The following is a 107,809-nucleotide window of genomic DNA, read 5'->3' on the forward strand; positions in this document are numbered from 1 at the left end:
GGGAGAGGAATGCAGGCCAGGTGGTTAATTGGGATTATGCCCTTAGCTACATCTGCTGTGATATCTGGGTTTACTCCATGTGAAAATGAGAACAAGAGTTTGTCCCAGGCTAGGGTCTCTAGAGATAAATACTATGTGAAGTGTTTTAAAGGCACAGAATCCAGGGGAATAACTATTCTAAGAGTTCTGATGGTTACAAAGAATGCAGTTTTAACCAGAAGCAGAGATAAAACCTCAGGGTCACCAGAAAACCCCAGGTGTTTTCAAGGACCATATTGAAAGTTGGCTGACCAAGTAGAAGGGTAAAGAGCCAGGAGCTGTAAAGCCCGATTTCAGTGACTCAGACTGGACTCAGTGCCCATGGTTGATATCAGGAGCTTCTCTATCTGTACACCGTTCACATCAACCCAATTCCTCATCCTATAGTTGAGTCCATTTTTACATCTGAAAACTTAAGTGTATCCTGGAACTGATAAACAGCTGAGAGCGTAGGGAAGAAAGGAATAGGTAGGTGGGGCTAAGCCGCAGCCCCAAGGTAACAACAGAGCAAAAATAAGTAACTGGATTCTCTTGGAGGTGGCAGATGAAGGAACCTATTGTTACCAAAGAGAGTTCCCTACCCAAGAGACCCTGAGGCATTACATCAGCAGACTAGCACATATGACTCTTTCCCAACTCTGGCTCCATTTTGGAAACACGTACCTGCTGTAAACGGTGTTTGGAGAGAAGGAGAGGAGATGCCATGTCTGTTTTTCTGCTTCCCATGTCTCTATTAAAATTTAGTTGCTGTGGGCAGGGTATTCATCATCTCCTTTCTTGGTGACCCCTCAAATTGCAGCGAGCCACTTTGTACTGTTGTTCGATCACATGGTCAGGACAGATGGCTCCTGCATAGCAGTAAGGTGGACAGGGTCCAATCAGTCCTAAATGCTGAGATCTGGTGACTATTTAGGGGCAGAGCTTTGGAAAAATAATGGCTGGTCATTATTAAGAGTTTCATATGTGCAGAGACTGGGCTAGGAGCTTTAAGTGTATCTCCTCATTTACTCGTCACAACAAACCAGTTAGGAATTACTGCTTTTTCTGCTGTAAATCTGAGGACACCGAAGTTCAGAGAGGCTCAGTAATTTGCCCAAGGTCACAGAGCCAGTGAGTAACAGAGTCAGATTTCAAACCCAGGTCTGACTCCAGATCTCGTGCTGCTACTCCTCGTATTGTCATAGGAAAGGCACCTGAAGGGACATCTAGGTCCTGTAGTCCTAGATTAAAAAATAAGGGTAAGCTGCTTATTTCCTGTCCCTAGTTTTCTTCATTTTATCACATTTACACCTCATATCCAGATGCCAATATGGCGCTTTTAGTTACATGCTGAGTTGTGTGGAAGGGTGAACAGAGTTTATCTCTATGGAAGAATGTTCATGGATCAATGGACCTGCCATTACATGGTCCCTATGTGGATGATACTGTCTACCAGGGGCTGGGGTACACACAGTTCTCACTCTCAGGAGATAAGATAGGCCTATCAAATGGTATCCAAGGCAGCAATACCATAAGTGCTATATCAACAGGAAGGAGAACTGCTCTTCATGTTGGAAGAGGGACAGATCACTTCCGAGTAGACGGTCAAGGAGGGATTCCTGGAGGACGAGGCAGGATCTGAAGAGTGAGGGAGGGTATTTATTTGGAGGTAGTGGAGTCATGAAATGGACACATGGAGCAAGGAAGCGAAAGGCACGTTTGGAAACAGCGAAGGCACCAGGTCACTTGAGCTAGGCTCACTGGGGAAGGAGGAGGAGACAGAGCAGGAAAGGCAAGCTGAAATTAGATTGTGCAGATCCTTGGAAACTATGCAAAGTGGTTTGAAATCATGATAATAAATAAGATCCATGGTGTGAAACTCCAGTCCTGTGGAGGCACTGGATCACCTGGGGAGGCTGCTGTGCAGCAACAGCAGGGAGAACAAGGGCTTTGGACAGAAGGTCTGCTTTGAGTCGAAGTCTAACCCCGTAATTTCCTAGCAGTGTGAATTTGGCTAGTTACTGAATTTTTCTGAGTTGCTGTTTATTCATCAGGAATTCCCATCTCACCTGGTTATAAAGCAGGAGTCAGCAAACCTTTTCTGTGATGAGCCAGATTGTGAATATTTTAGACCTGCTGGGCCATATCGTTGCTGCTATCGTACAGTGAAGGCACACAGACAACTTGTAAACAAATGAGTGTGGTCATGTTCCAATCACATTTTACTTACAAAACAGCCATCCAGCCGAATATGACCTCTGGGTCATAGTTTTCCAACCCCTGTAATCGAGGATTAAGTGAAATTATATCTGTAAAACACCTAGCACAAAATAGGCTTTAAATAACCATTCCCACCTCTGCTAATTCCTTTTGCTTCCCCCTGGCAAAGTGGCTTGTACCCCATTACCACACCCTGATGTAGTTGATACTTATGGCTGGCCATAATATTATCTCATAAAAATGGGCTTCAAAATCAATCGATTCCTTAGGTTATGGCTTACTAAAGGCATAAAGAAAACGGAGTCTTCCTGGTTATGATAATAAAGGATACAGTGTGTGTGTGTGTGTGTGTGCAAAAAAAAAAAAGGTGTGAAAAGAAAAAAAAAGAATGTAAAGTGCTGGTGACCTAAAGGGAAGGAAATCCAAAAAAGAGGGGATATATGTATATGTATAACTGATTCATTTTGCTGCACAGTAGAAACTAACACAATATTGTAAAGAAACTATACTCCAATAAAAATTAATTTAAAAAAAATAATAAAGGAGAACCATGTCCCATTTCTAGGCTGAGAGGGCATGAGGCAGTACCCTCCCTTTCCTTGCCACTTAAGCCTAAGAAAAAAGCAGTGGAATTCTGCCTGCTGAATTTAGAATAGAACTGCTGGGGGAATTTGGAATGAAAGGGCGCCCCCTAATGGACACTTACAGAATTCAGATGAATTCTCCTTTTCATTCTCCAAAAAGGATTAACCAAGATGAATATACCTCACCAGCAGTCTACTTTTTACAAGTCCCCTTCATGAGACCTCATTTGATCAACAACTGCATTGTGGGATGATTTTTCTCCTAAGGAAGTTGAAAAAGAAGTGGTTAAAGACTTAGCCAAGGTCACCCTTCCTGACGTAAACCAATAGAGAGAGAGAGCAGGCTGGATATTGGGGTGTGCACAAAGTGGTTAAGGGTTAACCAGGGCAAATAGTGGGAGACTCTGCTCGCCCTCTGAGTTTTCCCTGTTACCAACACAGGAACGAACTGATCTAAAGTAAGAAACCATCAGCCCGTCTCACTGAAACCTCTCCCACTGCAAAAGGGTTCTAACTGAGCTGACGTCATCTAGGCAAAGCAGTCTTCCAGCTGGTAAGCCAAGCCACCCAACAGGGAAGACCTAATGGTTCTTTCCAAAGCCTCCACTTGGAGTCACAGGACACTCATGTGCAACAGGCTGGCCATCCCCCTCCCCCTTCGTCAATAATTCACTTCTGTAGTTGCTGAGTGAGGTTTGTTGAAGACCAGCCTGGAGCCCTCGGGGAGCCACCTGGGAAAACAACTGGAGACTCAGGGTAGGGCTGTGGTAGAAATGCTAGAATTGTATTTCTAAGGGCTCACAGAGCACAGCTGTAGTAGTCCTCCCAGAAGAACAGGACACGTGGATATACTGGCCAAGAGAGAAGAGAGCACAGGAGACTGGGAGAGACTCAGATGTCCAGAGGAGGACAATGGTGGCAAGACCAGGTCTCAGAGATGATCCAAGTGGCGGTGGACAACAGAGGGGAGGGTCAGCAGGGGCTCTGATTACATGTGAGGTGGTGGTCTACCTTCTGGAAATCTCAGAGGAAGAGACCACCAAAACTGGTGATTCCACTAAAGTTACACATTTCTGGGAATTCTTAGAAGTAGTTGGAGAAATGAAGAATGAAAAAACAAAAGCCTTCCTGCTAGTCAGCAGTTGTAGGCATGGAGGATCGAGATTTAGATGATGATTATTATAAACATGACCCTGGGCTATAATTATATCAAACTGCCTAGTAAAGCTCGGGACATACAGACTATAATTACATTAAACTTTTTTTTAAAAATTTTTTATCAGAATATAGTTGATTTTAAATGTTGTGTTCCTTTCTGCTGTACAGCAAAGTGAATCAGTTATACATATACATGTATCCACTTTTTTTTCAGATTCTTTTCCCACATAGGTCATTACAGAGTATTGAGAAGAGTTCCCTGTGCTATTCAGTAGGTCCTTATTAGTTATCTATTTTATATATTGTAGTGCATATATGTCAATCCCGACCTCTCAGTTTATCCCTCCCTCCCCTTTCTCCCCCTGGTAACTGTAAATTTGTTTTCTACATCTGTGACTCTATTTCTGTTTTGTAAATAAGTTCATTTGTACTATTTTTTTAGATTCCACATATAAGCGATATCATATGATATTTGCCTTTCTCTGTCTGACTTACTTCACTCTGTATGACAATCTCTAGGTCCATCCATGTTGCTGCATATGACATTATTTTGTTCTTTTTCATGACTGAATAATATTCCATTGTATATATGTATCACATCTTCTTTATCCACTCCTCTGTCAATGGACATTTAGGTTTCTTTCATCATTTAACTTCTTTTTAAAGTAAACTTTTCATTGAAGTACAAGTACTTACAGAAAAACACACTAGTCACAGATGTACAGCTCAATGAATTTTTCCAAAGAGAACACACCTGTGTACCCCAAATCCAGATTAAGAAACAGAAGGTTATTACCACCCCAAAGGCCACCTCTCGCCCCCTCTTAGTAACCACCCCCTCCCAAGGGTAACCTCTATCCTGACTTGTAACACTGTACATTAGTTTTGCCTGTCCTTGAACTTTATATAAATGGAAACACACACAACTCTTTTGTTTGCCTTCTTTCACTCAACATTATGTTTATGAGGTTCATCCGTGTCCTTATGTGAGGTTGTGGTTTATGTGTTGTCTTTGCTGTATAGGATTCCATTACGAATATACCACTATTTATTTATCCATTCTACTTCTGTTGGGCATTTGTGTTTTTTCTGGTGTGGGGATCTTCTGGAGAGCTCTGCCATGGACTTTCTACTACATGTGTTTTGGTAAGTATACGATGTGTTTCTGCTGGGTATACGCCTAAGAGTGGCTTGCTAGGTCGTACGGCATATGTTTGCTCAGCTTTTGAAGATACTGGCAATTGTTCGTGCTATTCAGACTCTCCAAACAATATTTGAGGGTTCCAGTTGCTTTTTTTCCACTGCAACACCATCTTTTCTTTCATTTTGGCCATTCTGGTAAGTACAATAAATACATAAAACTTTTAGTTTTATTTTCAGATCTGGCAGGTTCCCTGAAGCGTGTCTCCCAGTTTAAAGTTTTTCTTGAATTTGGCCAGATGAAATCTTCAGTATAAAGATCCAACTTATCTTCTCTTTCTGAGGAAATCGAATGTTTGTAAAAGATTTGGCTTATAGAAAAAGCATTTCTTTGTTTTTGAGACTTTAAGATCTTTTACGTTCTGAATGCAGAAACAAAATTAAAATAAAACAAAATAAAATGTTTAAAAAAGCAGATGTAAGGATGGCCACATAAGAAATTTTCCTTTCCCTCCTGAGCTGGTTCTTTATAAGACATCTACAGTAGGACTCAAAGTTATACCCTTTTTACTAGAGTGTACCTTGCCTTTTCAAATGTCTGGCTACTATACCATAACATATGGACCTTTCATTGAATCTACACATCCCAGAACAAAGAAGATTATTGCCGGAGACCTGCTGCCAGTGTTAGTAGGGGAACTGCAAGGCTTTTCTTATAATTGATCTTGAGAGGGAAGGGTTTTCTCATAGAGCGTTTTTCTAAGGGCAGCTGTGTTAATTTAAGTGGAAAGAATCTGTTAGGACCAAATAGCAGACAGTGAAACAAATCCGGTATGGCATGAGGATCTCATGCCTTTCTACTCTAGAGATCAATATACAAAATGTGCATGATTGGTTTTCTCTGTTATCACCTTTGGCCTAGAGAGTCTGAACTCTGCAGAACTATTTTTGCCTTTAGATTGGTCATTGACTTGGCTGTCTCCGAAGTATTAGCATACTTGGGCCGGTGTATCAGAACATTGAAAAGATTGAGATGGAATGGGGCCTAAAAATAATGTTTTTGTTTTTGTTTTTTTAAACTGAAACCAGATTTATGCATTTGTGCAAAATGGGCTTCATTCTTCCAGTGCTGGTAACAAGCACAGTTAAGAAACCAAACATGACCATGGTAATGAGGAAACACATGAAATGAAACAGGAAAGAGGTTACCCGAAAACTCTTAAGAATAACGATATTATTAGCATTTTCCTCCAAATCACTTAGGTATCATAAAGCCTTGTAGGAAATTTTGGGTTTAGCTGCAAGGAAGGAACTAGGGACACATTACCGAGTTGTTCTCTGAAGGTCCTCTGAAGGACTGCCTCTTAACAGCTCTTAATTTCACAGATTATGTACAATAGCCTTGTTCCCCAACCAGATTGTAAGCCTCTGGAGGGCAAGGACTGTTTATTCTCTCAAAAAATTTGTTAAGCTCCTGCCTGGTGCTGGGGGTGGCAGGAGGATGCTTCCTGCTCTCAGACCTTCTGCTGGAGGATGGAGGGAACAAAAGTGCCCACCGAACTGAGAAGGCATCTTGAGACCGAAAAACGAGGCCGTAGCTCCACGTAATCTATGGGTCAGTTTATTATAGGGTAACTTACTCGCAGGGGGGATCTTGATCAGGCAGAAAAATCTGGAAGCATCGAAACTGCCCTCCCCACTGCTGAGGGGCCATTGGGACAATTTTATAGTTAACCTAGGGTGTGAGGGTAGGTGCTTGGAAACAGGACGTGCATTCCTAAGTCAAGTTATGCACCTCGCTAGTGTCAGCCACTTATATGAATCCCTGACCACTGCCTGCTCTCAGGCTCTGGGAACTCTCTTCTCCTCCTCTGGAGACACCCTGGACTTTTTGCTGTCCCCTCATGATGCCAATCATTTATCTGGATTAGCACTGGCCTGAATACATATTCTCCCTCACAGGCCTTTCTTTGTGCACCTGGAGCGGGTCCATCACCTTTGCTCTCACCACCCCACTCTGTTGCTGGAAATACACACCTCAAGGTCTATAACCTTCAGGACTACGTCTCTTCATTCATGAATGCTTTAATTTCACAAATGTTAATTGAGCTTCTACTTTGTTCCAGGTGCTGTGCCAAGTATGAAAGGTACAAACATGTTTATAATCATTAGATTGCTAAGGAAAACATAGGCATGTGGACAAACACATAGAAGGAAATGTTACAAATGCATCGATCGATGTGTGTCTGGCATACAGGAGGGTGCCAAGGAAGAGCTGATCAATTCTTCCATGAGGTTAGGGGGTAGGCAGGTGAGACTTCACAAGGGTCAGTGTTAGGTAAGTTAGCTTTTACCCAGACCTGTTCCTATGGCAGTTCCCAACATTGTCACCTACTGATGCTGCATAGCTGGTTAGAGCTCTGGCAGCAGTGGGCCAGAGAGAGGGCAAACGGAGGCTACCCACAGGTGTATGCATACTGGAATTCTGTAGGAATTCTGGAATTACTCAGTGTGGTCGTCATTGATGCTGTTGGCCAAATGTTTCCAATTATGTGTCTTCCAGGCCCATGATAGAATTGTGTTTCCTGGCTCCCTTTTAAGGCCATGTAGCTAGTACTGGACAAGGAATTATAAGCAGATACAAGTTTGTGGCCAGTGCATTGAATTGCCACCCTGAAACACTCCAAAGGTTTCTTTTCTCCTCTAACGTGACAACTGACAACCTTTCAGACAGTGGTCGCCCTCTCAACCTGGGTCCAGTGTGAGTAGAGCCACCTACTGCCCTTTGATGGACGTGTGGCACACACAAAACATGAATCTGTATTGTCTTTAAATACTCAGATTTTAGGGATGAGTCTTACAGCAGCCTAACCTAGAGTTTAGCATCTTGCAGGAGATACCAGTTATCTCTTTTCAGGAGAGTACGGGAAGATTAAAGAAAGAGTTGAAAGCAAAGCGAATTATCTGTATCTGTGCGTGAGTTGCTTCAGCGTGAACGTATGCGTAGGAGAAGGGGGGCACACTGTGTGTGTGTTTTCTTTAATTCACAATTTTCTTTGTCTTTCCACTTCAGTGTCTTATTTCTCTCCTGTCTTCTTCCTCAGTCCCACATACAGTGACCATAAATGTAAAGTCAGCCCCTTACTTACTTAAATGCCCATTTGACAGATAATTATCGATCACTTACTGCACGTCTAGCACTGTGATACGTATTGAGATAATAGAGATGAATATAGATTCTATCTTGAGGATGCCACCAATGACAAATTGATCCCAGCACAATTTTGAGCTTGGAGACTGAATTCTAAAACTAATCCAGATTAATATCACGTCAGTAACCATACATCATATGAATTATACTTGTGACTATATATTGCTCATAGCAACAAGCTTAAAATAGTTGAGTCACTTTATAAATCTATATTCCAAAATAGGACAAAAGAGAAAGATGAATGTTGGAATCCTTTCTTTAAGGAGGTTTATTGAGATATAATTCATACATCATAAAATTCACCATTTAAAGTGTGCAATTTGGTGATTTTTTAGTATATTCACAAAGATGTGTAACCATCACCACAATCAATTTTATAACATTTCGTCACCTCAAAAAGAAACCCCGTACCCATTAGCAGTCACTTCCCGTTCTACCCTTTACCCCTCCCACCCCCTCCCCACAGTCCTACGCCACCAACAATCTACTTCTTGTCTCTGTAGATTTGCCTATTCTGGGCATTTCATATAAATGGAATCCTACAACATGTGATATTTTGTGACTGACTTCTTTCACTTAGTGTAGTGTTTCAAGGTTCATCCACATTGTAGCATGTATCTGTATTTCATTCCTTCTTATGTCCAAGTTATAGTCCATTGTATGACCATACCATACCCTATTTATCCATTGATCAGTTGATGAGCATTTGGGTTGTTTCATTTGTTGGTTATTATGAATAATGGTGCTATGAACATGTGTGTACAAGTTTTTGTTGTGGACATATGTTTTTATTTCTTTTAGCTATTTACCTAGGAGTGGATTTTCTGGCTCATATGTTAACTCTGTTTACTATGAAAGGAACTGACAAATTCTTTTGCAGAGCAGCTGTACCATTTTACATTCCCATCAGCAATGTATGAAAGTTCCAATTTCTCCATATCTTGACCAATACTTGATATTATCTCTCTCTTTTATTACCCATTCTAGTGGGTGTGAAGTAGTATCTTCTTGTGGTTTTGATTTGCATTTCCCTAATAATTAATGATGTTGAGCATACTTTTATGTACTTATTGGCCATTGGTATAATCTTCCTGGGAGGAATGTCTGTTCAAATCCTTTGCTCTTTGGGCTTCCCTGGTGGCTCAGTGGTTGGGAGTCCGCCTGCCGATGCAGGCGACACGGATTCGTGCCCTGGTCCGGGATGGCCGCTGAGTCTGCGCTCCGCGACGGGAGGGGCCACAGCAGTGAGAGGCCCGCGTACAGCAAAAAAAAAAAAAAAAAAAAAAAAAAAAAAATCCTTTGCTCTTTAAAAAAAAAAGGGTTGTTTTTAATTGCTGAGTTCTAAGAGTTTTTTATAGATATATATATATATATTCTGGATACAATCTCTAATAAGCTTTATGATTGAAAATATTATCTTACATTATGTGAACTGTCTTTTCATTTTCTTCATGGCATTCTTAAAGTAAAAAAGTGTTTAATTTGAAGAACTATAATTTATCTATTTTTTGTTGTTGTTGTTGCTTGTGCTTTGAGTACCGTATTTAAGAAGACCTTGCCTAAACCAAGGTCACAAAAAGTTATCCCGATGTTTTTTTTCCTAAAAGTTTTATAGTTTTTTGCTCTTAAATTTAGATCCATGGCCCATTTTTTAGTTAATTTTATGAGTGATGTGAGGAAGGGTCCAACTTCATTCTTTTACATGTGGATATTCAGTTGCCCCAGCATCATTTTCTTGAGAAGACTATTCTTTCCCCCATTGAATTGTCTTGATTACTGTGTCTTTTCCGAAGTTTAGAAATCAGGAAGTATGAATCTTTTAACTTTTTTCTTCTTTTTCAAGGTTGTTTGGGCTATTCTGGGTGCCTTGCATTTCATATGAATTTTGGAATTCATTTGCCAAGCTCTGCTCAAAGCCAGCTGGAGTTTTTAGGTATTGAGTTGAATCAGAATATCAATGTAAGGAGTATTGCCATCTTAACAAGATCAAGTCCTCTTATCCATGAACATGGGAAATCTTTCCATTTATTAGGTCTTAAGTTCTTTCAACAATATATTGTAGTTTTCAGAGAACAAAATTTACACTTCTTTTGCTAAATTCCTGGTCTTATTTTATAATCGTATTTTATTCATTTTGTTACTGTTGTAAATAGAACTGTTTTCCTATTTTTTTCAGATCTTTCATAAAGTGTATTGAAAGATAATTTGAATGCCAGTCTTAAATCCTGCAACTTGCTTATTAACTCTAATAGTTTTTTTTTTTTTAGTAAAGTCCTTAGTATTTCCTTTACGCAAGATCATGTCATCTTCAAATAGAAATAGCTTTACTTCTTTCTTTTCATTATGGATGCATTTTATTTCACTTTTTGCCAAATTTCCCTGGCTAGCACCTGCAGTACTCCTGATCTTAGGGAGAGATCATTCAGTCTTCACCATTAAGTATGATGCTACTAGTGAGTCTTTCATAGATGCTCTTTATCAAGTTGAGGAAGTTCCCTACTATTCCTACTTGTTGAGTATTTCTATCATGAAAGGGTACTGGATTCTATGAACTCTTCTTTCTGCATCTATTAAAATGATCATATGGTTTTTGTACTTTGGTCTATTCATGTAGTGTATTGTTTTAATTAATTTTTGCATGTTAAATCAATTGTGTATTCCAGGGATAAATGCCACTTGGTCATGGTGTATGATTCTTTTTACATGTTGCTGGATTCTGCTTGCTAGTATTTTGTTGAAGAATTCTGTGTCTATACTCATAAAGGATATAGTTTTTTTATGATGTCTTTGTTTTGAGGATCAGGGTAATACTAACCTCAGAGAATGAACTGGAAAGTACTCCCTCCTCTTTTATTTTATGGAAGAATTGGCAAATAATTTGTATTAATTCTTTTTTTAAATGTCTGTTATCTGTTAGAACCATGAGAAAAGCTGAGAGAACATATTCTTTGCAAATTGAAAGGGGCAAACTAATTGTAAAAAACAGATTTTCTTAAATAGAAAGAAGATTAAGTTGAGGGGAGAAAGGCTCAGAGTATTTGAAAGGTCTTTGCATGGTCTCACAAGACATATCACAATAGAAAATTACAGTTGAACTCATTTATGAACATGCATATGAAAATCTTGACCAAAAATACCAATGAATCAAATGTGACAGTACCATTAATCAAAAAATCATGATGAAAGGGCAGTTTTATATCAAGGATGCAAAGAAAAAGCACTATTAAAAAGTCTATTAATATCAATGATAGGTCAAAAAAGAAAACCATAGCAATTCAGTTGATGCTAAAATGGCATTTGATAAAATATCTATTCCTGATAAAGGCTTTAAAAAACTAGTTATTCATATTCTTGGGTGTGGAGAAATACTGTTTGATTCCACTTATACGAGGTACCTAGAATAGTCAAATTCATAGAGTCAGAAAGTACGCTGATAGATGCCAGGGGCCAGGGGTGGGGGGAGTGGGGGGAATGGGGAGTTAGTATTTAAAGGGGACAGAGTTTCAGTTTAGGAAGGTGAACAATTTGGGAGATGGATGACGGTGAGTGTTGCACAGCAACGCGAATGTACTTAGCGCCACTGAACTATACAGTTAAATATGGTTAAAATAGTATGTTTTGTATTATGTGACTTTTACCAAAATAAAATAAAAATAAAAGAGTGAACCTAATGTAAACTATGGACTCTGGGTGATAATGATGTATCAGTGTTGGTCCGTGCATTGTATCAACAAGCATAACGCTCTGGTGTGTTGTGTTGATACAGGGCAGGGGCAGCGGGGAGGCTGTACATGGGTGGGTGTAGGGGGCGTATGGTAACTCTGTACTTTCTGCTCAATTCTGCTGTGAATCTAAAACTTCTCTGAAAAAATTAAGTCTGTTAAAAAAAAACCCCACTCATACAAGAAGGCTTCCTTAAAAATGATAAAGAATATATACTTCAGAGCAAGAGAAACAGTATTTAATAGTGAATCATTGAAAGTCATCTCATCATATATCTACTATCTCTAATATTGTTATCATTTGAAAGGTCCTGGTTAATATGCATTAAGATAGACCACAAAAATAAAAAGAGTGGCTTTTAGAAAGGAGAACACAAATAATTACTGTTTAACAAATGATAATATCCACTAGAAAACTCAAAAAAATAAACTAAAAAAAATAGTTAAAATTAGTAAGAACAGGAAATACAATGGCCAAACCCAAGGTCAACATACTTCAGCATCTTCTTTTTTTTTGCGGTACGCGGGCCTCTCACTGTTGTGGCCTCTCCCGTTGCGGAGCACAGGCTCCGGACGCGCAGCCTCAGCGGCCATGGCTCACGGGCCCAGCCGCGGGGCATGTGGGATCTTCCCAGACCGGGGCACGAACCCATGTCCCCTGCATCGGCAGGCGGACTCTCAATCACTGCGCCACCAGGGAAGCCCCAGCATCTTCTTTTGATAACAGTAACGATAATACACATATTACATGAGCACAGGTTATGTGGCAGACGCCATGTGAATGCTTTTCATTCACAATGTAATTTAATCTTTTAAAAACCCTTTAGCCATTAATTAATGAAACTTCACAGCAACACTTACGAGATATGTACTATCATTATCTCCATTCTATAGAAGAGGGAACTAAGGCTTAGGGAAGCAGATTAACTTGCCCAAGGTCACAAAGCTAGTATAAAGCAAAGTTAGAATCAACTAAGCCTCATTCTTCATTATTCTCACTATCAATATTACAGTTATTCTTATTATCATTATCTATTGAATTATCATAGGCTGAAAGTGTTGGGAGAAAACTTTTCATAGTCTCACCCATTTCTGCACATCTTATGAGCTGTAGAACTGGCAGCTTTTGTTCCTATCTTTTCCAGGCTGTTTGTATAGTGAATAGCCTTGGAAGCTAGAGATAGAGTCTCCATCCAGAGCAAAGGACAGGTTTGTTTACTGTCCAGTGTAATAAAGATAATATCTTCCTTCAGGAAAAAGGTCCTTTGTAAAGATGTGGTTTCCCTAAGCTCAAAGTTCTTCTGTAATGCAACTCTGCATATGCAGGTGGTACCTGGCCTTCTTCACATTGCCCAATGGGAACTGGGGCTCAGGAAACTGATAACACATGTTGATACTCTGACGACTGCTAATGCTGTGAGAAATAAAGTCCTTTGTCTCTGACCTGGGTATCTCCTGTCTTCTGCCAACATCCATAAAATGGTTGCAGGTCAACTTGTTAGTTTGCAATTAGGGTACCATTGCAGACCCTCCCTGCATCTGGAGAGACATACCAGGATGGGAAGACTGACTATTGTAAAGATTTTCAACTTCCTCAGTTGGGTGATAGTTTTAGCGTAATCCTTATGGGTTTTTTGAATTTAATAAAATTCTTCTTAGCTTCAACTGAAAGAATAAATTGCTAAGAATCACTAAGAGTTTTTAAAACAAAAGAAAGGAGTAAAGAGGGAGTACTTGCCTCCCCAGATATTACATTATTCATAAAGCTAAAATAATGCAAAAAAATGATTGTAGTTCTGGCATGAGAAAAGATAGGCAAATCAATGAAACAGAAGGAATAGCATGGAAACAGATTCTATCACACAGAAGTTAAAATACCACGAGGGAAACATCACAAATCAATGGTGGCAGGTTGAACTACTGAATAAATTGTGTCTCCAAAAAACCAGTTGGACATTTGGGGAGAAAATCAATTTAGAGATTCACATGATGCGTTAGTATACACTTTTGATAGATAAGATTTAAGTATGAGGAAACATATTAAACCATTAGCAAATATAAACAAAGCCTGGAAGAGTCTCATTTCTGGGTGGGAAAGAACATTTTGAAATCTTTCAGAATTTTGAAATTGTCATGTCCTTTGACCCAGCAATTTACCTAAGAGAATGCAAACTTAATCTTTAGGGATCTAAGACCATTGACTATTGTTTATTGCTCCCTCCAGAGAATGGTAGGAATTCAATAAATGTTTGTGGAATGAGCAAAAAAACGTTGCACAAGAACATAAAGCTGTATGTACAAGGATGTCACTGCAGTCCTGGTGGTGTGAGTCAGCTGCCAGCAGTCATTCTATGCCTTGAGAGTTAAGTGAAATTGACACGGGACTCTAACGCTGCCGGCCGTTCACTGCCCTCCACGTGATTTCTGTGTTTTGGCTGTTTTATTTTCTCATCATTACTTCTATCTTGCTCAGAGTTCTGGCTCTGTCTGAATCCTTAATCCCACTTGGGTCTCACCTCTCACAGCTAGTCTCGTCTCTTTTATTTGAACAAACCTACACGTGGCATTCAGTCCCGTTTCCCTGATTTTCCATCTTCTTAAAACAAAACAAAACATAGCCAAACAACAAAAACGCCTCCTGAGGCATTTGGATGTGTAGCAACTTTTACAGGTTTGAGATGACAAAAGGGGTTTTTACAGCCACACAAATGGACTCATTCAAAAATTAATGTTAGACATCCTCATACATAAAAGTTCTTTGGACACTCTCATGAGGAATTTCTCACTGGCTGCATTTTCCCATGGACTCCTGTCCTGATGGTCACTTGCTCTCCTCCCTTCACCTCTGGACTTTGCTCACATCTTATCAGGCTGTCTCTCCAGGGCTTACCGCCTCCTTAGGCTGTGTTGGGACAGGGGAAATGTCTCCCTCTGTTATTCAGAGCAGTTTTTCTTTCTACACCTTCCCCAGTCTCCAGCCCATCTAAAGCTTAGATAATTGGTCAGACTACTCAAAACCCCATTAATTTGGCCTCAAGCTCTCGCAACATGGAAAATGAGTAGAGATTTTCATATTTCAGACTTCCTCTCTTTCTTATAAGGAAAAGGGAAGCAATATAGATGTTTGCTCTCCCTTTGATATGAAATATAACTTTCCTCTTCCCATAAAAGGCAGAAGTGGGGAACTCCCTGGAGGTCCACTGGTTAGGACTACGTGCTTCCACTGCAGGGAGCACGGGTTTGATCCCTGGTTGGGGAACTAATATAGATCCCACAAGCTGTGCAGTGAGGAAAAAAAAAAAAAAAAGCGGCAACAGACAGTTTTGGTTTTAAATAATATTTTTTCACCCAGCTACATTTGCAATAGTAAGAAAATTAAAGATGATCCAAATGATCATTAATAGAAGACACCAGGTTAAATAAATCATGATACAATAAAGAATGTAATAAATCCAGATGTTCTGAAATGGACAAGATGGCCAAGATGGGTTAGTAAGTTAAAAAGGAGAAAAAAGGAAGTTGCAGGAAAGCATGTATAGTGTGAAACTGCTTGGCACTGGGTACATTTTTGGTTGTCACAGCTGGGTATTGGTGATGGAGTGGGGTTACTACTGAGGCTGAACACCCGACTCTGCCCAGGGCAGTTTTCCAAACAAAGAAATTTCTGGCCCCACTACCAGCAGTGTCGAGGTTAAAAAACCCTGCTCCAGATGAATATATGCCAACCTGTTATCAGTGGGTATGTCCAAGAGTTGATTTATGGAGGAATTACACCCTTTCTAAGTCATTAATTTCTCTTTGCATTTCTTTTGATAAGTTTATTATAATCCATAAAAACGTTTCGAAAAGCTATCAATAGTTGGAAGAGATGGCACATTTAAAAAAATCAATATATTTAATCAAATCTGGATGAGCAGATAGGGAGAGGGCGAGACCAGAGAGGAGAGGTGTGGCTTGTTCGCAAAGGACGCCCCTGAGCTGGGTAATGAGGTCAGGTAAGAACCGGGCCTCCATCCAACGAGGAATTTCCTCCCCAGAGCACACCTCAAGTATGGCCTGTTCTTTCCTGGTCTCACTCGGAAATGCTCTGCCTTCAGGAGATTAAGGTTGGCAGGTCAGGGGTGCGCTGTGGGAGCTGGAGTTCCTCTCTGTCCAAACGCCGCACTCACAGCCCTGGGGGTTGGAACAAGTAACAGTAAGAGGCGTGACAGAACATGAAAGCACATGTGAAACGGAAGGGGTAGCGCTATTTGTCTTCCAAGGGGTAAATTTTGCTTTTATTTTCCGCCCCGTCGTTTTGTTAAACTGGAGTCTCTTGAGCGCCATCTGGTGGAAAGATTTCGATTACTAAGTCAGATATGCCCTCGCCTTCTCCAAGAACATTTTAGTCACAGTAAATCACTGTCTACATTTTAAGATCTTCTCTGGGCAGGGCTATGGCTTGATGTCACTGCCTCAGCACCTTGTACAATTGACAGATTATAAGCCACCAGAAATTGTTGAAAGAGTAAATATTGATCCATTATAAGCTGGGAATGGATATTGGCGTCCAGCCTGAACAGGTGTTGGGAGAAGGAGGCAGGAATAAGTTGTCCTGGTTGCCAAGGGTGAGTGCAATGTCTGCAACTAAGGAATAAAACCAACTCCAGGCCAAAGAGCCTCTGAAATCCCAAACAGACTCCCGGGGGACACACAGGGAGCCAATATGATTCCCCAGAGCCTAGGCAATGTTTGACGGTGGTGGACTCAGGCCCTCTCTGGGATGAGACTCCAGGAGGTGTACAAGTGCTCTGGGGTGTAATTTAACTAGTCCCTGCCATTTCAGCTCTGCCCTAGTCAATTCCCGAATAACACAATTCCCGGCCTCCAGAGTGGGCCCCAGGGGACCTGGCAAGCACTTCCCTCCTAATCAGAACAGCTGCTAATGTGTGGGCCCAGTGGGTACCTGAGACCAGTGTTGCAAAGTTTTCAGACTTTTCCAAAGAAATGGAAATCTTGATTAGCATGTGAAATCACTTAATTTTCCAATATTGGCTGAAATTACTTTGGAAACACTCAGTGGGCCAAAAGCCACGTATGTTTGTGGCCAACAGTGAGTGACTCATGAACTAGAGGATCTCTAGGCTTCTTTCCACTCTTCTGACCCACCGCGGCTCTGACCTCTGCCCACATCTATACATGGCTAGTTTTGAAATGAGGTCAATTGATAATCCTAGCTCAATATGGCCCACAAGGTCAGGTGCTCTTTCTTTGAACTTTCAGGACAGTGAGCTTCTCTTTAGGGAAAAGAGCAAAGTGCTTCTCTTTAGGTAAAATATTTTCCAGAGCGGTCTGCACGCCCACCCGGCCCCCCATTCCACTCCACCCAAATACAGCTCTCTTCTCCCATGCTTCTCTCTGCTACACATCTCTGCAGCCTGCTGTGTCTTGTGATCTGAACTGGATTAAGTCTCTGCATTCTTGTCTTTTCCCCAGGGTGTGGCCTTTTTCAAACTTTCTGTTTTCATTTATTAAGAAGCCTATTATGTTATCAAATTAATTAAACTAATTCCCATCAAGCACCACGTGTTAAAGCTAGTGAATGACTTTGCTAGTTGGTCTTTAAAAGGAACAGGATTGAATGTAGACCCTGATATATATATATATATATATATATATATATATATATATATGCAAATATAATTTTATACATATAATTATATGTACATATGTAATTATCAGTTTCTATTAAAATAATATAATAGCAGGAACAGAATCAAAACAAAAGTATGTATAAACCTACTGTTTTACTATGTTTTAATTTATATGTTCCATTTCATACTTTATTCAAATGTTTGCCGATTCTTTTTACAAAGATAATGAAAAACACACAGATGCATAAACATAAGCCCACACAGAGAAATCGTGTGTCTACAGTTGAGACCAGCCTGGGGGTGAACAGCAGGTTGCGCTAAGGATAATCACATAATATTCCTCTGGTTCCACCCCTATTCATTCTGCGGAAATTCCAGTACTCAAATCCCTCCTAACTATCTCTTGAGTCTTCGGGAGGTAATCCTCCCAGCTATCGTGTGCCATATCCAATTTCCGCCTGCTTTTTAGCGTCTCCCTTTAGAAACGTCTGCTGTTGCTGATGCTGCCATTGAAACCTCAGAAACTGCCCCACTTCCTCCCTCTTTCATCCCTCTTGCATCAGCCAGTTCAGCTCCTTGGTTAGCTGGCTCCTACTCCGTCAACAAACCCACTGTGATAGAATCAGGCACACAGGATAGAAGGCAGTACAAACGTGGAGGTTTTAGTGAAACCGCACTTGTGGTTTTTACCAGTTTTTTCTTGCAGTCCATTCTTCCTTGAGCACCTGTGAGTCTGGAGTTTGAAGGAGGGCAAACTAGATGACAGACAGTTTTCTTGTCATCACATTTTCTTTTTTGGTGACTGTTCCTGTGCTGAGCTTCCGTGATTTGATTCCCTTCTCCTTATGATGGAATTTTACTTAACAGGTTCCTCAGTCCAACAAGCAAACATATGCCAGGTGTGTCTCTTCAGAGAGGCCTAAATATGTTTAAAGACTTGGGCCAACACAAGTTAAGGTGTCTGGGCCTCCTAATAAATAGCATAGACACAATTTGGGGTTTTGCCTTTTTCATTTCTCACTTTGAGTGTTTATCCAGGTTACTACATAGTTCTCATAATTATTATGTAAGTGGTTATATAATAAACGTTACATAGGATGAATATATCACAATTATCTAATTGTTCCCTTATTTTGGACATTTAGGTTATCATTAATTTTCCTCTAATTTAAATACTATGAATTGAGTGAGAACAATTTAAGTGGTCTTGACTGTATGTTTTACTTTGGGGATAGATTACTTAAAGAAATTGTAGTTTCTGTAACTCCCCAAATTTCAGGGACCTAACACTAACCATTTATTTCTCACTCACATAACCATCTAGTGTGAGGTTCTTGTTCAGCAATGTTGGTGAGTGTTCTGTCCCATACATTCTCTAGGGAGCCAGGATGATGGGGGCTCTACCATTGTCAACACAGGGCTTCCAAGACCTCTCTGGGTACCACCATTAGCTGGCAGATGAGTAGGAGAGAGAAATTCAAGTGAGGGTTTCATAAAATAAAATTCACCCATTTTAATGGTACAGTTCGATGAACTTTTGGTAATTGTGTACAGTTGTATATCCACTGTGACAATCACAATATAGACATTTTCGATATCTTAAAACGTTCCTGATGCCTCTTTACATCTGATCCCTTCTCCCAACCCTTAGCCCCAGGCAACTCTCTGTCAATATAGATCAGTTTTGCCTGTTCTTGAATTCTACATACTAAATGAAACACAGTATGTATTCTTTTGTGTCGTGCTTCCTTTGCTCAGTATAATTCATGTTGATGATTGTGTTAGTAGTTCATTTCTTTCTATTGCTGAGGCGTATTTCATGGCATGGATATACCACCATTTGTTAATCCATTCACCAGTTGATGGACATCTGGATGAGTTCCAGGTTTTAGTTATTATGAATAGTTCTGCTATGGTTTGCAGATGTATGTTTTGTGTGTTCATTTCTCTTGTGTAAATACCTAGGAGTTTGATTACTGGGTCATAAGGTAAGTGTATTCTCAATTGTATACTGTTTACTAAAATGACTGTAAACATCTTTCATTCTCACCAGTAATGTCTGAGAGTTCTAGTTGACCCAGGTCCTCATCAATACTTGGAACTGTCAGTATTTTTAATTTTAGCCATTCTAGTGGGTATGTAATAGAATCTGGGTTTTCACTTGCATGGTCCTAACAACTAGTGATGTTGAGCATCTTTTCATGTGCTTATTGGCTATTTGCATATTTTATTTTGTGAAGTATCTGTTCAAATCTTTTGCGTATTAAAAAAATCAGGTTGGGGGCTTCCCTGGTGGCACAGTGGTTGAGTCCGCCTGCCAATGCAGGGGACATGGGTTCGTGCCCCGGTCCGGGAAGATCCCACATGCCGCGGAGCAGCTGTGCCCGTGAGCCATGGCCGCTGAGCCTGCGCATCCGGAGCCTATGCTCTGCAATGGGAGAGGCCACAACGGTGAGAGGCCGCGTACCGCAAAAAAAAAAAAAAAAAAAAAATCAGGTTGTCTTCTTATTATGAGTTGTAAGAGTTCTTTGTATATTCTAGATACAAGCAAAGAGTATACTACTCATTATCTAGTACTTTCCAATACCATGAGACAGCTGATTTTTGCATTATTTTCAGATCTGATAGTTGTTTCTGTGGGGGAATTGGTCCTGTAGCATCCTGCTCACTCATTATGGGAAGCAGAAACTATGAAGGAGGTTTTAAGGGCCAGGACTGGAATTGGTTTTCATCAATTTTGCTTACATTCTGTTGCTAGAATTCAATCATGTAATAACAGCTAACTCTAAGAAGGCTGGAAATATGGTCTATGTGTGTGTCCGTAAGGTAGTGTGCCCTAGAGAAGAACAGAATCGATGGTTAGCTAGCAGTATCTGCTGTGGTGGACTTAGAAGGCACACATGGTAGCAGAAGTTCTAGCCCGGGAGCATGGTAAGTCTGTTTCTAGATCCCTTCCACAACAATAGTTATGCAGTACTTACTGTATGCTACAATATGAGACTAATGTTTATTGAGCGCTTACTACGTGCCATGCAAATACAGACCTTCTGTAAATGTTTCTTAACTATTGAATGGACCTAACTTCCTGGGGTGGCCTGAGGAAGACTCCCTGTACCTTTCATTGCTACTGCTGTACCAACCATGGTGTGTTTAATGATGCGTCCCAATCTTGCCAGCCACAGCAGGAACAAAGTTGTGAGTAATGAGGATGCATGCCAACCACTCCCAGTTCCCCTGAGGGAAAGGATCACTGGAGAAACAGAGCATTATTAATAGCCCCAAACTTCAACAAGCCAGTTTTTCCATTCTCTGGATAATTATTTGTGGACATCTGTTGACCCTTAAGGGTTTGGGTAAGATCCCAATTTACAAGCTGTCCCTTTGCTCTCTGCTATGTTTCTGCACCAAACTTATCACTATGCACAGCATTTCATGCCAGAGAAGTTCACAGAACTATGTTTATGATCTTTCAGTGAATTTCCTGCCTCGCTACATGGTTTTGCCAGATTTACTTGAAATAGTGCTTTGATTGTCCAAATGGATTGGAAATGCTACCTATGTTGTCATCATCTCTCTAACCAAAGCATCTAGACACGAAATATATATTATGATAATAATAGCTAGCACTTGGTGGTCACTGTTGCTCACAAACTGCTCCCATATACGTTATCCTATTTGGTCCACCCCTACCACATAAGTCATTTGGATGTCAGTGGTAAAGCTACTTCACTCATTCACAGGCTTAATACCATAAAATGTTCACATTTATCTTTTTCTTCATCATACTCTCATGTTACAAAGATTATAGACAATGAAAAGGTCCAAAGACATTCAGTAGGAGGTCCAGGAAGAGAGTAAAAAGACCAGACAATCAATACAAGTAGGTTCAAAGACTCCACAGTATTTTATAACTGAATGCTGTCAACATCTCCACACCTAGAATCTGTCATACATACATACATATATATATATATATATGTGCATGTATATACATACATACATGCATGTATGTATGTTCCAGATAAACCCCCCCACCTGAACACACTCTCTATCCCTTCAATGCTTCCCTATCTCTTTGTCGATAACATACACACTCTTTGATTGCATGGCTCTTCCTGACCTGGCCAATGTCCATTCTCTTGTGTCATTGCTCATCACTACTCCCTCACATCTTACACTCTGATATTAACTGCTCTACTTGCAGTTTCCCTCTGCACCAGGTGTGATTTACTTACTAGGTAGATTGCTCCAGTAATCTTTCAATATTCAGCTCAGGGTCCCTGGCTTTGGGAGCTTCCTCAGCCCAGCCCCACAGCTCAGACAACCCATCTGATTTCTCAGAGCATATGAGAATACCCTCATCAGTGCTTTCCACATTGCTTGGTAATTGTGTCGCTGATTTACCTGACTGTGTGGCCCACACACTGTGAGCTCCTTAAGGATGTAGCATCTTTTTTATTTGCATAGTTCCTGGCATATTTTAATTGAACCATAAAGATAAATAAACAAATACATAAATGAATAAATCAATATTCACGTCATATGCATCAACTCTTTCGTTTGTTTGACTTGTATTTGAGGTACCTTTTATAACCTTGTACAGATGGGCAAAGCAAGAAGAGATATTGGAGTAAAAAGAGATCAATACATAAAATGGCTTCAAGAAAAAGAGGTTGAAGGAAATGGTTATAGAATAACAGAAAATAATGGTCATCTTTGAACACATTTGCCTTTTTTTGTCAAACATATCCAAAACAATAGTGCCTCTTATTTCTCATCACTGAACAGTAACAACAAGTAACAGTTGTTTAGGATGTGTATTTTCAATGCATTTATGCAACCATTTTCTTCAGGACATGTTCACAACAACTCTGTTCTTCACGTGAGGACAGTAAGCTACATCTGTCAAAGATCCTATAGCCACTATATGACCAAACTGAATGTCTATCAGCTCAGGTCTTTAACTCAATATGGGGTCATTGGGACAGCTTCTGATTATCAGATTGCCAATTTATACTTTATCTGCCTATCTAATTTCCCAAGAGGTTGCCTTCTGGGGAACACAGAAACATATGGCTTATCTGCATATATGCATTGCCTAATTACTGGTTATACAGATGGTTGAGCAAGTTGCTAATGAAGATATAATCATGGGCTTGATACTAGAATTTACAGTTAGCTTGTCTTTATTTTCCCCCTCTATTAACAGCCTGAGTCCTGTGTCAGTCTCTAAATTTAAAACCTCTGCATGATACAGAAAGTTTTCTTATAACCTACTTTTCCAAACTAATCTCTTTTCTTCTTCAACAATAATGCCTACTACAGCCAGGCCAGGTTCCTTTCCCTTCTCCCCCCACCACTTTCCTATGCACATTGCTCCTTCCATACTTGTGCTTAGAACCCTCTAGAAAGGCTCACCCTTCTTCACTGCCTGTCCTATCCTATCCTATTCCTTCTTAAAGACCCAGCCCAGCAATTCCATGAAGGCTTCCAGAAGTGCTAGCCTCCGGTGATGTAGTCCTCCTCTGAGCTAACCACCAAACATATGATCCATTCCATTTTCCTGGTATGAAACGATGAAGATAATACTAACATAGTGCCTTATGATACAATTTTTGTATCCTCAACATTTACTATGGCTCATAACAAAGCCCTTAATAAATGCTTGTCAAATAAAAGAATAGGGGTTATGCTTTCATTTAAATCTTCTAATGCCAGGGACTTCCCTGGTGGTCCAGTGGATAAGATTCCATGCTCCCAATGCAGGAGACCTGGATTCAACCCCTGGTCAGGGAACTAGATCCCACATGCATGCCACACTGAGAGTTCGCATGCCACAACTAAGAAGTCTGCATGCCACAACTAAAGATCCTGCATGCTGCAATGAAGATCCCGCATGCCGCAACTAAGATCCAGTGCAACCAAAATAAATAAATAAATATTAAAGAAAAGAAATCTTCTAATGTCAGAGTCAGTTTGAACTGTCAGTAAGAACTGTTTTAGGACCGTCACAGTTCCTGAGCCATGAGCCTGTAATGCCTAAAGGATGAAGTGGTCTTGCTCTTAATTAAAAGTGGACCAATGATACAAGTACTCTAATTTACAATTTTGATGGTGGAGCTCCATTCTGAGGTTATTCTCAGAACTTCCCATACCTTTCCCTAAACTTAGACCCTTCCTTTCCACATCTGATTCCCCAGAAAGAATGTAAAGTCCTTTGGGAGGAGAGCATGGGTTTGTTTTTTTTTTTCTTTTTTACCATGCTGTGCTGCATGTGGGATCTTAATTCCCCGACCAGAGATTGAACCCGTGCCCCTGGCATTGGGAGTGTGGAGTCTTAACCACTGGACAGCCAGGGAAGTCCCGTACATGTATTTTATTTATTCTTGGAGTCTTCCATATTGCCAAACTTGCATAGCACTTTGTACAGAATACGTGTGTAAACAGTGTTTTTTAATTAAATAAATGGCATAGTATTATGCACAGCAGCATGATGTAGTGGGCATAGATTGACCTTGATGTCAAAAGACCTACACTCAAGTCCCTGGTCTGCCACTCCCTGACTTTGGGCAAGTTGTGCAGCATCATTGTATATACCCATATAATTAGCATTTCCTTTGTGTAGATCCAGGTGGTGTCATTTTCCTTCTGCCTGAAGGACTTCCTTTTATATTTCTTATAGTGGAAGTTTGCTGATGATTAATTTTTCAACTTTTGTATGTCTGAAAATGTTGTCTTCATTTTTGAAAGATGCTTTTGCTGGCCTTAAAATTCTAGGTAGATAGATTTTTTTTCCCTTTCAGTACTTTAAAGATGCTGTTTTACTTTCTTCTGGCCTGCATTAATGAAAAGTATGCCATAATTCTTATCTTCGTTCCTCTGTATATAACATCATGTGTTTTTCCCCCTCTGCCTGCTTTTAAGATTTTCCCTTTGTCATTTTTTTTTAATATATAAATTTATTTACTTTTGGCTGTGTTGAGTCTTCGTTGCTTCACGTAGGCTTTCTCTAGTTGTGGCGAGCGGGGGCTACTCTTTGTTGCAGTGGGCAGGCTTTTCATCTCGCTGGCTTCTCTTGTTGTGGAGCATGGGCTCTAGGCACACAGGCTTCAGTAGTTGTGGCACATGGGCTTCAGTAGTTGTGGCTCGCAGCCTCTAGAGCACAAGCTCAGTAGTTGTGGTGCACAGGCTTAGTTGCTCTGCAGCATGTGGGATCTTCCCGGACCAGGGCTCGAACCCGTGTCCCCTGCATTGGCAGGCAGATTCTTAACCACTGCACCACCAGGGAAGTATCCTTTGTCAGTTTTTTTTCAACTTAATTGTGTGAGAGTTGGTGTAATTTTCTTCATATATCTTGTGCCTGGGGTTCAGTGAGCTTCTGAGTGTGTTGATTTATAGTTTAATCAAACTTGGAAAATTTTTTGGCCATTATTACTTCAAGTGTTTTTTCTTCCCCCTGACCCCTTACCTCCCCTTTGGGGACTTCAGTAACATTTATATTAGACCACTTGAAGTTTTCTAACTACTCACTATTAATGTTTTCCCAGTCATAGTATCCTGTGTAGTAGTTCATTTTGAGTAGTTTATATTGATGTGTCTTCAAATTTACCAGTCTTTTCTTCTATAATGTCTAGTCTGCTGTTAATTCCATCCTGAGACTTTCCATCTCAAACATTGTAGTTTCCATCTCTGGAAATTTGATTTGACTCTTTTTATATCATCCATGTATATACTTCACATGTTCAATATTTCCTTTAGTTTTTCGAATATATTGTATACAGTTATCATACTTGTTTTTATGTCCTTGCCTTTTAATCTATCATCTGTGTCAAGTTCTGGGTTGTTGCCATTGACTGATTTTTCTCCTCATTATGAGTAACATGTTCCTGTTTCTTTGCTTGGTAATTTTAATTGAATTCTATACATTGCAAACTTCACCATCTTGCACGCTGACTATTATTGTGTTTCTATATATATTCTCAAGTTGTTCTGGGAAGTGGTTAAGTTAATTGGGAACAGTTTGCTCCTTTCAGATATTTCTTTTAATCTTTGTTAGGCAAGACCAAAACAATGCTTAGTCTAGGGCTAATTTTTCCCTACTATTGAAGCAAGAAATGGGGAGTATGTGATCTGGAAGAATAATAAAATCAAATAAAATTTGAAGGGCCTGGAAAAAAGAAAGATTAATGCCTTGCAGTACAGTCAACGTAAACTGCATAAAGGGAGACTTTGAATTTTTAGCTCATCTTATCCATGTGTATTTGATTCTGAAATCTGCTGTGCACTGAGCTGTGGAAGTATGGACTCTTGGGCTTGAAGTATATGTTGAGGAAGCCTGACATTGGAGCCCACGTTTTGGGGGGAAATGCTAAGGTTTTGGACGATGCTATGGACTGAATATTTATGTCCCCAACAAATTTGTGTGATTATTTGATTAATGCTTGTCACTTCCACTAGAAGTAAATTCCATGAAAGCTAGGGCCCTACAACTGCCGGATATGTTGTAGTTACTCAGTTATACAGTGTGTGTGGAAAGAATGAATGAGGAGTGGGGGTAGTGCACCCCTCCCCTCTCCTACCTCTGTCACCTGAGTGCACGGGAGCTCCGTTCCCCTGTGACTCAGGATCACCTCCTTTAAATAGCTCCTTCAGATTTGCCTACAGTGCCACACTCCAGTGGTTCAAAAGCCAGCTTTTTGAACTGGTTGGGGGATGATCAGCCCTTCATTTCTCTTCTCTTTCATCTCTGGCCTCAGGTACCCTTAATCAGCTAATCGCTCCAGGAAATAGATGATTAAGGAATGGGAAGGGAAAGGTGAGGAGAGTTCTCTGGTCCTATCCATCCTGTCTCACTTTAGGCTTAACTAGAACTACCTAGGAGGTTTGTTTGTTTTTATGTAAATTCCCTGGTTAGTTAGAGGCAAGGGGACAGGGAGACCATTAATGTTCCATCTACCTTTCTTATCTTTTAGAATTTCATTTTGTTTCTTTTAGAAAAATTTGTTCTTTTCATTTTGCATGGTTTCCAAGTATATTAGACTTCTATTGTTGCTGTAACAAATTGTCACACATTTGCTGGCTTGAAACAACACACATTTATTCTCCTAGGGTTCTAGAGTTCAGAATTCTGAAATCAGTTTCACTGGGCCAAAGTCAAGGTGTCAGCAGGGCTGGTTCCTTCTGGAGGCTCTAGGGAGAATCCGTTTCCTTGCCTCTTCTAGTTTCTAGAGGCCAGTTACATTCCCGGCTTGTCTCTTCCTCCATTTTCAAAGCACATCACTCCAATCTCTGCTTCTACCATCACATGGTTTCTCTCTCCCTCTGACTCTTCCTGGGTCCCTCTTACGAGGACCCTTGGGATCCATCCACTCAGATAACCCAGGATCATCTCCCTGCCTCAGACTCCTTAACCTAATTACATCTGCAAAGTCCCTTTTGCCATATGAGGTAACATTCACGGGTTCTGGTCTTTAGGATGTGGACATCTTGGGGGACCATTATTCTGCTACCACACTATGACTCTCATTTCTTGGTAAACACCGGTATCTTGGACAACTTCTCAGGCGACACAGAATCCCTGATTTCTGCCTGTAGTCAATAGTTATAACATTCAAGGCTTTTGTGCTGCTGTTTCTAAATTGAATATGGTATTCTAGAAGTGGAAAGATCTTTCATTTCGTTTTGAAAGATTTAAGGACGGCACAATTAGAAGTTTAACTAGAGATTTAAAGAAATGCTACAATCCCAACTTTACAATTTATTGCCCTGTGACTTTAAGTCATTTTTACTTCTCTAAATTGTAAAGCTGGGGAAAACGCAGCAATGTGTCTCAGATGTATAGTATATAAAATGAGAATAGAGGTGCCTACTTCATAGAGGTGCTATGAGGATTTACTGAATTATATTTATCTAGCACTTAAAAATGATCCATAAATATTTGTATTATTACTGTGGCTATTTTGCATTTTATTACCCTGTCTCACTCATGTAAACTATGGGTTTCTTATGTTAAAGAGAAAACCGCAGGCCCAAAATGGCATCAGTGTGTTAAAGCCCATGATACCAAACCTAGGCTTAATATATGACTTAATAACCGTTTCGACCTTCCCTAGGAATGTAATCTTAACCAACCAGTCTGGGACCAGGTTCTGGTCAGCACCAACGAGGTAATCTGTCCTGTGGGCCCTCTCCATCTCCCTCTCCCTTCCCCAAGAAGAGGCAATGTATGTGATAAAGATTATTGCTGGTCCCCAAAAGAAGATATCCTGGCCCCAAATAAAATTTTCATTTCTTCTGCTAATGACTTCCTTGCCCCACTCTCTTTTCTATGAAAGCCTTCCATTTTGCACCCCTCAGGAGAACCCTTCTAGTTGTTAGATGGGATATTGCTCATTCGTACATCGTTGAATAAAGGCAATTAGATCTTCAAGTTTATTTGGTTGAATTTTGTTGTTTTAACATTAGCAAGAGGTTCATGGAATACTGTAAGCCTTATGAATAAGCTTCAGGAGGCTCATTAGTCCCCAAAACTGTCTGCACAATTTAGGAGGTGAGAGGGTTTGTAGCTTTCATCAGATTCTTGTAGAGTTCAGTGACCTAAAGAGGTTTCGAGACATTGCGGTTGAAGGTAAAGAGGGGAGAGCTTGAGATAGCAGAAGGAAGCCCTCTGACTACTAGACTCCCAAGGTAGTAGCTCAGGGTTCATTCTTGGGTCACTAAGTTTAAAAATTTGATTTTATCAGAGCCCCTAGTATTGATCAGAGTTTCAGAGATTCTCGCTAGCCTAACTCACAAGAGACCAGAGTATAAACCCGAAAGCTTCTGTGTTCGTGAAAGGGGATTGCCTGCCACTAGACTGCCATACCAGTTCCCTTGCGCCTGTCACTCATAGCGTTCCCCTGGTGACAGGCGCCCTTCACAAAACAGCCTTTTAGCTTCTGCCTGTTTCTCTTTTTGCTACAGGACCCAAAGATGATGGGATCTGCTGAGAAACAGATCCACCCAGTGGCCCCTTGCTGGCATCAAGGTATCTGGAAAGTAAAATAATTACTCAGAAAAATGGTAAGAAAAAGAGCTGCATAGTCAACAGGGGTATTTTTATACAGACTATGATACTGTCTGATGAATTCTCTCTGTACCACATCAGAGTACACCTTACTAATGACCTCGGCACTCCTGTCTGTCACATGCACTGTTTTCCTCTTTTTCTCCTGGAACAGTGCTGGGTAAAAGCCAAGACTTGCCTCGAATCACCCTTTTGAACAAGCAGAACGGCCTTTCTATTAATATATTCCTTTCAGAAAAATTTTAATACAATTGATTATATTACGAGTTTTTTTTTCCCCTTAACATTCCATTGTATTTGGGTGAAATAGTATTCTTCTTGCCTTCATTTGATCTGGTGGTTCCCCAAACTCCTATTTCAGGCATTTACGTTCTCTCGGGATGGTTTACTTTCTCAGGTGATTAAATTCATCCATTAGTCATTAATATTAGTTTTACTGACAGAGAGTTGCCTTTTCAAGTTCTGCGTGTACCTTACTGATTGGCTTCACGTGCCAAACAAGGGACCCACTTCTCTTCTAATCATTATATCCTTGTATTTATTGTTATCACATCATCATCATCAAAACAACACTGTAAAAAGGGGTTTTTTTTGTGTGTTAAAATAGAGTGATCGTTTTAAAACTTAGATAATACTTGCCCCTTCTTATTAACTAATCCTTCAATGGTTTCCCATCCTAGTTGGAATAAAATCCAAACTCCTTACCATGGTGTCGTGGTCAGCGACTGGTATTGCCAGCCTGTCCTCCAGTCCCCACTCCCCTTCTTTTGGTTCAGCACCCTGAATTTTTTAGGGGGACCCACTTTTCTCACACTATTAGTGTACACTTCCGATGGAACAAATCCTCTCCCTAACTCTGAAGTGGGTGCTTTCTCTAGGACTGGCCAGTCAGCAAGTCCCTTCCGCTGGCCACAGTGAATGGTTCAGGGACAGATACATGTTCCAAGTTGGCCCAATGAGGATCAGGTCTGGACATTTTGCAGCAACCATCGGAAGACTAGTGCAGTCTTCCAGGATGCTAAACTGCTAGAATATACAGCCGAATATTCTGTTCTCCACTCTCTGGTGACATTTATGCCACATCTTGCCTTCCTGGAAATGAAGCAAACCCAGAGGCAAACAGAGACAGGAGAGAGACACAGATGACCGGTGACACCATTTGAACTCATTTCTGTCTGCACTTGATCTTTTCAGAGACCTGAGTGATCCCTTTTTCCCCTCAGGCCAGTTTTAATGGTATTCTTTGGAGTTTCCCTGGTGGCGCAGTGGTTGAGAATCCGCTTGCCGATGCAGGAGACACGGGTTCGTGCCCCGGTCCGGGAGGATCCCACATGCCGGGGAGTGGCTGGGCCCGTGAGCCATGACCGCTGAGCCTGCGCGTCCGGAGCCTGTGCTCCGCAACGGGAGAGGCCACAAGAGTGAGAGGCCCGCGTACCACAAAAAAAAAAAAAAAAAAAAAAAAAAGGTATTCTTTGCATCCACAAAAGTCCAGACTATTCCCATGGCCTGAATGGTCTGACCCCCTGCCTACCTCCCCACCTCATCTTGGGCCCCATTCCCCCTTATTCTCCCTACATGACAGGTGTTCGGACCTTCTGTCAGTTCCTAGAAAAAGCCATGCTCTTTCCCACCTGAGTGACTTTGTTCTTACTGTTCTCTTTCCTCCAGATGTTCTCCAGGGCTCTTCCTCCACTTTCAGATCTCAGCTTCAGTGCTGCCTCCTCAGAGGCTTTCCTGACTGTCCACTATAGACCAAACATGCAGCACACGCTCTCACACACTGGACTGCGAGTTCCCTGAGGGCAGGGGCCTCGCATGACTTGCCCAGTGTCGTTATCCCAGAGCCTGGCACTGTGTCTGACACACAGTAAAAGCTACCGAAATATTGGTGGGCACGTCCCTCGAGTGCTCCTTGACTTGTTCTGCTCTTCGCTCTGTCTATAATTCCCTTTCCTTCTTTCTTTGGATAATTGACTTCTTATATCAGTCTCAACCCAAATATCATCTTCTTGGAAAGACCGTCCCTGATCATAACGACTAAAATAGAGGTCCCCTCACCCCAATCCTCTACCACGTCACTCAGTTTCATTGTACTTACACCCTGAGATTATCTTTTAAAATTTTTCATCTATTTATTTACTTACTTTCTCTCTTCAACATAAGCTCCGTGAGGGCAGAGGTTGTGTTTGTCTCATTCAAAGCTTCATTCCCAGCACCTTCAGCAGTGCCCGGCTTACAGTTTCCCAACAAATACATATTGACTGACTGAATGAATGAAAGCCAAGCAGTCATTTGCGTGCTCTGCCTTATTTAATCCTCACAACAATCTTGTGAAATAAGCACTAGCCCAGTGCTAGTCTCATAGTACAGAGAAGAAAACGAAGTCTTACAGAGGCAATGTCATTTGCCCATAGTCACATAATCAGTAATTTGAGAAGCTGGAATTCAAATCCAGATGTGCACATTCTACAGATGACAATTCATCGTCTACCTCTCAAAATATCTGTTTTATTATTCCCAAGGTGGGTTTGGAGATCGCAGCTGGGCTCCAAGTAGAAAACTGGGATTCCTACTCCTGGCTGCCCCTCACCCACGGAACTTATCATCCACAGGCAGAGCAGCTGGGCGGCTGGAGCTCCCGTACCCTCAGGTGTGTGGAGTGGGGCCTGCGTTGGGGGATTCAACACACACAAGGAAGCAGGAGAGTGCATGTTATTTTGTGGGCTTCCAGCTCCAGGAGAGAGAGCCAAGAAAGGGCTGACCTGGGTTCACACTCAACCTTTCCCCCAGACTCAGAATCAGATCAGGCTCTCTTCCCAAGGGGCTGGGGTCAGGGGAAGGGAGGGAGTGAGGGGTCTAAGAGAGAAAGGCGGAACTCTTTTCCTAATGCTTCCAAGAGGGCCAAAGTTCCTGTTTTACGGATGGAGGCAATAACACAGAGAGAGAGAACATTTGCCCCACTCAGCCCACCATTATAAAAGAAAACCCTGCAATTTCCAATTGAAGTTGGAGATGGGGTGAGGGGTCGGGGTGGGTGGGATGGGGAGGGATATTGTCTACATTAACAGTATCGAGGCTCAGCTCAGCCACAGCTCATTTAATCATATCGCTTCTAAAAATTGGCTCAGCACCTCTGTACTACCTTTCCAGTCAAGTTTAAACCTCTTCTCAGGACAAGGCCTTTCACTCCTGGCTCCTCTGCAGTCTCATCTGTTCCCCGGCACCTCCCACTGCTAGTGCCCCTGGAGAAGCCATTACGAACGTCTCATAATTCTTCACGTCTCCAGGCTTCTGTAAATGTTATTTCTCCTCTACCTGGCTGTTTCTTATACTGTACATCCTATATGCTTTCAAGAGTAGGCGGCTGACCGTGAGCAGCTTGAAGGCGGAATAGGTTGTACTCATCTCTGTATCCCTGGGCCTCTCAGAGTGGCTGCCCTCAATGAACACCGAAGGGTCAGCTCAAAGGCAACCTTTCTAGAATCCTTCCTGCTGCCTCTAGTTTGTGCTGAGGGGTCTCCTTCTTGCTCCCAAAGCACTTTAGCTCCTCTGTATTTATCCTTCAAATGCTACACTTTAATTGTTGTTTTTCTGGGGAAAGGGATGTGACTTGTGCATCACCACACCCCGAGTGTTAAGCCACAGTACCTGGCGCATAGTAGGTGCTCGATAAATTAATTTTGAATGAAACGTCTTCTGAATGTCCAATATGGAAAGCGCTGTGCGAGGCACTATTACAGGGATATAAAGTTGTATCTCTGATCCTGGGGGGAAATGTTCACATATATGTTGTACAAGGCACTGTGAAATAACTTGAGGACAATGCTATAGAAATTTAAGAGGAATATTTCTGACTTGCTTAGGGTAGAAATTTTTACACACCCTCCCTTCTACCTGGAAATGGACTCTTATCTGTTAACTATTTTCTTAATGGTCTTAGAAGTATCTTTTGTGTGTCATTTTGAAAGTAGGTGGGGCGTACATAATAAAGAAAGAAAATAATACCCAGGTGACAGGTGTGAAGGGCCTCTGGTTGTGAGTTGAACACCACCTGAGAAGTTTGACTTGGGGTAAAGGGGTGTCTTTAGAGACAGCGGGTTACCCTTTAGAGACAGCGGGCTTTAGATTCTACACTGAATGAAAGCAGAGGGTGAGTCCTGGAAGCGGGTGAGTGAAAGTGGTAAGCAAAATGGGTGCTTCCCAAGTCTCTTTGTTAGCCTCTGGGGCCAGGTCCACCATCTGCTCCCAGGACCCCCAGGGCTGCTGGGCACCTCCTGAGAGGAAGAGAAATGGAATACTCACGAGTGCTGGAATGTAGGACCAAGAAATCATCCAAACCAGTAAACAGAATAGCCAAATTATCTCCTTTCCCACTGGCAGCATTTGGTCTAACTTCTGATTTGTGCCTAGGAATTATCTGTCCAAAGTTTCGTTACGTCAGAATATTGACATTGCATAGTTCTATAGGATAAGGGTCTAGCACTTGAGTTTTGTGAATGGTGCAGGACTGCAGAACACAGCGCTTAACTGGGCCAGATATGTCTAAAACACTGAATTCTAATCCATCTATGAGCATCCCTGATCCTAGGTGGCCTTAAATAATCCAAGATGGAATTTTCCAGTATTCGGCAAGGTGGGGCATGGAAAAGCATGTCTGCTGTGGGGTTTCAACATAAAGGAGTTAAGAGCTGGGAAGTACCTCCTTGGTCAATATGTAAACTAGGCCAGACTGACATCTCATTTTCCTTTTCTTCTTCTTTTTTTTTTTTTTTATAATCAGAGAGGAAGAGGAGAATATTGAACTTGAACAAACATTTTGGCTGGTCCAAAGGCACCAGGCCCTTGCTCTCTTTTAAGCTCATAATTCTCATTGCATCATTCATGTGGAAGTAATCACTGCTCTGTGAGGTCTCAGAAACGGTTTCCCTCTGCTTTTTAAAATTTATCTTTCCGTGTCTGTGTCTTTGGTACCCTCGGATGTTAGGCCACCAGAGGAAAGGGGCTATGTCTTTTTGACGTTCGAGCCTCTCAGCATCCAGCACCGTGCCTTGCACATAGTAGGTGCGTTCAATCAATGCTTGTAAAGGAATTAGTGAATGGGTCCGTAGGAGGAAAGAATGAAGATGAAACATTTCTCTCACGACGAGAACGAATATTTCTCAGTTTATTTCAGATATGAATCAGCTACTCAGCGTCAATTGTGCTTCTGTATACACACCAGGTGTAGATACATGCTTCGGCTGAGATTGAGAAATTCATCTCCGGAGAATAATATGGTGGGCGGGGATCTGAAAGCTCCGAACCGCGAGGAGGGGGCGGAGTCACAGAGAGTTGGAGCGTTTCTGTCCAATCAAAAGGAGACGGCAGGAGCAGGAGTGGGAGATAAGGGGGAGCGGGAGATCGCGAATCCTGCCCAGTTACACGAGCCAGCCAGCCGGAACAGCAGCTTCTCCGTTTAGGTGTTTCTGCCCAGGGAGAGCTGCCGATTCCGAGGCCGACTCCAGCAATGGCCTTTGCAAATCTACGGAAAGTGCTTATCAGTGATAGCCTGGACCCTTGCTGCCGGAAGATCCTGCAAGATGGAGGGCTGCAGGTGGTGGAGAAGCAGAACCTGAGCCAGGAGGAGCTGATAGCCGAGCTGCAGGTTAGGCGAGCGGGAGACAGACTAGGGCTGCGAGGCATCCTCCGCGGACACTGGCTGACCAATTCCGGCCCAGCGTGCCCCACCCTCACCCCCATCGCTGGTGTCAGTCTTGGGGTCTCCCGAGATTGGGGGCTGGGAAGGGGGGAGGGAGAAGAAGGAGGGAGGAACAAAGGGCGGCAAGCTGCAGGATGCAAACTTTCCGTTCCGTTTGCAACCGCGTGTTTCACGTTGGCATGCCTCCCGCCAGCATTGCAAAGTGCTGGCTGCTTCAGCTGGTCCTGCAGGCTGCCCGGGGGATGCCAGCGCGGCTTCCCAGGGCCGTTGCGCTCAGTGGCCCTGGCAGCCCGGCGCCGCCTCTCCCCACCTCCAGCGGGGGCTCCGGGGGAGAGGCGCCAAAGTGGCTTCCCTGCTTGGAGCTCAGGGACCGGCGATCCTTCCCCAGCCAAGCCCTGGCTCGCCCAGCCAAGTGCTGCTTTCCCTGGGGGGCCCCGGCGGAGTCCCAGCCTGTTCCGTGGCTGCTGGAGAAGCTGCAGGGAAGGCGGCCCGGCTGGAGCGGCAAACGCCATACCCGCCTTTCATCTGATGCAAGACTGCTGAGAGTTTTCACCGCCCCTCTGCCGCCTGGGAGCGCTCGGAGGAAAGAGGGGCGGGCGGGGGGCGCCCGAGATCTCCGCGCCGGCCACGCGGCAGTCGCCTCGGCCGCCGCTGTCCAGGCTTAGTCTCCGCCAGTGGGCTCGGCGGGGTCAGGAATGGCCTGATAGGACGAGATTCCGATCCCAAAGCTCCCAGGAAACGTATATTTCCTAGCAGATCTTTCTCAGGAACGTTATCACCGTTTGTGCAGTTTACTTCAGATCTTTCTCTAACTTGCTTGTAAAAATCCTGCGAGGTTTGGTGGCCTCTTCCTGCCTTATAACATTTATTTCGTGAACTCTTCACTCCAGTTTCTGTACTTCTTACTTCTGTAACTGTGCCCAGCGCCCAGGTGTCTCTACCCGACCCGTCCGGATGTATTCTCCCCTTCCCCCAAACTCCCACACCCCGCAGTATAGCCTCCTACCAACTTCAACCAGTCTCAGCGCGAATTCACCCTCTCCAGAGTCCCTTAAATCAAACCACAGAGGTGGCTACTGTTGCTTTAGCTGTGAGGCAATCGCATGGTCTTCATAACTGCCATTGTATCTCCTGCTGTGTTTCTCCATGGAACCCCTGCCGCTCTTCTCCCACCCCGTGGTACTGTATTCTGCCCCTGGCTTGTACGCAGAGAAGTTTCTGACTGGTCCCTGTCTTTTTTTTTTTTTTTTTGGCTGCGTTGGGTCTTCCTTGCTCCTTGTGGGCTTCCTCTAGTTGCGGCCAGAGGGAGCTGCTCTTCGTTGCGGTGCTCCGGCTTCTTACTGCGTGGCTTCTGTTGTTGTGGATCACGGACTTCAGTAGCTGTGGCACGCGGACTCAGTAGTTGTGGTGCATGGGTTTAGTTGTCCGTGACATGTGGGACCTTCCTGGACCAGGGCTCGAACCCGTGTCCCCTGCATTGGCAGGTGGATTCTTAACCACTGCGCCACCAGGGAAGTCCCTGGTCTCTTTCTTAAAGAAGCTTGTCAGCTAGTTAGGAGCCTGGCCAACACACGGTGAGACAAGTGACCAGATGACACAGTACTTGAGTGCTAAATGAGACCATCCGGCAGCCTAGCCTTTGCCTCTCCATGGCGTTGCAAATGGAGAGAAGCGGGTGATCAGCCTGGACTCGGTGGGGGCCAAGGGCTCAGGACGTGATCCTTGGACTACCCTAGGACTGGATGGGGAAACGGCACCTCACACTTGTCACCTCCTCTTTTGTGCAGATGGTATCATGGCCTTGGCTCTGGGCCGTGGCCAGAAGGAAGTGGAGTGGTCTCTAGATTCTCACCTCCACCAGACCACCGGGTTGGGAAGAGTGGCCTGGACTTGGGGCTTCCCAGCTTTGTTATGGAAATTAAAATTCTGTACCCCGGGGGTAGGGTGGGTTGAGAGGGAGTGGTGAGTGTGGAATTGACTAGAATGGGAGGCCCTGGTCACTAGTGGAGGGTTTCCATGGTGTTGAGAGGTTGGCCGGGTGGGTGCAGGGAATCTGGGGCTGGAACTTGGAGGACGTTTTAAAGGCACTGAAAACTTCTGGCAGGAGAGGAGGGGTGTTTGTTGGCTACATTGTTGGATGGTTTGGGAGTGCCCAGTCTTCATGTCTGTCTTTGTAAAAAGCACTAGGTTCAGACTGCTGGTTAGTCTCCCTGGGCCACTGGAGGGTCCTCATATCCACACTTGCCTCTTGTTATTCTGCATGGAGAGGTGCCTGGGTTAGTGGCCCCTGCCCTCCCCTGTTTAAACCTTTTTAATACTGAAAGAAACTGGGGCCCAGTGCCTGAACCAGGCCTGGCCTCCGTTCCCACTCCTTGGTATTCTGGGCAGGCACAATTTATTCTCTCTCAGTCTGTGGTCAGGAAGTACAATCATCCCCCAGAACCATGCTTTTCAGACTTGAAGCAAGTCACAGCTCATTAGTGGGTGATGAAGTCCATTTAATGGGTCATGATTAGCATTTAAAAAAACAAAATAAGAAATATCAGAGAGCAATGCAGATAGTAAGGCTAAGTATTGTGTCACGATATTTGTTTCAATTATTGTGTGTTTGTGGTGTGTGTGGTATATGAGTATAAAATCATAACTTAAACATGTGTTTCTTACTGTGGGTCTTAGTCAAAAGTTTGGAAAACACTGGCTTGGAATAATAAAGCATCTTGTTTGGAACTCAACTAAACTCTTATTAGACTGTGTACCCCTCTTCTATCAGCAGATGTCACATCTTAAATAAGCCTAATATGCAGGAACATTGAAATCTTAGCATGTATCGGTGGCTTTTAAACTTTGACTATGGCCCACAATAGGAAATTCATTTTACATTATAACTCACTATACACACACATATGTGTACACACATACACTAAAGTTTCATGAAAGAATACCCTTACTAGATGTGTTGCGTTCTGATATTTTCTTCTGTTTCATTAACTAGCAATGCTAGTCAGAATCCTCTAAACGCACGCTGGTAATGCATTTAATTTACTGAAGCACCTTTGTATCTTTATTTCAGAATTTGCAGAAAGGATAAGAAGGGAATAAAGTTCGATGCAAGAGTCCATGTTTTGAAAGGCTCTCTTAAAATGCAAATTTCTAGCCTTTACACTCGGATTTGGTTTGCAAGAGTTAAATAACCATCTACTTAATCAGGATCACACATATTGTGCCAAACCGCGCCCACCTGCATTCTCTATAGCTGGGGAACATGATCTGGAGAGGTTCTCTGACTTCTCCTGTGATGTAAGTCAGAAGCAGGAGCACTGCTAGAATCATCCCCAAGGCCAAGCCTATTCTTGGGAAAGGAAGCATGTGTGAACTTGAGGAACGTGAATGGGTTTCCACTGCTGAGTTTGCATAGTTTGTCCGGAACAGCCATAAATCCAGCAGAACAGTGGCCTGTTGTTTTCCAGCTCTGAAGCAGCTGTGGGACTGGGAGTGGGGAGGAAACCCAAGTGTAAGCAAATGCCTGTTCCAGCCTGCATTCTTTTTTTTTTTTTTCTGTACGCGGGCCTCTCACTGTTGTGGCCTCTCCCATTGCGGAGCACAGGCTCCGGACGCGCAGGCTCAGCGGCCATGGCTCACTGGCCCAGCCGCTCCGCGGCATGTGGGATCCTCCCGGACCGGGGCACGAACCCGTGTCCCCTGCATCGGCAGGTGGACTCTCAACCACTGCGCCACCAGGGAAACCCCCAGCCTGCATTCTTATACAGATAGAGCACGCACAAAGCAGACAACAGTAGACAGCAGAGTGGGTGCAGTGTTGAGATTCCCACTGCGGGAGTGCCAGAGAGGACCTTGGGGTGCTGCAGAAGAAAGTTATAATCACTGCAAACTGCAGGGAAGATGCGGGTGGATTTGCAAAGGACTGCGGTTTGCATAAGTAGAGGAGAGGAGTGGACTGCAGGGAGCCAAGTCTCCGAGGGATGACGTGGGGCCTGAGAAGGGGACCCGGCCTGGAGTGCAGGGCTTTTGAGGGATCAGCGGCAGCTAGGTTGGTTGGCACACAGGCTCTCAGTAAATGCATGCTGGTTGAATGAATTCTGGTTTTTTTTGTTTGTTGTTTTTTTTTTTTTTTGTCACACTGTGTGGCTCAAGGTATCTTAGTTCCCTGACCAGGGATTGAACCCGCGCCCTCAGCAGTGGAAGTGCAGTGTCCCAACCACTGGACCACCAGGGAATTCCCTTGAATGAATGAATTGATGATGTGTTTGAATGAACAGGAACAGGGGTAGTTGAGGGTGTAAAGGGTCTTGAAAGCCTGTGAACTCTGGCCACAGGAATGCCCGGATCGTGTGGGACCAGCGTCTGCTGAATGGGAGTCTGCAAAGGCAGATTCCCACTTGGGATGGGTGAGCTCTGCATGTACATCTGTGCTGGTCTGACTGGAGGCTCTTCAGACTTCTTGGCTTCAGAGAAAGCTGGGACACACCCTTGAGGGAAAAGTAGAGAGAGACTGCAGGATAAATCTCTGTAAGGGAGATCCTTCCACAGAGAGAGGTCGTGCTTGTTAAAGAAAAACGCCATGCTGTTTCTGGGCTTGTCCTCGGGGTCTGCAGGAATGGGGTGGACTCCTGGGGAGTCTGCATCCTCTTCTACAGCGGGTCTGTCCTGTGGGAAGCAGATTCCCAAGGTTTGCGGAAGGGCTGGCAGCTTTGGAGCGAGCATTCTATCCAGAACCACAGACACAAAAGGCTTGGAGTGCCCGTGAAGGGTCCTCCATCCAGCTGTCTGCGGTCTGGCACAGCCCCCAGCCAGTGGGGATGCATGAAGCATTCATGCCTCCAGAGAAGTAATGCTGCAGCCTCTCTTGAACAATCATCCCAGTGTTGAGAAGCCCTCCAGATCTAAACAGGCTGCGACGTAAGCTTCATTCCTCTTCTTCCATCCGTGGAGAGAAAAGAACTCTGTGCTCGCTCTGCATGTAACTTGTCCAAACTGGTTCCAAGGCTCTGGGCTTGCACACAGTAAACACAGTGTGGGTCCTCACCCTGGGAGCCAGATGCCCATGGCCTTTCTCTGTCTCCAGAATCCGTGTGGTGAGGAGGGAAGAGAGAAGGTTCTCGTGGGAGAACCCACGAGCTGGGTGCTCCACTGGGGAAATGCAGCGTGGCTTACAGGTGTCAGATCAGATGTGGGAGGGACCCCAGGGGCCATCTGTTCCAATGCTCTTATGTTACAGAAGGAGACCAGGGTACGGGGTGACATGACTTGGTACAGTGACCCAACTTGTCATTGCCAGCCCTAGGCCTAGAACCCCAGCCTCCTGGTTCCCAGCCTGATGCTTGTGCAGTGACCCTTGCTGCTTGCCCACCAACCTGGGACAGCCAGCTTGGGACAGAGTGTGTATTTGCTCACCTGCTCCATTTCCTGGGGATTCTCATCGGGTGTTTGGCAACAGTATCCTTATTCTGCAGAAGATACCACTGGATTCTGGATGAGCCTAAGGAAGATTGTCCTGGGGTCTGGCTTAGCCCAAGTATAATGGCTGTGATGAATCCACAAAGTCTGATTTTTCACATAGGTATAGTCTTAGCCTTATATTGCCTGGTTTTCCAAGTAGCTATGGACAAGTTTAATTATTTTCTGCCCTTCTCCTTACTTTGGTTTCTGTTTTAGGAAATGTTTTTCTTTTAACAATTTGTCTTTTATTCACTTCATGTATTCATCTATTGAGTGCCTTCTGTGTACCAGGCATAGGGGCTTACAAAGTGGAATCCAATCCCACCTCTTCCCATCAGTAGCTCCGTGTCCAGTGGAGGAAGTGATGTCCATTGAGCGGGGCCAGATATCATGCCAGGCGTTGTACCTTCCTGTCTCATCTCTTCCTCACACACTTAAGGAGGGCGAAGCTCAGAGTCATAGCTTGTCAGGGCTGGAGCTTGGATGTGAACCCAGGCATGAGTGATCGCGGGGGCTTTCAGATGTGTGTGCATAAACGTGCCTTCCTTTCCCTGAATGTATCCAAAGTCAGCCAGCCTGCAGGAACTCCCACTTTGGACAGAAGGGCTTTACGAGGTCTCAAAGACCAACTCTGTGGATCCAGGTGTTTCTTCTTCTGCCTCAGGACTGCGAAGGCCTTATTGTCCGCTCGGCCACCAAGGTGACCTCTGATGTCATCAACGCGACCAAGAAGCTGCAGGTGGTGGGCCGGGCTGGCACGGGCGTGGACAATGTGGATCTGGAGGCTGCAACAAGGAAGGGCATCCTGGTCATGAAGTAAGTCGTGGAAGTGGTGGGGTGGTGGTCCAGGAGGCCGCCCGCTCCAGGCCAAGTCCAGAGAGGGGCGCAGCACTCACCGCTTAGCGGTTCCCGGGGTTTTGACACAGAGGCTCTCTTTGTAATCTCAAAATGCTTCACAGACCTGCCCCCAGATGCTCGCACGCCTGCAGCCTGGTTGGGGAATCAGAAGAATGCTGGTGGATTTGTCTCAGTCCCTGCTTCAGCCCTGCCCTTCCCCCTCGGCTGTTTCATCTGGAGCCGGGTTCTGTCGGCTCTGCTTGACTGTGGTCTCCCTTGTGCAGCTGCATAACCTTTGCTAGCAGACGGACTCTCCCATTCTCTCTTCCTCACTTCCCTGCACCCTTCGGGGGCCGGGAACCCAGTTTCTCTTTACTCCAGGGCCAAGAGGGAAGGGGTCCCCTTTAGAGCTGTTTTTGCAGAAACCCAGGGCAAAGGTCATGGCAGCATGCCAGCGCTAGGCAACACTCATTTCTGGCTTCGGTCTGGCATTTAAGTGGTGTGGCAAGGTTAACCCCTTCCACTCCTCTGTCCTCGAGCCTTTCCTCTTCCCTCGGGAGCCTCAGTGTTCTCGAGACTTTCCCCTCCCTTCCCTCCACTTCCCTCCATAGGGTAGGGGTTAACCAACCCAATCGTCTGCCTGAGGTCAATATCCAACAGACGAAATGTTAACCAATAACCCATCCTCCAATCTTGCGCTGGACCCAGAGGCACCAGCCCCCTGGTCCCCGCACCTCTTCCTGTATCCCATGTAGCCTGGTCATTCGCTGGGCGAGTCAGGAAGCCAGGTGTTCTTATGGAAAGACAGACTCTGAGAATCCTTTTTTTATTTTTAATTTTTATTTATTTCCTTTTGAAAAGTTCTGGATTTTCAAGGGAAAGAAACTGTTTTCTTGGTCTACTTTATTTTTTTATTATTATTATTTTTTATATAGCAGGTTCTTATTAGTCATCAATTTTATACACATCAGTGTATACATGTCTGAGAATCCTTTTATCTTGATTTTTAACTTTTTTAAAATAGGATCTCTTGACCTTTTTTCACCTTATAACCTTCATTTCCAGAGAAGAAAAGACCCAGTAGAGGGAAAGGAGGGTGAACACGTGTGTTAATAAATTATTCCAAGAGCAACAAGAAAAAGCCTTTGAGAAAAGAAAAATAGTTTCATGGGTATTATCTCTATTTTCCTTTCTGTAAGATGGGTAGAGTCAACATTACCCTATGATTCAACTTGTGAGGATGATTTCTCAGTGCAAAACTTGTTGAGAAATAGGAGGAAAAGTCAAACAGGACGAGATAAAAATATTAGCTTTGTTACTGAAAAAAAGACAGGTTGGGCAAATTGATAAAGGTCTGTGGGCAAGGGGCTGACCTCTGTATCTGTCACGGGTACAGCCTCAATAAGACTGATGGCATGAAACTAACACAACAGTGTAAAATCAACTATACTCCAATAAAAAATTTTAAAAACAAGATTGATGGCATGGAACAGCAGGGATTTGTCTTTCTGTAGGCAGGTAGATCCTAAAGTAAGAGGAGAGAGAGAAGGGCTGAGCCACACGTGTCTCTCCCAATCTATTGAGATACTTCTCTGGCCCGGGAGAAGTGAGTTTGGGTAGAGAGATGAGTGTGTTTCTCGAATGGAGGTCCCTCCGCAGGAAAACATAAAGCCAGGGCAAAGGGGTTTTCTTCCAGACCTGGGGTTAGGGCAGGAGTACATCACAGAACCCAGGGCAGTGGCGTGGTGTTAGGGGTTTTCACTAAGGACAGGTAAGTTCAAAATGTTGGCGAGAATGTGGAGAAAAGGGAACCCTCGTACACTGTTGGTGGGAATGCAAATTGGTGCAGCCACTGTGGAGAACAGTTGGAGGTTCCTCAAAAAAACTAAAGAAAGGACTACCACATGACCCAGCAATTTTACTCCTGGGTATATATCCAAAAAAAACAAAAATGCTAATTCTAAAAGATAGGTGCACGCCAACGTTCATAGCGGCATTATGTACAATTGCCAAGATATGGAAGCAACCTGAGTGTCCAGCGACAGATGAATGGATAAAGAAGATGTTATATATATATATATATATATATATATATATATATATATAATAGAATACTACTCAGGCATGAAAAGAATGAAATTTTGCCATTTGGATGGTTTTGGAAGGCATTATGCTAAGTGAAATAAGTCAGACATAGAAAGACAAATACTGTATGTTATCACTTACATATGGAATCTAAAAAATAAAGCAAACTAGTGAATATAACAAAAAAGAAACAGATTCACAGATATAGAGAACAATCTAGTGGCCACCAGTGGGGAGAGGGAAGGGGGAGGGGCAACACAGGGGTAGGGGGTTAAGAGGTACAAACTACTAGGTATAAAATAAGCTGTAAGGATATACTGTACAATGCAGGGAATATGGCCAATATTTTATGATAACTATAAATGGAGTGTAACCTTTAAAAATTATGAATCACTATATTGTACACTTGTAACTTATATAGTATTATACATCAACTATACTTCAATTTTTAAAAAGGTAAAAAAAAAAAAAACCCATAAAACTAAACAAAACAAACAAAAAGAAGAGGAAAGCTTACGGAGTGGGAGAGAGAGCACAGCATGCACTAGTCTTTCCACTGGGACAGGAGTGGGAATCCTGGGTCTGGCTGACCGATGTCCCCCATCTTTTTCCATCTTTAGCACCCCCAGTGGGAACAGCCTCAGCGCTGCGGAGCTCACCTGTGGGATGATCATGTGCCTGGCCAGGTAAGTCCCTGACTTCTGAGCAGAGTCACTGTCTGTGGTCTGTCAATTATTATGACTCCCTAAGCAAACTGACCCCGAGAAACTTAGAAACACTTCAGCTTGGTGACATGCAGGCTGCTAAGAACCTTCAAGGCCGTCAGTCCTCAACTGAACATTCGTTACACTGGTTCTGGCACACCAAGGTCAGGTGGCTTCTCAGGTTGTTTGCAAACACACAGGATGTGCATGAATCTTACTGTGTTGGGTGGTAAAATGACTGTATGAACACTGCTGTTGAACAGGCAGTGGGTCAGTGGGAAGGGCAAGGAGCCAGTGGGAGGGCAGGAAGATGCTCTGGGTCCCTTTGCAGATCCGCGGATCCTTAAACCAAGGAACCCAGGCAGCCAGGACCCCTCACGTCACTACTCAGGCCTGAAACCTTCTGGGGCTGAGAAATGATTCCTTTCCCTTCTCAAGACCTGTTCTCCTCCCTGCTGGGAGGGGATCTGGGGGAGTTCACCTTTGTTCTAACTCTTCCCCAAGATTTCTACCTGAGATCTTAGGTATTTACTGATATTCACTTGTCAGTGAAGAGGAGAGGAGGTTGGAGAAAGGGAAGAACAGGGAGAATTGCACAGCAGGAGGGACCCAGCCCGGAAGGGATCCCTAAGCTGGCTGTCTGGATCTCCTGGAACATCTGCAGAAGTGTTGAGGCCTGATGCCCTGGTGTCACTTGTGCTATTAAATTCAGTGGTGGTTTCTTTTTGGTTTCTTGGGGGCGTGAGGGAGCGATCCCAGTGCAGCTTTCTAATTCTCTCACTTTTTTTCTGGAGGTGGTGTTTCCCTTGCGAGTCAGGAATAATCTTCCTATTCCAAGACCAGCTTTACTTAAAGGAGTAGGCAAAGTGGTATGACTTAGGGGAAGCGCCCTGTCGCCAGCCACTCATCATGACCTCACTCATCATCAAACCCAAGAAAGAAGCACCCTGTGAGAAGGAATCACCAGTCTCTCATAACCCCTGTGTGCTGGTTTAATCAGACCACTTTCCAGGCAGGGCAGCGGTAGAGGGGGTGGGAAGTGTGCACGGTAAAGTTGAGAGCATTGGGCAATGTGGGTGGAGAGCAGGGCTGAATGGGCCTCACGGTGGGGGACTTTGAACAGATTTTGCCTGTTCCTGAGGTGCTGGAGAAGAACAAGGGCACGGAAAGAAAGAGTGGAGAATACAACAAATGTAAATTTCACCCTTGTGCCTGCTTTATTTTCTCTTGTAAGTCGGGCCGGCCTCCGTATAATTCTTGGGAGGTCCCTTGCCCATGTCATGGTCCTCCCCAGACTGGCCTGGTGAGGATCCCGAAATGTTGAAACCTGGGGAGGCACCACGGCCAGCTGGGTGGAGCGCCCAGAGGGAGGGTGTGAGGGTTTCCTGTGCCCCGTGGTGCTGCACGCACATCGCTGAGATGGCATCTTGCAGTCGGGTGGGCAGAGGTCGGGAGGCCAGAGCCGGGGGCTCTGTCTCACTCGGTCAGAGGCATCTCATCTGGCTGGCTTTGCTGAAGGCGGAGCACTTCCTCAAGGCAAGTCATTGTCCTAAATGACATTCCTGAAATGAGGCCCCACGGGCCAGAGCAGTGAGATGGAGCTTCTTCCATGAACTTGTTATGTAAGCTTTGTTGAGTTTACCCATGAGTTCTTGGGACTCTGATCGTAGAACAGATTCCCATCAACTTCACCCTCAGATGGAAGTCTGTGTCCTGGTAACGTGTAGACAGGAAAGAATGCTTTTTATAAGAAGTCAGTGAAGTGGAAATACAGGAAGAGTTATCTTGGAATCTCTTCTCTCTCACACACGCAGACGTGCACACACCTCTGAATTTTGTGGCCGGCAGGAACGCCTGCATTTAAATACTTGGGAGGCTAACTGGTGGGGATGTCTTCCTTGGCTTTGAATCGATTGCGCTACTTCTAGTTGAGTGATGCTGGGCAAGGTATTTAACCCCCAGTGGCCACACTCCACCCCCATGCAGTTGTGAGCATTAAATGACCTGATGTTTAAACACTGTTTCTTGTCTCTTCCTTTCTAGCTTCTGGAGAAGCCTGGAGGGCCATGTCCCACATGACACATCTTGCCCTCTGACCTCTCACATTGCCCTAACTTCCTTTGTCCTCTCCAGAAAACACATAGAGACTCAGACCTCCATGTTGACCAGTAGGAGGAGATAAGCTGTGGAGAGAGTGTGTGTGCGTGTGTGCGTGTGCGTGTGTGTGTGGTGGGACAGGAGGTTGTGTGGTTGTTGGAAGTGTCTGTACTACACCACCCGCCCACCCCAGTCTAGCCTAACTCTCAAGGGAGAATAAGTATTCAGCTGTCCCTTGATACAGTGGAAGATGTTGTAGGTTATGGCTCTGGATGGAATAGGAAAATGGAAATTCTTGAATTTCTGGAACATTTGGTGTTATCAAAGTCTACCAATACCCCATTTCATTATCCCTACAAACCCTGGAAGATTAGCTATTGCTTTTTACATGCCCAGAGTCACTCAGGCTGATACTCCAGCCACTGAGATGGACTCAGAACCTCCTCCCAGACACCTAGCTGGAGACAAATCCCAGGGCTCCAAGTCAGGTCTTGCCCAGGGTTTCCCCCTGCTACCCTCCCTTGACCATCCTCGGTGTTTCTGAACCTAAGCCCCCCAGACCCAGCTTGAGCTTGGTTCCCTGGGGGGATGCCAGGCAGAAATAGTGGCTGTGCAGCCCTCACATTGCGCCTCCTTCCTGGGCTGGCAGGGTCTGGGTGGGCCCGCTGACTTTGTCTGTCCTTGCAGACAGATTCCCCAGGCGACGGCCTCCATGAAGGATGGCAAATGGGAACGGAAGAAGGTGAGCAGCCGGCTTTGCCTCACCCCACCTGGCTGGGTGCCCGAGGTCCACTCTGGGTGCTGACTTCCACTTCTTCACCTGTTTGCAGTTCATGGGAACAGAGCTGAATGGAAAGATCCTAGGAATTCTTGGCCTGGGCAGAATCGGGAGAGAGGTGGCCACCCGGATGCAATCCTTCGGGATGAAGGTAAGAGGTCACCAGACCACTTTGATGTGGGGCTTCCCATAGCAATTTTGGAGGAGGCAGATTTGCTTGAGAGAAGCTAAAGGCTTTGCCCTAGGAGGGCCTGACCCCCACTTTAGAGCTCCTGAGTGAATGGGTGGCAAAGCCAGGGAGGGAGGGAACATTGGCCTGCTGATCTAGACCCTTGAATTCAACATCTGGGAATGCTTGGTGGAGGTCCTTCAGCTCTGGGGTGAGTAATCGCCTTGAGTCCCCATGGAGCTGAGAGGGGTCTTGTATCCTGCCCTTCCTTTCCTCCTCTTCTGCGAGGGCCTCCCTGTTTTGCTGCTTCTGTCTTCTGTGATAATTCAGAAAACAGGAGCAAATTTATAACCTTAAAACAGAGCAATTGTCCATCCGTCTTCTAGCTCCCCTCCATAGTCCAGAAGAGATTGAAAGGTGCTTGCCTATACACTGTGAAATGATCATGGAGCCCACGGTGGCCAGGAGACCTCACACATCTCTCAGAAATCATCCCTGACCCCCGCCGCCCACCAGGGCTCTCTCTTATCCTATGCTGGGAGCTCAGTAGTTCTTCTGGTTGATGGAGGGTTGTCATCAGTAGCAGTGCCACCCCCAGCCCCTGGGGCCAATCCAGGAGACCTTGCCGAGGCGGGAGGCCATCCAGCCAGAGAGGAAGCCCACGGGACTGCCCAGGTGGGCCAGAGAGGTGTAGCAGCTGGGTCGGCTGGTGGCCGTCTCCATGTTTCCTGTGACTGTTGAGGGAGGGATTGTGGGTTCAAACTGCAGCCAGGAAAGCTTTAGTTAAACATTAAGGAAAATGGTTTTGAAAATCAGATCATTTCAGTTCTAGAACAATTTACATAGAGCTGCTATGGAATTGTCCCTTTTTCCCTTGCTCTTTCTTTTCTCTATGTCCCTCCCACCTTCATTGCGTTAGAAGAGACTTTATAGATTAACCCTTAATTTTATGTCGACCTTTGGAGTTTGTAAGTTTTTGCTAAGGGCTCGCAGTAAATGGACGATGGACAAGAACCAGGTGGGCAACCCATTGTACCACAATCCACATCTTCTCTCCCCTGCCTCTACTTCCCACCCTATTAATTGAAGTCAGCCAGACATCGTTTCTAAGCCTCCGCACTGGGAAGGGCGGGGACCTTTTTCTGGCTCCCTGTGAGAGGTGGTTGTGGCCCAGCAGGATCCATTGATCGTGGAAACAAACCAAAGCCACGTCCTTTGTGCAGGGGTGGTGAGGTGCCGTAGCCACAGGGAGCACTTTCTCCTTTTTCCTCATCGGTGAGGGATCAAGGTAAAGGTTCAGCTCATGAAAAATTCTGATCATCTAAAAGCAGGGGTCAGGGTGAAGTAAAACTCGGGGCACAGGTAACCAAACAGGTGAGCGTTTCATCGATGACACAGTGACTTTGGGATGGTTGCCAGGCCCAGCAGCCGTTCTGTCACGTGCACTCAGCACACCAGGCTCTTCTAGCTCAGGAACACTCATTGTCAAGGACTTGAGACTTTGGCAGTGACTTAGGTCAGACAAGAAGTCCCACCTCATGTCTTGAATAATTGAAGTGATGGATAAGATAAGCTTGTCTGTTCCTTTGGCACCACTCAGCTACTTAACCGCTGCCAGGGCTGCTTCCTAGAGGCACAGAGGGATGTGGGACCTTGAGCATCAACAGCGGAAGTGACTGACAGGGCCCAGCTCAGAGATGCCTAGAGCCTGCTTATGAGTGTTGATCTGTGTCTCTGGCATAACCCTCACCACATGCCCACACGTTTTATTCCCAGCATGGTTTTGAGGATGTGGGTGCCTTTTTGTGTGTGTTGCAGCATGTAGCTGCTTCGTTGGGGGGTTTCTTCTGTCCAGATGTCTCTGGAGGGTTGCTCTAGACCGTCGTGCTTCTGGGACATGCTCTTTGAAAACCCAGAACACACCTTGGGATATCCCCCCAACCCCAGCCCCTCAAGAGCAGCCTGGCTCTGGTCCTTTCCCACTGGCCCAAGTGGTGTCTCTTTGTGCTCAGCTGCTCACTTTGACCCAGCTCCTTACCATGTTTCCAGGTCCCAACACATTCTTAATCTCGTCTCAGGGCAGCAGATCACTGACCTGCATCACCTGAACCTCGGTTCATGTTCAAGCAGTTGTGGAGAGCAAGATTTTCTAAAGGGCAAGGAAGGAAGATTCTTGAGCAAATTGTAAAAGAGATGACTTCGCATCCAAACAGGACGCCGTCTGATTAGCGTTTACGAAACACAAGTTGTTTCAAACTAGTCTTGGTCTCTCTTTGGAAATCAGTATTAAACTGGTAATATCATGGGACTCCCTAGATGTCATATATCTTGACTATTTAAAATTATATTGTATTCATGTACTAAGTCAGTGCATTCTCATAAAAACTGCAATATAGATAGAGGTCTCCTAAATGACCACACCAGTCAGAGTTTCCTCACAGGTAACGTCGGTTTGATCTGTGTCATCTCAGATTTTTTCCATGCATTTATATGGAATGCATACAGTTCTATGCCTATAGAGGAATTCTATTTCTAGAGAGAATGGAATATTGTGCATGTCGTTAAGATAAAAACGTATGTCTTGGAATAAATAGATTTACCGTATTTTAAAACTGTTGCATGGAATTCCTTTGTAGGAATAAATTGATTTTGTTTGGCTATTCCCTCCATGATGGACATTTAGATTGTTTGCAGATGTGGACTTTAGCAAGCGTTGGTGAGGTCTTTCATGATACCCTCGGGGTGAAGATGGAGACCGTGAGCGTGGTGCTAAGGGTTTAGTAACTGGTTGAAAGAGGGATCCGACTCAGTCTGTAGGGAGATTGTACAGGATGGTGCAGGGCTCTGCCTTGTCCACCATTCTCATCAACAGCCTGGATGATGTGTCATTTGTGGATGACAGGAAGCAAGGAGAAAAGTAGTTAATGCTTAAAAGTGCAGAAGCAGGTCCTAAAAGACATTCGAAGTCTAGAATAGTTGGGCACTCTAATAGGAACTTTGTTTGGGATACATCAGTGCCCTACGTATGGGCCTCCAGAGCAACTAGACTTGGGTGTAGAGGTGAGTATAAAAGGCTTTTTCTAGGGGAGGAGGCCTTTGTTTGACAACAGGGCAGTGTGGTTAACAGCGAGTGATATGATTGATAGAAAAGTTTATGTGACTTCCGGCAGCATTAAAAGAAGTATGACATTCAGAGCAAGGGAGGTGACATTCTTCATGCTGTGCACTGATCAGCTCCTGTGTGAGTATTTGAGCAGTCAAAGACCCCAAGTTCTGGGAGACTGTGAAAGCTTTGGAGACAGAGGGTGGTGGTGAGGGAGCTCATGTCTGTGTTTCCTAAGAAAGGGCTGAAGGCACTGGGGTCACTGAACCCATCAAGACTTGGGAGTCACAGTGGAGGCCTTCAAATAGCTAAACAGAAATCTTATAGAAGAGTCACACTCTCTAAGAAGCAGATCCAGGGAGGACCACTAGGTGTAAGCTGGAGGGGCAGAGCTACAGAGCTGGTCCCCAGTAGAATGAATGGTCTCAGGAGAGAGTGAGTCCCGCATCTCTGCAGATAGACCTGCAAGACCGGATAACCACTTGGCCAGCATGTGAAGAGGGCGTGTGAACATAGACGCAGACGCCCTGTGAGCCCTGATGTCTGTGAACATCCATCATCCCAATGGGCTACCACTTTCTTTATTCTTTTTTTTTTTTTTTTTTTTGCGGGACGCGGGCCTCTCACTGTTGTGGCCACTCCCATTGCGGAGCACAGGCTCCGGACGTGCAGGCTCAGCGGCCATGGCTCACTGGCCCAGCCGCTCCGCGGCATGCGGGATCTTCCTGGACTGGGGCACGAACCTGTGTCCCCTGCATCGGCAGGCGGACGCTCAACCACTGCGCCACTAGGGAAGCCCCCACTTTCTTTAAACTGTGAAATGGTCCTGGCAGTGAGTTTACTGTGTGGTCCTAGGCAACGGTGTCCAATTATTAAGGACGGGGTTTGCTACAGTAACTTGGGAGAACAACCTAATTAAAGACATAGAGTGGACCAGTAGTCGTAGGGGACACTGAGTAGTTCTGGCTGGGCTGGCTCGGGCGAAACAGCAAAGCTTGTAGAGGTTATCTTTATCATCCTCCGAGCTCCTGGCACCTGGGGTCTTATCGTGTTCCTGATCTGTCACCAGGCTGTTTATCACTAATTAGGCTGCTAATGGACAACTATTATCTGACCCTCTCTAAGGTATCAGGATTTAAACTATCCGAAACGACTCTTCGGAGAGTTTCATTTTGTTACAAGGAAAATGTTTTGGTGAAAAGTGCGTGCAAAAAAAAAAAGTGTAACAGATGAAATCATGGTTTTCCCCGTTTTTCCAACATGCCCGGGGAAAATGTCCTCCCTAAGCAAACCGGACTGTGAAACCGTTCATGGCTTTCTCTTGTGTGACTGAACAGGCATCAAAACAGGTGGACAGTTTTCATTTTCACCAATACTGAAAAGTGTAGCTGACGCAGGACCTCTGTCTACCATTCTTGCTCCAAGTGACAACAGTACCTGCTCTTCTAGGGTCATGGAACTCCTCCAGACTGGGGAAGTCTCAGCTCCTACATTCTAAGCCCCAGGATTACTGAGCCTCCTTGGCCTCGTTTTGAGTTTATACTTCAACATAATGCTTTCAGATATATGGTGGTTGGGTGAAAACGATTTCCCTGGTAAAACTGTTACTTATATAAATGTGCAGAATAAAAGCTATTAAATAGTTTTTTTTTTAAAAAAGGGCTCCCTTCACATCACAGGAGCTGTAAGGAGAGACCTTCTTGGGCTCAGATACTGGGGGTGGACCACCCCTTTCCCTTCCTTTCTTTGGGACTGTCTGGTCACTTAAGGAAGGGGGAGCTTAGCCAGGTGGGGATCGGTGGGCGAAGAGCCCACTTATGCCAGCACAGGCCTAGGAGGAGCCCTGGTTTCCACCTTAGAGCAGCTGCTGTCCTTGCTTTGAGCCACAGGTGCAGATGTGGGTTTCAGGATAATTCTGGCAGCCTGCAGCCCGCTGGTGTTCTGAATCATTTGGGTCTTACACTCTGTGATGTTCTTTCTGCTTGAAGCTTTTTCTCAATCGTGTTGCTGGATAACAGGTTATAACTCTGGAGGCTCAAGGCACTCAAGCTGGCCTGTCCCCTAGAATGGGTCCACAGGCCCCAGCCGACCAGGGGCTGAGCCTTGCGCTTTCTTTTCAGGGTTTTCTGTGAGGAGCAGACCAGCATCTCTTAACAGTTTCTTTGCGCCCAGGGTTGTGATGAGTCTGACGTTAGCCCAGAGGGCTGGACGTTGAACCCGAGGCACCAGTTGTCCCCGATTCTTTCAGGTCCTGCTAATATTGACTGAGCTCTGCTGTGTTAGATACTGTGTTTGCAATGACCCTCTGGGGTCAATATTATTAACCCAGTTTTACAGATAAGGAAACTGAGGCCCAGGGAGCTTATGTGATACGCTCAAGATAATAGGACGAGTAAGGGGTGGAGTCCAGCTCAGACTCTGGGCCTCCTGAGTTCCAGTCTGGTGCTTTTTGCCCCACTCCACCGCCGCCGTCTTTATTCCTGATCCCTGCTCGTTAATCAGTCCCTGCCCCGTGTCCCTGTGCTCAGCCATTTGCGGGACAGGCGGCTGCCATCTCAGTCTGGTACCTGGAATTCCTACTGCCCTAGAGCAGTGATGTTCAAATATTTTCCGATATAGAATAAGGACTTGAGGCATGGGCGCAGAAAGAGAGCAGGTGGTGGGGCTCTGGGCCTTCACCTCTGCACCTTTGAATTGATCTGGTTTTATCCGGAGTTTCTGTGTAAGGTTTCATCGTGTTGGGGGAGAGCACCAACGCTAAGCCCGAAGATTGGCTCTGGGGTAGAGAGGGGGCATGACTGTTAGGCTCCCCTGTTGGAATCCCTTTACCTTGAAGGCCTTCTTGCTCTCCTCCGTCCACGGTCAGCCAGGGGACCGGAAGCAGCGTGCTCAGCCTCCCAAGGCTGCCTTCTAGGACGGCAGCTAGGACGTCACCCGGGAGCTCCGCTTGAAAACCTAGGGTTCCTCTGCCGCCCCAACATCAGGAGTCCTGGGACAGGGTGAGGTGGGGCATCCCTTTGCGCAGCTCCCCAAGGCTCCTCTCTAGGAAACATAGATGTGTGTAACCGCGAGTGTCCTGATTTCCGCACGTGAGGACATCTGACCTAGCCAGGATACATTAGGACGTGCCTCGGGATTGGTCTCCCGGGCCTGCTATCACCCGTTTTATCTCTGGCAACGTGGTCCCCTGATATAAGAACCCCAGCCCTTAGTTGAGCTCAGCTCCTGTCCGCCCTGGGTATTTTGAGTGACAAATGAGAACAGGGTAGAATTCTTCCCTGCGGTTGTCTGCAGATGAACGAGGTACTGTTTCTCTGTGAAAGAAAGCTGAGTCGGGGCCTGCTGACCGCTGCGGCAGACGCTTATCCCTCCTCTTCCCCCCACCCCACGCCGTCCACTTCCCTTTAGACCCAGGCAGCTGCAGCGGGGGCACTGGGCCAGGCTTGGCCTGCAAGACCCTTCCTCCTGGCAGCCCCGTGCTGCTTCTTGGCTCCTAGGAGCCCAGAGCCAATAGAGTTGTGTGAACCCCCTCCATCGGGCTTGGCTGTGTGACCTCCGTTGGTGTCCCTACCCTCTTCCCGCTCCACATGAGGAAAAGTACATCTGGCTTAGAAATGAACGGGGCCGTTGTTCCAACCAGCCTCAGAGCCCACGGACAAAGACGACTTGTGAGGACAAGGGCAGGATCCTCTCCCCTCCCCTGGGCGTTTCATTCTCCCCAAGAGAAACGAGGAGGTTACATCTGGGGGAATGGCCACGTGGGGCTCGGGCGGTCCCGAGCTCACGATCCGGTAGGGCGTCTGGGAGGCAACCTCTTTCTCCTAAACCTCTGCCGGAGGTCGGAGTGGGACCCACCCGGCGTTTGTTGTCCCACAAGGCTGATGATGAAAAACGTGACCCCAAAGTGACACCTTGTTCATAACCGTTTTCAGTTTCTTCTCTGGGAGTGCTGACTTGATATAGCAATCTTCTGTGCCGTTATTTTCTAAAATAACTTGTATATTTCCCTAATTTCAAAATAAATTCATGATCCGTGGGGGAAAGTTAAACGAGCGTAGGAAAGCATAAAAGAGAAAAATTAATCCTACCACCTAGAGATGACCACTGTTGAAGTTCTTTCTTTGTTTTTGTTTAATCCTGGGCCAACTCAACATTTTCTCAGGGCTAAGGGAGCTTTCTTTTCATGGAATGTTGAATTGTTGGAAGTCAGAGCAGGGGTGACTTTGAAATCATCCACCTGCTTCTTTACGTAGAGTTGAGGACCCAGGTCTGGAGGCACTGACTTGCACCTTGACACACAGTCGACAGTGACTGAGGCAGGACTCAGGTCCGGCTCCTGGTTCACTGGTTCAGAGGCCGTATCCTGGGTCCTGCCAGCCTGCCCAGCTCAGTTGGCTGTCCGGCCTTCTTGAGGACATCCATGCCTTTGAGACATGGACCAAGCCCATGGAGAGAGCCCTGGGAAGGCTTCCTGGGCAGACCAGGCAGAAAGTGGGTAGGTCTTTTCTGTTGCAAGAGGTGGATGCTTCTCGCCTGGTGGCATATGCATCCCTGCTGCTTGTGCTGCCTTGGCAACCTTTAAAGCATTGTCCCTGCTGAGAGGGGTGTGGCTGACACCCAAGATTCTTTCTGATGTGGGAGAGATGTTTCCATCTCATTCTACTCCTGTTTTCTCAGGTGGGACTGTGGGCTGCTCACTCCACCCCTGATTACAGGGTAGGCATTAGGAGTGCAGGCCCTGGAGTCAGAATACTTGTGTCCCAGCTCTACCACTTGCTACTCTTAGGACCTTGGCTAAATCATTTAACCTCCACCTTAGTTTCCTCATATGTGAAACAGGGAAATAATAGTACCTAAGGAGGTTTGAGACACATAGTGAATGCTAGAGATGTTTGCCATTATCCGCTATGAGTCTGTGTCCTTTCTTCCTTCTCCTGAGCTTTGTCTTCTCCACCTTTCCCTCTTCCCATCAATATGTGATGACCTTTAGCTGATTTCATAGGGTTGATGAAGTTTACACCCCTGAGTTTCTTGTCTGTCCCCATCTCCCAGGCGTCAAACTTCCCTCCTTCTCCGCAGCCTCAGGGCGGTCCCTCTGCTTTGGGGGCCCACCCCCTCCCCAGCCAGCCCAGACCAGGCTTCTTTCTGGGTCCTCCCCACCCACGGTGCCTTTATGTCTCACTTTCCCTCTCTTGATGTCCTTCCCCATCCCAGTTCAACCTGCCTTGTTGAAAGGATTTGTCGTTAGTCATTTATACCTCTCTGCGCGATTAGTCACCAAGTTATGCCTTCCAAAACGAGATGCACTTTAAGTCTTGTTAAAAGAAACTTCAAGAGAGGGGACCGTACTCTCCCCGCTGGTGTCAGCACTGGTGTTTCACCGTCTTCCCCAGTGGCGAGTCCTGTCTCCTTGGTAACCCGCTCAGCACCACCACTGTCCTCCTCCCTCATCTCTTCCTCGCTCTGTTGAAGTGGGCGGTGCACCTGCCTCTGTCTCCTGGCCTGTTGGGCCTCCGGCTGCAGCCAGCTTCTCCCCCATTTCCCTCATGCCCTCCGACCGCGTCACCGCTTCCCGCAGGATCGTCCCGCCTCACGTGGGCTCCCCACTTTCCAAGGGCGTCTGAGCTCCCCTGGTCCAACCGTGCACCGGTTGTTCCCCTACCCGTTCGTGGTTCAGCGCTTGGAGGTGGGTGAACCTGCCTTTGAACTCTGGCGCCGCCCCCTCCAGTGTGTAAGCTCCACTTCCTTCAGCTCTAATGAAGGAAGAAGAATAGTGCCAACCCAGTTGTATTGTCATGAGAGGTAGACAGGTGTTGGGGAAGGCTTAACGGTGGTGCGGGGCATAGGGTCAGTGCTCCATTAGTCACAGGCTGCTGTGACTAATAATACCAGTGCTAATAATGAACAGTGACACTTACTCTCCCTCTCTGACTTCCCCAGACCATAGGGTATGACCCCATCATTTCGCCAGAGGTCTCGGCCTCCTTCGGTGTGCAGCAGGTGCCCTTGGAGGAGATCTGGCCTCTCTGTGACTTTATCACTGTGCACACACCTCTCCTGCCTTCCACCACAGGTAGGTGTGCCCCTACCTTGTGGGTTGGTCACAGAAGCCACAGACCAGATAAGGATGGGCCCTTAATCTGGCCTTTCCGCCTATGCTGGGGACCAGCTGTGGCGGTGGCCCATTCAGATCCTGTGAGCATGGAGCACGGTGATGTTTTGTTACATGGCCTTGCATCAGACCGAGGAGGGGTGAGTTAGGTAGAAATGCACAGGGTCTGGGTGGGCTGGGTCAACATGTAGGACCAGTGACTCCATGAGTACTTCCTGGGACCACTGCCGGCAGCACTAATGTCTCGGGGATATTTGGGATGTTTCTAAACTGAGTCTGGTCCAAATCCATGACAAGGACTCCTGCCCCAGAGCATCTGAGAAGGGAGCAGTGAGACCAGAAAGACCGTGGTCCCCCAGAAAGGAGGTGTGTGGGGAAGAGCTGGTGGGAAGGAGAGAGGGCCTTTGGAGCCGCTGCGGTTGCCAGTGCAGTGGGGAGAGCACGGGGATCCCCACACCAGTGCCGCAGGAAAGCTCCTCCCTCCGTTCCAGGCCTGCTGAACGACAGCACCTTTGCCCAGTGCAAGAAGGGGGTGCGTGTGGTGAACTGCGCTCGCGGAGGGATTGTGGACGAAGGCGCCCTGCTCCGGGCCCTGCAGTCGGGTCAGTGTGCTGGAGCCGCGCTGGACGTTTTCACAGAGGTGAGTCCCTGCTCAGTGCTGGTGGAGAGGGGAGACCAGATCAGAGGGACTTGGGCTGCAAGCCCAGCTGTGCAAAGACCTTGAGCTTCCTGTCTCTAGTGGGAGAAATTGTGTCGCCAAAAGTAACACATCTGTGGTTTGAGGAGCCCAGTGCAGAGCCTGGTACAGAGGCAGCCGAGCTGTCTTCTGCAAAACTCAGAGTTTATATAGGATGCATTCCTGGGCTTGGGCTCCTGGACGGCTACCCTGTTGATAAGTTCAGAGGAAGACAGAGCAGCAGATCAGTTCTGAGGCGGAGGATTTGGGGCAGGCAGAGAGGGGTTTAAGGTATTGATACAGATCTCTGGTGAAATGAATCCCACTACCAAGAAGACATTCCACCCAGTGTATGTTGGCTTTCCTTTCCCTTCCTCTCTTCCCGCAGAGGGAAGGAAGCCGAGGATACTGGTTAGACGTGTTCCCCTGGTCCCAGAGGCTGCTGTCCCTAGGTCTCTGTGCAGGAGCAGAGATATAGCATCTGCTCACCCACTGCCCCCATCCTGCCCTCACACCCGATAGCATTTCCACTCGAATCCTGTCCACCTCTCTTAAAAATCCCACCTCAGCGTCAGAGATCGGGGAGAAAGCACGGGCTTTGGATTAGGCAGCGGGGGTTTGCTGGTTACCAGCTTTGTGGCCTTGGCAAGACCCTGGCCCTCTGATGCCCCGTAGCACTCAGTGTCTGTTCCCTGCCCAGGGCACAGCATGCGTTGGGTTTGTGGTCCTGGCCATCTCTCTCAGCTACATCGTCAGCTCCTTGAAGGCAAGGGTGTGCCTGGCTCTTGTTTATATCGCCGTCTCCCTAACACGGCACCTCCCCCCGCTCTCTTTGGCCTCCCCATGACACTTCCTACTCTGCGGCCGGCACTCACAGACCTATGTGGCCAAATCCCGTGGGAGCCGATAGAGTCCTGGGGAGAATGCAGAAGAGAGGAGGCCTAAGTAACAGGTCCAAGGCCCCTATATTGTGCCCGGTGAGCAGAAGGGGTGGCAGGGGCACTGGAGGGTGGGGTAGGGGTGGCCAGGTGGGCCGCCTGTCCTGGTGAGAGCCAGGATGCAACACCCGTGTGGAATGCCCTCAAAGAGCCTGCCTCTGTGCTAAGAGCTGACAGGAAGTGCTGAGGGGTGGACTGGACTCGGGGCAGGGGCTAGAGGGGAAAAACCAATATCAGCTATACCAGCTACCACTGGTTGAGAACCTCCTTTATTACTGCATAATCTCCATAATAGTGTTAGGAGGTAGGTAGTAGTAACCCATTTTATAGACAGGGAAACTGAGGCTCAGAGAGATGGAGATTTTGCCCAAAGGCACATAGGTAGTAAGTGGTGGAGCTGAGATTGGAATCCGGTCTACAGCTCTGTCTACTCTGCTGTGATGGAACATTCATGAGGAAGACGGTTATTATTGAGTCCAGTGACCACCCAGACAAAACGGAAGTAGGAGGCAGCATCACCCCTGCCCTCTTCCCCTCCAACTCCCTGGGGCCGTCTGAAGCAGCCCACCCAGAGGTGTCTCTTTCTGGGCAGGAGCCACCCCGGGACCGGGCCTTGGTGGACCACGAGAACGTCATCAGCTGCCCCCACCTGGGCGCCAGTACCAAGGAGGCCCAGAGCCGCTGCGGGGAGGAAATTGCCGTCCAGTTCGTGGACATGGTGAAGGGGAAATCTCTGGCAGGAGTAGTAAGTACGCCATGTGGGGCTGGGCCCGGAGGTCAGAGGGAGGAGTTGCAGAAGGGCGTGTTGTCGCTGGGACCAGATTCAGCCCTGGGAGCCCAAGATAAGGGACTGTACTTGAGCCAGCGCGCTGGGTGGGGTGGCAGGAGCTGCCCCTGCTTAGCCTTGAGAGCTGAGGCCCGGCAGCAAGGAGCCAGCTCAGCTTGTTTATATTGTAGGCTCACTGCTGAGATTGTGTTTTTTCCCAGTGCCCTGCCTCTGGAGAAAGGCTCCTTTGTTCTCCACAGGCCTTGGGAGTGAAGGAGTGTGGCTGGCATGATGGCGGAATGCCCGAGGTAGGGGCAGGTGGGGGACGGCCTGTGGAGAAAGCCCTGAGAGGGCGTTCTCACCTCGTGACCCCGAGCGCTCGCCTTTCATCCCATCTCTCTTAGGACCCTGAGCAGGGATGCCCTACCCAGAAGCCTGCACCCATCTTCCCCATAGGAACCCTCCAAGCCAGCTGGCCCCCTTTCTTTCCCCCAAATCCTGGTTTCTTGACTGTGTTCACAGTGGGCACTTCCTGGTACGTGTTCCTCTTCCAAGCTGAACCTGACTGATACTTCAAGTCCTGTCTCATTCACTCAGTCACTCAGATGGTCCCTAAGCTCCAGTGGGTACCAGATACTGTCAGAGCCCTTTGGGGATATGGAGGTGAATAAGGAAGGCATAGCTGTCCATCAAGGGGCTTGCGCGCCACCTGCCCCTTCACGAAGACTTGCTTGGCCTTTCTAGCTCCATCCCAACCCTTTTGCAGTGAGCCACATTCTCTCCTATTATTGACGTTTCATGAGTTTATATCTTAGTTCTTAATTAAATTCTAAGTTCTCAGAGGACAAACAACAAAAAAGAAAACACCACCAAAAGCAAAACGATGTAAGCTTCTCTGCAGTTCATGTGGCTCTGCCTGGAGCATTTAACCAATAATGAATGAGAGTTGGGGCGCGGCTGGGGGGTAGTCCCTGACCCTCCTGGCTGACCCTCAACACAGGCATTTTCGCTTCTGAAGACAGAACTGCGGCAGGAGAGACACAGGATGCTTTGTTCAACCCTGCCAGCCCTGGTTTAAGAGCCCAGGCCACTGTGGCCTCTACACCCTGAGAAAGTAAAGGCGCCTACTGCTGTCCCGTAGGAGGGCTCCTCGGGGGCGGCCATCGCAGGTGCGACGGGCAGGCTGGGACAGCCTGGCAGTGGCCACAGCTCAGTGGTCAACAAAGACACATCCACATCCACGTCTGCACCCTCTCTCTGCGCTGTGTCTGTGGGCTTCTCAAGACAGGGCACGCTTTCTCACTCCTTTTGCATGCCGTGGGCTTCTGAGCAGTTCATTCCTCCCCCGTGAGGCTGGTGGGGACCCAGGCGAGGTTTGGGCCACCGTGACCATTGCCACCAGTCTGGGCTGGGCTTTTCTTTTTTCTGTCCACTCACAAGGCAGGGTACAGCCCTCAGCGGTGCAGCCCTTATGAGTTATTCAGGGAGTGGTGGCATTCCAGGCCTTTTCATGACGGGGACTCAACACCAGCTCCATCAAATGGGCCCACAAAATGTCCCCTTCTTACTTAAGAGGTCACATCTCCTAGTCAAATTGTTAAACTTAGGCAAATTGAACTCTCCAGCCACAACGGCTGGTGGGGTAGAGTAGGCATTTGTAAGAAAGACATATTTGTTACATGGGAAACTCCTCTGTCCCTCATTCTTTACCGGGTCCTCTCCAGTTCTGCTCTGACGTGAGGCACAGGTTAGCATTAGGGTCAGGTTGGTGCCCCAGTGCATTGGCTCTTCCTGGAGGCTCCCACTCATCTTCTAGAGAAGACAGACGCTCCTTTTACTCAGCAGACCTGGGGGAAGCACCGCCCTGGCCCGTGCAGGCACCTGACCAAGCGTGACGCCTGCCTTTGGGGCTTCTCAGTTGAGCACTTTCCTGCTGCCTGCTGCAGGCTTTCACACCCCAGCTGTGGCCTGGCCCTTCAGTTCTCCCCCTGCAGCTCTGGGACTCACTGCCCTTTCTGTGCCCTTCGGAGAGGATCAAAGGGGACCCGGCCGCAGGGTGCGATCACACCAGGATGCCCCTTACACAGAAGGGTCTGCTGGGGGTCCCGCCTCCTTGGTTGTTTCTGTCATCACAAGTCTCTTCTTTAATTCTCTGCCAGTTGTGTCTTTATGAAAACAGGAATAGAAGCGTCCGTGTTTTCTTTTCATTACATCTTAGAGCTGCCTGATTTGCATCCAACCCGGGTTTCTTTTTCTTTTCTTTTTTTTTTTTTTTTTGCAGTACGTGGGCCTCTCACTGCTGTGGCCTCTCCCGTTGCGGAGCACAGGCTCCAGACGCGCAGGCTCAGCGGCCATGGCCCACGGGCCCAGCTGCTCCGCGGCACGCGGGATCCTCCCAGACCGGGGCACGAACCCGTGTCCCCTGTATCGGCAGGTGGACTCTCAACCACTGCGCCACCAGGGAAGCCCCCAACCCGGGTTTCTAATTGAATCTTTCTTAGATGGTTCTCTTTACAAGTTGCCTCAGCATAAGTGGCCAGATACTTAACTCAGAGCCACAAGATGGAATAGACATTTTGACACAGAACAAGCTGGTTTTCGTTATCAAGCCCCTGCTGGGGGTCCAGCCAGCCAGACCATAGACTTACAACGTCAGAAGATTACGTGGCTTCTGCCTTCTTCAACTGCCTAGCAGGCCTGTGGTGGACTTCACAGGAGTCAACTTTTAAAGAGTGATAGGATCATCAGAAGTGTGTGAATCCAGGGAGTTCCCTGGTGGTCTAGTGTTTAGGATTCTGCGCTTTCACTGCCATGGCCCGGGTTCAATCCCTGGTTGGGGAACTGAGATTCCACAAGCTGCGCGGCATGACCAAAAAAAAAAAAAAAAGTATATAAATCCAGCCTTACAAATTGTGATTTTTTTTTTTTTTTTTTGCGGTACACGGGCCTCTCACTGTTGTGGCCCCTCCCGTTGAGGAGCACAGGCTCCGGACGCGCAGGCTCAGCGGCCATGGCTCACACGCCCAGCCGCTCCGCGGCATGTGGGATCTTCCTGGACTGGGGCACGAACCCGTGTCCACTGCGTTGGCAGGTGGATCCTTCACCACTGCGCCACCAGGGAAGCCCTCCCCATACGTTTTATGTCAAAGACCCATCTTCCTTCCCCAGCACAGGAGAAACAAGTCTCCGGTGGAGTGGGTTGGGGGCTCTGGCACATGTTCAGAGAAGAGGGAGGTGTCCTTTTCCCCATCTTCCCACTCCCTTCTGGCAGTTGGAAGTGGTCTTAGCCTTCTGTGCCCTCTTCTGGCTCTATAGCTCTCCTCAGCTGTGGGAACACATTGTTGTCACCTCATTGGTGGCTAGTGGAGGTTATCACCCCCCAGGCACCCAAAGCAAGGGTGGCCCCGTGCCACCTGCTCTCCACGTGGAGCTGAGTCTCAGCAGTAAGACTTTGCTTGGGGGCCGAGTTGGGCAGGTGTGCCCTGTCCCATCCCTTCCTGACCTCTGCCCTGCTCCCCTGTCTCTGCAGGTAAACGCCCAGGCCCTCACCAGTGCCTTCTCTCCACACACCAAGCCTTGGATTGGTCTGGCAGAAGCTCTTGGGGCACTGATGCAAGCCTGGGCTGGGTCCCCCAAAGGGACCATTCAGGTGGTAACACAGGGTAAGCCGGGAACTCTGCAGAGGGAGAGGGAAGAGGGGCGTGGACTCGGCACCCCACCGGGCGTGTCTGCTGCAGGCACAGACCAGTGAGGGACGCAGAGGTGACCCCGCTCTCGTGACTCCGCGCTTCATGTTTGGTCTGAGTATGGCTTGCTTGCTACTGACGAGAATGAGGACAAAAAGTTATTGGGAGATATACTTAATTTTCGTAAATCACGTTGATGCAGTCTTTTTAAGACATGCATGTTTGGGGTGCAAGAGGGACCTCCGTAAGATTTGGAATTTCACGTGCGAGGCAGTAGGATTGGTGGAGGGAGTCCGGGTGAAGCAACAGAACATTTTATTCTGGTTTTGACCCTGTTGCTTACCTGCTGTGGGACTTTTCCTTCTCTGAGCTGTGAGTTCTTCACCTGTGAAGTGAAAGCCGGGGCGGGGGTGTCAGACGAGGCAGGCGGCGAGGACATTTTGTGCTCTGACATCCTCAGGTGGGCCCTCGGGCAGGCTGATGCCCGCAGGGTCATTTGCTCTGCAGGGGAGTGGAGACGGGAGCAGTCCCCGCTGTCTGCCCCTCTGCAGGCTCTGGCCGCCTGTGCAGTGGGTCCAGCCCTGTGCGGGCGTGGTTGAGAGACCAGGGAGGGCCCCGGTCCCCTGACCCCTGCAGGGGCTTGTCCTGCCCGTTGACCATTGGGCATCCCCTCCCTTGGGGAGAGACTGGAGCAGAGGCAGGTAGAACCTGAGCATTGCCGGTACCAGGCAGGGGCAGAGCCAGGGGCCTCGCTGGCTGGGGTGCCGAGGCCTCAAGGAGACAAGACAGGGGAGTGGGCCCAGCTGCTTTAGTCGCCCCTTCCTGCTTCCATTTCCCGAGGCTGGCAAGGGCCTGAGTGCCGGGTAGGGATGAGGGTAGGATATTCTTCAAGTGTCCCTTTGGGGAAGGACAGGCAGGCCAGGGCGGACAGGCCAGGGGCAGGTGTGCGGGGCAGCAGAGTTAGGCCGGGTTCTGGAGAAGAGCTTCTTAAACTGGTGTAGAGCATCCCCGGTGTCCTGGCCTGGACCCCCCCGTGTGTCCCCCGCCCCGGCCACCTCTCTGCCTGCAGAGGAAAGCAGAACCGCCTGGCAGGCTGGAGTTGGGCCCCCAGGTCAGTGAGGAGCCGTGACCCAGAGCTCGGGGCCAGTGATGTGCTGCCCACCCCCTTGTTGTTCTACACACAGTGGCCTTACGGTGGCTTCTCTGGGTCCCCAGGATTGTCCCTGAAGAACTCTGGGAACTGCCTGACCCCCGCCGTCATCGTTGGCCTCCTGAAGGATGCTTCCCGTCAGGTGGAGGTGAACCTGGTGAATGCCAAGCTGCTGGTGAAAGAGTCCGGCCTCGATGTGCGCACCCCTCCCCTCCCCTCCCCTCCTCTCCATCCCCTCCATCCCGGGTCAGCACTGCTTTTCTCGCCTGCGTTCAGAGCACCTTGCAGCTCTGCTCCCCGAGCGGGAGCCCTGGGCGCCAGTCCTGCAGGTGACAGTGTCTGCCTGTGAGAAGTAGCTGTGATCTCTTCACTTGCAGAGTGCAGATACCACCGGCCCCGAGCATCGCTACGAGTGAACTAATACTCGTGAAAGTGCTTTGTGTATAAGTGCTCTGTGAGTGGGAGGGGCAGCAGTAGCCCCACTTCACAGCTGAGGAAATCGAGGAGCCCGGCTGGGAGCTGGGAGATAGCCCGGCGTGCTCGGCCCCGATTCTCCAACCAGTGCCCCTTTACCACGGCACCCGGGTTCCTGGTTAGTCTGCAGACTCCGGGAGCTCGCCACACATCCTCTTAGCCTCTGCCGCCCCTCGTGGCTTCCCCATCTGCCCTCTCCCCCCCCCAGCCCTGAATTGCTGAGCGTGGCGTGGCCGCAGCACTGAAGCCCTATAAATTGGCGATTAGGCCTAGGGAGGGGATGGGCGTCACTGTGCCTTTTTGCCTTCTCTCTGCAGGTAACCACTTCCCACAGCCCTGCTGCACCAGGGGAGCAGGGCTGCGGGAAATGCCTCCTGACTGTGGCCCTGGCAGGTGCCCCCTACCAGGCCGTGGGCTGGGTCCAGGGCACCACGCCTGTGCTGCAGGCACTCAACGGAGCTGTCTTCAGACCAGAGGTGCCTCTCCACCGGGGCCTGCCGCTGCTCATGTTCAGGACTCACCCCTCCAACCCTGCGATGCTGCCGACCATGATTGGTGAGGAGGGACCTGTCGGGCCAGCCGGTGCCCTTGAGGCAGCGGTGGGTGTGTGTTGAGGGCTCTGTCCTGGGACTGGGCTCCGTGGACATTTGCCTCCTTCGGCCCCTCCCCATGCCTGCCGGCATCACTGGATCTGCAGCAGGTTCCAGGACATTTGGGGAGCCGGTATGGAGTTCTGAGGTTAAGTGCCTTATCTAAGGTCGTCGAGTGGTGCGTCAGGGCTAGGGCCCCAGAGCCCCTATTGATAGGCAGGTGCTCACCACAGCAAGGACACAGTTGAGAACTGCCTGTAGAGCTGTATCCCAGGAGCTCAGAATTAAGTTGCAGGTTTCCTTCTGACCGCAGGCCCGGTGGTGGCCAGCCTGATCCAACAAAGCATGTCAGGGCATCCCCTCCAGATGTCGTGGGCATCTTGGATCTGCTCCTGTCCCCTGGCGCTCGGGCTCCTGGGAGTTCTGGAGCACTTCCAAGTATGGCAGAGACTGTGTCCACAGGCCTCCAAGGGCCTAATTTCACTATCGTTGCCAGCTGCCCAGGGGAACTTTCCCCTGCTTTTCCCCTTTGCTGATGGTCTGGATAAAACTGGCAGCCGGCAGGTCCAGCTCTGGCTCTTTGTGGTTGATCTTCCCTCCCCTGCCTTGCCTGATAGCCAGGGTGTTCCTAAAGCCTGCAGAATAGTGAGGGACCTGGGCAGAGCCCTTTGTTCCCTGTCTCAGTGCTTTGATTCTGAGACCATCACCCCCGTTGCAACATTGATCTTGGGAACTCAAGGCTTGTGAGCCTGCTCCCAGCCTCTTGCTTCTCCTTCCCCCCAGCCCTGTGCCAACCAGGGGTTTCTTCTCCTTCCAGGCCTCCTGGCAGAGTCGGAGGTGCAGCTGCTGTCCTACCAGACCTCGATGGTGTCAGATGGGGAGACCTGGCACGTCATGGGCATCTCCTCCCTGCTGCCCAGCCTGGAGCCCTGGAAGCAGCACGCGACCGAGGCTTTCCAGTTCCACTTCTAACCTTGGGCTCACTTGTCCCAGCCTCGTGGGATTTTCTGAAGAAACACACCCACTGGAAGAGGAGAGCCACATTCCTGGGGCTGACGCTGCTTGTGTCTCATCTGACCCCTGTCGTACAGCAATAACCACCCAATAAAGAGCCTACCCTGTACTCTTCCGGGTACCTTTGTGTTGTCATTACCCTGAAGAGCCACCAGAGGGCATCCGCAGGCAGCCGTGGGGTTAGATGCTCTGCCTTGGAGGAGTAGGATTAAAGCTCAGACTGCTCCCACAGAAGTCTCCATCTGCTGGGGGGACAGAGCGCACAGAGGCCACTGGAAGCAGTGAGGAAAGTGCCACAACAGGTGTATGAATTCTGTTGAGAGCAGCGGAGGAAGTCATTGGAGCTGTGGATGGTGGTTCCCAGGAGATAGTTGGAAAGATTTCATAAGGGGAAGAAAGTGTGAGTAGAGGCACAGGGCCTGAGGTTGTTTGATGAGTTCCCAAAGCCAGCTCAGTAGGGGCTGGGCAGTATATTACTTGATTTTTTTTTTTAAAGATGATTTTCACAAAACATGGCAGAATGGTATTCCTGCATCCTAAGGGTTTCACCTTTTGAGGGTTTTTTACTCCATCTGTAGGGGATGACCCATTCCTACCTTATGCCCAGCAGCATCTGTTTCGGAGACAAGGCAGGCTAAGAAGGCCCGGCACCGGGCAGCTCATTGACAGTGGCAGGAGCAAACCCATCACTGTGGCCTCAGAGCTGCGACTGAACCGAAGGTCGGTGGAAGCTCCACCAGTAACCGCTCACTGTGCTGACCTCAGCTGTGAGCTCATAACATGTATTAGGGCCTTGCCAGAGCAGACCTGGAAGGGGATGGGCCTGAACTTGAACAGCAAGGTGGCTTTGAGCTGCTTTGACCTTGAGCACAGTGCTTAATTCCCCTAAGCCTTTGTTCCCTCATCAGTAAGAGGGATAAGGACGCCTCTCAGGATTGAATGGCTTAAAAAAGTGGTGTATGGGAAGTGCCCGAGGCACTTGGTCTCTTCATCCCTATGTCTTTCTTTAAGAGCAGACGACCAGGTCTCAGTCGCTTACACAGAATCCCTGCTCCAAACGGCCCTCCCTTTGCCCTTGTGGTAATGTTCTACCAGATCTGGACGTGGGGTGTCCTGACATCAGACAGCCCGTTCTCTCTGCCTGGAAAGAGATCAAGAAGCATCTGGTGGGGGTCGGGGGTGGGGGGCGGTGGGCGCTGGAGCCCATCGATAGCTAGAAAAATGGGCTGAGATTGATAAGTTAAAAATTGAGCTCAATCTTCCGCCGCCCAGCCTCTTCTCAGAAGCCCCTAGAAAAACCATATTCTGTGCTCTGAGGTGGTCAAAACAATTCTAGAAACCCCAATTACTTGAGCATCCCCAGATATCTTCCTAGACGTGGGTAGGTTTTGAAGGCATGGGACACATTCACTGTATCAGCCTGTCCTGTGGCTGCCCACGTAAACTCTCCTAAATTTAAAAAGGCAAGATTAAGTTTAAGATCCAGCTGGTGCTGTTTACTCCTTCGCATTTCTCTGTGGTTTGTGGCATCTCTGCACCGCCTAACTTTAGAGTGGAATTTCCTTCTTGTGTGTCTTGGCTGGGAAGCAGAAGTTTTGCTGAAAGCTCAGTGAGGGAGGCAGACGAATAGTGGGACAGGAGGGAACTGGCCTCTGAATGCTGGCTCCTGGGACTCTGAGATTCAGAAACGTACGTACGTACGTACATGTGTGTGTGTGTGTGTGTGCGTGTGTGTGTGTGTGTGTGTTTAGTATGTCCCCTGGAGACCAGAAGTTGCCTCGTGGTCAGTGGGCTGGACCACTCTCCACATCTGTGTCAATATACTGTGACATGTTGGTATTCTTGCTTGAGCTGCGTTAACAGGCCTCAATGCCTTTATCAAGTCATCACTCCATCCCCTCCTGCTGTAGGTTGTCCTGGGTGATTTTTTGCCCACATAGGTAAGTTCTTTATCTGCATGATTGTAGCCTACCTTAGGGTGAAAATGGTGACCGGGCAACTGGAAAATCATTCCCTCATATGCTGACCTTAAACAGGGGGAGAGGGCTCTGTTCAGAGCCAGCAGGAGTCAGTTTTAATGAAGTAGATGCCGGAGGTACCAGAGGAAGTCCTAGGGCTTAGTATCAAGGTCAGTGAAGAGGGGGAGAGGAAGGGGCTGGAAACCTCTGTGCAGTGGTGACAATGACCAGTGCCCTCCTGGGTGCCCTGCAGCTGAACCAGGGCTCATATTCTGCCGGCGTGCACGGTATGGGCAGCGCCTTGATAGTCTCATTAAATATTTTTAATATCACCCCCACATAGTGTCCAAATGACTCGCAAGTGGCAGCAGGCCTGGCTGCGGCATTCAATGACACAGAAGGTCCTGGTTGCTCAGGCCACAAAGACCCCCCAGCAAACTATGTGGATAGAAGGCAAGGTCCGGAGTCTCCTGCCTCAAGAACTCAGGTGATTATTGTACTAAGTGAAGTAAGTCAGACAGAGAAAGACAAATATCATACGACATTTCTTTTATGCAGAATCTGCAAAACAAAAAAATGACACAGATGAACTTATTTACAAAACAGAAACAGACTCAGAGACTAAGAGAATGAACTTACGGTTACCAGGGGGGAAGGATGGGAGGGAGGGATAGGTTGGGAGTTTGGGATTGACACGTAAACACTGCTGTATTTAAAATAGGTAAACAACAGGGACCTACTGTATAGCCCAGGGAACTCTGCTCAATATTCTGTAATAACCTAAATGGGAAGAGATTTGAAAAAGAATAGGTACATGGATACGTATAACTGAATCACTTTGCTCTACACCTGAAAATAACACAACACTGTTAATCGACTCTGCTCCAATATAAAATAAAAATTAAAAAAAAAAAAGAACTCAGGTGAATAAGAGCTTTGCTCCCACGACTACAGACACTACTCCAGAGATCCTAGGAAAGGCATACATTGTCCTGCCGGGGCTGCCAACTAGACTGAGGGCCCCCAAACAGCTTGCTGAGGAGGAGTAGGCAATGGGGGTCAGCCAAGGGGGGCTGCTGGGTGGCAGCTACAGCTGGTGTAAGAGAACAAGAGTTCAGCAAGCACCTGGAGAGGGCCTGGGAAGGGAGTCAGCTGATGCAAGATTAGCGCTCTCGCAGGGCTTTATCTCGGATTTTCTGGTGCCTGTTGTGAGTCGAACAGCCCGGAGCAAGCAGTGAAGTGGGCAGGCCCAGCACCTCATCTCCCAGTGCCCAGTGTCCTGTTATCCCTAGGGCGGCCTGCCCACGCCTGCCCTCCTCCCCACTGACAGAAGCCATCCTCCCTCCTCCAAAGTGCCCCTTTCCTGCTGGGGTGGCAGAGGAAACTTTCTACAAGTACATAAGTTAATAACTGAAATAACTTCACGCCCCTGAACTATTGCTGTTTTACAAGAAGAGCAGTGCTCTAGCTCAAGAGGGAAAAACCATCCTCTAAGGGAAGAGTTTCCTGCTAGGGATTGAAACAATGTTTTTGGCTGCAGGAGCCCAAAACATAACCTATTCACTTCTGCCCTGTGCTCACTTGTGCCGGTAACACCAACAAGGCACGGGACCAAGGAGCTTTGATCCTCATATCCTGAAGTCATTTCTGGCCCCTGTCTGCTGGCTCTGTCAGGTGTCTGTAAGGTGTCTTATGATCAGGGAAGGAAGCTGGGGGTGGTGGCTGTGTTTCACCCTTTGTTCCCCCTGTACCTGTCAGAGAATGGAATTGGAAGGGAGAGAGGGAGGGTGTGAGGTGAGTGTTCGGCAAGTTCACTGCTGTGGGCGTACATGCGCGTGGGGAGAGTGGGACCTCAGAGCCAGGAGGGCCAGCAGGTTTCTCTGCATGACAGCTGCTGCACTGGTTGTGTTCTGGTTTCCAAGAAATATGGGGGTTATTCCCTCCTTCCCTACTTTTTAATTGTGTTCTATTAGTTTAGTACCAAACCTAAAATTTAGAAATTCACAGAAAACCCTACGAAACAAAGAAAGAACTAACAGCACAGAAATTTAATAATAACAATAACAACAAGGCTATAACAAATGAGAGGCAAGCTATCTGGATCTTGCGGGAGACAACGGATCTGCCCCATTTCCGGTCTGTGATTCAAGGCTGAGCCTTCCCTCCATCCCTCCATCTCCCTTTTCACAAAGGGCTCCTCTAGCACCACAAGCCCATGACAGTGACTACAGCAGGGAAAGGCATGAAGGACCCCCTAAGGATGGCCCCTCACTCTACAGGGCCAGTGCTTTTGGGGGCTGCTGTGTCCAATCCAATCTATTTACCAGCTAAGAGTGGGGGACATTTACACGATCGAGAGAGGGCAGAAATTCTATAGCGTACTTTTTCAAGGAACCTCTCCACAGATAAAGAAACAAAAGAAGGACATTCAATCATGAGTCTCACCCTGGGCATCCCCCCTTTCCCCATACCTGCTCCTTACCCGAGGCAGGCTCTCCTAAAGATACCCCGAGGTCTAGGGCGTTCCACTGCCCTTCCAGCAACAAACTGGACGCCTGAGGGCCCTGAGCCCAACGCCATGGGAGCCAAGGCTGGGAGGTGGGCAGGGTCCCCATGACACATCCTGTCTGTGATGGGAAAACAGGCTGGGCAGTGCAGAGGCAGAGCTCCGCAGAGCACTGCACTGACATACAATCTTTATTTCAGCTAACATCTCAGTGGTGTAGGTTCATTGCTCCTGTGAGACAAGGATAAGGCCCAGCTTTTCTTTTCTTGGTACAATGCTGCTTAAGCATGTGGACCAGGAGAGGGAGGGAACCTGATTTGAAAACTCTCCCTTGAAAAATCCCAATTCTCTCTCTCTCTTTCTCTGTCTCTTCTTTCTCCTCTCTCTCTCTCTCTCTCTCTCTCTGTCTGCTTCTGATGACTGAACTAGCTTGACACATTTAATGGCCCCCTCTTTGCCACTGACTTGCCCTTAACAACCATATTACAAACAGACAACAGATAAGCAAACAAACAGATGACTCCCTGGTAGCGCCAAAGTCCGATGAGTCTGCTTAAGGAGGCTGCCGTTCTCAACCATACCCTGAAGCCTGGCCGGTCGGCCCCCTTTCCAACCTCGCTTACCTCCTAACATCCCAGAGGCACACTTCAGTTGCCCCACAGGGCTGAGAATGCTGGCAGTGGTTAGGAGTGAACAGAGGACACCCCTTATCCTGCAGTTTTCCTGTTTTATCCGGGTATCTGGTTTACCCAGGACTTCTTCCTCATCTTTCCCTGTTCCCTACCCTGCCCTTGGCAAACTTTTTAGTCTTCCCCCTTCGTATACCAAAGTAGGGGGGGAAATTTAAAAACAGGAAAATAGAGATGAAGTATTCGGGCGCAGGGACTGATCTGTTGAGATTTATGGGTTGTAAAAGCAATTGCTTCTCACACTTCCATTCTGCTTATCTTCCCAATTAGGAAGATTAACTGAAGGCAGATATCTGGGTCCATGCACTACAAGATTCTAATTCTGAATCTTTGATTTTCCTTTAAAAAGTACCATAAAGAATTCTCCTATTTCTCTTCCCGATTCCATCCACTTCCATCAAACTCTTCTCTCCTTCTGCCCCTACCCACTTATTTCCCAAATCTCACTTCTTCTACCCAGAAGGAATCGCAACACGGGATGATTGCTCACAGACCCTTAGCCTAAGGTGCCCTCCAGCCAAGGCTTCTGCCTCTCACAGAATCCCCAGCACCCTGTTTCCTTATGAGTCTCTCCAACACACTGGCGTGTCCTTCTCTGATGCTCTTCATCTTTGTTACCAACTCGCCCCATTGGAGTAATGACTTCCATAGTTTCAGGTTTACAGCCTGCCTGCTTCTGTTGTGGATGCTAATTTTGTTTCTATCAGGCTTCTAGGGGAGCTTCCTATCATGAGTAGATCAGGTAAACAAGTTGACTCTTTTTTTCAGATTCAAGATTTAAGAACGTGCCCCTTCCCCCAGCTTTTGCCTTTCATGGGCAAAGAGCCCCAAGAGTTTTACTTGGTCCTCATGGTACAAACTCCCCACCTCTGATCATTTTGGAAGCTACGGACCCTCTCTGGCCTGTTCACACTCTCAGAACTGCATCTGTCACCCAGAGGAGAATCTTTAAGCCACCTACACTCTAAAATTTCACTCATCAACTTTAGACCGGACGCCGGGCATACTTTCGGTGATACAGCTCATCCACTCTCTCCAGGTATCAAGTGCCTAGGAAAAGGCTGTTTTTGTCACCAAGTGGTGAGAAATTCACTGTGGAATGAGAAGAGGCAATACTCACAAAGGGCTGCATGGGGCTGAGGAAGAGAAAATGGTAATAGGGACGCCTAGACCTTCACGTGGAGCTCTCCTGGCTGTGCTGCAAGGGGTGGCGAGGTCACCTAGTCTACACCCAGTAGGGCACTGGGCCATCAGAAGAACCAGAAGCAGCTCTCTTGGAGCTAGTACCTAAGACTTGTCTACTAGAAATTTTGCTATAGGAGTATGCCGTTTTTCTGCAGTAGACATGCCCTTCCTCCATTGAAATCTTCATCATGTCCTTCTGCCAATGGTACCTAGCTTGAGGTGTACCTCAGAGCATGCTGTTTTCTAATAGACACTTCCTTCCTAGGCCTAAGTTTTCCAACTCTGATTCATTGTAGTATTTCAAAGTTTTGTCCATTAACATTCATCTCAGAGGTCCTATTTTTATTTTATTTTGTCTTCTTTTTTGCTCTAACATGTCCCCTGTTCCAGATAAGATCAATGACTACTAGGTCTAGGTTTTCTGGAACATTCTCAATTCCATAAGTTCAGTCTCCTTTTCAGGGCAAGTCATGTGTCCCAAGTTTTGCTTGAAAAAATATGGTTACCCTGATTTTAAAATCACCATCTGGCTTCTCCAGTCCTAACTTTTGCTTTGGTGTACTTTTCCTTTGTTGCTTTTTGGGGACACTATTTTGTTTTATGTTTGGTAAGGAAAGGGGGTCGCTGAAAGAAGACAGTAATATTTGCCGATAACTTATTTATCATTAATTCATTCATTAATCTCTTTGGCAATCCTGCAAAGTTCGTATGATTTTAGAAATGAGGCAACTGAGAAAACTTCAATAATTTTCTCAAAGATAAAGAGCTGATAAGTTATCACAGCTCAGCTTAGACTTTGATATCCGGCTCCAAAATCTGGGCTTTTTCAACTGTTGCGTAGATAGTGTTTTCAAAGACCATACATCTGGCTTCCAGGGGACTTCATTGTCCAGTATCCTGTTTTGGGTGGTTATCTATGCTCGGTGCTGGGAAGCCACATGCTGCCTCCTACCTCTTCCCAACTCTGTCTTCTGCTTCCCCACCCAGTTCTTCCCCTTTCGAACCTAACAAACCTTCTCCCAATCATATCTGATAGAAGTCGTCACTCTCACCCACTATATTCTAGACTTCTGATGAATCCCTGGCTCTCAGCTCCTGGCATAGAATCTGAGAAAAATTGCCTTCTCCTCCTCTCTTTCTGCCTTTTTTCTTACCCTTGTGGTAGAACTGTTCTCTTTGGTCCATTATTTCTGTAAACTTCTCAGGAGACATATGCTTCCGGGAGGTGAGACATTTTGGCAGGTCTGATGTACTGGATACCAGCTTCTCCGGTGGGGGGTGGGGGGTGGGGGGGCGGCGAGACTGGGAAGCAAAAGTAAGACTCTTAAACTTACTTCATTGTCATCACTGCTACCAATCACAAGTCCAATGGAGAGCCAGGCTCTGTGGAAGCTCCCGCCCCAGGGGAAAGTGCTCTATGTATGGCTTAGAATGTCAAGAAATGATAAAGCTCAGCAAACTTAATGTTAGCAAAACATACAGGCAGACCCTCATTTAGTCAAGGTGTATCCCGTTTAGCGCCTAGATGTATGCCCTTGATCACGTCCATCATAAAATAATGCACAAATGTTTCCTGGATATCTCAAATCCATCCATTTCTCGTTAACCAGTTGCAACCAAACCACCACCATCACCTCTTGCCTAGACTATTTGCTGGAACAATCTGACAGGTTTCCCCATATTCACCTTTGTTTCTCATCAGTCTAGCCTCTAAGTAGTAACCAGGGAAGTGCTTCGAATACATGAACTAGACAAACTTACTCTATTGCTTAAATCCCTTCAGGGCTTTCCTTTGTTCTTAATCACAACATAATTCTATCAAGGTGGGAGCCTTGGTAGTGGTGAGGCAGAAAGTGGTTTCTTTTACCCGATGAAACTGGCCAGGAGTGCCTGATCAAAAGACTGGACTCACCTGGAGAAGCATCCTGGGGCACCCGAAATGAAAAGAAACTTTCCGCTAAGCCAGAGCCATTAAGAGAAGGCACCAGTCCTGGAGCCAGCCAAGTCCTGGGCAGAGTGACTGCGGCGAAAGAAATCAAAACCTAAAACCACACATCAACATTATGTTCCGCACTGCAAAGAAGCCACCAGTCTAGTCAACCTCTTGCAACTAGCAATGGGTTCTGGGCACTCTACACAAACAGGGGCTTCTGGAAGACCCTGGGGGTAGGCCCAGAAGGAGGAAAACTTACCAAGAGGAGAACAGCTAAAGTCTAAGATACAGAAGCCACAGTGAGCATAACTGAATCTCTGGGATGTAAAAGGAACTTCTCCCCACCCAGGAAGCCAAGATGAATTCAGTGAACTCTGAAGGCACCTCCAAGTGAAGGTCAGACCACTGGACTCATCTCAAGGCTCCCATGTTGACTGGCAATGCTTCAGAAGTTGTAACTTTTTTTATTCTACCCTCATTAGGAATAATTTGAGCAAGTCCAATGATATACATATATATTTTTCTCATGTTGTATGCATGTACTAGTACAAGTGTTTTCTTGTAAAATCCACAAAAGAGAATATCTATAAAAATAAAAACTAACACTTGGGCCCCTGCTGAGCATTACTGTTTTAATTGCTTCAGACATTTAACATTCATCAAAACTTTAGAAGGTAGGTATTGCTATTGTACAAATTTTATAGTTGGGAAAAAGAAGGCGCATAAAGGTTAAATATTTTTCCAAGGTCAAAGCTAATAAATGGTAAAGAGATTTGAACACAGGTTGTGGGCTCTAAAGCTAGAATCTCTTGACCAACATGCTTTACTGAGTACAGAGATTTTAAAGGATGAGATCAAAATATGCATAAAAGTTCTACTATTTTCCTGCTGCACCAGATAGGTCTTGCTCATCCCCTGGCATCATACATGCACTTCACTTTGGAGACCACTGTTTAATACTGATGGCACATCTGCCTACCCATACACCTTTGAAACCTGTTTCTTTCATTTTCCTTCCTTTCTTCTTTCTTTCCTTTTTGAAAAACTTCTGAACCAGAAGAGGAACAAAACTTGGTTGAACCCTCAGACCAGAGGCCACGGGTGAGAGGAGGTGGGGTCACATGCCGTACTCACTGGAGCAGAAGTGAGGCCAGGCATCCCTCGCCCAGGGATGAAGTGTACATATTCCCGTTGTGTGTGGAGAGGTAGAGGGACGCCTTGCGCTTCTTGTTGAACATGTCTAGAGAGGCCTTTTGAAATGCTTTTTCTACGTCCTTATCGGTGTAGGTGTCTTCCAGCTTTAGCCCCCTGTGAGGCAGCCAGAGGAATAGGCCAGGCGAGAAGCCACATGAGGGAAGGAATGCAGCACGGGGAAAAGTGTAACAGCTACTGGAGAGAAGACTTTGGGACACATGTCTTTTATAATAGAATATTTGGAAATACAGAAAACACAGAGGAAAACTGTCACTAATAGTCTTACCATTCAGAGAGAGCACTTAGGTCATAGTTTTCTTATGGAATCCATTCCTAATTTTATACAGTTTTTTGGAAAGTAAAATCATGCGATACATTCTGTTTAGCATGCTTCCTTAACTAATTTTCTCTATGACATTGTCAGCTTCTCTAACATTATTATTATTATTTTTTTTGCGGTACACGGGCCTCTCACTGTTGTGGCCTCTCCCGTTGCGGAGCACAGGCTCCGGACGCGCAGGCTCAGCGGCCATGGCTCACGGGCCCAGCTGCTCCGCGGCGTGTGGGATGTGGGATCTTCCCGGACCGGGGCACGAACCCGTGTCCCCTGAAGCGGCAGGCAGACTCTCAACCACTGCGCCACCAGGGAAGCCCTCTAACATTATTTTTAAAGGCTGCCAAATGGACCATGATATGACGTACCCTACTTTAACCAATTGACCCGTTTCTGTCCTCATTAGCTAAAATACTACAGAGAATAGCTACATGTTTGTTTTTTTTTTAGGAAACATTTTTTTTCATTAAAAATTTTTATGCAATTTTAAAAGGTTACTTTCCATTTACAGTTATCACAAAATGTTGGCTATATTCCCCGTGATGTACAATACATCCTTGAGTCTATATTAGACCCAACAGCCTGTACCTCCTACACTCCTATGTTGCTCCTCCCCCTCTCCCCACTGGTACCCACTAGTTTGTTCTATCTATGAGTCTGCTTCTTTTTTGTTATATTCACTTGCATGTTGTATTTTAGATTCCACTTACAAGTGATATCATACAGCATTTGTCTTTCTCTGACTGACTCATTTCACTTAGCATAAGCCCATCCATGTTGTTGCAAATGGCAAAATTTTGTTCTTTTTTATGACTGAGTAGTATTCCATTGTATATGTGTACCACATCTTCTTTACCCATTCATCTGTTGATGGACACTTAGGTTGCTTCCACACCTTGGCAAATGTAAATAATGCTGCTCTGAACGTTGGGGTGCATGTATCTTTTCAAATTAGTGTTTTGGGGGTTTTCTGATGTATACCCAGGAGTAGAATTTCTGGGTCATACGGTAGTTCTATTTTTAGTTTTTTGAGGACTAGCTACATGTTCTTTTAAACATGTGGAATTACCGAGCCAAAGATGCACATCTATTAAGGCTTTTGCTTCATGTTTTCCTATTACTCCCCCAAATCTTTGTATCCGTTTACTATTGCTCATTTTCTCATAGACTCAATTTTAAACGCTATCTAAAGAAAACATTAACTTGTTTATATTTGTTACTAATGGGTATGCACATTTAAAAATATGATTATGTGCATTTCTTCCTTGAGGAAGTTTCTTGTCCACATACTTTGTTCAGTTTTCTACTTAGTGTGTTTTTCTTGTTATGGATGAGACTTTCATATATTAGAGATAGTAAGCTATTATCTTTGGTGTATGTTAGAATTTTTTTCCATGGGGTAGGTCTTAGGAGCAGTGTTTGTGCTAATTTGGATGTTGGTGGCAGGGTTAGCAGTAGTAGTTAGAAACAGGGGCAGATGTTGGTAAAATACTCCAAAACTTGAACAGATACCAAGAAGAAAGGGAAAGATTCCCTTCCCAGTGAGAACTCTTTGTGTTCTTCTTTTCTGAATGTCTTGGAGTATCGCATCAATAAACAGCGTTCTCCCTGCTTTATCGACAGCAAAGGGGAGTGAGCTGGACTATCTCTATTTCATAGGTGCGGGGATTTGAGGCAACAAGCAAGACATTCATTAAGCCAATGGCTAGTGGGAATGAGACCAGACGCTCCCCAAGTTGCCATCCTGCATTGTGATTATTTGCTTCTAGGTGTTTCTTTCTCTACAGACTGTGAGATCCTCTAGGCAGGTATCATGGAGTCACATCCACTTTTGTCTCCAGAGTTTAGTATGATGTCTGACACATAGTTGATGTTCATAACATGTTTATTGCCTGAATAATTTAGCCACACTCCCTTTCCCCTTTTTATTACTCTCCGAAGCTTCTTATAGTCACTTGATCTAGAGGTTCTGGCAGTGCCCCTGTGCTCCCTAAGATACAGGGTGAGGTCTCTGAGAAAACAATAACGCACTAACCCACGTGAGGACTTGGTGTCATTTCTACTGTGTTGGAGGATTGTTGTCTTTTCCTACAGGAGTGGCTGGTGGTCCAGACTCAAGGCATGAGGAAGCCTCCTCCTTCTTATGAAGAGGACTCACCTGAAGGCTTCCAGCCTCTTATAGAGGCCAGTCTGTGTGTTGCCACTGGCTAAGACAAAGTCATTGAACATCAGGTGAGCTAGGGATTTCTGGACCCTCTTGCAGAAGGGTGTATGAAAGATCACAAACTGTAAATCAGGAGTGAAATGTCGATCGATGCCAGCTGGAAGAAGAAGTGTGAAAGCAAGGATGTGGCATGATCCACTTAGACATACTCTCCAAGATCTAACTGTGCTGAGGTCTCCCAGAAAACTGGCTCCTACCTCCGGCAAACACACAGAGGTTTGTTCATTCATTTTACAAGCATTTTACTAAGCACTCTACTCATAAAGAAGGTAAAGAAACAAATATTTTCTTCCTATCTGCCATTGCCAACCTCTATGACAAATAATTCCTCAAATCAACCTCGTACTGTATTATTTTCTCTATTTTCCAGGGGAGAAAACAGTCTCCAAAATATGAAGCTGAGTCATGTGTCCAAGGTCACGCAGCTTGAAAAGAGCTGCCTTTGGCTTTGGGTTCTGGTGTCTCTGGATCTACACTCCAGACTCTCTCATATTCCAAAGAGAAGAGCAATGCACCCCCTGCCCTTAGGAAAGTTTACAATTCGGTGCTGAGATCCAAAGCGGCATTGATCAAATTCCATATGAGATTAAGGACTAAAATTAGAATGTCATAAGAATTCAGAGGATGCCAGAGCAATTAGCCAATAACAATTTTACAGTGGATGGGCAGAGGCAGAGATGTCCAAGTCGACTCCTTTCCCATGGAGGCAGCCAGCATCCCACCCAGTGCAGCAGAGAGGGACAAGATGCTTCAGGACACCCCTAAAGCATCCATGCTCTGATGCTTCAGCACATGCCTTTTCCCACACTGAAACCTGCCTTTTTTAGATGCCCATCTGGGCATGGCTAAACAGGTAGGAACCCCCCCCCCCTTTATTTTTTAAGTATACGGGTTTCTCTTTATTTTTAAAAGAAGATTCGTTTCTTTTCTGATTATGGAATTGGTACATATTTTTTAGCAGAGAACTTCAGAAAGTAAGGTGAAAATAAAATCAACTTCCAACACTACCAGGCAAAGAAAAAAATCACTGATAACACTTAAGTATACTGAAAATATAGGTAAGAATTTTCAACATCAACCAGACTTTAAAAGGTGGCAAACTATAAACCAAGAGTCAAATCACTCCTGACTTCAACAGAAATGAATTCTGGCCTCCATAGGATGTGGTCACTCTGATTCACACAGTACCTCCCCAGGTGGCCGGCACCCACTGGCTTCAGCTTTGACCTTGGATTGTCTACTTTCTTTCATTTAACTCAAGTTAGAGGCAATTTCATGCTTGACTTCGGGTGACTTCCAAAGGGACTTTAGCTCAGGCCCAGGAAAAGGTGTCAGAAGAAGGGGACATGAAACAATTCTCTTGTGATCATTTGAAGAGGAGAAAAGGGTCCTTGTCTTAAGAGGTTAGGACATACTCTTGGCCTCGTGTGAATAGGGTCCCCACCTTCTGCCCTCTGAGCCCCATACCTTGCTCCCACTCGTTCTGGATCTTTTGATGGTATAACATGTAGCATCGGTCCAGGGCCCGTAAGTAGCGCTGGATGGACAGCTTCCCATCCAATTGTGGGCACTCTGAAGTCATATCTGCTTTGTAGAAGTCATATACATTCTCCATGTGGGTTGCTCTAAGCCCTGGCAAGGCACACAGAGGGATTCGGAGACTGTACAAGGCAGCCCACGTTGAGCAGAGAGGATAGGAGAGCCACATACAAGCAGCCCCCTGGTCTTTATCTTTCTCGTGCCCAAGCCTGAGCCCACCGAGCATCCCTCATGTGTTCAAAAGGAGTTGATTGAATTGCCACTTTTATATAAATGAGATTTATATTTCCATTTCCATACCTAGATGGGCTTAAAAAAAATCTGGAATAGACATCAAAAGTCTCAAAGGAAAGCTCTCACTTTATACTCAATTATCTTCTTTCATTTTCAGTTGTCAGTTTAGCTCTCAAAGGGTCCTTGTCAGCAGCATCAGTACCAGCCATTCCACACATCATTATCCCAAAGTGTGATGGTGCAGGAGAGGCAAGCTTGCGGATCCCTCTCTTCCCCTCCTCCCTGCCCTCTGCTCCCCAGTCCAGTCTTTTGGAGACAGTCAATATCATCATCAGATCCACATTTCAGCCCTGCATAGTGGGTGGGCCAACTTGGAATTAGGAGCTAGGTATCTGGCTACGCCATGCACGGTCTCCCGGCGCCACATAGACACTGTTTACTACAAACCTCTCTCGAGGGCTAGAGGGCCCTTGGGCCCAACCAGCATTGCCACAGCTCCAGCCCTGCCTGTGGGGTGAATATTGCCACTGGAGTACACTGCGATGTCTCCACAGACCACCAGGGCATAGTGACTTGTAATGAGAGGCAAGCAATAATTATTATCACTACCAAATCTCAAGTAGACTGAAAGCCTCCTGTACGCCAGGCACAATTTTAGGTACTGGTGATAGATCACTGAACCAAAATAAAAATTCTTGCCCCATGGAACTTGTTCTAGTGAAATTCATCATGACACATTTGAAATGCAATGTCAAAACTCAGTGTTCTGTGACTCTAGCTGTAAAATCCTCATTTATTCAGAATTCAGTTTCTGAATTCAATGAAACATTCATAAATGAGCACTTCTGGAGATAATTTAGATTTGTACTCATCACCTTACAGCACTTCATAGTACTACAGTGGAAATTTCTTTCAAATCATAGAAGGCCAAGGGATGGAGAGGGAAACTAATATTTGAAATCCTAGATAGACATGAGCTATCCTCAAACAATCCTTAAAATAATCCAGTGAGGCAGGAATTATCCACATTTACAAAGGAAGACACTGCCTTCTAGAGAATCCAAGTAATCTGTCTAAGGTCACCCACCTCATGAATACGGAATTATATATTCAGACCCGGTTCTGACTGGATCCTGAACCACGTGCTTTGAACAATCTGGTATTACCTTCCTTCTGAGAAGAGTTAGTGTCAAGTAACCACATTTAATGTAGGTGGTCCATAGTAACTACTTCTATAGTAGCCAGATGATTATTCAATAAATAATTGTTGTCTTGAATATTATTTGTTCCTCTCTCATCTGATAGTACTGCCCGCCCTCAAACTTGGGTTTGTGAGAGAAACATGGCGGCAATTTTAGGATTCTACCTAAACTGTGAGGAAGCCCCCAGGGTTTACGCCAGCACTGTGTTGAGAGCCATTATTTCTGTATAATTCAGTCCTCACAATAAGCCTATCTGTCAGATACAGTTATCTCCTCTTTATAGACAAAGGAATTGAGACCCAAAGAACCTGAGTCACTTACCTAAAGCCACGCAGCTAATAGATGGTAGGATAAAGATTCAGAGTCAAGGTTCCAACCCAAATTCATTGAAACCCAAGAACCTTCTCTTAAGATTATATAACAACTCAAACTCCAACCCCAACGAAACAGTATTGTTATTTTTTCTCTGCAATTTTATATACATAAATATACAAAAATATATAATAAACATATAATATATATAAACAAAATTTATATATGTATATAAAATTAGGAAACTATAGAATAGTATTTAGAAGCCATTAAGGAAAAAACCAGTCAATTAGACGGCCTAAAATTAAAACCTTCTATCAGAAACAAACTCAAAAGACAAACTAGAGAAGTATTTACAGTACATAAAGCCAACAAAGGATTATTTTCATTCATATATAAGCGCCTCATAAGAAACATAAGGTATGTAATAGAAAAATGGCTAATAAACATCATTAAAAATATCAAAGTTCTCTTATAATAGCAAAAGAAAATCGATGATACTATTATATTACTTATTAAACTGACAAAGATTAGAAAGTTTGATAATATATATTGTAGGAATGCACTTTAGTACAACATGTTGAAGAACAATTTGGCATATTCTATCAAACCTTTAGATCAAACTATTCTGCAATTCCACTTCTAGGAATCTATTCCTAGAACATATTATCATGAGCGTGCAAAGCTATTGTACAATGTTCATTAAAACAGTATTTATAATTGCAAAAACATACATCAATCTAAATATCCATCTATATGGGACTAAGGTTTGGCATATCTATCAATAGAATATTATGTGGCTTTTAAAAGAATGACTTTAGGTGACCTTTATGTGTATATCTATCTATCTGTCTATCTTATATCTATCTATCTATAGAATGACCTCTAAGACATCATAGAGATGAGGAATAATGTGTACAATGTTAAAAAATGAATAGATAAGGGTATGCTTTCAGGTATATAGAAAATTCCTGGAAGAATACATAGAAACTGTCAGTGTTAAATTATGGGAGTTGGTAATGGGGTGTCAAAGGGAAATTTTCTTTACTTTCTTTACTTTTCACCCTTTTGTTTGTGTGTGTGTGTGTGTGTATGTACTTAACTGTTGGTTTCAATTACCTTCATTTAAAACAAAAAAAGACAAGAAAAAATGAGGTCTCTCAGGCAATCTGAGCCAGTACCACTCTTTCCTTCCCTCATACCCTGCTGTCTCTCTGGAGTGGTCCAGACCTTCTTGGTGAGTCCCAGAACCACCTTCTCCCATCTGAGGGTCCCCAGGTGGATGGCCAGGTCAGAAGCAGAGATCACATCTACGCTGGCCTTGTCTTGTTTTGGCGTTTGCCATTAGACTCAAGCTTAAATATGCTTTTTGTTTTAGTATAGATTAACAATTCACATCCTAATAGCTTGTTTGAATTTTTCCCCCACAAGACATCACGTTAAAGAAGGATGCATTTGCAGCCCTCTCCTGTGGAATACCCAACCATTCAGCAGAATCTACTCATTTGAAATGACATGTTTGAAGCTGATAATACCCCCAAATATAGGCTCTGATTTTGGGTTAAAGGCTGGTGTGTGTCCCTTGCCCTTCACTTCTACTCTCTAACTAAATTCTGGGCTGGACATATTGGTGGTGACGGTAGTAGGGGTTGCTGGAGAGGTAATAATACAAATGCCAAGCAGGAGAAGCACTGCAAGTACAGGTTTGACGATGTAGAGACTAGAACATGCCAAATCAATGGAATCATTGTTGGCGAGGCTACGCAGGGCAGTTGAAAAAAAACACTGAATGGGTGTAAGGAATTGTACTGCCTTGTTGCATGAACAGAGACAAACCATTAAACTCTTCTTGGCCTCTTTTTAAAGTGAAAAATATTGGATTAGATAGTCTCTAGGGTCACCGCCAACATCAAGACTTCATAATTAATTTTATAATTAATGTTTATTATGGTTTCTAAAGTTTAAATTCTGGTTTCCAACTTAGTAAATGTAGGGCCTTGTCTGCCCAGGTACTGTTTTTTCACATCTCCATTGATATCTTGTTTAATGCCTGTAAGGCAGGTAGGCAAACAAAAACTCTGAGTCTCGCAGAGGTTAAGGGACTTGTCATCAATTATTGACAGACCTAGGTTTCTAACTCTCCTAGGAACCAGGCAAGGGAGAGAAAGTAGAAATACTCTGTGTCATAGTCTATCCTGTGATTCTTTGGGTCTATTTTTATCAGGGTGTTTTTCCCTAACACCTAAACTTGTTTAAATCTTTTAACATCACCAATCTCTTTCCCGCTCAGAGACTTGGGAGAAACCTTAGAGAAACAGGAAGAGTGAAATGAGAAATATATCAAATTTGATTTGGTGTCTTGCTTCTGCCATGCACTACGTGTAAGATATTAGATCCTCCATTTTCCCCCCATAAATCAGGTATGACACCCACTTCCTAGGCTGTTGTGAGGACCAAATGAATGACTCTGTGAACATGCTCCCTGATTAACTGTATAAAGCTATACACGTCTCAGTGGTTATTATCATTGTGGTTGTTGGATGATCGCAGCAGCTGTATGAAGAAGGTGTCCTTCCCTCCCTGAATGAAACCACCCAAGGAAAGGAGAAGCTGAGGATTCGGCCTCCAACCCAGCTCCCTTCTTACATAAGCCTCTGGCAGCACGTACCATCCCAGGAGCTGGACTCCACCCAGTTGGCAACACTGAATAGAGAGAGGCAGTGTCACCGTAGCAGGCACTGGTGGTATCTATGCCCTCAATGTCAGTGTTGCCTGAAACCTGGAAGAGCTCCACGAGCACTGTTTTGACACCCTTGGACTTGTTGATGATGGTCTCAGTGCCCACTTCCAGCCGGCCCACAGATTCCCATGGGAGCTGCGTGTGCTCCATCAACTGCTGCACCACTGTCAGGCACAGGGAGTTGATGCCCTCCTGGACTGAGCAGAAGCCCATCTGGGTGTGGCCCATGCCCGCTGTGTACTTCCCTGCCTCCACATTGTTAAACTTCTCCATGTCTGTTTGGTCCACATAATGGGCTGGGAAATAGACCTCCAGGGCAAGGATGCCCACATCCTTTGGCCAAGCATCTCTTTTGGCCAAGGGGATAGCAGGGGCTATAGAAAACGTGTAGTAGAGAAAACAATCAAAATTCCACTAATGGGCTCTAGCTAGTTTCCTCAAAAGACAGTACAGCAATCATTTCATTCATTTTTAAAAAAATGTATTTTAAAGACATCAGATGAATACAAATTTAGGATTGTATTTTCCTGTTGAATTTACCCTTTTATCCTTAGTAAATGTCCCTCTGGCATTTTTATAGCTAAATACATGTGGAACAAGCAACGTCTGTGGGAATACAGAAGACAGAGAGGGCAATTCCAAACTGGAGCAGAGAAAAAGTGGAGAAAGATTCAGTAAAGAGGGAAGAAAACTGTTTCTTTCCTGGACCCACCACCTCTCTTCAACCCTGACTCCTAATCCCTCTGGAGAAGATCTGGAGTTTCTCCTTCTAGCTACAAGTAAAGAACTCACCAAGCCCACCTTCTATTTGTTCCACATAAAAAGTACCTGAAAGCTGGTTACTTTAGAGGTATTCTTAATTTTCCAGATGGTGAAAGCAAGGCACACATTGGTGAAGCGATGTGCTCAGGGTAACTTCTCAGTTTCTCATCTGTTAGAAATATTCTGTCTTTTCACTCATGAGTACCACCAAATTCCTTTGACTTGCATCTGGCTACAGGATTCCTGATCTTGGAAGTGTGACAGGGTGGCTCTGCAGGCTTATGCATTTAGCTCCATGTCACAGGAATTGTAGCCCGGATGGAATGTATCCATCAGTCATCCTCAGGATTCTGGGCTTCTTGTAACCCCGGTTTTCCCATCACAGAGGTCACTTTAAAGGACTGCTGTGAGGCAAAAGTGGATCATGTGATCACAAGATAGTGAGGCAAAGTGATAAATGTTTATTCATATCTGACAAAAGAGAATTGAAGTTTAGTTCTCTGCCCTATTTGGTGACACTCAGATAATTAGAGTTTATACTCTCAAATGTTTGTGGAAGAACTTCCCAGTACCTAGAGCTAATGGCTACCCAGAGCTCAGTCCTGTGCTTGGCTGGGTTTTCTCTCATTCTCATTCTCCCTCTGTCGTCTCTAAGCTCACTCCATGCCTCTCTTCCCAGTTAGAAATCTCAAGTCATAAGGAAAGTTTCCAAGAATTAGTCACATTGTAACTTTTGTAAATGTCTTGGTAGGGGGTTATTACTTGGAAATGGATTCCAGAGCCTTGAAGAAAAGTTAACATGTAGAGGTTTCCAGAAACATCAGGCCACTGGAGTTAAGAGTATCCATCTAATCTTGTACTTTCTCTAAAAAATAATCACTTTATTTAATTTAGAACTGGTTTTGTTCTGGTGTTGCTTGGTTCAAGAACATGCATCAGACTTTTATTTCTTTACTCCATCTCGCCTCCTTCTCTTGTGTTTCAAAATTAGCTATTAGGGCTTCCCTGGTGGTACAGTGGTTAAGAATCCACCTGCCATTGCAAGGGACACGGGTTCGAGCCCTGGCCCGGGAAGATCCCACATGCCGTGGAGCAACTAAGCTGGTGCGCCACAACTACTGAGCCTGTGCTCTAGAGCCCACGAGCCACAACTACTGAGCCTGCGTGCCACAACTACTGAAGCCCACACACCTAGAGCCCGTGCTCTGCAACAAGAGAAACCACGACAATGAGAAACCCATGCACTGCAACAAAGAGTAGACCCTGCTCACCACAACTAGAGAGAGCCCGCACGCAGAAACGAAGACCCAACACAGCCAAAAAACAAACAACAACAAAAAAACAAAATTAGCTATTATATGCCAGGCACTGTGCTATGGAGGGCTGTGGGGGTGAAGGGGACGGGAGGAGAAAGGCGGAGATCAAGGTTCTTGGGGGCCTCCTCCACCAGTAGGAGGAATGAGATAAGCACGTACATACTATATAACCCAACCAAGAATATGATAAAGGCCCCAAGAGGGAGATGGGCAAAACCCCACGGGAATTCAAAGGAAGCAGAGATTTCCTGTGTGTGGGAGAATCAGGACTGGCCTCATGAAAGGGGCTAAATTTGAGGTCAACATTGATGGATAAGTGGAGCTTCCTCTGATGAAGAATTGGAGGGTGGCTGCAGGGGCAGTGCCACAGCAGGGGGTGATTGAACAGGTAAGGGCACCTGGAGCAGAGAGTGAAGGGGAGAAGGAGGACAACAAATGAGAAAAGCAGGTGGGGACCATGAAGTGGAGGACAAAGGTCTTCCTTATTTTAAAGGCGGTTGAAGCACATGGGGTGGGAGCCGTCTTTATGGTGGATTTAGAGTGAATGCAAGTTGGATTAGAGGGGATAGACATACAGAGAAAAGGAGAGCCATAAAGAGGACTCTTAATACCCATTCAGGCCATGGAAAATGGGATTAGCTGTGAGTACACCAAAAGGGAGATGTGAATGATAATTCCAAGTGTTGGAACCAAGGACATCAGAAGGAGGGGGCAGGTTAGGGGGACTGAGGTTTATCTCTTGGAGGACAGCCAACGGTTGCTCATTGAGACAAGCAAATCCACTTCAATCCCTTCCTCACAAATGGAAAAACATGTTAAATTCTGACCTGGGACATTAGGCCTCTACTCAGGGGGTGGGGAAGAGTGTTGATGATGGTGGGGAGTCATGAAGAAAATAAGAAGGCTGAAGGCATCTCCTCCCACCCGATACATCCACGCACCCAGGTTCCCTGGGCACCAGGCAAGGGAAGACACTGGGCGAAAAGTGTTTTTCTAAATATTCTTGGAACACAGTGTAGAAATGGGAAGGAAGGAAGAGCTAGTCCTAAAGTACACTGGATGGTTTAGGGGTGTCCGGGTGCTAGCGGTAGCTGTGTTACCATCAATGCTGGGAGACTGTGAGCCCTTGGGCTGGACTTGGGGAGTGTTTGCAAAAAAAAAAAGGAGTGTGTGTGTGCTTCTGTGCACGAGCACATGGTACACACACACGCACACACATACACTCTTATCTGTACATCTCATGTCCCCCTTTCATGAAATCAGAGAGCAGAGAAACATGCTTCTTATCCTCCGTCCATTTTGAATCTGACTGCAGTGACTTGAGGCAGCTGGTTTTACTGACACTGCAGGTGACACAGAGTCCTGAAGGTCTCAACAGGGGCTGGGGGGAGAGGTGCAAACGGTGGTGGAGAGAATGCCATGGGCCCTGGTACTGATATTTCCTTTGCTTCGTGCTGCTAGGGGTGTAAAACGTGTCTTGCTGACATCGGCAGGTGCCAGAGGTTTGGGATCCTGGAATTCTGTAAACAGACCTGGGCTGTCTCTTTAGAGTTGAGGTGACTGAGACCTTGAGAGGTTAACTTGCTTCTCTAAGGCTGTGCCCAAGCCTTGCCAACTTTTGACTGGGACTCTAGTGACTTCTGCCTCCGGAAACCCTGCCCCTGCTTATCGAGGCTCTGTGGCTTCTAAAACTGGGCAAAACTTCTGACTTAGAACATGGGCAAATCAAAGAAAAACATCATCTCTCCAACATGTACATACCTGCGCTGCTCCTGGGCATATATGGGAAAGGATGGCACTGATCCCTCCTTTCTTGGGCTCTTGTGGCAGCCTTGTTTATGTTCAGCCACCTCAGGAGGCTATGGTGTTCCTTATAATACATCCTAAGGTAATCCAACCTGGTCTTGGACCCTTGTCTGAGTTACTCTCACTTGGTTGTCGAGAAAGCTCTCTGTCGAGTTAGCTGTTATTAATGTATTGTGATGATAAGGAAAATCTCTCAAAACCAAAGGGAATGAATCTTTTCATAGTAGCCCTTTAAGTAGTTGGGAGTGGTACGGGCATACAGGCAAAGGGCTGGAATTACAGGGGATAAAGAGCCTGCTCCATTTCTTCTGTTTTTATTGTCGTACTTGTGTTTGTATAGCGCTATACAATTTCCAAGTGCAATGCAATAAGTGTTGCAATAAAAGTACAGGAGCCCTAAAGAGGTGATCGTCATTTGCAGCTCAAGGTCTCCTGAAGAGGAAAGGTCTGCTTTACTGATGAGGCTAGTGATATGTGGACAGGTGATCCAGCTTTCCCAAAGATCTACAGCTGGTTAATGGCAGGTTGGGCACTCAACCATGTCTTTCGACTCCAGATTCTGCTCTTTCCACTTTGGTCTTCTACTTCACAATAACATGTTCCTGCCCTCTGATCTTCTAATGAATCTCTCCCTCCATCCCTCTCTCATTGCACCGATCTTCCTCTATCTTTTACAAGAGTCATGCATTCACTCATTAGTTCATTCAATTAACCCCTCTGTCTACTATGACTCTGTGCAGGGCACGGAGAACAGTCAGAGTGGTTCCTGATTTAGGGGAAACAGAGGCAACTTCATTTTCCTGAAGACAGAGAACTTCCAGCTGCCCCCAGAAGTCCAAGTCTCCCAGGTCTTCCATCATCTTTAGATTCTTGCTTCCATACATCTTGGTGCTTACTGCTCTAACCCAATCTCCCACCTTGCTCTGTCACCCCATGCCCTTCCACTGAGCCACTGGCAAAGCTCTGTCATCAGCTGAAAATTCCTTATTTCCAATCCTTTTTCTGAATACGCCCTTTGCTTCTTTCTCTGTCTCAGACTGCAACTCTCACATGGTGGTTGCGCTCTTTGCTTTCCATAATATGGGACCCCTGGCCAAAGGAACCCAATGTACTGCAGTGCTTGGAATAAGGCATATGTCCTCTTTGCTCTTCACTGATATCCCCAGAGTATTTTTCTTTTCCCTCCTCTCAAAAGCCCCATTCTCTGCAAGCACATGCCATCAGTCTGGACCACCCAGTGCCTTTCATTCTTGCAGTCAACATTCAGTCCTGCTCCACTACCCTTGTTCATGAGCATGGAAGCACAGGGATCACTGCCTTCCTTTCCACCCTCAATCCTCAGCATTCTTGGAGATGTGAATCTCCACATAGGTAATTCATCCACGCTGCCCTCTCACGTAAGTTCCCACTTCCATGATTTTTGTCCTCCACTTGACCTCAGCCTCCCATCCCACACGCATACTCTTTTTTTTTTTTTAAGTATAGTTGATTTACAATGTTGTGTGAGTTTCAGGTGTACAGCAAAGTGATTCAGTTATATATATATATATATATATATATATATATATATATATTATTTTTCAGTTTCTTTTCCCTTATAGGTTATTACAAAATATTGAGTATAGTTCCTGTGCTATACAGTAGGTCCTTGCTGGTTATATATTTTAAATATAGTAGTGTGTATGTATTAATCCCAAACTCCTAATTTATCCCCCCCTTCCCCTTCAGCAACTATAAATTGGTTTTCTACGTCTGTGGGTCTATTTCTGTTTTGTATATAAGTTCATTTGTATTATTATTATTATTATTTTTGGATTCCACATATAAGCAATATCATATGATATTTGTCTTTCTCTGTTCTGGTTTAGTCACATAGTATGATAATCTCTAGTATGAGTTTCCATTCTCATACTCTTGACCTTCTCGCTATACAACCTCCAAAGTTTTAATTTCATGCAGCACAATTCTAATAACCTTTATCTTCCCTGCTTACTTTGTGTGTGTGTGTGTGTGTGTGTGTGTGTGTGTTTAATGTCTTTATTGGAGTATAATTGCTTTACATTGTTGTGTTAGTTGCTGCTGTATAACAAAGTGAATCAGCTATACGTATACATATATCCCCATATCCCCCCCCTCTTGCGTCTCCCTCCCATTCTCCCTATCCCAGGCAGTCACAAAGCACCGAGCTGATCTCCCTGTGCTATGCGGCTGCTTCCCACTAGCTATCTATAATACATTTGGTAATGGATATATGTCAATACCACTCTCTCACTTTGTCTCAGCTTACCCTTCCCCCTCCCAGTGTCCTCAAGTCCACTCTCTACATCTGCATCTTTGTTTTTCTTCTTCTTTTTTTTTTTTTGGCGGTACGTGGGCCTCTCACTGTTGTGGCCTCTCCCGTTGCGGAGCACAGGCTCCGGACGCGCAGGCTCAGCGGCCATGGCTCACGGGCCCAGCTGCTCTGCGGCATGTGGGATCTTCCCGGACCGGGGCACGAACCCGTGTCCCCTGCATTGGCAGGTGGACTCTCAATCACTGCGCCACCAGGGAAGCCCTAAACCCACTCTTGGTCTACCCTGTGCCTGTATCTGAGCAGCTAAACAAGGCTGAAGGAAAACACAGTATGGTATTAACTGGTTAGCTTTACATTTACAACCGCATATCTCAAATGGACCCTCAGCATAGTCTGGCAATTCTACTACATTTTCCTAGTTCATTTGCTCTCCCACTCCCAAATGACTAGTCACACTTCCTCTTCTGTCTTCAGCCCATCTCCTCTACTCATTCTCAACTGATTACTTCGACTCCTCTTTCACTGAGAAAATAGAAACCATCAGAAGAGAAGTACTCCATCTCTTATTAACAAATTCAGCAAATTGCCTGCCTTTATACCCCATACTCTACTTTCCTATAGTTCCTATCTAGAGGAACAATCCCTGCTCTGTTTTAAATCTGATGTCACCACTTGTGCACTGATTGTACTGCCTCTGCTCTGTGTGAGGACTGTGGTCCTGCAATTGTCTCTTCTCTTCTTCCTGATTTTTCCCCTTTCTACTAGGTTGCTCTTATCAGCGTTCAATTCCATCTTTAAAAATACCCTTTTGCCACATCTTCTTTATCTATTCATCTGTCGATGGACACTTAGGTTTCTTCCATGTCCTGGCTGTTGTAAATAGAGCTGCAATGAACATTGTGGTACATGACTCATTTTGAATTATGGTTTTCTCTGAGTTATTTGTAGTGAGGTGGATGGACCTAGAGTCTGTCATACAGAGTGAAGTAAGTCAGAAAGAGAAAAACAAATACCATATGCTAACACATATATATGGAATCTAAAAAAATAAAATAAAATAAAATGGTCATGAAGAACCTAGGGTCAAGACAGGAATAAAGACACAGGCCTACTAGAGAATGGACTTGAGGATGTGGGGAGAGGGAAGGGTAAGCTGGGACAAAGTGAGAGAGTGGTAGTGTATATATGGACATATATACACTACCAAATGTAAAATAGATAGCTAGTGGGAAGCAGCCGCATAGCACAGGGAGATCAGCTCGGTGCTTTGTGACTAGCTAGAAGGGTGGGACAGGGAGGGTGGGAGGGAGGGAGACACAAGAGGGAAGAGATATGGGGATATATGTGTATGTATAACTGATTCACTTTGTTATAAAGCAGAAACTAACACACCATTGTAAAGCAATTATACGCCAATAAAAATGTTTTAAAAAATGCCCTTTGATCCTATATGTCCTACCGAGTGTGCCATTGCCTCTCTGCTCCCCTCTATACTGAAAGCCACTAAAGTATTGTCTGTTCTCAGTGTTTCACATCTTTTCTTCTCACTCTGTCTTTAATTGCCCCATTTTGGCTTTTGTCTCCTGCATTCCATTGAAATTCCTTTTGTCAAGGTCATCAGTAACTTCCTTTTTGCCAAACCCAATGTTTGGTTCTGAACCTTCAGCTTACTCGACCTCTCAGGAACACACGGCTCATATTCTCACTCCCTCTTTCTTGAGACACATTTTTCATTTGGCTTACAGGACCTGACAACCGCAGGATTTTCCTCCAAACCACTGGCCACTCCTCACAACTGCTCCTCCTCCCTCTGACCTCTAAAATTTGGAGCTCCAGGTCATCCCAAACACTCAATTCACTGAGAAAATAGATGGAACTGAAAAGGAACATTAGGCTCTTAGACCAAAACACCCAATAGTCACACAGAAGTATGGATACTAATAGATGATTTTGATAAAATTGAAGGCCAAAACCAGCCAATCCAGTAAAAACTTTATTAAGTATAGATAACAGATTAAGCACTGTGCTAAGCATTGGGAAAACATGGGATGGTTCAGCTTCGTTTCTTTCTCTTTTAAGTTGGCATGTACTAAGAAACTACTGTGTGTCAGGTACTGTGCTAAGCACTTTTCGCACGTTATCTCATTTAATTCTCATAACTGAGATGGCTACTATTATTACACCCATTTTACAGATGAGGAAACTGAGGTTTAGAAAAATTGTATAATCATCTGTGGTTTGAGAACTTGCAAGTGACTTAAATGGGCTTTGAATCTAGGCTGTCTGGATCTATGCATGATCTGCACCAATCTTCAACCATTTTTGACCTGAAAAAATGCCAATGCCATGTGGTTAAATCTAATATTAAGTTGTTTCTTTGGAATAAGGGAAACTTGTAGGTTGAGGAAGTAACAGGAATATGTTATTTGAAGTATAAATTGGGGGAAATAATAGCATAACAATATCAGGTGATAGTTTTTCATAGTGGACAGAATTTAGTTGACTTAGTCAAGTAATTATAGTCAAGCACAATAAAGTAATTGGTTTTTCTATGAATTGTCCAAAGTGTTGAAGGAGATATAGTAAAGAAGACACCCCTCAAACACTTACATAAACTCACATTTTGATACTTTCTAAATGAGGACAGACATTTTTATTCTTGCTTTGAGATTTTGGGGTCCTTCAACTCCTGGACTGCAGCTCTCTAGCTGAACTGTTGATGAACGATAGAGTGTTGATTAATCAAAAATGTGTCAGGATGTATATGTATAGCTGATTCATTTTGTTATAAAGCAGAAACTAACACACCGTTGTGAAGCAATTATACTCCAATAAAGATGTTAAAAAAATGCGTCAGGTGCTAGATAAACATTAGGAATCAGAAAAATTGATTATTATGGTTTAAAAAGTTTAGACATCTAGGGTGAATCTTGCAAAAACAATGTTTGTTTTTTAAGCAACTCTGTCAAAAAAGATGATTTAGGAGAGCAAAATTATAATAAACAACGTTCCCAGGCACCTAGATTTACCATTTTTAGCTACATCTGCCTCTTCTACCTCAGAGACTCACAGTCCTCATTTCAACAAATGCCCTGAAGATGCATTTAGCCAAGGTTTCTATGACTGATCAATTGAAGTAGATCCCCACTCATGCAGATTTATACTTTAGATCTCAATGTAAAGGAAAGGAGTTTTCAGATTTCTAGGCATCGGGAAGTGTGTAGGAAAGTTATTTCTACAGAATGTGTAGACCTAGGGACAAGTCTTTACGTCTGGGGAGACGAACCCTGTTTATTTAATAATAATACTAATTCAATACAAGCATATCTGGTACTTCATCAGTTTTGAAATGCTTTCACACGCAATCTGTACTCACAACAGTTCTAAGTTGATTTGGACATTGAAGCTTCCAGAGGTGAAGTGACCTGGCTTGTGGGTGTGTGACTAGTTCATGGCAATGGCTGGGAGTAGATATCTCTGCTATATCTCCAGATCGAGGACTCTCATCACATCTACGTGTGGATTCTGCTATGGGAGGGGAGGAGTCAGAGCTACTTATGATTTTGTTACTGGTTAACCAATCTCTCCTTTGCCAGGTCTTGCCTTTTGTGATTATCTGGGCTAACATGCAGACCTTTGATTCTAAAGCTTCCAGGGTTTTGTGAGGGAGGACTACTGAGGCCCGCAGGAAGTGTGCATAGATTCCTATCTAATTAGCTGAGAGGTCCTGAGAAAAGTAGGGGAAAGGGCCTGGAGTCTGATGAGATTTCTCAGAAGAGAAACATTGAGCACTGGTGTTCATTGTTTTGTTTGAGTTACATCATTCCAGGAGTTACCTTGCATTTGTTATATAATCTAGGGAGCAAACCCAGCAAGATGATGTCCAGTCTCAAGAGGGAAAGATTCAATATTTGCACAGGGAAGACAGTGTAATGATGGTGGAGTTGCCCGTGAGTCTCAAAGAGAAAACCTTGGCATCATCTGATCACCTGTCACTGCTTCTCTAGCATTTATTGTCCAGCCTTCTTCTTCTCAGACATTTAAACTGTTTGGAGGAAAAAAAAAAAAACTAACTTCCCACAGTCATTTTAGGTCAATAACAAATAATATGTCACAAAATAACCAATTTGCGTAAGTAATCTCCTTTTCTTTTTTTGAGCTTTCAGAATTTCGTTGTTAGATAATTATCATGTATTTGTCTTATTATCATAATTTATATTTGCATAGCATTTTAACAAGTCCAATTTTTTTCTGCTTGGCAACATGGCAAACTGTCATAGGTTGTTGAATTCCTCTTCTTAAATCAAAAAACACTAGAAAAATGACTAAAGCATAAATTTGAAGAACAATTCAGAAAAAAAAAAGCTATGAGAAATCCCTGAGGAGTCTGAAGGATGCCCTGGACCAAGGGATGTGGGATAGACGCAGAGATGAGGTTGGATGAGGGCTGAAGCCTGCAAGGGAAGGATGGTTGCAGGGGGTAGTGGGAGGAGAGACACTGCAAAAGCCCTACCCCGGTGCGTTGTTCACGAAAAGAGTTGCAGATTGACCAATCATACACTGACAATTATTCTAACAAACCTCCATTCTCAAACCCCAAACTGGTGGCCCAGCAATATTTTCTCCAGGTGCTGTTGTTTTCCCAGCAGTTTAATTGTGCAGTCTTGGCCAGGAGAGTCTCCTGGTGAAGCGGCAGCAAACAGGATGGTCATCAGTGGTTCTGCAATGTCTGGGGCTTATCCCCACCACTCATTTGAAATGTGCCTTGAGGAACACAGACTGGGGCCAGATCTTCAGTGCTTCCACAACACACAGCACTAGAGAGTATCCATTACCCCCAGGGGACATGAACTCATATGCCAAAATAAGGATACATTGCGGTCTATAAAAGGAAGACAGCGCACTGAACAGAATTTTTGAAGCAGACAGATCAAGAATTTAAAATAATCATCCTATGTGTCCTTAAGAAGGGAAAGGAATATTTTGTACTACAGGGCACTAATAAGAATCACAACAAAGAATTACATATATAACTAATTCTATATAATGCTGGAATAAAGACTATGTAGATGAGAAATACTACAGGATGGGAACATAGCTTAAAAAAATTAGTGAGTAGGAATATTCAATTGGGGAACTCTCAAGAAAGGCCAACAAGAAAGAACAAAATGAGAAAATATTGTTTTAAAAATCTAAGAGATTGGAAGAATAAATGTAGAAGTATCAATATTTGAATAATGGGAATCCCCAAAGGAGGAACATTGGAAGAAATAATAAAGATACATTTTCCATAGTTAAAGAAAGATGACACATCTCAGTCTGGAAAAACCCTTATCAGGGAACAAGCAAGAGAGTTAAGGAGAAAGTGGATCTAGAGCACATACAGAAAAAGAGGAAATTCTAAAAATTTCTAGTAAGAAAGATCACCTGAAAAGGAACAAAAGTCAAGTGGCATTGCACTTCTCAATAATAACACTGGACTCACTAAGACAATGAAGTAATATTTTTAAAGAATTAAGGAAATGGACTTCCCTTGTGGCGCAGTGGTTAATAATCCACCTGCCAATGCAGGGGACATGGGTTCGATCCCCGGTCCGGGAAGATTCCACTTGCCACGGAGCAACTAAGCCCGTGCACCACAACTACTACATAAAAATTGAAAATGAATGGTTAGAATAAAGTATACTATACAAATATGAATCAAGAGAAAGCTGAGGTAGCAATATTAATATCTGCTAAATTGGGAGAGGATAGATTATTTAATGGTTAATGTACTCTGTGGAGAAAAATAAAACTGAACTCTTCAGAGAGTTGGAGGTAATTTGGGTGTCCATCACTGCAGGCAGAATGGGTAAAATGTGGTTGGAAGTACAACCCAGAGTGCTATGAAATGGTTAGAAACAGCACGTTAAACACACAAATAGCAACGTGGATGTGTCTTAAAGGTAATGCTAATGTAATGTAAAGTAATATTTACTCAAGTTTACTCACAAAACAAAAATACCTATTTTATAAAAACAGATACAAATAGAAGTGGTTGTCAAGGTGGGGTCGGGAGGGAGCTGAGAGTGGGAGAATAAATACTGGTAAAACCACAAATTCCATATCCATGGCTACATGATCTTACAGTACAGAGGTATTAACATAGACTTTGGAACCAGGCAGATCTGGATTTGAATCTTAACTTTTCCGTATCCTACTTGAATAACCTGAAATTGTCGTTTAAAATGTCTTAGAATCAGTTTCCTATTAGTTTCTTCAGTTGCTAGGGGTGGAGAATAATAGTTCTGCATCATTGGGTTGTGGTGATGGTTAACTGGGATAATGCATGCAAGGCGCTGAACACAGTAAGAGTTTAATAAATGAATATTATTATTACCCTTATGTGTCGGGAAAGGATGAGAAAATGAACCACTATCTACAGGCTGAAAAGGATCTGTAGATATCACTGGGCCTTATCTGAAGCTTCCTCTCCCTGCCCACTACCACATTTCTTCCTGCCAAAGAACCTGTGCATCTTATTTGATGCATGCTAGCTAGACCTGGGAAAATGAAGGGAAATTCTCTTGTGTGAATGTTGTTAACCTTTCAAGAGACGAGAGGAAGAATCATTGGAAGGAACTTGGCAAAGAAGTTTAAAGAAGGAACTTGGCAGCCTGCAACTTTGCTGGGTCTAAAAATCTAGGAAATCAAACTACAATCATTATACCTGCAGGTCATTTTTTATTGTAACTTGAGATAAAGGATTTTCTCTGTATAACAATTGGGTTAGTCTGGCTTTTGGCTGACCTGTAAGCCCAGGATGAGAGGGCAGAATATATTTCCTCTTGTGCCCATTGGAAACTTCTCCCCCTTCATTTTGAAATCAGTTCATGTTTGTTTATGAGGATATAGGATCTAGACAAAAAGTCCAGTACTAAAGCCATTCAATGGAGTAAACAGGCACAGAAAAATGAAATGCTTTGCTCAAGTGATGGTGCCAAGGACTTAGGACTCCTTCTCTGGTGAAAACTCTGATGCCTGAAAATTGTTGTTAAATATCTGGTATTCTTAGTCAAAACATCTGGACAGCAAATGTGATTTTTTTTCCCACAAAGGAAGTTTCCTTGATTGTTCTCTTCTTAATATGAAGACAAAACTCATTTCTGAAAAATTCTGGTAAGCAAACAGAAAACATACCATGATTCCATCACAAGCATGGTTATCGCCTTCATGTGTATCTTTATGGATGGTTTCTGAACAGATATATTAAAGGTGAAAAAGATATAACATCAATAGAGAAAACTCTAAGCACCTCCAACTGGTAATGGGTGAGCGAATTCACTTCAAATATCCCCCCATCCCCACACTGGTTTTCTTTTATTCTAATTTAAAAGTCACTTTCCCCCTTCACTTTCTATTTATACACTATTATGTTGTATGGTGTACTCCCCAAAGAAATGTTCTTCTCATATCTTTCTTCCCATACCTCTCATCTGTGCAAGGTCACCCATTCTCCAGAGCCTGACTCACCCCCACTAGACACTTCCCAGACCATTCACCACAGCTAATGTTGGTCTCTCTCCACTTCTAGAATTGACTAATTTAGGCAGAACCATAGCCCTCAGTGGCCCCTAGTCCCAGCAGATCCATTCCAGACTCCACGTGACAGCTTTTCAAACAGCACCATCTTGCTCATGCCTCTTGTGGAGATGCTGGCACAGTATGGAATGGGAGAATGATTAGAAACTCTCTCACTTCTTACCTCATGAGAAGCTTTCATTCATCCTTTATTGGGTCAACAGCTACAAATCGAATGCTGTTATGTAGAAATCAACACATAAAGAGCTATTCGCTAATGTGAAGTAAGATCTGCTCATTTCTTGAGGCCATCATTTGTGATGGAAGGAAGAAAGAAAACAGAAAAAGGAAAAGAAGAAAGGAAGGAAAGAAGGAAGGAAGGGAGGGAGGGAAGGAAGGAAAGGAAAACAGAAAGTATAAAATCCTAGATTTTATAATGTGCTATTTATAGTGTGCTATTTACTCACTATGAGACCTCAGTCAATATATTTAACATCTCAACCTTTAATCTCCTCATTTGTAAAATTGGAAGAATAACTTAAAGTATTTTACAGCTTGTGAGGATTAAATGAGATCATTTGTAAGTAATTAATACTTGGAAAGTACTCAATCAATAAATGTTGCTCAATAAATGTTAGTAATTGTGACGGCTGATTTTATGTGTCCACTTGACTGACCCACAGGATGCTGGATAAACATTATTCTGAGTGTTTTTGTGAGGGTATTTTTAAGTGAGTTTAACATTTACATCAATAAACTGAATAAAGCAGATGGTTCTCCCTGATGTGGATGAAACTCATTCCATCAGTTGAAGGTCTGAATAGAACAAAAAGGCCAACCCACCCCTGAATAAGAGGGAATTCCTCCTGCCTGACTACCTTCCAGCCAGGACGTTGTTTTTCTCCCTACCTTCAGGGTTAAAATGAAACATCAGCTCTTCCTGGGTCTTAAGCCTGCTACTCCTCGGACTAGATTGGAACTACACCATCAGCTCTACTGGGTCTCCAGCTTGCTGACTGCAGATCTTGTCAGTCTCCATAGTCATATGAGCCAATTTCTTATAGTAAATCTCTCTCTCTCTGTTTCTCTCCATATATATATATATATATACACATATATGTATATCCTGTTGGTTCTGTTTTTCTGGAGAACTCTGACTAATAGAGTAAGTAATATTATTATTTGAAAGTTATATCTCACATACCTTTCCACAATGTTCAAGGTAAATTTACTCCTTTCTCCAGTCCAGTTCTGTGGAAAATTATGTTATTTGCCAAATGAGGAACTGACATTAAGTCTGAGAAGATATTTCCTGACCTTGAGTCCTGGAATCTTCTTTTCTGGAGGAGGCAGTTCCAGAAAAGTAGCTGTCCATGAGGAGAGTAAAGATTTCAAACTTAGTTTTTTTTGTTTGTTTGTTTTTGTTTTTTTTGGCTGCGTTGGGTCTTTATTGCTGCGCGCAGACTTTCTCTAGTGGCAGCAAGCAGGGATTACTCTTCGTTGTGGTGTGTGGGCTTCTCATTGTGGTGGCTTCTCTTGTTGTGGAGCATGGGCTCTAGAGTGTACGGGCTTCAGTGGTTGTGGCACGCGGGCTCAGTAGTTGTGGCTCACGGGCTCTAGAGAGCAGGCTTCAGTAGTTGTGGCACACGGGCTTAGTTACTCCACGGCATGTGGGATCTTCCCGGACCAGGGATGGAACCCGTGTCCCTGCACTGGCAGACGGATTCTTAACCACTGCACCACAAGGGAAGTCGCTGTTTTGTTTTATTGTGTTACTTTAGTATCTGATGAGTTAAATGGTGACCAGGAAGCTGGTGGAAATTCAGAGTCTGTGTGAAGCAGGTAAAAGGTCATCAAGCTCAAAGGGGGAAGCTTGGCTTGGTAGCTAAGAAGGATCTTCTATGAAAGCTTTTGCTGAGACTGATCAACAGCCCTCCAGCTCTTGCCCCAGGAGGCCTTTGGGGGGTTCATGGGAGGCCAGTGACAGATCTGGGTCCAATTCACTGTTTCACAAAAGAGTTTTCAGTGATTTGAGCCCAGACAATTTCAAAGCTGGAACGAATCTTGGAAGTCATCCAACTTGTAGATTCTGGGAATACAGTGGTGGCATTGTCTTTGAATTTCTGAATCCTCACATCAAAACAGGTAGAGGAAAACCAAAATCTCATACACATTTGCAATAAAACTAAGTGATAGCGAATCCCTGTGACCCCCAAAATACAAGTGGATGAGGATAAACCAACAGTCATAAAACCTGCTGTGGCACCTGTGAGGAAGAAAACAGTGGGCAGCAGTGGTGTGTCTGAGGACCTGGAGAACCAGAGAACCTCTAAACAGCCAATGAGAAACTGCCAGAGAGCCGACAGACTAATTCAGGGGCATTAGCTCAAAATGGGAGTAGTTTTGTCCACCCCAGTGCCAGTGAGTACAAGCTCCAATTCCCAACTCCCCAGTAAGATCTCAAGAGCCAGAGTGGCATAGCCAGTGGTGTGCTGGTAATTGTTTAACAGTCCAATTTGTGGTGCTTGCTGATTTCCATGGTATAAATACTCCTGCCATGGCCAACTGCAAGCTACTAACATGAGTACAAAGTTGGGAAGAGATACGCACAGTTGATTCTTACAGAGTGGGAGCCGGATGTGAACTCTAGTAAGAACAAGAGCTCTTTTCCAGGATTGGAGGGACACTGAATAGAAACTGCTGGGAGTGGAATTAAAACTGCGTAGGACAACAACAGCTACAAAGGAAAGAGAAGGTCGAGGTAAACACGGGGGAGTGGAACAGAGCCAGGAAATCTCAGACCGCTAGCTGCCGTATTTCTGAACACTGCACAAAAACAAAAGAGAGAGCTCAGTAAAGTTAGAAAATCTACCCCGAACCACACTACCTTTTAAAAGCTCAGGAAACTAATGTCACTTAAAAATGAGCAATAAAAACATATCAAGGTAAAATCTAATGCAAAGTTATTATAAGAAGTCATTTAACTCTGTGGTTCCCAAACCTGCTGGACATGAGAATCACTGGGGGGGAAATAAAACAAAAACAAAATCAGAAAACATTCTTTCTGAGCCATTTGTTCTGGATAGGAGGCCATACTACTGGCTACATACAATAAGTTAAACTGGCCTAACCAGTATGTTGACAATGCAGTGGTCCCTTGATATCCTCAAGGGACTGATTCCAGGAACCCCATGAATACCTAAATCTGCAGATGCTTGAGTCCCTTACATAAAATGACATAGTGTTTGTATATAACTTATGCAATCCCCTTATATACTTTAAATCATCTCTAGATTATTGTAATACCCAATAAAATGTAAATGCTATGTCAATAGCTATAAATAAAATGTAAACACTATGTATAAATTTGCCAGAGCCTGGGAAGTTCAAGTTTTGCTTTTTGGAACTTTCTGGATTTTTTTTTTCTGAATATTTTTGGTCCAAGCTTGGTTGAATTTGTGGATGTGGAGCCTGTGGATATAGAGGACCATTGGTAGTTGTCTCCAACAGCCTCCTTCCACTGAGCCGACAACTACCTACACCCTTGTACCCTTCTCCCAGTTGCCCAGAGATTTTCATCTGGAGGGCTGTCATGTGCAAAACTGCCTCATTCTAACCCAAAACTATCCATTCTATATTCTATCCCTTCATGAAGGAATGATAAATGAGAACTGATAAATCTATGACAACTAATGTTTCAGTAATTAATTTTAGCTTACTAGAGATTCCCTCCCCAATACTTTCATACAATAGCTGTAGTATTGCATCTCTTTTCACTGTAGACCCTCAAGGAATCACTAATGTGAAAATTTCCAAAACAATTTAGGTAGGCATATGGGGGAGAGATTTTAGGTCACAAGAGCTTCAACAGTTCAGGTTCTTTGGTGGCAAACAAAAGAATCCTAAGCACACTAGAAAGAAGGAATATTTATAGCCTTGGGAAGGAGAGGAACTGGGGACCTTCTGGGAATCACAGAAGCATGAATTCACAAACCTTCTGTTAGGGTGTACATTAGGTAACTCAATTCCAAACACATTTCAATTCTCAACATTCAAATTCCAGAGAAAGAAACTTTAAACTGTTTTTATTGGGTCACATACCCATTCCCTTGATACGTAAGTGGAGTTTTATAATCCACAGCTCCAAACTATATGGAATTTCTCAAGAAGGAAAGAAAGAAGAAAAAATACAACAGATTTCCACTAGAGACCTCTCTCTAGATCTGCCTGGTTCTAGTCGGCCTGACTAGGTGACTTGAATGTACTTTTGTTGAATGAATTCTAAATGAGTAATTCAAGATATCAAAAAAAAAAAAAAAAAGTCCACCTGATGTGCCTGGTTCTCCTGTGGCTTCTCTTCTACCCCACACTGTCCCTAACACTGCACCTGGCATTTCTTTGCATTCACTTTAAAGAATCCCCTTATATCACACATCATTGATTAAAGATTTTGTGCTGAGACAGAGAAGAAGGTTGCATTGTACCCCACAAAAACATGAACTAAATCATTTCAAGAAACTACCCAAGTGCCCATGATCAGTAGAATGGACACATAAAACGTGGCATATCTGCAGAATGCGCTACTACACAGCATGAGAATGAGCGATATACAACTATGCGTGACATGAACAGCCTCACATACGCAATGCTGAGTGAAAGAAGTCAGACAAAAATGAGTACAGATGGTACAATTCCGCTTAAACTATGAAACAGGCAAAGCTGGTCATATTGTTCAAGGTCAGGCTGGCGGTTACCTTTTGGGGGAGGGGTCATGACTGGAACAGAGTGTGGTGCTCCAAGGACAAAGAACAAGATAAACTCAAAGGGCCAACATTGCTGGAACCAAGAGTTACAGGACTCCTGTCACTCTGTCACACTGCGACCATTGCAATGTCCCAGAGCTCTCCTAGCGCATGCTCCGTTGTTCTCCAGCTCAGCATACTGAAAGTATACATACTCTTCCCAGTCAGCAGATGACTCGCAGGTTCCCTGGCTCTAAAAACAGACCAGAAACCTTTGCTGAGGGTCGACTCTCCCTATCAAGAAGTTGGCCTGCTGCTCTGGCAGCGACCCTTCCCTCTAATAAATTGTCTTCTTGACATTCCGCATTGTCTGGAAACTCTTTTCCATCCCACGTTCGGACCACGACGTAGAGTGCAAGGGCAGCTTCTAGGGTGCTGGTCATGCTTTGTTTCTTGGTCTGGGTGTTGGTTTCATAGGTGTGTTCTGTTTGTGAAAAGTCATTGAGGTGTGCACTTTTGATAAGCAGACTTTTTTGTGTATATTATATACTTCAAAAATAAGCTAAAGAAGTCTTATTAGATATTCTTGTTCTTCCTGAAGGCCCTCCTTGCCTGCCTGGCCAACCAGGGGTCCTCTCTGTCTCCCCTCTCAGCTGTGTCCCTGCTCTACCCCTTGTGCTCAGGGATCTTCTTTTTTTTTTTTTTTTTTTTTTTTTTTTTTTTTTTTTGTGGTACGCGGGCCTCTCACTGTTGTGGCCTCTCCCGTTGCGGAGCACAGGCTCCGGACGCGCAGGTTCAGCGGCCATGACTCACGGGCCCAGCCGCTCCGCGGCATGTGGGATCTTCCCGGCCCGGAGCACGAACCTGTGTCCCCTGCATTGGCAGGCGGACTCTCAACCACTGCGCCACCAGGGAAGCCCAGGGATCTTTTCAGCTCCTGCTCCAAACAAGTTCCCTTCCCTGTTTGGCATGGCTCCCTGGAAGGGATAGTTTTTTGCTCTATCTGCTTCCCTCTCAGAGAATGGTCCTGCCTGAATTTCTGGCCTTCAATAGTTCTTCCAGAAGTTCTTGTGAATAGTGAATAAAATATTCGCATCCCATTGTATTTTCACCTGAGAAAATATTTGCAAATGAGACAGGCTGGGACCTGGGACCCTTTGGTGGGACCTGGAACCCCTTGCTGCAGGGCTGCAATGCTTGCATCTGGACACACCTCTCCTCAAGCAATGAGTTACAAAGAAACTGTATGGGACTAAAAATAACTGCGTGCATGCCGCAGTTGAGGCAAATTCTGTACCCAAAAGATACAAAGAGACCAAAAAACCCAACTGCCACTTTTTAAGAGCCTGGAGCAAAAACAGGGTGTTGGGAGCAAAAGCAGGGTACTGCACATGCCCCCTGCATACAACACCACCTAAGCAGTGGGCAAAACACCTCAGCCACCTCTCCGGCCCAACCCCTGGACACACCCCTACCCTCACCCCATATAAGGAGCAAGCTTGCCCACCCTCAGGGAGCAAGCAAGCAAGGAACCTGTTGTTTGTTCTCCGCTCCTCCTGCTGCAGCAGGGGCCCCAATTTAAAGACTTGCCTGAATTTCTAGTCTGGCCTCTAGTCAATTTCTATTGACTGGGGAAGGCCAAGAACCCTGGTCGGTAACACAAATATTTACAATTTTGGATTCACAAATTCTGCCCCCAAGGGATAGATAAGAAGAAGAGACCTGGTATTCCACTAACTTACTAGTTCAGACATATTCCTTCATCTTCCTCTCCTCTCTGTTTGCTTTTTCTTAGGGTAATTAGATGCTAAGTACCAGGGTGGAAGTCTAGTGATCACACTTGTGACGTTAGGGATTGTAAAGTTGCAGTCTGGCTCTGCCTGTATCCTCTCAGGCTTCACCATTTTCAGTGCCTGCTATTGGTGTATAAATACCTCAATTCCCTTGCCCCAATGTGTGATAAGTTTGAGGCAAGTGTAGCAGGCGGGCTTCCAGAGTTCCTTAGAGGGATTAAGGTTCAAATTGCCCATAGTTTGTAATTTATTCACACACCCGTTATTAGCTGCCTCCCTTCCCTGTCTCAGTTCCTCACTCCCCTGCAGGTTTCCTAGGATCTTCTCCCAATTCCATGTGAACCCTTGTCTCAGTGTCTGAGTCTGGGGCAACACAGACCAAGGTGGACATGCCCATGTGCACAAACATACACAACAATGAATGGTATTAGTGTATGGCAGACACACCCTAAGGTGACCTCCAATGAGTCACACCCCTTGTGTAATCCCTTCCCCTTGAATGTAAATGGAACCTGGGACTTACTTCTAGCCAACCAAATAGGATGAATAGTGATGGAATAGTCACTCCAGGGCTTATATTACATTATAAGAGAGAGATTCTCTAGTCAGTTTCAAAGAAGCAGACCACCATGTTTGAGGTGTCTGTGGGGGTCAGAAGACAGAGAGCTGTGGTGGCCCCTATGATCTGGGTGTTGCCTCTGGACAAGCAAGAGGACTCAGCTAAGCTATGTGGAAGCCCTTGACCCATGGATATTCTGAGATAACAAATGTGTTGTTTTAAGCCACTAAGTTTGTGATAAATTGTTAAGCAGTAGAAAATGACTGCATTCTCTGTGGAAATTATTGACCTGAGGTTGGGACGTGTTTCTCCCATTCCTTAGGACCTTGTTGGCAGGAATTCAACCTCAAGTGCCTCCGGGTCCAACTTTGCTCTTTGATTTGTTATCTAAGAACAGTCAGGATTGACACTTTTTCTTGTTCCTCCTGAGTTTTCACTAAAAGTGACTATTTGGTTGGTCCATGAATTCTCCGGTAAATGCACATTTCTTCAATAATGCCTCTCTCTGAATTCCTTCTGGAGAACTTGATCCAGAAGAGCCTGATCTTTCCAAGGTCAGGACCAGGTCCAGGCTTGCAGGACCTTGTTCCATGGCTCATTTCAAAAGTCTGCTGGGTTGTAACAGGATACGTAAAGTTCTCTTCTTCTTCCTGTGTATGTCAGCAACTTGACTTATGAATTAGGGCAATCCTCTAAACTGCTATAAGGCTGAGGCTCTCCCTTCTGTTCTCTGAGAAGTTATGAGAAATTTTACAACATTATTGGGCAGCTGTCTATATTTTCAAGTATTGTTTGACGGGCTTCCAAGAATTTCCCTACAGCTTTGGAGCAGAGCCAGCTTAGCCTCCTCTGTTCTTGCTTTCTGATATCCGCTTTATCTAACATTTCAGTACTATTTCCACTCAACATTTAAATATTTCTTCCCTGGAGATGGGGTGCAAGTGGGAGTTATGGGGAAGATTCTTTCAGCATTGCACATTATTTTATTGAAGTATAGTTGATTTACAATGTTGTGTTAATTTCTGTTGTATAACAAAGTGATTCAGTTGTGTGTATATATATATATATATATATATATATATTCTTTTTCATTATGGTTTATCACATAATATTGAATGTAGTTCCCTGTGCTACACAGTAAGACCTTGCTGTTTATCCATTCTCTATATAATAGTTTGCATCTGTTAATCCACAAATCCCAACCCAACCGCGCCACCCCCACCCCGCACCCCCATGTCTATCCTCTATGTCTGTAGCATCTCACATTTCAGTCCGGCCAAACGGAGCTTCCCACTGACTGCTCCACATGTCAGCCCTCATCTCTGTTGCTTGGCCCCAGTGTGGGCAATAGGCATGTTTTTGTAACCCAAGCTCTACTGTGTTCACTTGTGTCCTAAGAAGAGGCTTAGCTTTTTGAGACATTGAGACAAAGGCAGAATCTTAAAAAAATCACATTAAAGGTATTTCCCTGCTCTGTTATCACACTGGAAGTCAGAAAAATTTAATCCTAATAAAGCTGTATTTACTCTCTCTTCTCCTGTGAAAAATTTTGCAAGCCACTTTATATTTGCTCCCATTAAAAAAAATTCTTCAAGTAGAATCCTTTCAAACTCAGTCTATTTCAAAAATCAGCAGAGGTTCTGAACATCCAGGCCACCGGTGTCCATGGATCCTTCACAGGAGCAGACAGCTCTCTCAGATACTGGTCTACTGCTACAGCTCTTGGTCTCCCTACCGTTCTGATTGTTAGAGAGTGGTCAGGTATGTTCAGTTGATGTATTTGACTACTGCTACAGGAAAAGCACTTTTGGTCCAGGTGTTGGCCCATGATTGGGCTCTCAGCTCACCACTGCCTCTTATGTCCCCCTCTTATGCTCAGCCAGTGTTCCCCAAAGAACAACCACTGTGTTGGGAGAGCTGCTTCCAGGAGTTTATAGAGTCAGTCACAGGCTGGGCCATCCCCTCATTCTCCAGAGCACAGCGTGTCTCCCTCGTTCTAGAACTGCTCATGCAGAAGATCCACCTCTTCCCCTGTGACAACTTTGCTCACCATGAATCTCAGGAACTTTAATCAAGTGCCAAAACTTTTTGTTAGATTCTTATCCCAGGACAATGAGTGCCTTAGGCGATATAGTTATAATATTACTGAGAGTAGCAATTCAAGTGTGTTATTTCTTTAGACGATTTGCTACAGGAGTATAGGACACATGTGACTGTGCTCCCCATTTAATACCTTCCTTGACAAACAATTTCATTAAATCTACTCAATGATCCTAAAGAAAGTCTTTTTTTTTTTCTATTTTACAGATAGAAAAACAACCTCAGAGAGGTTGAATGAGCTGTTCAAGGTCACGCAGCTATTAATTGACATACCTGGGATTAGAACTCAAGTGCGTTTGACAACAAAATAAATGTTTTGTTCTTGTCTTCTGACAAGAAGGAAGAGAACTCCTGGGCTGATGGGGGAATATAAAGACTTGCTTTACGAACCTAAACACTGAAAGGTGTTTCTTAAGCTAGAGTCATGTACCCCTGGTACCTTATAGGACTAATTTAGGGAGTTTGCTCATTCTCTGAAAAAACTTCTAAAAGTGTATTTTCATTTTGCTGATAATCTGGGGAAAAAGATAATTTTCTGTATAATATGCTTAATTACTTTCTGAGTAATGCCTTGAGATTTGCATGCTGCATTTGCATTTATGGTAAAAGTCATTGGCACCAAGTAGTACTTCGTTAATTATGAGTGAATGGGAGAGAACACAGGCTGACTTTCTATGTAACATGGTGTGGAGTTGAGGCTGAGTGTTGCAGGGCTGTCAAAGAATGAAGGCCTTGTTCTAGTTTGGAAGGAGAAAAGTTACAGTGATATTTGAGTCACAGAGTAACTGTGGAATGCCAAAAGAATCTGAACCGTAGCAAAACATACCAGGCTCCTTTTGTAAGCCTTGTGATTGTTTGGTTGAAACTGGAGGATGTAGTGGCTCTGGAAATTGGATTCTGTCCCTTCTCCAGGGTTTGCTGTGTTTTTTTGTTATTGTTTTTGCTTTTTTTTTTTTTTTTTTTTTTTGACTGCTGTAGGCTATCTCTGTGCTAAAGACCAGCCTGAGGTGTAAACTTAAGGTTTTCTCAGGTGTCTTCTGAGACTTTGCCTTTCCCTGGGCATGCACAGTCACTTTCTATGAATAATTTTCCCCACATACATGGCTGCTTTTGAATGTCCTAGTCTTTGATGTCTGGCTCCCAAGAGGGGAAAAAGAGAAAAATGAAGGGGAATGGGGGAGAGGGTTCCTGCTCTTTAAATCTTTGGGAAGTCACTGCAGCTGAAAGGGGAGGTGTTGCAAAAATGGAGTGAGGTACGAGGATAATAGCCTCTGTGTTTGCACCTTTGTGGTGAGAAGCGCAATCAGAGCACAGGTCACCAATATTTGAGGGATGGGGTGAATTATTCCTTATTGGGAATTTGGATTTATGGTCTGACTATTTAATGATCTCTGTAAATAAATTAACAGTTTAAAGAGATTTTTGTTTCTGTTGGGTATCCCAGGTCATTTCTTCACAGAGAATCTAGTTTATTGGCCTTTTCCATCAGGAGTTTGGTTTTATGGTCTGTTCATTTGATGATCTCTATAAATGGATTAATAGTTGATAGATCTTATTTCACTGGGTGAGAGGTGACAGAGAATCTGGTTTGTTTGTCTTTTCTGTTTGTCTGTTGACTCTCTGGAGCTCAAAGTAATTAAGAATTTTGCAGAAGAGAACAGGAAATGGACCCGTGAGTTTTGTAATTATGTGTTTATTCTGACTCATAGCTGAAATTCCAGAATTGAAGTTGTAAACTCCCTT

General features: G+C 45.2%; 2 protein-coding genes across 2 annotated transcripts; one reads left to right on the top strand and one right to left on the bottom strand.

Annotated features, from left to right (window-relative positions):
• The first annotated feature begins 34,145 nt into the window (after nt 1-34,145).
• PHGDH (phosphoglycerate dehydrogenase) lies at nt 34,146-65,187 on the top strand. The gene is made up of 12 exons (XM_060007110.1): nt 34,146-34,395; nt 40,571-40,722; nt 43,449-43,514; nt 46,317-46,371; nt 46,460-46,558; nt 55,620-55,752; nt 56,283-56,431; nt 57,998-58,150; nt 61,701-61,833; nt 63,073-63,203; nt 63,799-64,036; nt 64,889-65,187. The coding sequence occupies exons 1-12, from the start codon at nt 34,258-34,260 to the stop codon at nt 65,041-65,043; spliced, it is 1,602 nt and encodes a 533-aa protein (XP_059863093.1). The 5' UTR covers nt 34,146-34,257; the 3' UTR covers nt 65,044-65,187.
• A 6,036-nt stretch (nt 65,188-71,223) lies between these two features.
• Nucleotides 71,224-101,645, bottom strand: HMGCS2 (3-hydroxy-3-methylglutaryl-CoA synthase 2). The gene is given in 12 exon segments (XM_060009558.1): nt 71,224-71,330; nt 72,578-72,700; nt 73,333-73,396; nt 73,398-73,443; nt 74,491-74,664; nt 77,043-77,205; nt 78,576-78,740; nt 79,329-79,453; nt 83,060-83,095; nt 83,131-83,549; nt 96,492-96,547; nt 101,627-101,645. Coding segments are annotated over 12 exon segments (1,497 nt in total).
• Nucleotides 101,646-107,809: the final 6,164 nt, after the last annotated feature.

This window comes from Delphinus delphis, chromosome 1 (genome assembly GCF_949987515.2).
Source record: "Delphinus delphis chromosome 1, mDelDel1.2, whole genome shotgun sequence".
Lineage (NCBI taxonomy): Eukaryota > Metazoa > Chordata > Mammalia > Artiodactyla > Delphinidae > Delphinus > Delphinus delphis.

Coding starts and splice junctions, on each gene's coding strand:
- PHGDH (XM_060007110.1), top strand. CDS start 34,258: ATGGCCTTTGCAAATCTACGGAAAGTGCTTATCAGTGATAGCCTGGAC. Junction 43,515..46,316: donor ATGATCATGTGCCTGGCCAG/GTAAGTCCCTGA, acceptor CTGTCCTTGCAG/ACAGATTCCCCAGGCGACGG. Junction 58,151..61,700: donor GGAAATCTCTGGCAGGAGTA/GTAAGTACGCCA, acceptor CTGTCTCTGCAG/GTAAACGCCCAGGCCCTCAC.